This window comes from Ursus arctos, unplaced genomic scaffold (genome assembly GCF_023065955.2).
Source record: "Ursus arctos isolate Adak ecotype North America unplaced genomic scaffold, UrsArc2.0 scaffold_17, whole genome shotgun sequence".
In the NCBI taxonomy this organism is placed as follows: domain Eukaryota; kingdom Metazoa; phylum Chordata; class Mammalia; order Carnivora; family Ursidae; genus Ursus; species Ursus arctos.
The window spans coordinates 20,079,319-20,223,497 of NW_026622841.1; the positions used below are offsets into that span (position 1 = coordinate 20,079,319).

At 40.1% G+C, this 144,179-nt stretch overlaps 1 protein-coding gene across 1 annotated transcript; it reads left to right on the top strand.

The window, feature by feature from the left end:
* The first annotated feature begins 19,087 nt into the window (after positions 1-19,087).
* On the top strand, positions 19,088-86,039 carry MBD2 (methyl-CpG binding domain protein 2). The gene is made up of 7 exons (XM_026496337.4): positions 19,088-19,727; positions 35,101-35,260; positions 50,653-50,790; positions 72,462-72,552; positions 74,018-74,198; positions 78,691-78,829; positions 82,267-86,039. Exons 1-6 carry the CDS (start codon positions 19,189-19,191, stop codon positions 78,815-78,817), a joined length of 1,236 nt encoding a protein of 411 aa, XP_026352122.1. The 5' UTR covers positions 19,088-19,188; the 3' UTR covers positions 78,818-78,829; positions 82,267-86,039.
* The last annotated feature ends 58,140 nt before the right edge of the window (positions 86,040-144,179 follow it).

Consider the following 144,179-nt stretch of genomic DNA (forward strand, 5'->3'; position numbering starts at 1 on the left):
ACTTTATTATTCTTTTTTATTCTTTTTTATTTTAGATATAAGGAGCAACACTTACTGGTTTTATTTCTAACTTTTTTTCCTCGTTTCATCTTTGCTTCTTTTCTTGTTTATTTTTAAAATTTTTAAAAATTTAAACTCAATTAACATATAATGTATTATTAGTTTCAGAGGTAGAGTTCAATGATTCATCAGTCTTATATAATACCCAGTGTTCATTATATTACGTGCCCTCCTTAAAGTCCATCACCCAATTATCCCATCCCCCATCCTCCTTCCCTCCAGCAACCCTCAGGTTGTTTCCTATGATTGAGAGCCTCTTATGGGTTGTCTCCCTCTCTGATTTCATCTTGTTTTATTTTTCCCTCCCTTCCCTTACAATCCTCTGTTTTGTTTCTTAAATTCCACATATGAGTGAGATCATATGATAATTGCCTTTCTCTGATTGACTTACTTTGCTTAGCATAATATCCTCTAGTTCCATCCACATCGTTGCAAATGAATGCCAGAATATTTTAAAACTGTATTTGCTCACACCTTCAGAGTAAAGAGAGATCATGGAAATTATCCAATCCAACTGGGTCATTTTACAGAGGAGGAGAGTAAAAACCAGGAAGATTAAATAACTTGCTCGTGGTCATTGAGCCTTTTAGCAGAGCCAGGTTTCCTGGTTCCTAAACCAGTGCTTTTTTCATCTCAGCGAACTCTTCCTAGACAGAGTGTACCTCTCAGGTTGTATACTTTAATAGTGTGAAAAGCACAATCCCAAGAGCCAAATACTTTTTTTTTTTTAAGATTTTATTTATTTGTTTGACAGAGAGAGAAAGCACAAGCGGGGGAGCAGAACAGGGAGAAGCAGACTCCCCGCTGAGCAGGACCCTGGGATCGTGACCTGAGCAGAAGGCTGTCGCTTAACCAACTGAGCTACCCAGGCACCCCAGCCAAATACTTTTAAAACACCAATTCTGTAGAGTATAAGTAAATATACAAGTTTACAAAGAGCAAGACAATTTAAAGATAAATGCACAAGGATTATAGATGACTTAGAATTTTATTTCACATTATTTGAAATATCTGTCTGGAAATGATTCTTGCTCACTGAGGTGCAGGTTTTATAAAAGCATCAGTAACAAGGATTTATGTTAAGCTTAAACAGATTAGCCCTTACTTCAGGGTCAATAAAATGGACAACATAAGCTGTCAATAATCATCATTTTCAAATGATTTCATTACAAAGACACTAACAGGGAATAACAGGTTAATAGTGAAATGGTCTTGCCTAAAGTTAACTCAAATTGATGTAAAAATTTAGACTTGGAATTATTGAAGAGGATACTGACATAGGTTTTAGATGAAATAGGCAACAGATTAATCTGTTTACAGTGTTGAATTTTGGAAGAATACTTTCTTGGACATTGGGTGGAATCCACTCTTTGTCTCTTCGAACAGAATTTCACTCATAGAATTTAGGAAAGATACCGCTGGCAAGCCTCCCAGGTCATATATCTCTGATCTTTGAAATGTTCTGATCACAAAGGTCTTCTCTCTATACCCTATTGAATTCAAACTTTTTATTCAAGTGAATAAGGAGTATTACTAGGTGTCAAATTAGAGAAAAGACTGCAGTGGACAAAGTTCAGGACAATTGTCCTAGGGTATTAGAACTGAGAAGACCTCCCAAATTTTTGTCAGAGTTGGGCTTCTGTAATCTCATGCACCAGCATTATTCCACTGTCCTCAGTGAAGTCTTAATGGCCAGATCCAGGATTTTATACATATTTTTACAGATATTAAATTCATAATAAGAATGAAAATTATTGATTTCTCAGGTGGCCTCATTGGTGTCTGTGCCTCTAGCTGGCTCACTAGTCATGGAAGTTTAAACATGAGAAGGATAAAGTCAGTTTTAGGTTGCTATTGATCTGTTTTGCTATATCTGAGGCAAATTTCAAGACATAATAGAATTTGAAAGCCCATGATTTTTGACCAGGCTATTTAATAAAGTATTGCTACAATCCTGATACAAAACACACGCAGCGTGAGGAGAAAATGCACGCCATAAAAATATTCTGTATGTGTTTAACTCAATAAAGTAGAATGCATCTGCTTTAGCAACAAACCAGACTTGTTGGCATTAAATACCTTCGCCAGCAGGGTCACCCTTACCCTGCATCACCTTCATCCACTGGGAAAAATTGCTAGGGTAGATTCTCACATTAACATCACGTCATCAGACTGTAACTCTATTTAATGCTTTCGAATCAGCCCTTTCTGCCTTGAAAATTCTTTTACTTATGTTTCTTTTACTTATGCTTCCCTTCGGGTTTTTTGTTTTGTTTTGGTTTGGTTTTTTTGCAAGTCTCAGCAAATGCTTGTGTAACACACAGCTTTTTACAAAGTATCTCAATACTTCAGTATTAGAGGGAGAAGAGAGCCTAGTTTTGAAGGTACATACAGAGAGGGTGGGGCAAAAAACAGAGCTCACCATGAACCGCATCATGTATGTTTCCTTTGAACTGGGCAATGCTTCCATGATGGAACAGAATCGAGTCGCACATTTATAGAAGTCAATTCAAGCTTTTTTTTTCTTTCTTTTTTTTTTTTTTAATCTCACAGTCCATAGGTCAAATCCCCTCCAAATCTACTAACTCAGAAATAGACCCAAGGAGACAGAAGATGTTTTCATTCTCAACTTTACTAGTAGCAAACTAGGTTGTTGTTGTTGTTGTTTTTAAAGATTTTATTTATTTATTTGAGAGACAGCACCGCCAGGAGGAGAGGGAGAAGCAAGGTCCCCTGCTGAGCAGGGAGCCCAACATGGGGCTTGATCCCAGAACCCCAGAATCATGATCTGAGCCGAAGGCAGACGCTTAACTGACTGAGCCACCCAGGCGCTCCACAAAACTAGGTTTGAAGGACAAAGTTTTGTTTTTATTTCTCTCTACCTCCCGCATCGCCCTCCCCACCATGAATTGAAGATAAATAGGCCCATGTGAACAGCCAACCTGACTTTCCCACCCAGTAACAGAGTAAGAAGCCGGTTTTGAGACAGCAGAGGCCTGTCTGGGCACGCAGGAGGCCCAACTCACCTGCCAGTTGACTGATTAGAACCTGGAAGCACAGCAAGCCAGCAATGCCTCCAGGGAGGCGATCCAGGAGGGATTCTGAAGGCTGAGCCACAGCACGCTAACCCCACCTGGCCTTATGATTGTCAGGCCCTCCTCCTCACTAATTAAATAAATACCTGTTCTGGCCTGGGGGAAGAGCAAAGAGGATGAAGAAAGAGAAAGAGAGAGAGAAAGTAAATACATTGCCTCTGGGGGAGTAGAGCAGAGGTCCTTTTCATTACTAAAATATTAAGAGCAAATGTTTAACAACCCCCACCCCCCCTCAATCTATAATAGTTGGAAAAAGAGATAACCACGATTATTTTGGGTGTGACTCCATTCTTTTACTTGTATTTTGTTTTATCAGGCAATATTGATTTCAGAGTCCGGTTACACACACAACTTCACTTGGAGACAGCTATTCGAGATTTAGAGTAAAGTGGTATCAGTCACTGTCTATAGAGTCCAAAATATCTACCCTGAGGGTGGTAGTGAGCAAAGAGAGCTCAACTATTTCTTCAATCAACCTCTCCTGTTTTAAATAGGTCATGCTAAGTCTAAGGGTAAATGTAAGGCTTCCCTTTGATTTCTACTGGCAATATCTCATCTATTTATTGAGATAGCTAGAGAAAAGTTTTCCATTTAAGTTTGCATGCTCTCCCTGGAAGGATAATCATAAATCAAGACACAAAAACCCTTCTCCCATTCTACATTGATTGTAAGGAGATTGTCAATAGCTTCTGTACCAATTCTAGTGCTCATATCTCTAAAAATAATATCTGCCATAGGGTATGAAAGATATAAATATAGAGGTAGAGGACATCTAATATACTAGGTGTCAAGCAGCATAGACCAAATTCTTGCAGCACCAAACAGAACTTACTGTAAGAGAGAAAAGTAGCAGTTGCTTCGAAATCCGTGGAAATCAAAATGGTTGACTTATCGTTTCCAAAGCCAAAATGTTCATCATACGGAAATGGCTTATTTAAAACCCAAGTCGTTTCCAGAGATATGCATTAAAAATACATTGGACAACCTAGCAAGCACATGGGCATAAGATTTGAACACTTAACAGATACTTAACATCATTAATCATTGGAGAATAGGAACTTAAAACCACTGCAGACCCATTAGAAAAACTCAGGTGCTAAAAACTGACTATCCCAAGTGTAGATGAGGCTGTGGAGCGCCTGAAACTCTTCATACGTGGTTCATGGGAATGCAAAATGATGTGATGACTTTGGAAAGCAGTGCGGCAGTTTCTTAAAAACATAGCATTGCCACATGTCATTTAGGTCCTAGCTATTTGCCTTAGAGAAGTGAAAACGGATGCCCACACAAAGACTTGTACGTGGAAGTTCTTACCAGGGTCATTGAAATAGTAGAAACTGGAAAACCACCCAAATGTCCATCTGTAATGAATAGATAAACAAAACTGATACATCCATACAGTGGAACACCACTCAGCAGTAAAGAGGGATGGACAATTATGTTCATCATGACATGGATGAATCTTAAAATGAATAGCTAAGTGAAAGAAACCAGGCAAAAAAAGAGCGATTGGTTGATAACCTATGTATAAAATTCTGGAAAATGTTAATTAATTTATATTGACAGAAAGCAGATCAGTGCTTTCCTGTGGAAGGGAGAGACGGTAAGGAGGGATTACCAAGAGGCAAAGGAAGCCTTTAAGGCTGATGGAAATGTTCGGTTACCTCGGTTGTGGTATATGCGTATGTTAAGATGGATTGAATTGTACTCTCTAAATATGTGTAGTTTGATACACTTCAATAAGATTAGGGGGGAAAAACACCCTGAGAAACCTAACACTTTAGATTTAGGTCTTTCCTGGCCCCATTCCAGGAGAGAAAATCTTACTCACTTAGGAGGCATACACCAAGGACTCTACTGGGTCTGCAATATTGTGTCATAGACAGTATGCAGCCTACAGTTAAGTAAAATTATAAGTGACCATTAAAAGAACTGGCCTTGTCTGATAAAATGCATATAGTCAGATGTTGGTGGTAGGAGACTTATTTATTCATTTATAAAGCTTATCCAGGGACATAAGCCAGACAATTGTACATCTCTATAGGAGAGCATGAACGGGGTCTTGCTCGGATACAAAAGCCCTTCGCTGGAGGGTGTGACATCAGTAGTCCTCTTACACTGGGTGGATATAAAAATGGTCCAATTATATAGCAGCTCCATAAGTCCTATTAAAGAAATAATTGAATTAAATTATTACTTGATTAAGCTCTGAATTTCCTGGATTCATTCACTAGCTGCAGATCCAGCTTTCCCATTACTATTTTGTTCAAACTTCTTGTGACTTTCAAACTTTCTTTTAAAGCAATAGACTCTTTAATCAAGTAAAATGTCATCCAAAACACCCACCCCAATCATTGTCTCTGTTGTAAAGTAGAAACTTATGACTCTATGTTTTTTTAAATTCTTATCAATAAGAGCAATGTAACTAGAGAATAGTAACCATATTTGCCGTATAGGTTTGTGGGGGATTGTTGTTCGTATATCAACTTCAACATCTATTTCTTTATCTTGTTTGGATTACAGAGATTTCAGAAATTCCAGAATCATATAGATAAGCAATTTCAAATGGTATGTGTGTGTGTATATATATATATATGTATGTATGTATATATATATGATTTTTTTTTTAATCAGTGCCCATTGTAAACTGAGTATGCCCTCCAGTTGAACTGATCCAGAAACTGGAGAGAATGTTAATAAATGTTTGCCTCTAAGTGGAATCACCAATAATATCTAACAACCGATTCCATTCCTTACCAAAAACCACAGGCAAGAAGCACTAACAATTTACAGTAAGTGTTAAAATTATGTACTATGAAAGTATCACAACTCGGTGTGCTGCACATTTACTTACTATTGTACAACTTTTATTCTGTGGTGAGCACACACAGAGCAGACGCAGTCAAGCCTCGCCTGGCGTTTCACAATGGCAGACACATGTTGCAACAGTGTTTTTCCTTGTACAGTTTTATGTGTTCAGACATGTGAAACTCCGAATTAAAACGAAAAAAGAAAAAGCTGAGTCAGAACTGAGTAACAAAGTCAACAGCCAGTGAAGTAACACAAGAAGTTCAAGTGTCTAATCCAGATGGCAAAGGTGAAGGGGTTTTGCAGGTGTAATAAATGTCTCTGATTAGCTTATTTTGAGTTAATCAAAAGGGAGGTTATAATTGATAGGCCTGACTTAACCAAGTGAACCCTCTGAAAGAGGGTCTCGAGATCAGAAGCAGAAGTCAGAGACTCTTCTGTTGGTCTTGAAGAAATAGGCGCCCTGAGTTCTGTAGCTTCAAGGAATGACTGCCGCTGGCAATCAAGTGAGCTTGGAAAAGAACCTAAGTCTCACATTGAGACGCTGGCCCCAGTCAATGCCTTTAATACTCCCTGGAGCAGAGGTCCCGGCTCAGTTGTGCCCACGTTCCTGATCCATGGAAACCATGTGATAATAAATGTGTGCTGTTTTAAGATGCAAAACTTGTGGTAATTTGTTATCCCGCAATAGAAAACAAATGCAGATGCTTTATTCCCAGGCAAAGAAATACTATGAACGTTTCAGGGCTACCGTTCAGTGTTAAAAATTCTTTAAGCTCAGCGGTAGAGTTGAGAGTAATCTCACGTCAGATCAACTAAAGAAAAAAACAATATGGAGAGGCATTCAAAATTATTTGGTAGGAACCTGAGGGAGATAGTAAGCAACATCCTAAGCTCTATGCAAAAATGAGTTAAGTCACCAACTTGAAATGGCCTCCAATGAATTAACAGTTGATTTATAACATATTCAAGTGTGTTATCATTTAAACATTTTTAGTTTACGTACTTAAATATGTATAAATTACAAAGTTTAAAAAATGTAACTTTTTTTAAAGCTTTAAGGCTGAATTTTCTTTTTCTTTTCTTTTTTTTTTTTTTTAAGATTTTATTTATTTATTTGATAGAGAGACAGCCAGCGAGAGAGGGAACACAGTCTGGGGGAGTGGGAGAGGAAGAAGCAGGCTCCCAGCGGAGGAGCGTGATGTGGGGCTCGATCCCAGGACTCTGGGATCACACCCTGAGCCGAAGGCAGATGCTTAACGACTGAGCCACCCAGGCGCCCCTAAGAAATGTAACTTTACAGTGAAAGAGCTTTCCAGATGCCACCTTAGTCAAGTGATCAAAGTGAACATCACCGTAATGGGACAAAAAGAAATCCTGTGTCAGCTGAGAGGCTGTAAGGAGAAGAACACAGTGTCGCTTCTGTGGGGTTCCTACCAAAGATGCACATTACCTAAATGTAATCATGAAGAAACATCAGACGAACCCAAATTGAAGGATATTCTACAAAAGAACCAACCTGAAATCTTCAAAACCTTCAAGATCATGAAAGTTGACAGAAGAGTAGACAATTGTTACACAATCAAAGGAAACCAGAAAAGACATTACAACCAAATGTGCGGTATGATTCTGGACTACATCCTTCTGCCACAAAGGACATTGTTGGAACAACTGGTAGAAATTGAACGACATCTCAGGATCGTGGTTGTCTATCAATATTAATTTCTTGTGTTTGTTATAAAGGAGAATGTCCTTGTTTGTTAGAATTACACATTAAAGTATGTGGGGTTATAGAACATTATGTTAGCAATCTACTTCCAAATAGTGAGGAAACAAATATTCTTACAATTTTTCTGGAGGTTTGAGATTGTTCTAAAATAAAAGGTACACAGAAACTATATACTTCGACTTTTAAGAAAGTATGCATTTGGGGAATCCCCAAAGTGCTTCTCATGGAGTTCTGATTTTGAAAGTCTGTTTTGTTTTTTCTCCAAAATGAATGCAATATTAAATAAAACTATCACTAATCTATATGGCAACCATCAAATTTTTTTTCTATTTATTTTGAAAACCGTAAGATTTATCATTTTTCTGTTCTGCGGTTTTGCTAATTGCTTAATTTTTTCCCTTTTTAATAGATTATGATTTGCATAATCATGAGCTTTGAAAAATTTGCAGGAGTTATTTGCTAGAATGAAAACAAATTTCTGTTGGTGGCTCAGTCAGTTAAGTGCCTGACTCTTGATTTCGGTTCAGGTCATGATCTCAGCGTGGTGAGATTGAGCCCTGCGCTGGGCTCCATGCTTAGCATGTAGTCTGCCTAAGATTCTCTCTCTTCCTCTCCCTACACTCTCTCTCTCTAAAATCAATCAATCATTCAATCTTAAAAAAATTTCTCTTATCATATTTTCATGCATTAGTTCTCCACTTCTCTATAAAATGTAATGTAGCTTGGGATTTTTTCCCTTATGCATCCTCCAGTGCTACTTACTATTCAGGACCAGTTATTTATAGGATTCTGCAAGTTGTGGTGGCTAATAGCAAATCTATGGTAGATATTCAAATGTTATATTAGTGTAAACCACAAGAAATATACAGTTGGAAAACCATTTCTTTCTGACATAAGTTTAGATGCTAAAAAAATCAATACATTATTTTTATTCTTAACTAGATTCCAAGAAATACCTTCTTCATATATAATTACTAGAGACAAATCACATGTGTAGAAAAGTTTGTAAACATTTTTGTGTTTATACGTCTTTTAAAGAAAAATATTTCCCATTAATTTTTTAACATTTCTTTAATACTTTCATACATTTTTCCCATCATGATACCCCTATGTTGGAATAATTATTCCCTGATCAAGAGATAGAAATGAGTAAGGGAAAGAAATCAGATCAAGAGAGCAAGCTTTACTCTTTTTCCTGAGGCTGCCACTATAATATTTTATCCTTCAGACAGGCAGCCTACAGAAACTCTGATTTTCTAGACGCATGTCACCTTCAACTAATGCTGTTCTTCTCCCTACACCAAGCAGTCATACTTGCGAACCAACACTGAACAATTTAGGACTATCATTTCTGTGCTAAAAATGTCTTCAAGCTCAGAATTAGAGCTAAGAGTAATCTCTGAAACTCAGAACAGCTAACAAAGAAACAATATGAAGACTTATTCAAAATTATACACTAGGAACCTGAGGAAGGTATGTAAGCTACATACTGAACATGTCAACTTAAGGAGTGACAGCATAATGGACAACACTGACCCACACATACATAAAGCCTTCACCAGAAATCATTAATCACCACGTGCAAAACTTAAAATTATATGTTCACAGAGGTGAAGCTGTAGTTTACCACAATGTGTAACTGAAAGAGCCCAGGTTTTAAAGCTGCTTTATTATTTACCGGTTAGGTGAACTCTGATAGGTAATTTATCCTTTCAATGGCTTAGTTTCTTCATCTATAAATTGGAGGGGAAAATGGTAAATTATCCAGGAAAAAATGGTAATTATCCTTAATATCAATGAAGTTGTGAGTGAGGTAACAAAAAATAGCCACATTATAATTTTAAAAAATGGTTATATTCTTACCAAAATCATACAAGTACGTGGTTCAAAAAATTAATACTAAGAAGTATAAAAAGAAAATATGCAGTACTACTCTCATCTCTCTCTGTTCCTCAGTCCCACTGCTCAGAGGCAACAATCTTCTGTTTTATTATTAGCTGCTTCCTCTAACATAGGTTCACCTCCCCAATTGGTGGTTAAATCAACAAAAAAGTTACTACATGTTACATAGTATCACAATATTATGACCATGATTCTATTTCTTTCTTTTTTTTTTTTCTTAAGTTAATGACGATCTCTTTCAAAACTTATGTGTTCTGTGTAATTTGCACTGATTTTTCCCCCACAGTCTCCAAAGGGGTTTTTAATATAATTTTCTGCATAGGCATCAGCATAGATAATCAATCCTTTCTGTGCCTGCCCCAGAGATGTACCTCCTATAGCCTCTGCCCTCTCCCCCCAACCTGGAATATTGCTCTCTGGGCACTTGCATAGTTCTTAGGAGCTCCTTTCCCATCATCCTGGACATTCTTTGGCCTCTCTCCTGTATCATTGAAATCCTTCCCTGGATCATCTTTCTCAATCTTGTTTTTCTTTCTTGTTCTGGTAGAGCACATCCTTCAGTGGCTTCTTGGGAAAGACCCCTTAGGAAATTCATGTTTTGATACCTATCTTGCAGTTTTGAAAAATGCTTTTTGACTGGATGTAGAATTCTAGTTTGAAAATATTTTTTAATTTAAATTCAATTAGGCAACATATAGTACACCATTAGTTTCAGATGTAGAGTTCAGTAATTCATCAGTTGCATATAACACCGAGTGCTCATCACAGCACATGCCCTCCTTAATGCCCATCAGCCAATTACCCTATCCCCCCCCACCTCCCCTCCAGCAACCCTTAGTTTGTTTCCTATAGCTGAGTCTCTCATGGTTTGTCTCCCTCTCTGATTGCTTCACATTCATTCCCTCCCTTCCCCTATGATCCTCTGTGCTGTTTCTTATATTCTACATACAAATGAAACCATATAATTGTCTTTCTCTGATTGACTTATTTCATTAGGCATAATAACCTCCAGTTCTATCTACAACGATGTAAATGGTAAGTATCCATCCTTTCTGATGGCTGAGTAATATTCCATTGTGTATATATACCACATTATCCATTCATCTGTTGATGGACATCTCGGCTCTTTCCACAGTTTGAAAATAATTTAAAACAAATTTAAGGCATTTTTTTCCCCTTGTAGCTTTCAGTGTTGTTGAGAAGTTCAGTGGTATTCTTATTGTCAGTGCTTAGTATGTGGATTTTCTTCTCTCTGGGAGTTTTTAGGATCTCTCTTTTACCAGTGGTGTTCTGAAATCTCATGATGCTCTATCTAGAGGTGAGTTTGTGCTTTTCTTTATTGTACTGGGGCCTATCAGTCTGGAGACTCATGACCTAGGAAAGTTCTTAAGTGTATACACACACACACACACACACATATATACACACACACATATGTATATACACACACACACACATATATATATACATATATAAATAATTTACTTTTTCTATCTTTATTTCTGAAATTCTTATTGATCAGATGTTGGACCTCCTAGTTTGTTTTTTTTTCAATATTTTTCTGGAAGAGTTTCTTAACTTAATTTTTCAGTACTTCTATTGAGTTTTTAAAACATTCTGCAATCATAGTCACATTTCTAAGAGATCATTCTTATTCTCTGATTTTTTCTCTTTAATATCATCTTGTTTATCCTGAAACATCTGAGTATCTTAATCTCTGAGTATATTGATTAGATTTTTAAAAAGGTTTATTCAATTCATTTCATTGCTCTGTTTCTTCCAAAGTTACTTTTTTCCACTTTCTTTTTCTCTGTTTTTCTGTGTTAAGGGCTTTCTTCAAGTTTCTAGAGATTCTAGGCTGTCCGTATTAAAGAGTAAAACATGAAAAAGCTATTTGGAGGCTCTGTACTCACAGACAGGAAAGATTTTAAGACTGTCCTGATAGAATAAAGAAATAGTATAATACACAGAAAGCAGGGCATTTACATACCTTGAAGAAGAGTTGGGGATAAGTGCTGAAGAGGTAAATAATACTTTTTTTTTTTTAATAGATTTTATTTATTTATTTGACAGAGAGAGAGACAGCCAGCGATAGAGGGAACACAAGCAGGGGGAGAGGGAGAGGAAGAAGCAGGCTCCTAGCAGAAGAGCCTGATGTGGGGCTCGATCCCATAATGCCGGGATCACGCCCTGAACCGAAGGCAGAAGCTTAACCGCTGTGCCACCCAGGCGCCCCAGTAAATAATACCTTTTGAGAAGAAATAGGATGGGCAGAAAATAGGTTGAAATGTAATCCGTGGAAGGATCTACCTGATTAAGATGCAGTGAGAAAGAACCCTAAGAACCTAAGAATGGGGTGGTCTGGTCCAAATGATAGTGAGAGAAAACATTTGGAAGTGAGTTAAGGATAGGCTGTTACACTGAAGAATCCACTGATAATATAACCTTAGTGCAAGAAAGAGAAGTCAGTAGTCTGGGCATTGTACTGCCTCTATGGGGGTGACAATGACATATAGCATGGTCTGCCTCTGCTTAGGAAGACAAGACCAACACCAAAATATGAATAGAGTAAAAGGAATATTAATATCTGGTATTCTGATTATTTCTATATATTCTACAATCCAATTATCTCAGCAAGGGACATGCAAAAAGTTCTACCTGCAATGCCCCCCTATTCCCCACCCCCATTCATGTGTATCTTTGAATGATTAAATAGCATATACTCTAAAATGATATTTCTCTGGCAAAGAAAATTCACATCCTCATACTGGTCACAAGAGGCTTGCATTTCAAAGTATGTTCAGAGATTATTCCCTTATCTCATCTGTTCCATGATAAAGCAAGATCAGGCAAAAACTAGACCTGAATAAAATCACACTTCTCTCTTCGCATTCCCCTTAGCCCTGCAATACACACCCCAGGGAAATATCAAAACTTGCTCCCCTCTACAGAAATATTATGACAGTATCTTGTCCTTCTATGTTATTAGACCATTCAGATTTTGTAATCTAGTTATTATTCTAAGTTTAGGGTTAACTCATTTGAATATTTTCCAAACTTCTCAGAAAAAAAAAAACCATATAATTTTGAAACGTAACATTGAAAGGGACAATTTTCAGCACTTATAAATGATACCACTGTTAAAAGGAAATGCCTCTTTAGCTTTTAAACAGAGAGATGTTTTTGTTTTGTTTTGTTTTTCCTAAACACTCTGGTCTCTTGCTTCAATTCTCTGAAGAGATAGAATAAACAGAGAATTTAGGAAGGAATAGAATCTTTGCAGCTCAGCCCCTTCTTCTCTCTTCCTCTTTGGCATTTTGCTGCCTGCCCAGCCCATTTGTTCTTGATTATTCTTGGCCATGTTATAAAGATGAGCTGTAAAGACTGGATCCCTAGAGAGTGGATGGAGAGACTATATAGTCTGGTCCTAAGCTCACAGGTTAGTCGATTAGATTTTGGGTTTGGTAACAAGCCCATTCAGCTCTCACACTATGATGTGCCCTCTGACCTAGACTTTCTCAGTGAGAAAGGAGTTTTTTTGGACATCACCTTTCTTATTCCTTTTCTTATTTCTTTTTTTTTTAATGATTTTTTATTATATTATGTTAGTCACCATACAGTACATCCCCGGTTTCCGATGTAAGGCTCGATGATTCATTAGTTGTGTATAACACCCAGTGCACCATGCAATACGTGCCCTCCTTACTACCCATCACCGGTCTATCCCATTCCTGCACCCCCCTCCCCTCTGAGGCCCTCAGTTTGTTTCTCATAGTCCATAGTCTCTCATGTTTCATTCCCCCTTCTGATTACCCCCCCTTTCTTTATCCCTTTCTTCCCCTACCGATCTTCCTAGTTCTTATGTTCCATAGATGAGAGAAATCATATGATAGTTGTCTTTCTCTGCTTGACTTATTTCACTTAGCATTATCTCCTCCAGTGCCGTCCATGTTGTAGCAAATGTTGAGAACTCGTTCTTTCTGATAGCTGAGTAATATTCCATTGTATATATGGATCACCTGCTACCGCTAGGGGCACAGTTGACCAACTATTCTCCTTTGCTCTTTTGCTCTCTCCCCTTCTCTTTGACTCTCTCCTTCAGTATTTGCAATCTCTTACCCAGGGGTTTTAAGCTTGGGAGCTGCCTGATTTTCGGTAAGATATACACGACCTGTTGAGGGAAGGAATTGTATCTCAGTAAAGAATGCTTTCTGCTGCGGTTGTCTAAGAACCCAACAGGGGCTTAATCCAAAAATGGTCTTGTTTCTCCTATACTACAACGGCCTGGAGATAAATAATTGCAAGACTTGGTTCAGCTGCTTAGGAAGTTCATTCCAGTTCTCCATCCTCTGGCTCTCCTATTCCTATGGTGCTTGCCTCTTTTCTTTTTGTTCCTTGCTTCATAGATGTAGGATGGCTGTCACGGCTCAAGAAATCACATCCATATTTAAGGCAGGAACAAAGGGAAGAGGATAGGGTCAACCCTGTTTTTATTTTGTTTTGTTTTAATAGAGAAATAAAAACTTTTTTCAGAATCACTCCCAGTTCTCCCCTGTTCTCACCTCAACTAGCCTGGGAGGGTGAGGATTTAGATTTCCTAGTCTCTATAGTGAAGGTCGGCAAGGGAGAATCAGGTTGGTAATGGGTGTTGGATTAGATTAAGCAATGTGTCTCTCACAGATGGCGACAGAGAAAGTTGCCTGATCACTGCTCTTCCCACCTTCCACCTCAGCAGACAGACTTCCCAGCTATGCAGAAGAATATGTGACATGAATAATAGATGCCTAGAAATCAGCAATATGAGGACTATGAGATTAACTGTACAATTGTGATGAATTTGTTGGGAAGTCTTGAGGTAGATGAAGGGTTGGGATATAGTCTGAAAGTCGTTCAGAAAGGGATTGTTAAGCCAAATTATGGACTCTCTATTAAGTTTTTTTTTTTTTTAAGATTCATTTATTTATTTGATAGAGAGAGTGACTTGGGGGAGGGGCCGAGGGAGAGAATCTTCAAGCAGACTCCCTGTGAGTGCAGAGCCTAGTGCAGAGCTGGATCTCACAGCCATGAGATCATGACCTGAGCTGAAACCAAGACTTAGACGCTTGACTGACAGAGCCACTCAGGCGTCCCTCTCTATTAGTTTCTTTCTTTCTTTCTTTTTCTTTCTTTCTTTCTTTCTTTCTTTCTTTCTTTCTTTCTTTCTTTCTTTCTTTCGCTACACTAAAACCACAGACTAGGGGTAAATTGGAAATTAGCAAAGCCAGAAAGAAATACTCTGAGGAAAACTTTGTAAAAATTTCACAATAAACAAAAGACGTTGAAATATATGTGTGTGCACATTATTTTAGAGAATATTAGGCATCACCATATTTGTAGTCAAAGAGCAGAAACGTAAATGTAGATAAATGCACAAATTCAGAAATGGTTGTTTAGAAGCACAGTCAGTCTCATTTTGTGATTAAGTCTTTCACGGTGCACACTCCACAACCTTTTTGAGGAACTAATGAATAAAATTACTTTCAATTCGTGTAGAAGAGACTACTGTAAAGAAAATGTTCAAACTATCTTACAATCAAACATGTTTGTAAAGTGAATTTAAGCCTCACCTTTAATTAAGTCAAACTTATTGTTCAATGTCTCTTGGGACATGGAAACCTCATCACATTTTCCAACTAGACCAGTTGTTATGACTCTGCATGGGGATGCCATGATGAACCTGAAGAACAGCTTTCTGGGTTGGTAGGGGGAAAGACAATGAAACAACTAATTACAATAAATGGACGGGGGAAATACCTAATGGTAGCACACAGCCCAGGGGGTGCAGGAGTGGAGGTATTGGGGAGATCAAGAAAGGCTCTTTGGATGAAGTGATGTCTAAGGTGAGACCTCAGGGATAAGTAGGAGTCAGCAAAAGAAAGGCACTGAGGTGGGGGTGGAGGTGGAAACAAAGGAGCAAATTCCAGGGTGAAGAAGCCAGAGATAATATGGCAGTTTGAAAGCAGCTAAGCACACAAGACTCTGAACTTGGGGTCAGGAGACTTGGGTTCTAGTACTAGCTCTGCTACTTCCAGAGACACGTGAAAGCCACTTATAGCACGAGATCTCCTGGCAAGATCCACTTATCTATTTGCTTGGTTGCTACCCCTCCCCCTCTCGTGAACACCAGCCACATTCAGCCCTTATTTCTCATGGATCGTGTGTCCTAGCATTCTGGTGTTTTGCAGCCAGAATGAAGGTTAATAACCACTGTTTAGTGTGTTAAGTGGTACCATGGGGCTCTGAAACCTAAAGAGCATTTTCTTCTTACTGGTAGTACTGTGTTTTCTATTTTTAGGAATTTAAATCAAATAAGCATTTCTCCATCCCTTAATCCTCAACACTTAATACCAGCCACTTGCCTATAGCTAATGTAACAAGGAGCAGAACAATTTTAAAGTACCGGACGCTGTCTTCTGAAATAAATTTCCTTGGTTCAAAATTTACCTCTCCTTGTCTTCTCTTGCCTTTCAAGTAATTAACTCCTCTTTTTAGTTTGAACTCTGCAGTGCAAGATTCCTCTGTAGTCCTTCCAAGTGGAAAGCAATTAAAAAAATCTTTATTTATACTGCATGTACTTGAAAGTGTCAATCGGCTTCCTGACATGCCAGGCCGGCAGCATTTCATTTTGCTTGGGAATTAAGTGAACAGTAGTTGGGCCAACTCAGTGAATCATAAAACCTGCTAATTGAAGCTGGAAAATGTTTTTTTGGCTATACCCTCGCTCGTATTTAGTATCTTGATAAATTCTGACCATGCTTCTTGAACTCTGTAAAAGAGGAAAGTGATGCCCCTGTCGTCACTTGATCCAAATATGCTCATGGGAAAAAGTAAGGTTTTTTTGATGTTTAAATCCTTCTTTTATTGAGTATCTTATTACACTCATAAATTCAAACGTAGGTTATATATTTGTCAATAAATTACGCAGATCTCAAAACAGGCATTACCTCCCAACAGGTCTTTTTAGTTTCATTTGATGAATTTGTTCTATTTTTTCTTAATAAAAACAAAAACTAACATGTGCGGTGTTTTTTTGGAAACTGCTTTTTCTTTAGGGGTTTAACCTCAGTTTTCCCAGGTACACAATAAAGGAGAAAACACTTTAAAGAATGGATAGTTTTCCAGGGGTGACAGTTGGTGTTTCAGCACCTGCTTTTACACCTGGGAAGCAGAGATCAGAGGTGGTTAAATCTCTATTGTTTGTTTAATGGACCAGATTTCATACTTAATTCTCCCTCATTGTTGTTTTTCACTTTTGCCATAAAGTAAGGCTAGCAAGACCTTTTCCACTGTAAAAGAGATAAAACTGAAAAATTTGGTCACAACTCTACTGCTTGAGAAAAACAATGTTGCCGTTTGACAAGGAGTGATATAAAATGCATTTTCCTGTAATTATAAGTAGAATATTATTTGTCTAATATTTTAAGGGAAACAAAGTGATCTATCTTCTAAGTACTTAGCACCTTTTCTCAATACGTTTAGGGTCTCAATCCAGACCCTGTAAGAATTTAATGTTTCCTTAATTCAATTTCTTTCTTTTAGTGGGAGAATAAAAAAATAAAAGAATAAATTATACTTTATTTTATGGTATCACAGCAGAAAAATTCAATTGTGACCCAGAAAATCTTTTGAAATACCTACATGAGATTTTTCTTAATGGAGGGAACATTAAACTATGATTTGGTAAATGAAATCTGGTAGTAGAAGTCAAAGTAATTACCTTGAATTCGTAATAATTTATTCCTTTAAACATGCTTTTTATATCCATTACACCACTTGATCTATATAGCCTTTCTGTGACAAAGTGTGGAAAAATAAAAACTTCCAAAAGTATATCTTTTCCCATGTATTGTCTCAACTATCATTTTTACTGAGATTTTTGCTCTCGTTTATCCTTTAGGTTTAATTAGGTGTGAAAATCAAAACACTTTCTCTTACAGAGTGTTTGTCATCCAAACTTTGATCTCATTTTTCTCTGACTTTAACTCCTTCACCTGAGCCAAATTGTAGGTATTCCTTAAGATTTAATTCTTGGTCCACTTTTTTTGTTATTTTAAAATTACTATTAATAGTTTTTAACCATGTATGTTCTTCCTTGGAGATCTTATTTGCTTGCAGCGTTTCCTTAAATTACCACTTTCACAAGATGACTTCTAAAAACACAACTCCAGAACTGACCACTCTCCTGAGAACTTGACTTGAATTTCCAACTCTTTCCTGGACACATTTCTAGATTGTTTTATTGGAGGAAGCTATAACTTAGTGTATCTCAAATCAAAGACATCAAAAGAGATCTAAGGTTAAGCTCAGAGTCAAATGTGTGTGTATGAGCTAGTGTTTGCATATACTGCAAAGGCAAGTCAAATAAATTTTGATTTTCCATTAATCAGTTTTTTCTATACATTAAACTTGGTCCTCAACTTTTAAGTCCTATGTGTACAAAAACTGAAGTTTATCATCAATCTGATAAAAGGTGCATAACATTTCTCAGTCTTCCAAACAGTTCTTCACATATCATCTCAAATTTCCATAGTACATTTCTGTAGGTATTAAGCATCATATAGAAAATGCGCTTCTCTGGAATTTAAATCAGTTTTCTTAATCAATTTGGCGCTATTCTTTAAACTCAATCCTGAATGATGAGTTGGCAGATCCAAATGAATTCCACACAGATTCCTAAAAGGTTGTCAGAGTGGGTTAGGTTAGTCTTTCAACATAAGTGAGTATTTACCAAGACAAAGGCCACTGATAATTGTCAAAGGCCATTACACAGAAAGTCTAAATTAAGAAAAAAATCCTCAGAAATATGGTAAATTTTAGGTGGATTCAGGAGTTCTGGTCATTTTAAGGAGAATTTAGGGGTAAACCCCGTAGAAGTGGAGGGAATGTTCCAAGTTGCCATTTTTCTTCTTACAGCTTTACAAAGTTTCTGGAGGATAATCACTCCAGGGACCTAAACCCAGAAGCCATACTTTGGGGCATTCTGATATTCATCTAATGGGACACTTTGACTCACTTCTTCAATCTGAGCTTCCTGGCAAGTTTTGGTAGAGAGAGGCGGGAAAGTGGGTATTGGGTACCTATTACCTCCTTAAATGAATTGTCGAGTTAGTGAATATAAAATGAGATATTTTGTTATTCATTAATTGGGAAGCAAACGTAGGTAAAGTCATATAGAGAGGGAAGTTAACCCTACAGGAAAGAAGGTAACCGCAGTCCTTCTGACATTCCTCCACAAATGACTCCGGGCCCGACCCGCCTTCCGGGCTCTGAGCACGCCGTGGGGGTGGGGGCCGGAAGGGCGCGGCCGGGGCGGAGCGGGTGGGGCCGGGGGCGTGTCCTCGAAGAGGCGGAGACAATATGGCCGCCCAGAGCGCTTGGAGGACCTAAGAGGCGGTGGCCGGGGCCACGCCCCGAGCGGGAGGGCCGCTCTGTGCGCGTCCGCTCTATGATGCTTGCGCGCGTCCCCCGCGCGCCGCGCTGCGGGCGGGGCGGGTCTCCGGGATTCCAAGGGCTCGGTTACGGAAGAAGCGCAGCGCCGGCTGGGGAGGGGGCTGGATGCGCGCGCACCCGGGGGGAGGCCGCTGCTGCCCGGAGCAGGAGGAGGGGGAGAGCGCGGCGGGCGGCAGCGGCGCTGGCGGCGACTCCGCCATAGAGCAGGGGGGCCAGGGCAGCGCGCTCGCTCCGTCCCCGGTGAGCGGCGTGCGCAGGGAAGGCGCTCGGGGCGGCGGCCGTGGCCGGGGGCGGTGGAAGCAGGCGGGCCGGGGCGGCGGCGTCTGTGGCCGTGGCCGGGGCCGGGGCCGTGGCCGGGGACGGGGCCGGGGCCGGGGCCGGGGCCGCGGCCGTCCCCCGAGTGGCGGCAGCGGCCTTGGCGGCGACGGCGGCGGCTGCGGCGGCAGCAGCGGTGGCGGCGGCGCCCCCCGGCGGGAGCCGGTCCCTTTCCCGTCGGGGAGCGCGGGGCCGGGGCCCAGGGGACCCCGGGCCACGGAGAGCGGGAAGAGGATGGACTGCCCGGCCCTCCCCCCCGGATGGAAGAAGGAGGAAGTGATCCGAAAATCTGGGCTCAGTGCCGGCAAGAGCGATGTCTACTACTTCAGGTACCGCCCTGGGGGCGGGGAGGGGTCAGCGGGGTCAGGTCGGGGTCAAGGGTTAGCAGCTGACCTGGGCAGGGGATGTCATGATGAGAGCAGGGCCCGAGGGAAGTGGCAAAGACAGGCTGGCCTGGTAGTGGAAGGTCCCTGAGCCCTTGGGTGAGAGTTGACCCCAGTACAGTGACAGGGCAGGCACAGTGTCTGAATGGAGAACCGGAGGAGAGCGTCTTAATGTTGACCGTGCTAGGGAAAATGGTTTGTGGAAAAAAAGGGTACTGTGGCAAGGATGGTTAGTCCATAGAAGGGTTAAAAGAAGGTGTAATTCGTCGAAACTGTAAAACCCAGTCACTGTTGGCTCCTGTCCCAGCCTTTCCCAGATTCATCATCGCAGGAGTGTTTAATCATGCACATGTGGAAGAATTCGCTATCTGCAGTAATAAGGTTTGAGTTACTTTGTGAGATCCAGGAAAGTTTAGTATAAAGTAGCCACTTGGAATGCCTGAAGTTTCTTGGAACTCTCTTGGTGTTGCAGAACTTACTCGCTTTTGAAAACTGAAACACTGTAATATGTTGTTAGACTCCTAGACCAAAATTTGTCCCCCAGGGGATGTTTGGCAGTGTCTGGGGACTTTTTTGGTTCTCATACCTTGGGAGGGTGTGCTCCTGGTATCTAGTGGGTAGAGGCCAGGGATGCTGTGAGATATTCTACAATACACAGGATGGTCCCCACAACAAAGAATTATCTGGCGCAAACGTCACCAGTTTGAGAAATCTTGGTCTAAATGATTCAGGTTTTCACCCTGATGTGGTCTTGCAATCCTGTGGTCATGCTGTCCATGTCATTGGATAAACCAGTAAGCTCAGGAAAGTGCCTGTGGCTATTGATATCAGTGGAATTTTCTTATCAACAAATTTACTAACTTTTAAAAATAAACCATCCTGTTTATAGAAGAGAATATAAATATGTTATATTCAGTGGTGTGGAGGGCCATTTTTGTGGGCTGATTGAGTTCGTTTTTCAGGGAATACATTTGGGTGTTGGAGCCAGTTACTGCCAGCCATTTAGTCATTGGAATAATGTTAGGAAGGATTTACTTTCTTCATCAAGGAGGTTAATGCATTGCTTCTGAGGGGGTAGAGGAGAATACACACACATACACTCTACAATGTTTATGAATTGAGAGTACTTTTAAATAGACTTGAAAGGTTAAAAAAATATACAAACATTTGTGTGTATGTGTTTATACACACAGGAATGTGATCACCACTGGTATAATATGTAAATACGGACATATTCCTGATGGTTGCTCAGATATATGGAAGAATAGTTCCTGTAAATTTATTTCACCTCTTCAAGAAAAAAAAAATGAAAGTGGTGTTGCATTAGAACTTATTTTGTTGCTTGATCTGAGACCACTTGATTTGAAATCTTAAATGATGAAATGGCAGGCTTATTTTAAACATTCAAGGTGATAATCATATTTCCCCATTATTAAATATTAAATTTACTTCAGTAATACTAAAAAGGTTATTGTGGAACAAATTGTTACCTCTCTCAAGTTCACTTATTTCAGTTAGTGCTATTCACAATTGTACACTTTTGCACATTCTTTCATTAACAACTTATGTTTTCTTTCTAAGCAGGTAGCATGCTACCTTCTTTCTGTGAACTATGTATTGTCTTGTAGCCAATTATATTTTACAAGACTATTCTGTGTCTGGGATTGAACTCCTTGAGGAATAGGTGACTAGTCTATTCTCAGTAGAGCATCTTAGACTTTGAATTTCACTCTCTATGGCATTTCTCCTGGGATATAGTTTGTTTGGTTTTGGGATGACGTATTTGTTCAGACTAACTTTGGGTTATTGCAAAGTGTTTTTTGTTGTTTTCCTTGCAGTAGCTGGAAAAGTTATTTCAAAAGGCACCTTACTGTAGTGCTCATTTTGATTTGTGGTCACTTAATATTTTTTCAAAATGTGTTGTAAATTTTTCAATGTTAACTTTTTTAATACAAACTCAATAAATATTTTATGGTAGAAAAGCTGATAAAATCAACTTAAAATGAACTTTCCAAACAAATTCATCTTACAATAAATGAGAAACCAGTATAGTGATACTTTCCAGAATTAAAGTCTTTTTATTAGACAGTGCAGCATGATTTGCTTTTTACTTGTTTATACAAAATGAAAAGACATTTTGAACAGATTTGTGCCACATGTGTTTAGTTCAGGGTTGGAAGGAATGTTGTCTAATTGTTTATTGACTACCTACAAAATGTTACTTTCCAGTATTGTAACGCTCACTCTTGATTCCCTTCTGAGAGGTTACATTCAGAGGTAGTAGGACACAGGGTAGCCTGATGTGGTATTAATACAGCAGTTACTAAGACTTTGACTTCCGTTTGCAGCAATGAATGTTGGAGGGCATCTACTCATAGTGAAGGTGAACACATTCTTTTTCAACCAAACTGTCTCAGCTTTGCATATCAGCATCCCCATATATGCCTCACCCGTTAAAAAACCAGTAGCTCACAAACACCGGCCATCTCTGTTAATAGGTGGGTTGAGAGTTAACTCTCCCATTGGTAATGTGAACACCTGCACCCATTTGTTCACTCACGTTCTAATAATGCTAACTCCTGAATTAGCCTGCCCCTGGGGAGATTAATTTAAACAAATCTGTGCCTGTTAACGTACACTTATTAATTGGGCTGAAATTAAGCTCATCGGGAAGGCCTCAAATTTTGGTAAAATGGTGTTGGCCGTTTCCCGAGACTGCCAAGTTCAAATAGGAAGGCGTGCCTCGAGTTGCCAGTTAGGCAATATAATTATGCCTTCTGTCAGGATTACTGATAGTGTTGTGGCAGTTCATATATTATCATACAAAGTGTGTTTTTAAAAAAGGTGTGGTTAGATAAAGTGCTGGATCCATTGGTAATAATTTCTGAAAAGTTTGTTGCCATCATATGAACCCATTATGTGAACAGTAATTTTCTAACTGGTCTACTTGACTCCTGTGATTTCTAGTTTTCGGTTCCCTGGAATTGCTGACTGATATTTTTGAAATATTATTTTCCTCTGCATAGGACCCTATAGGAGCCAACTCATGCCATTTTTATCAAGTCTAAACTTGTTGGTTTCTAGACTTACAGGTATAATTAGGGTTAAAGATCTGGGAGTCATGGTAAACTTAAGCTGCTGCCATAAAATATGTGGTGGGATATTGGAAACGTAATAGTAAACATTTTTGTTTCTTGTATCAAAATTATGATGCGTTTGGACCTGATCACTTCCCTGAAAAAAAGATACAGGGGAACCAGAGAACAATTAAAATAATCATAGGGAGCAGGTGCATGAAGAGAGACTGAAGTTATTTCACTTTGACCTGGAAAGAAGAGGACTCAGAGGCAATGTAACTGAGGTCTGTAAAATCATGAGTGATATGATAAAAGTAGAAGTCTCTAGGGAAGGCAGCAGTGCACAGGGATGAAGAGGTTTGGATCTGGTCTTCTAACTCTGCACTTAACCATTTGGTGCAACTTTGAGCTTGTCACTTACACTTCCTGGTCCTGTGGTTTGTCGGTTTGTGAAGTGCATATGATTTTACCTGTACCTCATAGTGTTACAAGGATTCAATTTCAGATCACTGAAATAAATACATAGATCTCTTGAAACTTCAGATATGTTTAAGGACTAATTAAGGAAAACAATTCATTAACTTAAGTTGTATGGGCTGAACATATAAATAGGTTTTAAAAAAATGTATAGATACATCTGACTTGTTACCAAGGGCTGGTATGCTGCTTTGAAGGCGTGAATTCTGAATCATTGAGCATGTCAGAGTTCAAGCAGGCCTTTCCCTCTCTCTCTCTCTCTTTTTTTTGTCTTTTTTCTTAAAAAAAAAAAAAAAACAAAAAACCAAAAAATCCCTAAAACAACTCTGCCATGTAGTCTTTGTTGGAAAAAACAAGCTGAATGGACCAGGGGAGAGATTCATTGTCACAGTTCTTAAATACTGAAGTCTCTTTGGCTTTCAGTAAATTGTCTTTTCCCCTAATATCTGCTTTCTGACCATCCCTGTGTAGTTCAGCCTGGTGTCTTCTGTGTTACTCTCATGTTCATTTACAATAAAACCTGTGGCTCTTGCACATAGCTGTCGTCTTTCCCCCAGGGTCAATGCTGAACGCACAGATGCTAAATGAGTGTTTACCAATTGATGTGACTCTTAAAAATTTGTGAAACAAGTCTTTAAATGACCTCTTAGCCTTTGCTTTATATTATCTGGTGGTGTGCTGGGATGAAATTGGTTGAGATATTAAGTCCAAACATTTTCCAGTTCCTTATTTTCATCATTAATGTTGAGGATATTATAGAAGGCCAGAAAGCATTTTAGAGATATAGTGAAAATGGTAAGTAAAATGCTCATAGTGCAAAGATACAAGTGAGAACTCAGCATTTGAATTTCATTGAGTCTATAATACAGGGGTTTTTGTTTGTTTTTATGTAGGGTCTTATGTGTCTTTAATTCTGTGTGTGTTTTGTCTCACAGCTCTCATAGTTTTGGCAGCTATTAGTATTATTTTGCTAAATGCTTTCCATGTATTATCTTATTGGGCCCTTATAACCCTGTTAGCTATAGTTACAATTATCTCCATTTTACAGATGGGGACTTGGAACAGGGAAGTTAAGTAATATGCTTGAAGTTGTACTGTTCGTAAGGGCAGAGTCAGAATCCTGACGCAGGGGATTTAACCACAGAACTTTTAACCACCCTGCTCTGCTGCCTCCCATAGAGATCCCTACTTGTAATTCTCAAATATTGCAACATTTCGTGCCTAATCTACTTTATTGAGCTTGGCGGGCTACTAAAACCATGTAATTAGTTACTATTATATTTGCACCCTTAAGTTGACAAAGGGTAAATTTTAAATCCTCTTTGGTAGCGAAGCTGTTGTACCAGAAGATGATCTTCCAGCTCTGTGTAATATTGGGGAGAAAAAAAAAATGGAAATATTGTGGTAAATTAACATAATTAAAGCAGTTTTATTCTGGGTAATAGAAGTGATCATTTTGTTCAGAAATGTTTCCTGCCTTCTCTCTTACTTGCTCTCTCCATATATATGTAATTTAGGATTGACCCTATTATTTCTCAGATACTCATATAGGCAACATTTTCTCTAAGGAGCAAGCTATAGATCATCTTCACTTTAAAAGCTTTCACTTAAATTAGAGGAAATCAAATTGTAACTTGAGGGTTAAATGTAGCTTATGAGATAGTTTTATGTATTTCCTGCAAACAGTTCATGTGCTTCTTTCAGAGTTGAGGTGCAATTGAAATGTGCCTTACAGACCAATTAAAAAATCTCTTTAGTTGGAGGGAGGAACAAAATGTAATGTTTATTACTAAGTGCCTATTGCATAATTGCAAGTTTGACTTGCTTTTAGTTTTTTTTCTTTCTTTCTTTTTTTTTAAGATTTTATTTATTAGGGAGAGAGAAAGAGCAGGGGTAGGGGCAGAGGGAGAAGCAGACTCCCCGCTAAGCAGGAAGCAGGGAGGGGGGTGGGGGGGGCTCAATCCTAGGACCCTGGTATCACGACCTGAGCTGAAGGCCCGTACTTAACCAACTGAGCCACCCAGGCGCCCTTTTCGTCTTTTTTCTTGATACTGCTTTTCTTGATACTGCCTGATCGAAGCCTGGATCTGGAAGTAAAAGATACATAGGTATGGTGAAAATTGTGCTCTGGTAATTCTCTCAGAGCTGAACCATCACAGTTTTTTGTGTTGTGCTAGAGGAAATTTTGTTAGGGTGCAACATTGCCATCTGTCCGACATCTGATTTTTAAAATCTGACATGCAAAGTCTCACCTGCCAGAACCCCTACAATACCTGTAATAGAGGAAATACATAGCTCAGAAGGAACCGATACACATACATTCTAAAAATAATCTCTAGCAGAAATTGGTGATTTTTTTCAAATTGCTTTTAAAATTTCATTTGTGAGATATAAAGTCATAATTTAATTTTTCATTATTTTAATTAATGGAACAGAAGTTGGTGATTTGCAAAGGAGGTGATACTTTGGTGGAGGTTTTTTTTGTTTTCTTTTGGTCTTTTTTTAGATTTCATAGTGGTACTAATAGAAATTCATAACTTTGGGGCGCCTGGGTGGCACAGCGGTTAAGCGTCTGCCTTCGACTCAGGGCGTGATCCCAGCGTTATGGAATCGAGCCCTACATCAGGCTCTTCTGCTATGAGCCTGCTTCTTCCTCTCCCACTCCCCCTGCTTGTGTTCCCTCTCTCACTGGCTGTCTCTATCTCTGTCGAATAAATAAATAAAATCTTAAAAAAAAAAAAGAAATTCATAACTTTTTAGCCTGTGTTTGAGATCATTTTAGATGTGCATGGTGAGTTAGAAATAAATCACCAGGGGCGCCTGGGTGGCTCGGTCGTTAAACATCTGCCTTCGGCCTAGGGCGTGATCCCAGAGTCCTGGGATTGAGTCCCACATCAGGCTTCTCCACTGGGAGCCTGCTTCTTCCTCTCCCACTCCCCCTGCTTGTGTTCCCTCTCTCACTGGCTGCCTCTTTCTCTGTCAAATAAATAAATAAAATCTTAAAAAAAAAAAAAAAAGAAAGAAATCACCAGCTCTTATTTTATGGACTTACTGTTTGGCTTGGAATATTAATACCCTTTGCAGCCCTTTTTAGTGGTCTTTTACTACTGTTTGCCATTTCCACTAAGAAATGACCAGGCAAATTGTAAAATGAAGTTTTTCTTAACTTTATCAGAACTTTTTTTTTTAAGACTTTATTTGTCAGAGACAGAGAGAGCACTCGAGCACACAAGTAGGGGGAGCGGGAGCGACAGGCAAAGGGAGAAGGTGACTCCCTGCTGAGCAAGGAACCCAATGGGGGACTTGCTCTCAGGACCCTGGGACCATGACCTGAGCCGAAGGCAGATGCTTAACTGACTGAGCCACCCAGACATCCTTTTAGCAGAATTTCTAAAAACTAAAACTCCCAAAGAGGAATAAAAGTATGGAATAGAGTGAAATTTAAGTAATATCTGTGGATCTTATGATTTTGCTTTGTCTTATAATACAAATACAAATTCAGACTCATTTGTTTGGGAACTTGATTGCATAAGCTGTATGTGAATATAAATAATAGTAAATACACCTTAAAATTAGGTTTTAAAATTGAGCATTTCATGTTTGTCAGGAACAATTATGAGTTATTTACAAATGAGAGGAAGAGGAACATATCTTCTTTTATTAAAGATTTTTGAAATATATTTTGGTGTTAAACTGGAAGAATCCATGGGTTAAAGCAAGAATGAATGTCTTCAGTTATTTTTCACATGTATACAGTGATGTCTGCATCTCTTTAAAAGAATTTCCTGGAGGCCTCTAGCAGAAATGGGCAAGTGCTATGGCCTTTTGAGCATAATTCTGTTAACCTTTACCACATTTGCTGTAATAGTTGGCAGTCTTGTTGACCACCAGATTCTTAACCTCCTCAAGGTCAGTGGCTGAGTCTGATTCATTTTTAAATCTCTGGTATCCACCACAGTCCCTGCTATGTGGAAAGCTCTGAAGAATTGCCTGCTGAATGGAGCAAGTAGTTAATACAGTTTTCTATTGAATAATCCAAGAAACTTCTGGTTAGTGCTAGCTATAAGTGGGCCTGCACTGTAGAGGTCATCTTGTGTCTCCTGCTGTACCCAGCATCCTGTCTTGTACTATACTAGGTATGCAAATTTTAAGTAGCTGAAGTAAGTATTCAGATTTTTCTTTAGAATTGTGTTTAGTGTTTGTGTATATATTGTATATAGATTTTTAGACCTATAGGAGGGCTATAGTAGATCTGTAGTAGGGCTTTTGATTTCTCCTTTTTTTTTTTTTTTTAAAAGATTTTATTTATTTGACAGAGAGAGACAGCCAGTGAGAGAGGGAACACGAGCAGGGGGAGTGGGAGGGGAAGAAGCAGGCTTCCAGCGGAGGAGCCTGATGTGGGGCTCGATCCCACAACGCTGGGATCACGCCCTGAGCCGAAGGCAGATGCTTAACGACTGAGCCACCCAGGCGCCCCGATTTCCCTTTTCATATTAGAAAAATCCTTTTATCCTTTGCTTTAAACATCTACCATCAAAAGTTGCTTTTGTATCATCATGAGAGGATAATATATTTCTACCTACTTTTAACTTATTTTTTTATTTCTTTGTGCTATAACTGTGAAGTTGCTTTAGTATCTGGTAGGAAGTAGTTTATAATAATAAAAATAATGTAAAAGTGGACGTACAAAATACATGTTGCAACTTTTTACCATTAGATCCTACAGTTATAAACTCACTTATCAGATTGCCATGGCAGTTTCTAAATGCTTTCTCTCCACTCCTTTACTTAACTTTGTCGGTAGACCACACTTATGTTGCACTGGTTTAGAATAAGAATGGAGACTTTTGAGTCAGAAAATTGGATCTTGAGTCTTGAATCTTCCTTTACTGTTTTAACTTGGACAGTTTTTTTTTTTTTAAAGATTTTATTTATTTATTTGACAGAGAGAGACAGCCAGCGAGAGAGGGAACACAAGCAGGGGGGTGGGAGAGGAAGAAGCAGGCTCCTAGCGGAAAAGCCTGATGTGGGGCTCGATCCCAGAATGCTGGCATCACGCCCTAAGCCGAAGGCAGACGCGTAACGACTGCACCACCCAGGCGCCCCACGACTGCGCCACCCAGGTGCCCCATTAACTTGGACAGTTTTATAAGCTTCCATAACATAAGCTCGATTCCTCATACGTAAATCGAAGGTAAGAAGTCTAGCTCATGGAATTTTCTGAGATTAAATGAAAGTATGTGTAAGGCATTTGACATGTAGATGGTCAATAGATCAATACAATAGTAGTTTCTTTCCCTTAATTAACCAACCTAAGCAGAAGCATGTGCTTGTTGATTATGTGGAGATTCACAAATATTTTGTTTTATTTTGAAATGTGATTATGGCAGATCCTAGGTTGTTATATATGTTCATGAGAGTTATTAGAAATATTTTTTCCCCTGATTATAAAAGTAACCCATGCTCAGTTTTTTTTTTTCCCCCTAAGCTTTTATTTATTTGACAGAGAGAGAGCACAAGCAGGGGGAGCAGCAGACAGACGGAGAGGGAAAAGCAGTCTCCCCGCTGAGCAGGGAGCCCCATGTGGGGCTTGATCCCAGGACCCTGGGATCATGACCTGAGCTGAAGGCAGACATTTAACTGAGCCACCTAGGCGCCCCGCAACCCATGTTCAGTATGGAAAATTGGGAAATATGGAAGAGTGTAGAGAAGCAGTGACGATCAGCATCATAGTCCTAAAGAGAATCAGTGTTGAGATTTTGGTATATTGCCTTCAATTCTGTGTGTTTATGTGTTTATGTTCTTTTGCTGTTCTTTTTATACTGAAAGAATCCATAGATGAGATCAAAGATGAATATCCTCAAAATTATTTTTAACATGTATGCAGTGATATATGCATCTCTTTAAAAAGGTCTTTCCCAGAGGCCCCTCGCTTTTTTCAAAATATAGTCTGTTTTTTGGGTATACTTACCTGCACATTTTTTATTATGGAAAAATTCAAACACATACAAGAGGAAAAGTAGTTAGAAAAGTATGATGAATCTCCCATGTGCTCATTAATCAGTTTTAACGATTATCAACTCGTGGCCAAGCTTGTTTCATCAATATTCAGCCCCCTTACCCCATTATATTTTGAGATAATTCCCCGATGTAATTTCTGATACTTCCATAACAGTGTCCAGTCCCCAATTCAACCAAAATAACGAGTGTTTTTCCTTTTCCCTTTCTCAAAAAGCGAGTGCCTTAAGGCAGTGGGATGAGATTAAGTATAATTCTGCATTCATTCGTTTTTTATTTTTTAGTGGATCACCCTGGCTTTCATTTTTAATTAACTATAATGTAGCGATAAGAGAATTTGCTACCAGTAATATACTGTTTGCATGTTATTTTTGTTACAAAAATGCTAGTTATGTAATGAGATGATTGGTACAGAATTTGAGTTATATTTAAGGTCTTTTATACCGTTTAAAATTGTGTTGGTGATTCTGTAAATATATATGTCAAGGGAAGAGGTGGAATGCTGTCACATTTTACCAGCAGCCAAATTGTAAATAATTATTTTCCTTAATGATACTTTAAAAATAATTCTCTACTTCTCCCCCAACTGCTAAGGAAATTATTTAATGCTCAAATTTGCCCAAACTCCATATTTAAAAAAAAAACTACTTTCCAGTTTTCAGGGGATATATTCAGTTTGTATACTTTAATGTACTAAACATTTCAGTATAGAAATTTTCAGGGGCGCCTGGGTGGCACAGCGGTTAAGCGTCTGCCTTCGGCTCAGGGCATGATCCCGGCGTTATGGGATCGAGCCCCACATCAGGCTCCTCCACTATGAGCCTGCTTCTTCCTCTCCCACTCCCCCTGCTTGTGTTCCCTCTCTCGCTGGCTCTCTCTATCTCTGTCAAATAAAAAAATAAAATCTTTAAAAAAAAAAAAAAAAGAAATTTTCAAACAGATATATAAAAGTAGAGAAAATCATACAAGAAATTACCAAGTACTCAATAATTGTTAATCTTATTTCTTCGGTGCCCCAATCCACTATCCCTGACTCAACCTTCATTATTTTGAAGCAAATCTGACATTAGATAATAATTTCATTCATAAATAACTACTTTGGTATGCTGTTTGTGAGGATAGGACTTAAACTTGTAGAAGTTTTATAACCATGCAGAATTCAGTATTTCAAAAACCAGAATACAAGAGTTGCCAACAGGCAGTTCATGATTATTTACCTGATACCGGCAGCAATTGCTATATGGTTCAGAGAAAGAAAACATTCCACTGCTTCATTCTGGGAAGGCTTTATGGAAGAAGTATAATGTAAATTGGTATTTCTGGGCTCTTGGGGATCAGGGTGGGAGTCATGCATTATAGATCAGGTAAAAGATATGGTTTGCAGAGGGCTGAAGAGGGAAACCGTTCAGCCTGTTTAGAACAGAGGGAATAAACCAATATAGTTGGAGCAAAGGTCACTGGGTTAAGGGGAGTGGAAAAGTGGGGTTTAAAGGTTCCAAGGAGGCTAGATGAAAAAGGGTCTTAAATGCAGGGCTAAGATGTTTGGCCCCCATTTCCTAATGGGTTAAAGTCATTGAAGGCTTTTAAATTGGAACTATGGTCAGAGTGGTGTTTTAGGAAGAGTAATTTGGTTAGTTGAGAAGGCAGACGAGCAAATGGAGTCACTTAGCCTGTCCTGGTGATTTAGACCCCAGGTGACGAAGACTTGATTTAGGCAACAACAATGGAAAGGAAGTATGGATTCAAAGGTATGAAGGAACTGGATTTAGTAACTGACAGAAGATGGGAGAATATAAGTAAGACAAGAGATAAAATCTGCAGAGGAGGCCTGAGGATGGGTCACTTTAGGAAAGGCCTGCATGTAAGGAGTGGGAGGAAAGGACTTAGAGAAGGGGGATGACTTGTAGGTAGATTTCTCTGTGTGTATATGGCATTCAGCTTTGAAGCAATGGCGTATATTTGAATTAATTGATTTGACAGCTTTCCGATTGCATGTTTTTGTACTGAAGTACAAAAAGTTAATTTTAATTTCAGATCTTAGTCTCAGCCAAAACTTGACTTGTGGAGACAATTGGTATTGAAAGTTGGAGAAATCTTTTTCTTTTCAATATGTACTCTGTAACTAACAAGTAAGCTTTAACACTTAAAGGGGAGAAAACAATAGAAAGTTGATGTTTCTTTATTCTCAAAACTTTTCCAGTGCTGTAGGTTAGAGAATTTTTAGTGTGGAGGTTTTTATTATTCCTCACAAAGTGCTGTTGGCAAGTGATGCCCTTCTGAACATGGTCTTCAGCCGTATAGCTACCATCTGCTGTCCGCAGTGCATCTTGTCACTCATAGGCCAGTTTCACCTTATTGCAGTCTGATTATTGCCACCCCCACAGTTCATCCTGTTAGAAACTGGTTTGAAGATACACTTGTGTTTGCTCAGACTCTGGTCTCCTCATAATGTTTGACTAAACGTCACGATGATCCGTGTTACCCAAGTAACATGAAAAAAAGAGGTTCTGCTGTGTTAGAGGAGTGTTTTCAGAGTGCAGTTGCACAGGCAAGCGACAGGTTTTCAGAAGAATTAATTTTTATATGGAGACTAGCAGGGCATGTTACAGTTGTCTAGCTCAGGGAATGATGATTACAGGTGAGTTTATAGAGTGATAAAATGTGAATACCACTAAATAAAGATGACCACAATTTAAGTAGTTTCTGGTATCTCATCGAAGTTTTTTTAGAGTTGAAAGTCAGATGCCAAATAAAATTTCTTTCTTTTTGACAATCTATAGTTAGAAACCTCTAAGACAGAGTTTGGCTTAAGAAGTGCTTTAAACAGTTTAATCAAAATGAAAGCAAAGACACAGTTCAAATGATGAAATGTTTTTATATGAAAAAAATTTCATGTTTCTGATTTTCATTTAATCATTACTTTAGGGTATTTGGAGGGTAGGAGAAGTTAAAGGTGAAATCACAAGTTGGTTCAGGGCTGGCATATCTAGGAGGCAGTTGGTTGGGAATTTTTTTTTGTGGTTGAAAGTGAAATATTAGTATTTCATTACTGGGATTAGAAGTAATCACTTTGGTTAGAAACTGAAAATGACTAATATCCTTCACTAGTCTACTAGAATTTTTTTTAAGAAGTAATTTTCCTTAGTTATAGTTTGCTACTTTTAGAATAAAAGCTTAGTCACGTTAAGTTCTGGTGTGTGTAAGACTGCAACCTACCGCAGCCATCTTAGATGGCAGACTGATAGCTTAGTCTGAGTTAAGTCCAGAGCTTAATTGACATGAAGTCTTTTTGTTCATCTAGCATTATTTCGTCTGCCACTTCTAGGGTTGTTTTGGTGCTGTGCAAATATTTTATATCTGATGGGCAGAATTCTTATTTAATGATCGATTCCCTTGGGCCTTGCCTTTCTATGTGCTTGCCTTCATCCTGTGAGGAAGAAGGTCCCTTGTTTAAAATCTCCTGGGGCAGCCAGGTTGACTTTCCTTAAAGCACCAAGCGCAAGCTATAGCAGTTACAGAGAAGAAAATGGCTTGTACCACTGTTCTGAAGGCACAGTGTATATGAAGAGTACTTGTAGCTCTCCAATACAGATGCTTCATAGAATTCCATCTTACGACAGGCGACAGTGAATTTGGTATGAGTAACTGGTTACCAGTTGATATTCCATCTTTTTCGGGATATGTTAATAGCTAAAACTTGATTTCCACTTTCTTACTTCATTGCTAATTTAGTTTATCAGTAGGGTGTCTCAGGCTTTCAGTTTCCATTTGGTTTTTAAAATCAATAAACAGAGGAACAGTTTAAGCCATATTAATTGCTAATCTAGATCATAAACGAGGCAATCACATTTTATGAGTATGGCCTTTTAACGGAGTTCTTAAGTATTTAGATTTCCTTAATTTGGGGAGAAGTGTCTAAAACTGATAGCTAATGAGTTTTGTTCTATGGAGGAATGTTGTAGTGAGGCTCTAGTATGCTTTCAGCCGGAGTAGGTAACTGGCATGTCAACTGTTCCAGAAGGAATGACTTATTGCAGGGCTCATTTGAGAAAATTGTCAATTGATTTCTCAAAAAATGACTTTCTAGTTGTCTTTAAGCTATATCCTTAAAAATAAGAGTGCTTATCTTTTTGATAGAAGTTGCTACCTTAGTAATTTCATCTTCTGAAACACTAGTCTGTCGAAACTAAGTCCACTCTTAAGCTCGGCTTTTATTGCACTAATGAGATGTCTCATTAGAGTGATATCTGACTGAGAATGTCAGTTGTTATTACCTCTATCTGTAGGTTGAATTTTAGAACTTGAATTGTGTTTCTGGAATACTTAAATTATGTGATTGTGGGGAAAAAATGCTGATATGATCGATCATTTTTTGTCTCGAAACCAGTGGTGGCAGAATACCATAGAGTTTGCGACAGAGTGCAGTGTGTTGGTTTGGATTTGACCCAGAGGGAAGTTTTGCTCTTCCAGGGCAGTATTTTATTACTTGGTTTCCCAGCCAGAATTCTCTTTTGTCTTCCTCTTCAATTATTTTTCTTTTATTGTGGTCAGTTCATACAAGGTTAAGTTCTAAATAGGACGTGTTAGTTTTTTGGAGAAATATTTTAGAATTCTTACAGTTTTCTTCTAGTAGCATATCTATGTTGACTTTAACAGTTGATTTTAGTGTACTTGGCTCAGAAAATTTATTAGATAAGATGGGGGTATTCTTCCTGTAAAAATTTTCTTTCTTTTTTTTTTTTTTTCTTTTTTTAAAGATTTTATTTATTTATGTGACAGAGAGACAGCCAGCGAGAGAGAGGGAACACAGCAGGGGGAGTGGGAGAGGAAGAAGCAGGCTCACAGCCAAGGAGCCCGATGTGGGACTCGATCCCGGTACGCCGGGATCACGCCCTGAGCCGAAGGCAGACGCTTTAACGACTGCGCCACCCAGGCGCCCCATTGTAAAAATTTTCTTATAGATCAGTGCCATATAGCAAAAAAAAGTTTTGAGAAAAACTAGTTTAGCTTTCTGTGTAATTCTGACACTTTTATAATTTTCTAGCTTTGACAATATTTCTTATGAAAAGTAAGTTATTGATAAGCTTCTCCAGGGTAGGAGTTTGGCTAATAAAACTCATGTCAGCGTACAAACACATTTGCAAATGTTTGTCTTAGTTTCCTCCTTTGAGTAGTTACATTAGGGAGCATTTAAATATTGTTAGAATTCCGTATTTTTTTTTCTGTTGTATATGTCGTGAGTTCAGATTGGTAGCCCAAAGAATATATGGATTCCAGGTGTTTTTGTGTGTGTTTTTAATAAGGATTGTTGACTTCAGAAGGACTTTTTCTGAAGTTCTGATCACTGCTGACATTGTGTATATGTAATACTTACAAAAAATAAAAAGCACTTCAAAAGTCAGTTTGGAAATAAGTTTGTAATATTGAAGACAGTGGCAGTGTGCATGTTGTGCTGTGCATGCAGTTTGTACGGGGATGCTGAGTGCCAGGTGGGGTAATCTGCAGTAACATCTGTTGTGTACTCCAGTGGTGTACCTGGTGGAGTGTAATATTCAGCGATACATTATCTCTTCTTACAGGGAAGTTATGAAATTCCTTTAAACTTTACCATTTCTTTGAAAAAAAAAACATGTAAAATTGTGGTGTGGTAACAATTGGGATAGAAAGAAAGATGTGAAGAAAGGTTTATGTAGAGATCCAGGGGAAACACTGTTATCTTTTCTACAATGAATGCTTCTTTCTTCTAGTCCAAGTGGTAAGAAGTTCAGAAGCAAACCTCAGTTGGCAAGGTACCTGGGAAATACTGTTGACCTCAGCAGTTTTGACTTCAGAACTGGAAAGATGATGCCTAGTAAATTACAGAAGAACAAACAGAGACTGCGGAATGATCCTCTCAATCAAAATAAGGTTGGTGAATTTACTTAGAGCGTATGGATGCTATTTCAGAAGCTCTCCACAAAGTATCTTACATTGTAATTATGTCACTAGAATTTTGGCTGTCTGAATGTCCCAATCTCTCCCCCTCCCCCGCAAAACATTTGGACTTACAAATCTGATTAATTTTCTGGTAGTTGGCAGTACTTTGCATAAGTAAATTGTGCACAGTTGAAAATAGTATTCCAGTATCTGTCTAGGTCAACATCACATTTTTTGGCCCACTGGGACTGTTTACAAAAGATTTCTGTGTTGATGTTAATTGTCTCTTTTTTTTCTTAAAATAGTTCCTGTTGCCCAGAGAGACAAAATTTTAATGTGGCAAGTATCCTTACCACATAGTTTGTGCTTACCTATCAATTTTCAGAATTAAGATTTGAGAAAGGGCAGTTTTTATTTTGACTTTTGATGATGTTGAGGATAGTGACTTTTAGCAATAATATTCTCATTCTAATACTGTGATTGGGGATTTTTCCATTAGCTCTTACTTTTATTGAGCTGCTTAGGTCTTTTACTGCATGGGAATTTAAACAAGTAGCATTTGAATTATTACGCTAATTTAATTGTATCAGAACACCCAATATCTTTATCAAGAAATCCACCCCCCACCCCCACAAGGGCAACTAATCTTATATAACCATTTTGTCTGAATTTTCTTCCTCTAAATTTTAGAGATCTATGTGTATTGCCACCATGGTCATTTTACACTGACTGTGTGAAAATAGTGGAGGGAAAAGTAAGGGCTTTTCTTTCCAGGGTACATATAACCTTACTATAACCTCGCTTGCTGCTTGGGAGTACTGCATTCATTTTAGGAACCCTGAGGCAGTGTGTAGGATGGGATGGGCTTTGAAACCAGGCAGGCGTGGTTTGATGTACTGGCTCTGCCACCTATTAGCTCAGGCAGTCATGGGTAACTCTTTTTAACCTCTGATGGCCTCAGATCTCTCATTTGTAAAACTAAGGTAATGAACTCTTTCCTTTCGCATTATTGCGAGGAGTAAATAGGAATTTATATGAAAACATCTAATAAAGTATTTGACCCATGTGAGTTCCTTTCCTTTCTCCATTGCACCTTCCCAAGCACCAAGCTTCCTTGGTGAACAGTGTTGCTTGGTGGCCAGTGTACATGGAAATTTTTTGACCCAAGATCTCTTCCTCTGTATCTTTTTATTTTTCCTGAAGGATATGGGTCTCTTCTTCATATCTAAACTTTTTTCAGAATTCAGCTTAATAGTTTGTTAATAATAGTTTAATTTCCAGAAATTGGTATGAGGGTCAGAGTACATTGTTTCATCTGTTGCGTTGGTTACTGTGCATCAGTTTACCATAGGGGCATTGTCAAGTACCTTGTTTATAGGCGGAATGGAAAGGGACTGCTGAAATTGCTTTCTCTATTGCTTAACAATGGGATTACTTTGGGTTGATAGCTATGGAGGTGTTAAGTGTGAAGAAAGATGGTGGTAGAGGGAGCTCAAATTACTGAAAGTGAGGACCTTAGTGTGTATAGCTCTGCGATTCAGCTTAAGAAACCCCTTATTTTGGGTTCATTTTGCTTCTTAAATATACAGAGGAAAATTAAGATTTAGTTTTCTAAAACTGCCTTTAAAAAAACCTCTAACCACAATGCTGGGTACCTGTCAGAAGGGCTCAAATATTTATGAAATGAATGGAATGCTTTCAAGCTGCCTTATTGTTCTCAGAATCACAGTTAAACTACACTAAGTATAATATGAAGATATGTTCCTGATAGTTATGATTCACTAAAAACCAAAAACTAATTCGTCTCTTTAGTTTGTGTGCACCTTTATGCTCTAGCTGCGCTGGACCGCTCATCATCCTGCACCATGGCATGTGCTTTCAAGATTCTGCTTGCTCATGTGCTGTTTCCTCTGCTTGGAATGCGCTTCCCCCCTTCCCCTCCATCTGGTGAACTCCTACTCATCCAAGGCCCAGCTCCATTGTCTCCACCTCTGTGAAGCCTGCCCCTGCATTCTCCAGGCAGAACCAGTCCCTTCTTCCATAATGCCTCCCTGGTGCTTTGCCATTGTATTTGTGATTGTTTGTCTGCTTCAGCTAGACTGTGAGCTCCATGAGGGCGAGGACTATGTCTTTTTTTTTGTTTGTTTTTTGTTTTTTGTATAGGGAGTCCAAAGCCTAGCACACGGTAGGTACTTAGTAAATGTTTGCTTCATGTTTATTTGACTTAATATCCACCTCATTCCAGAAGTTTATAGTGGTCATAAATATTGAATAAATTAATATACCATACATTATTTTGAAAGTGCCTTTCATTGTCATTGTTTTCTGAAGTTTCTATCTGAATTTTGGGGGGGCATAGTCTTAGTTTTGCACCTGATATTATTTTAATTAAGCAGTCACAAAAATGGAGTTTTGCAGTTTTAAAAATAAGCTTTCTTTTGGAGTAATGCCAACATTGAATATCTCTATAAAAGCAGAAAGTGTATTCGTGGCTAGTTCTGTATTATATCTTTTTAAAAAATAATACAGTATGGAGAAGGCTGGGAGATACAAATTGATGAATAGGAATGTTACCTAGTTTTGCTATATAGTTACAAACTTGGCTGAAGTGCATTATTGTGTTGTTTTTGAGGTTTTTAAAAACCCTCGAAAGAATTTGAAATGTAATTAACAAAATAAACTTTGAAACAGGTTAAGTTGTAGTTTATAATGACTGATTATAAACTGAGATCGTAATATATGTTCCATTTCAAAAGTGAGTTTAGTGGGTGCATAATACTTCAGGTATGGTTGAGAAAATATCTTTTGAAGATCTTTGCAAAGTGGCAGTTATTTTAGGATGAGAGGCTACAGTGGAGCAGGCATTGTCTTTTGATTAATATTTGGTGTTTTTGCAGTACTATTCCTGCTTGCCTCAGTCTCAGTCTTCACCTTACTCTGAAAATCTGTTCCATTCTTGATCATATTGTGTCTTACTGATTTGCCACTACCATAAATATTTCCAGTTGCTACCTCCATCTTTCTAGCCGATAAGGTATGTGTCAAGTAGGTTGCTGAAGATATTCCATTCGGTTAATGGAAAAAGACTAGACAAAGATTTGGAAGTCATCAGTATAGAGTTTGAAGTGATGAGCAGCTTTCTCAAACTTCAGAGGGAGAAGTTATAGTTATGTGGTGATGGAAATGCTGTAGCCACCAGCCATGTGTGGCTGGCTAGTGAGTAGTTGGAATGTGGCTAGTGAGACTGAATAACTGATTTTTAGTTTTGTTTAATCACATTTAAATAGCCACATATTTCTAGTGGCTATTTATTGGACAGCATTGAGAGTTATGCCTCTCAATATGTAAATAAGACGCCAAAACCTTTGCTTGGAAAGCTAAATAATATAGGCATTCATCCAGGCTCTGATCTTTTAAAGAGGGGAGATGTTTTAAGGTTTCAGAGATACAACCTTCAACATTTTAAAAAGGAAGCTAATTTCTTAAAAAGGTAAGTTTCTTTAAAAATTCAATTGGGAAGACTAGGATTGGAAAAAAAGAGTACAGTGATTCTGGGTGCAAAATATGTTTTGGGAACTCCAGTAGTTTGGTTTTGTTATTAGCAATTCCTTTTGTTTCAGTGTTTCAGTTGTGTAAATATTAAATTGAATTTCTTATGTTTCTAGTTCTTAACCACACTGAAATGTGTATAAATTAAAGCTACAAAACTAATAATAACCAAGTTCCCTAACATTAATGTGACATATGTATTTTATAAAATGCTCACAATATGAATTGGTATGGAACAAGTTACTTTTTAGGTTGGCTTGTCCATGCTACTAATACCTTGGAAAGACTCAGTTCTTTCATCACATTTCTCTATTCACACAGATTTGATACATGTGGAAATAAAGAGCATCATATTGTCTTGAATGGAATCAGTTGTACAAGTCTGCCATTATTTATTTCTCATGAATTGCTTTGGTTTATGGTAGTATGAGATTGTGATTTTATAAACATAGCCTTGGATTCTATATGGCTGTGTCCTAGGTATGTAACGAAATGATGTAGAATGTGCTTGTTTTAATTATCCTCAACAAAATAATAAAATTCTTGTGGAGAGCTAATATATCTTGGGGGCAGTATCTGCAGTTTGAGAAAGTTAACAGATGGTGATAGTGGGAATCGGATTGAATATTGGATATAGAATGGGTGCAGTGTGGAGAATGGATTTGGGAAAAGGTGAAACTAGAAGTAGGGATAGTTGGTTGGGCTGTTGTAGTCTAGAAAAGCAATGATGGCAACTAACACTATAGCAGGAGGTATGGAAAGGTGTGAAATTCAATCAAGAGAAATTAGTAGGTATTAAGTACTGATGATCGTAGAGAGAACTATTAATGCCTGCTGCAGTTTTGGCCTGAGTCACTTGGGGTGAAGGTCGATAAAGAATAGGGGAGGAAGAGCAACTTTGGGGATGGGGTGAAGAAGACCGAATTAAAAGTTTTGTTTCTTGGGGTTCTGAAAGGATCTGGTGCGTGCCCAGGAACTCTGAGGTCACGTTTTGAGAACTCCTGTCCTTGTAGTTCCTCATAAGTTGTTAGGATCGCCTCACAAAGGGGCAAATAGGAGAAAAGTATCTTATCACACTGTTGATAGTGAATAAATGAATAAATTAGTCTTCTGGGGAGTTACAAGGAGCTTCCAGAAAGGTAGGAGGAGAATCAAGAAAATGTGGTGTTCTAAAAGCCTAGGAAAGAAATTTTTTTGTTAAATGACATGGCAAGATCAAGGAGGATAAAGACTTCATAGTATCCATTGGATTTTCAAATTAGAAGGCATCTGATGACCTTTTATAACCAATTTTGAGGGACCAGAAGTCTTTCTTAAAAAGCTAGAAAATTTCTGGGAAATGAGAAATTAGAAGTAAAATGTAGCCTGCTCATTTAAAAGTTTTAAAATTTTGATTTATTATTGATTGGGTAATCTGTACACAGGATGAAAGGATAGTCAATAAAAAAAATCTCCCTCCCTCTCCAGCCTTTCATGTGCGGTCTTCTTCCCAAGAGGAAACTATTCTTCTTCTTTTTTTTTTTTTTTTTGTATGTCCTTCCATAGCTTCTGTGCATTTACAAACATGCATATATGTGCATTTTTACCCCTCTCCCCATAAAAATGGTTTGACTACTCTTAAACAGAGCTTGAATGAGAGGTGGAGGAGAGAGGACAATATTTAGAAGAGAATGTATGACCAAGGAACATTTTCATTATTGTTATTTTTTCCTTTAGTGGATGAAAGAGGCCAGTAGAGAAGTCAGGCAGGTGTCCAACCTGAGAGTACATTCTTCAGGAGGCCCTCCAGGAACCTTTGAACTGAGTGAAGTATTTTCTGTTATGCATTTTTCTGAGGAGAGAGTCTGTTTTCTTTATCAAACTCTCAAAGGGAAATGTAACTAAGAAAGCTAATAACCATTGTTTTAAAAGAGGAGAGGAAGCTAGGCCTTGGCAAAAGATATGCAGGACCAAAAGATATGCGGGACCAACTCACTTGCTGTAGCTCAAATTAGGCCTTTGTTGAACAGATAAGGGATTTTTTCAGTTATTGAAGCAGTACCTTAGTGGGCTGACTTATTTCTGTCTTTGGGACCCCATGGTCAATTAACCAGTACTAACCAGCTCTGTGGTAGGATCAGTTCTGATTACAAGCTCCTGATAGAACACACTGTGTGGTAAGAACTGCCCCTTGGCTTCTTCCTAGAATCTTTCCATCCACACTGAAAACAGTGACCTCATTTCTTCTACCAACATTCCTGACCTATAGAGAAAGAAAGTAAAATATTTTCCAAAGTTGCTGGTGTTCTCTTCATCACTGTATTAAGTATTTCTTGAATGGAGTGTCTTCTGGTATCTCTCTAGTGGGTATAGTTGGGGGTGGAGAGGGGGAGTAAGCAGATCACAGGTGATAAATTAGCATTTCTAGGCCTTGAAGTCCTTATAAGGGTTTATTGGCATCTCCCTTAATGTGGGCCACTGTTCAGTTTCTGTTAATTTGAAATGAAATAGACAAAAGTGGAAGTGAGCAGCAGGTAGCTATTATAGTAGTCTGCTGATAAATGATGGCCTGGACAGGTGGTGGTGGAGAGAAGTGGGCAGTTTCTAGATCTGTTTTAAATGTAGAATTTACAGGATTCACTAATGATTGGGCGGGGAAGATGACAGAAGACTCAAGTGTGAGACCTTAGTTTTTAGATGAGTGGGTGGATTGGGTTACTATTCACTGAGGTCACCTTAGGAGAGTTTATATGGATGTATAAAATGAATTTTGAACATTCAGAGTTTGAGTTGTTTATTAAACATCCAAATGGAAATGTCATGTGTGCAGTGGGTATGCTAATTGAGAGGTCTCAGCTGGAAAGTCATCAGCACATAGGTAGTATTCTAAGTAATGGGACTAAAGGAGATTACCCAGACATAAGGATCCAGAACCAATCTCTGAGAAAATCTAGTAATTAGAACTTGGTTAGAGGAGAAGAATCAGCAAAGTGGGTTGAGAAAGACTGGCTAGTAAGATAGGAGAGACATGGGAGAGGAGAATGCTTCAAAAAGAAGAGTAGTCTTGATGCCATTGAAGGGTGGAATGGAGGAAGACTGAGAAACTTCCATTGAATTTGGCAACATGAAGCTAATTAATAATCTTGATTTTCAGTGGCAACAGAATCCAGATTGGACGGGGTTGAAAATGAGTGAGAGAAAAAATTAGCATGGACAAATCTTTCAGTAAATTTTGTTTGGATGGAGAAGAGAATCACTAGGTGTAGATAGATGAAAGAGATGGTCATTTGGTTAATCTCCCAACTTAAAAAACTTTGAAAAGTTTAAGAAGAATGGGGTCTGTAGCACAGGTGGAGAGACCACAGAGGTCAAGAAAGTTAAGCACATTTGCAGTGTAATGATGATGGACCATAGAACCTGTACTGGGTAGGGTGGAATGTGAAAGTGGTTAAGGCAGAGTGAGAAAAAAAGGACAGTCAATGGATAGGAGATATTGCGGGGGTGAAAGAAATGCAGAGGACTGTTCTGAGAAGTGAGCTGCCAGGATAGGAAGTAGGAATTGAAGAGCTGGATGCTTGATTCAGATACTGGAGATGGCGTAGTTACTAGTGTTGACAAACCTGTGGCTATAATGTTAGGTGAGTGAGGGTGGGCAAGGGAATGGGTCAAAGGACTCAGGATGTTGGGTGAGTTATCCACATGGATATTGAGGTCTCCCAGAATGAGGACAAGAGTTGGGATGGAGAGAAAGACTGAAATGGAAACTAAAGTCTAGCGAAGGAAGGAGAAAAGGAGGAGAGGAAGAGGTGGTATAGCCAGATACGAGCTTCAAAGAACTGGTGTTTTTAAAGGATCAAAAATGGAGAAATTATTTGAGAAAAATGGGGGAAAGGATAAAACCTATACCACCTCTTGGCTTTTGGATATGCAGTTGAGAATGAGAAGGTAAAGGGAGGAAGGAGTGGGCGGAGGAGGGAAAGAGGAAAGTTTCATTGGAGAGAACGCGAGGGGAGATAGTATCTTCAGGGGATGGCCAAGTCAGTAAGTGTAGGATCTGGAAAGAATGTTTAGAGAAAGTATTGAGAACATAGGAAAGCCTAGTCAGTCATTCAGGAATATATAGTATGAGGATTGGAGGTAGGATGGGTCAAAAAAGTTTGAAAGCCATTGAACAATGGGGTAGATGAGTGGATGTACAGAATATTATGAGGTTGAGTGATGGGTAATAATGTGTGATCAGAGGGACTTGACTATTTGGTTACTACTGAGAGATAGGAATGTGATGTGCAGTGGTATTAATTTTGATAAATGTTAGAGCAGAGTACGCAGTTGAAATATGGTCCTGACTGTGGGCTGTGTGTATGACTTAGAGGAAGACACTGGCCAGATACCTATAAGTATATGTTAAATAGTAATAGATGGAGTAAGTCTTGGGACTATTTCTCTTACATTGATAATCTCAAGGCAGATAATACAGATGACTCTGTTCTTTACATAATAAAATTGAGATGGCTATTATACACTGCATTGAACTATATTTTCTACCTATTTAGCATCTGTAAGTTTAAAGCAGAAAATGAAACTGTCGAAGGGTAAGGTCTGCAGAAGATTTTACATATAATGGACATTTTATGCATCCATTTATCCCACAGAAATTTTTTAGCACATTCTATACTTAGGCATTATTGCAGACTCTCAGAATATAGCAAAGGAAGTTCCCTGACACTGTAGACTGTAGGTCAGAAAGAGAATTAAGCCCTACAGACAATAATTTGTGTGACTATTTCCACAATTCTCCCAAGGATGTGTACACAGCTAGTGCCAGCCCAGATGCAAAGGAGACAATTTCACACAGTAGCTGCCTTAGTTTGAGTAGAGCTGCTTGCTAAGTATTGGGTTGAAACTCATTCCCATCTTTTGCGGTAAGTCCTTTAATGACCTCCTACTCACTAAAGCTGCAAGAAGTTATTTTTCAAGTAGAACTCTTCAAAACTTGTTTTCAGTGATGAATTTCAATACTCCACCTCTTCAGTTAATTAGAAGTCTTTTTTAATGAGCTCAAAGTTTGGTCCACCTATTTTGTTTTTAATATGATCTCATTGATCTCCTTAAAAAAAAATCTTGTTCCTCACTTGGGATTTTACACTAAGTGGATTTTCAGTACAAAATCATAGATCCCAGATATTCTTTACTTTTTGCAAAGGTTATGGAGTTTCCACAACTTTGAATATGCTAAAAAAACACTAAATTGTACGCTTAGAAATGGTGAATTTTATAGCATGTGAATTATATCTCAATTTTTAAAAAATCAGAAAGACTGTGAAGTGCTTTGCATTGTTGGTTTTTGATTTTGTGTAAAGGCATTTACTATAGGCTACTGTACATATTCCGGAACAAATCTGAAATTATTTTTTTGGCAATAATACTGGTTTGGTCTAAAGATACCACTCAGGCTCCCCTCTTTGTGAACCAGGGGATGGCTTTCCTCCTGGAAAAGCTTAATAGGTTTAAGTTCCTAAATTTCAGTTGCATAGTCAAAACCATGTTAATGCTGCTAATGGAAATAGCAGCTATTTATTCAGAATTTACATGCCAACATGACTATAAAAGACATGCTTATTTTGTTAATTGTTGTCTTCCGCCTACCCCCAGAATGTAAGGTGTGAGGCAGGGACTTCTGTGTTTTGATGACAACTTTTTAGCCACCAGTCTGTGCCTGGCACATAGTAGGCAGACTTGTTTGGGATTTGTCCAGTGACTGAATGAAGGCTGCACTATTATCTTGTTTGCTCTTTGTAAGAACCTTATGAGTGGTTATTGTTATTCTCATTTACAGACGAGAAAGTGACCTTAGAAAAATAAAGTCTTTGCTTTTCAGATTGGGCCATGAATATCTCTTGGGGGGTATGTACTATATGGAAAGCCATAGTATTAAAATGATACTTGAATGATACTTGGAAGTATCAGCTTTATTTGAGCATTTTGGGTCGACAGAGCAGCATTTTTACATTAAAACAAACATGGCTGGGGTGCCTGGGTGGCTCAGTTGGTTAAGCGTCTGCCTACAGCTCAGGTCATGATTCCAGGGTCCTGGGATCGAGCCCGGGTCTTGCTCCCTGATAAGTGGGGCATCTGCTTCTCTGCCCCCCCCCCCCCGCTCCCTGCTCATCATGCTCTCTCAAATAAATAAAATCTTAAAAAAAATGAAAACAAACATGGCTAATTTTAAACATAAGGTGCAAAATTTGCAGGATTAAAGATAAAAATGAGTCCTTTGGCTCTTGTCATAGAATATGTACAATTCCCAACTGTCGTTCAGCTTTAATTCAAAGCCAGGCTGGGAAAAGTGGTATTTAGAATAAAAAATTAAATTCCTGCTGTTCAAACTATGCTATGTGCAGGCTTACATGGTATACACAGCAGGGATGATGTTGAGAGTGTTTCTGTATCCTTAACTTCTGGGTATACTCTTTCCTGCTGTTGATCTGAGCACACACCTGAGCTGGAGACAGGGGCTCTTTTTTCCCCTGTGCCTTTCGCATAGTCCACCTTCTCTCATTTTACAGAAGAGCACACTTTTTTACTTGTCTGCTGTATTACCATGGTGCACAATGTTTGATCTCTAGTAAAGGAATCATTTGAAATACTGGTGTTGATGCCAAGACAATGAATTACTTGGTAACGGTCAAGTCTTTCTGCCAGTATAATTCTTTGTCTGAAATTTACAGAGAACTGAATGTAGACGTTGATTATTAAAAAATTTTTTGATGGTTCACTATGCAATATTTTGACATATAACTCAAAAGAAGTTCAAAGATTGATAATAAAACTCACTGTATTTACTCATTTATGCGAACAAGGTTTCTTGGTGTTCCATCTTTAAAAAATGAAGACTTGGAACAAAATTGGTACCAAATCTTGGCACAATCTAGCAGCTAGCAATACTCATCGAAGCCCATGAAGTTAATTTTAAATAAAAAAATCTCTTCTTTAATACATCTAATTTTTATTTCATCTATTAACATGTGATTTACTGTTTTGGGGCAGTTATATGCTACTGATGTAGTAAACCAGAAATTTATTAATTTTTTTTTAATCACTAAGTACTTTAGGATAACAAAAAGCTTAGAAAAGTAATCTCATGATGTATAAATGATCAGTGAAAAGTTTTCAGGTTTAAAATAAGAAATAACTTTGGGAATGGAATTACTCAAAGAGAAAAAAGAGTGAAATAAAATGTAACTATTGAAGAGTTTGTTCATGTGTAAGTGGTTGGTGGGTATATTTAGATTGTGTTAGATACATCTTAAAGTGATATATTTATTATCAAAGTGTCAATATTTAAAATACTGTAGTAAGTGCATTCTTTGTACTTACATTAAGGTTTGAAATAGTCTTGATGTCAGCTTTGAAACGTAGGTAAGTTATTTTCAAAAATTTTTTAGCGCGTAAGAATGTGAAAATGTTTGAAAATCACTGGTGTATGACACATGCTCTTCATCCACCTCTTTAATTATCCCCTTTTCTAGCCTTAGTCAGGTTAGGTCAGCTGAAAGTCTACATGATAATTAGACCACACTGGTGTTTAGTCCCTTTTAGAATCACCTTCTCCTAGTTTCCTTTAAATTTTATGCTCATAGCTTTTAAGAAAAGTCACTGAAAAAGAAAAAGCATTTGAGATTTGCTTAATATTTGTTGTGATGTTAGTCCCTTTAATTTTTTTCTAGATTTAATACCAGGACAGCTCTGTTTTCCTTATTAATTGGTATGCTTCCTTCTCTCTGACCTGATATCTATATGATTTAATGTTTCTCTTTTCACCCAGACTCCTAATAATTTCAGATCCACCTTTGATGCTCAGTGCTAGTATTGATCACTATTAATCTTTTCAAAAGGAAATTTGTTTTCCCTGTCACTGATTCTGTTTTTTAAAATTAATTTTTATTGCATATTCTTCCTGAGTGTACAAAGACCCATCTCAGATATTTATCGGAACAAAATGAAGTAAACTTTTTAAAAAAATTTAAAGATTTATTTTTGTATTCCTCCCAGCACGTAAGGGGATAGAATAGAGTCTCAAAAATTATTTGAGTTGAGTACTTCCAGCGAATATACACATTATTATAAAATACATTAAATTTTGATTTGAGGGCTGGTGTATATACTGAGATTTATCAAAGCTGGATACTTTTCTTTCTAATATTAGAATGTGTGTGTTTGCTATTTTAATTTTCTGATGTAAGAAACTTCTGCTTTACTTTTTCTTATATTGCAACTGTAAGAGTAGCTTTAATCTTGTCCCATTAAAAAAGTGTTTGCTTTATAGCTCCTAAGTTTATGGTGGATTGGTAGTTATTTTGAAGGATTCAGACACACAACTGACATGAACTGTTTGACACTCCTCAGGTGAGAGTGGTAATAAAATTTAGTGTTTTTGTGACAGTTTCTGGGAAAACCAGTTAGTCCAGTTTTTCAGATTACAAGCCACTGTTTTGGAATACAAAATTAATTAGTAAAAAATTCTGTCTTCAGAGTTTTCAAGCCAGTTAAAAGGAGAAAATGTAATAAAAATCAAAATAAGATCAAGAGAAAAGTAACACAGCACGCTCTTGAATAATCTCTTACTTCATTCCACTGAGGAATGCACTCTTTATCAGACAGTGGAATTGTGTTTTTTGAACACACAATTTGAGAGGATGGTGATGGAGACATATTTAGTAGTGGGTCCAAGTAATACCACAATTGTGCTAATTGTCAGTTTAATTTATTCTGATGCTTACCTTTCAGCCAGCTTTTTCTTCTAATTTTTACTTACTGCACCAAAAACATAGTTAATGAAAAAAAAAACCAATCTTTTATCATTAGAGCACCAATAATTTTATATGTTTCGTGCTTCCTTCCAGTCTTTGTGGGTTCAGGATTCATTTAGAATAATCCCTGCCGTCTCTAGTCATCCTTTGTAACAATGAGAATCTTGGAGGCTCCACTGTTTGCTCATACAAACAGTTGCAATGTAATTGTGTCCACTGATAGTGTCTTGTTCTAATACCAGCAGAATATATTGTTTAATAAGGAATGAAAACATTGAAAACCAAACAAGGTATTATTTAGTGATATATACTAAGTATAACTAGTGACAGGAAAAGTTCTCCGTAAGTTTTAGGGTTGAATATTAACTATTTTATAGTTTGGGTAGCCTCACTTAGGGCCTCAGAATGCTCTAGATGTCATAAATCAGAGATATCCAAACCTTTTGTGCATCACAGAATTCCCAGGAGAGCTTTTTTTTTTTTTTTTTAAATATTCATTTGTTCCTTTGAGAGAGTGCCTGTGTGTGCGCATTTGAGTGGGGAGAGGGGCAAAGGGAGAGAGAAGCAAAGAAGGAGACTCCCTGCTGAGCACAGAGTCCCATGTGGGGCTCAGTCTCAGGATGTTGAGATCATGACCTGAGCTGAAATCAAGGGTGAGCCAACCAGGGGCCCCATCCAGGAGAGCTTTTAAAAATACACATTCCTGGGCTTCACACTTTTAAAGATGGCATTCTAAGTGGTCATTTGCAGCCTGTCAGTCAAATTTGCTCACTTCTAACTAATTTTTTGAAAATCTATAAAGATAAGGAAGCTAAATACCTAAGAGATATTGTTAGTCTTATTTAAGATGACCCTATTTCGGGGCGCCTGGCTGACTCAGTCGGAAGAGCAGGCAATTCTTTATCTTGGGGTTGTGGGTTTGAGCCCCAAGTTGGGTGTAGAGATTACTAAAAAAAATAAATAAACTTAAAAAACAATGAATATATCTCCTAAAGGTAAGCACATACATTGGAAGAAAATCGAGTGAGATAGAGGAACGACAAGCATGCCCAGTACATGTAGAGAAGAAGGGATGGGAGAAGACGGGGTGTGGAGAGGATGGTGATGGAGACATATTTAGTATTGGGTCCAAGTAATACCACAATTGTGCTAATTGTCAGTTTAGTTTATTTTGATGCTTACCTTTCTAGACATTGGTAACATTCTTTAAGCAGAGGTCACAAACTCAACACGTAGGGCCCACACAGGTAATGCAAACATGAGTTGTTGAGGAATTTTGCTAGAAGAGGACCCTTGACACCTCTTGTGAGCAGCCATTATCAGTTAATTTTATGGCCTGTTGTCGCCAAATCAAGTCCAGTATTTCTAGATCTTTGAGTTTTATTTAAGAGAAGCTAGGGTCTGGATTTTATGTGAAATCTCCAGATTTGTAGATACTCGTTCATTTTATTAGACACTAAAAAGTGAACAAAATACATCTATGGGTTAAATTTGGCTCTCCTGCCACCAATTTACAACCTTTGTTTTAGAGCAGTGGTTCTGCAAGTGGTCCTTGGATCAGCAGCATCAGCATCACCTGAGACCTTAATAGAAATGCAAGTTCCCAGGCCCCACCTCAGCTCTCTACTGAATTAGAATCTCTAGGAGTGAGGCCCAAGAATCTGTTTTAATAAACTCTCTGGGTGGTTCCGATGTGTGAAGTTTGAGAACCATTGTTTTGGAGTCTGGAAGTTGATAGCACAATTTTTGTCTGGGGATAGATGCAAAGACAAGTTCATTGAATATCCTGTAGATTTATCAAGTATATTTCTATATCAAAAATATCAGAGGTATATTGTTTTCAGATATAGATGAGCTTTTATATTTTTTTTGCCAGCAACAGAATATACAATTATTAAATCACATTTTATTCTTTTTTTTTTCTCCCGCCTTCCTCCCCTGCAGGTCCACCGCCCCCCCAATGGTTGTTAGAGCATTGCAAATGAACTTAATAGCAACCCTGCCACATTTTGACTTCACTAGAACACATTGTAGATTTTTATTTATTGGTTGATTAAAATTAGATAAGTTTGTTGCTAATTTGAGTTCTGTTTGCTAGAATTATAACTTCCATTTCTAATTATCTTTTTATATGGGAGTGAAATTTAACTTACATGGTTTTATGTAAGCCTGGCCTCCTAATCGCTGACCACTTCATTCACATTTTAATGGCCAAGTATGCCATTATTTCCTCCATTCTTTAATGTCTAGACCATTGCTATCCTGATTGTTGTTCTGAAAACATTCCTTTTTGTGTTACCCATAAATACATTTGTTCATTTAAAAGTCCCAAGTACCTTGTTAATCAAATTAATTATGAATTTCATATAGATAATTTTACATTTTAAAGTACACAGAAAGCTTTTAAATGAGAAAACTTCATGTATGTCTTGCATAATGAAGTGCTAAAAATGTGCTTTAGAGTACTTAAAGTGCTGAGATTGAGAAGTTTGGAATAATCTGATTTAAAGTAATGGATAATGGTATTTGTCTTTCTCTGACTGACTTATTTTGCTTAGCATAATAATCTCTAGCTCCATGCATATGATTTCATTCATGTGGAATTTAAGAAACAAAACAGGAGCGCCTGGCCGGCTCAGTTAGAGGAGCACGTGACTCTTGATCTCAGAGTTGTGAGTTTGAGCCCCACAGTGGGTGTAGAGATTACTTAAATAAGTAAATAAACTTAAAAAAAAAACCACAAAGGGGTAAAAAAAGAGAGCCAAGCCAAGAAACAGACTCTTAATTATAGAGAACTGATGGTTACCAGAGGGGAAGTGGGTGGAGAGATGAGGGAAATAGGTTATGGGGATCAAGGAGGGCACTTGTGATGAGCGCTGGGTATGGAAGTGTTGAATCACTATATTGTACACCCGAAACTAATATTACACTGTATGTTAACTAACTGGAATTTAAATTAAAAAAGTAATGGATAATGAATTAAAAAATTCATCAAATTATATTTCTATGTAATATTTACTAATGAAAACATGCTTATATCCACAGGGTAAACCAGACTTGAATACAACATTGCCAATTAGACAAACCGCATCAATTTTCAAACAACCAGTAACCAAAGTCACAAATCATCCTAGTAATAAAGTGAAATCAGACCCACAACGAATGAATGAGCAGCCACGTCAGGTAAGGATCTAATTTTTTCTCCAATCTTATTTGTCAAAAAATTCTGGTATTTTTACCAGACATAGTTCAAGTAAACTGGTTAAAATGGAAAATATTTGGAAAGAAAACTGTTTTATGTGCTAGGCTATTGCATGAATGCTAGAGAATAATAATATAATATTTAGGTAAAATGTTTTAGGAAAAAAATTAATTAAAAATGAATCTAAATTAATATGGACTACATTTTTATGGTTTTGTGTGGTAATGTACATGAGATTTGCTTCTGCTAATCTTAGTTTTTTTTAAAGATTATCTTTCCAGGGAGTAATATTTCCCAAGGGGACGAAGCATGCAGTTTGTGTTGCTTAGTTTAAAAATACTTTCTATTATATAGAAACTACTTTTTGTTCTGATTTCGTATTATATGAAAGCTGTCCCTCCCCTTTTGAAAAACAGAATTAAATAAACTTTGTTAATATGGTATATTGTCCTGTGACTTCCATTTTTGCAGAAATTGAGTTTATATTTCTCTTTCTTTATTGCTTCGAGCTGTATTGCACCAGAATCTGTTCTTAGAAAAAAGTATTGCCTGAGAGGCCTCCCTGCTGCTTAATAATGTCACATAGCCAGGGGAGGGAGACTTGACAAAATGCTTACCTTTCCAAATAACCTTGCTCATTCACTCCCTAATTGTGGTCAAAAAGTTTAGGTACTTCTGGAATTTTTAGTAGCAATTGGGGTGAGGGAGTGGAGGGAGAAACATCTGTGCATATTTTTTCTCTCCTTTCTCTGCCTCCTCCCACTTACAGATTAGAAATGCTGATTTATCTACGACGGTTATCTTTTGCTCTCATATTCCCCGTTTAGATGCCTCACTCCACCTTTTCATTTGAATTTTGGTTTTCGCTAGTCCCTCAAGTGTCTCATCTCCAGACTTCATAAAGGATTGGGCCAAAACTTTCAGGCAGTTGCTCTAGAAGAAACTACATAAAGAAATTCAGTTCCCACATCCTCTGTAGTGTTTTTTCCTCTTCAGGTGAGCCAGGAAAACAGAAGATATTTGGAGCCACATTGGATCAGCATCTTGCTATAGATGTCTCAAGATTTGAAGTTCTAAACTTGCTTTACTGTTGGTCCCCAAGAGATTCAACAGGGGCCATGTAAGTGTATCACATCCAATGTAAAAGATGCGTACCTGCATGTGCCTTTAGGCTCTTGTCAGCACTTAGGTTTCCCTTGGGCCATTCAGCGTTCTGTACCAGGCTTTTCCCTTCCGTTTCACTACTGCACCCAGTGATAGTCACCAGACCTCCCGTAGTTTTAGTATAGTCATGACAACAGGGAAGGAGTTCTGCCATTCTGAACTTTGCCCACCTTGAAAAAGCCATTCCCTGATTGTATTCTTTCTTAGATACTGTCTAAAGTCTTGAACATCTTGTCCTTTGGCTTTTTGGTGATTTTTAAATCGTTTCCTTGTAAAGATTTTTATCGATTGAAATTTCCAAAGTCTGTAATTGGATAAGACCGTTTGCTTCAAAAAGCCCAAAAGATAAAGAAAGTGGAATAACTAATAATAATAGTTCCATATTGGAAATTTGAGTTGTCTTATTGAGACTAGGTAGTAGATGGATTTTATCCTCATCTTTTCTTTGTCAAATCATTCTCAAAATAGTCTATAAACCCTAATATTTTCAGGCCAATTGAGTAGCAAATTATGGTGCTTTAAACAGTAATTTAATCGTTTTCTATACCTAGTTCAGTCGCAGATTTGAACAACTGTAGTAATTGTATTTATTGGGTGTTTCCCTGGCTGTAGAGACACTGGTAATGAAGATTTTTAAAGCTGAAGTAGTCAGATCAGTTGCTCCTTATTCACTGATACATTGGGTAGTTTTACATTTTCCTTCTTTTACTAAAGTTTATGACATTGTTTTCAAATGAGAAGTATATGTCAAAAAAGTTAAATCCCATCTCCCCCCCGCCCCGCCATCTTATGTCATTTTAACCCAGCTCTTTTGAGGGTTTTATCTTCCTTTTAGCTTGCACAGACAGGAAGTGTTAAAATTATTTAGGAGGTTACTTCTCTGAAAGTTTGAACTGTTTTTCCCTTTATCCTCGTGTCACCTGACAGTTTTTGCTGTTTTTGATTATACGAAGACATTAGTTGTCTTTCCCCTGTCTTTATCTTCAACATAAGAATTGAGGTAATATTTGACTACTGTCTCGCTAATAGGATTTCAGAATAAAGGACTGGGCATTGAGCAACTCTAGGAAAATAGCAGAGACAACTTTAAATTAATGTTTTGCAAATCATAATGTCATTCTGACAATTCCAGTATAAATCCAGGTTTTTAAGTAAAGGAAAGATGTTGATTTAAATTATATTTTGACATACATATGTCAGATATGTGTTAATCAACTCTTATTGTTGAGGAGATAGTTGAAAAAAAATTGGCAAAAGTAATTCTTCCAACTGTGCTTTTCCACAGCCTTGCTGAACCAGATTGGCAGTATAAATTGCCAGATAGTCCATTTGGAGAAGTTATTTTGATCATCCAGTAAAAAAACTAGACAAAGAGGTTTCTATTTTTGAGGTTCCTGTGGATATAAATGTTTTTATTCCTTAACTGTGTCACAGTCTTTTAATAAGGTATTCAAGCTACTGGTATTGCCATTCTTTTTAGAGGGTTGAATTTTGAGACCTAGAACTAGGATTAGATTTTTGGATCTTAACTAGGTTCCACCTTGAATAGGTTGAAGTGATTAATTTAGATGTGAAGCAATCATAGAAATTAATAATTCTTTTTTTTTTTTTTTTTTAAGATTTTGTTTATTTATTTGACAGAGACAGCTAGCGAGAGACGGAACACAAGCAGGGGGAGTGGGAGAGGAAGAAGCAGGCTTCCCAGTGGAGCAGGGAGCCCGATGCGGGGCTCGATCCCAGGATCCTGGGATCATGCCCTGGGCCAAAGGCAGACGCTTAACGACTGAGCCACCCAGGCGCCCAAATAATTCTGTCTTATATAACAAACATCCTATGCCTGCGTCATTATATGGCAGTCTGATTTGAATTCTGTAAAATATATGAATTATAAATTTCTAATGTATTGATTCCTTGAAACTGCCTTAGCTTTAAAATGGCAAATTAGGGCATGGAAACAAAAATGCATTAAACAGAATTCAGCAGTGATTTCTGCCTACAATTAAAACTATATGGTAGAGATGGAATTTGTGAAACCTGGTTATGATGGGTGAATAGTGAGATATTTATAGGTATATTATCAGCATATTTGATAAGTGCTTGTCTTTTCATTAGATTAAAAAAGAATCTGGAGTGAGGTGAAGGGTACTCTACCAACTATAAGACTATTATCCCAAACAGTAAGATCATTGAAATGTCCTTTTTGGGTCAGATATGTAAAACATATCCAGAATTTTTAACCTAATTGAATTATGATTTTGCTGTTAAGGATGTCTTTCCCGGCTTTCTTCCTTCAATATATGAAGAACTCATGTTTCTGTTTCTGCTGTCATCTTTGACACTTTCTGGTCTCTTGCTTTTTCTTTTATCCTCAACTCAAACTTCATCGTTGAGCCATTACTTCTTTTAATTAGTATATTATAGGATGCTCATAGGCTATGGGTGTTTTTGATAGTCTTTGAATATCAATTACATATCTTACAGAATATTCACTTTTTTTACCAAAAAATAAATATTTAAAAATCAGCGAAGAAGTGGACTTAAATGTTCTATTTGATCCTGGATTTTTTCCTTGTATTTGCTAATTCTTCTCTCAAAAGATAAGAAACTTTACTTTCTTCTAGAAGTCAGCCTTTTTTTTTGGAATGATTTTTTCCCAGCTTTATTGAGATATAATTGACATATAACATTCTGTACGTTGGAGGTCTATGATGTGATGATGATTTTATACACATAAACATTGCAAAATGATAATCACAATAAGGTTCAGTAACACGACCATCACTTCATACAATTGCCATTTTGTTGTTGCGGTGGTGGTGGTGGTGGTGAGAATAGTTAAGATCTCTCTCAGCAGCTTTCAAGTATACAGTACGGTATTGTTATCTACATTTGCCATGCTGTACATAGGTACCCAGAACTTATTCATCTTATAACTAGAAGTTTATACCCTTTGACTGTCACCTGTCCAACCACCCCCACTCCTGGTCACCACGAGTCTTCTCTTTGTTTCTATGAGTTCAGCTGTTTTAGATTCCATGTGTAAGAAAGATCATATAGTATTTGTCTTTCTCTCTCTGACTTATTTCACTTAACATAATGCCCTCAAGGTTCATCCATGTCGTTATAAATGGCAGGATTTCCTTCCTTTTTATGGCTGATAATATTTCTTTAACCATTCACCTGTTGATGGACAATAGCCAAGTTTTCCAAGAATATTGGAATTAATATTGGGAATTCCAATATTAGGAATAATATTGGGAATATTGGGTATTGGGAATAATATTGCAATGACATGGGGCTGTAGATACCTCTTCAAGACAGTAATTTCATTTCCTTTGGATGTGTACTCAGAAGTGGGATTGCTGGATCAAATGGGAGTTCTATTTTTAATTTCTTGAAAACCCCCACACTGTTTTCCATAGCAGCTGTACCAATTTACATTCCTACCAACCGTGCACAAGGGTTCCCTTTTCTCCACATCCTTGCTTACACTTACTGTCTCTTGTCTTTTTGATAGTAACCAAGAGGGAATATTTTTAAATATGTTAGAAGAAACTTTTAAGACGAAGTTAAATTTTAAAAATGTGTGCACTCTAAAGACATTGTGTATGAAAAGTTTGCAAAATATTTCAGTATTTAGTTATTATAACCCATAAAATTACTCTTCGCTCTAGACATTCTAACAACATTTACTTCTTCCTAACTTCAGAGGGTTATTTCTAGTATAGCTGCATATTAATGTTTTTATGATTGAGAAATAGACAAGCTAAAGCACAGAGTTCCATGGAGGATATTATATTCCTCTTCTCTAGATAGAACAATTGGCTGCCTGTGCAGAGGAAATAGATGGCATGTTGTCCTGTACTACTTAAAAGCATTATTCTGGGTGACGTAGGAAAGATGCTGTGTACAAAGGTTAAATAACTGGTACAGACACGTGCTGTAGGTGTTCCAGAAGGGTGATTTTTCTGTAGCTAGGAGGGTTGGGGAAATATTTAGAAAAGATATGGGACATATGCTGGACTTTGCAGATTGAGTGGAATTTAGAAAAGCAGATGGGAGGATGAGGACGTTCCAATTAGGGAGAATAGTGTTAGCAAAGCTCTTATAATGGCAATGGGCAAGGAATGAGAAGATAAGTTGTTTGAATATCAGGGTTTTCATGGGAAGTAGTGGGAATTGAGAATATTGTAACGGGTTTCCTTAAATGTCAGTCTTTACAATTTTAACCATCATTTGGTATGTTTATAAGAGAGAAATTTGGGATAAACAAAAGAAAAAATTTCTCATCATTTTTTAAATGCAATTAGAATAGTATTTTAGCACTTTTTATATTCTTTCAATTTATTTTTTAAAGATTTTATTTATTTATTAGAGAGAGTGAGCGAGGACGAGTAGGGGGAGGGAGAGGGAGAAGCAGATTCCCCGCTGAGCAGGGAGCCCCATGCAGGGCTCGATCCTAGGACCCTGGGATCATGACTCGAGCCAAAGGCAGATATCCAACCAACCGAGTCACCCAGGCACCCCTATTCTTTCAGTATTTTAATGCATCTTTTGATAGTGTCTTTGATCATCTTTTGATGATCATAGTATGTATACATATATATACATATATATACATACTTTAATATGTATACATACCATTATATTATACACGTTATCCATGTCTTATATAATTTATGTGCTGTGATTTTATAATTAATTTATATTGCTCCAACAGCTGTGTATTATACTAGCGTATGATTTACTTGACCATTTCCATAGTGTTATTTCCAGTTTATCACTATTATAGGTAGTGCTCCAATGACTATCTTTATATATATAAGTTGCTTTCTATATTTTACATTGTTTCATCAGACTAGATTCCAGAAATACAATTAGTGTGAATATTTGTGATTTTTGATACATAGTGGGACACTGATTGCCAAAGGGTTGCATCAATTTAAAAGTCTGTGGATAAGTTATGTGCATTCCAGTTTTAGCTTACCTGCATTGCCATTGAGTATTATTAGTACTTTTTCTTGTTGGTAACTCAATATGTAAAAATGGTATTTCATTGTATATTTGCATTTATTTGAATACTCATGTATTTGAACAAACTAAAGCATTTGTGTTTAACTTTGCAAATGAGAAATGTTTAAAGAATTTTGAATAAGGAGGTAGCTTTTTTATTACCCCTCTGAACTGAATGTAAATGTATCTCCTTGTGGCCTAAAGCTAATTCCAACATCTGTGCTCCCCAAATGCATTCCCTCCTACCTTCTCAGAGATCTCGCTCAATGGATTATGTCAACTACATTTCACCATCGACTTCTCTAACTGGCTTCTTCTTCAAAGCTTTTAAATATACACAAATCTTCCCTCTCTTAAAAAAATATTCATTTTACTCTTTGTCCCTTTTAAGATTTGTTTTCTTTCTTTTCCTTTTACAGTCAAACTTCTTGGAATTGTGTGTATTTAATATCTCCCTTATCTCTTAGTTTTTATATCTCTGAAATACCACTTTTGTTCCCACTCTGCCATTTGAATGGCTCTCATCAAGGTTGCTGATGATGGACAAATTTCAGTCCTTAAGTTGCACGACTTAGGTACTGTGACTACCCCTGGCTTCTTAAATACTCTTTTATTCTGTGACACTGTACTCTTGGTTTTCCTCCTTCCTTCTTTTTTCTCATTCCCCTTCTTAGGTTCCTTTTTCTGTATCCATCGTTTAAAATCATGGGGTTTCCCAGGGAATACTGTGCATTCTCTGTATGTAAAGCCTGCGTGGATGATTTCATTCATTCTCATGGCTTCAGTTATCATCTATATGTTAATGATTTCCAAGTTTACGTCTTTCTCCTGAGCTTCAGTTGTTTGTATCAATCCACCTACTAACATTGTTTGCTTGGAAGTCTTACCAGCACTTCTAATTCATTTTATAATCTCCATCATCCTGTCAAACCGGCCCTTTTTTCTATGTGCTTTATCTCAGTGAAAGTACCACTGTCTACCTGGCTGCCTAAGCCAGAACCCTGAGCATCATCCTAGACTCTTGCCATTGTTTACCTCAAACATCTAATTAGCCAACTAGTCCTATTGACTTTGTCTCCATAAATACTCACTTGCTCCATCGCTGTACCAGGTAGATGTCATTTCATCTCATCTCTCTGCTTATTCTCTTCAATTCATTCTTCATATTGCATTCAGAAGCTCCATCTGACATGAAGATCTGATAATGCTGTTCTTCTGGAAAGCTTTTAATGATTCCTGTTAAATTTTTAGGGGAAAAAAACCTGCTAAATATAATGTACAAAGTCAGAACACCTGACATGACTTACAGAGTACTTCATAATTTGGCTTTTGCTTATCTCCTTGGCCTCACTTTCTTTTCTTGTTCTACACTCGAATCACATGAAACTTTTTGCAGAGTTTTGAATGTGCTATTCATTCCCCACCCCCCTCCATGCCCACATCACGCCCTTGCATTCTCTGGTCATATTTCATGCTGTTTTCTTTTCTACATTTAATTACCTATTTTCTACTCCTCCCTCAAGTCTGAACTTAGATATCACTTTACCTGTTCAGAAAACCACTGATTTATCAAGTCTGGCTTTAGAGATCCTCCTTAGCATCTCTCCCTTCTCCTTTTCTGCTCTAACTGTATTAGTCATTCATTGCTTTATCCACAGTATCTCCACTATGTTAGTGCTTGATATGCGTTTGTTGAATTATGAATTAATGAACTTTTTAAATTAAAAAGTCTTTAACTGAGCCTTCAACCTGTGCCAAGCACTTACCTAAGTAGTAGGGTTACTGCAGTGAACAAAACAACAGCTCCTGATCTCAGTGGATCTTATCTCCTACTGTAATAGGGAGAGAGACAAATACATATGTAATTATCATGGTATGAAAAGTGCAATGAAAAAAAAAGCAAAGGAGAAAATATATGGTCTTCAACAGCAGAGAAGTATGCGGAGAACATCTTAGAGGTCTTAATCTGGGTATTGTATGTAATATGAGGGATGACTTAAGGCCAGGAGAACACTGAAGAAGCTGTAGGAAATTAGGGCATAGATGATAAGATCTGTTTCCTGCTGGTCATAAAGTCATTGACAAAATTTGTTGACTTACCAGCCATGCCTGCGAGAAGGAGTCTCAGAATTTAGGTAACTGGGAGAATGATGCCATTGACAGGAATATGGAAATATTGAGGGGTAGATCAGTTTTTTTAAATAATAAAATATGAATATGAATATTAGAAAATTTGTACCCTTAAAGCAATCATGGGCTCTCCAGGTAGTAAAAGATGATGGTTTAGAGCCCAGGAGAGAAAACTGGTTTGAAGACTTGTCAGTCTTTATGGAGGTAAGAGTTGTAGCCGAGAGTTTAGATGTAAATATTTTTTTAAATTAATGAATTCATGGGTTATTCATTCATAGTAACCTCTAATCATCTTGTATTTTTGTAGTCCATCTAAAAATATTTTAGCTATCATGTGGGGAGACCCATGACATTTTTCAAAATTTTAGTATTTATCTAGGTAACATAGGAATATAGATGAAAAAAAATACTAAAAATTTTGTTTCAAAAGAGTAGTTTCCTATCTTTTATGTCTTCTAGTCTCATTTCCAGAGGCTTTATTCTTAATTCTGGCTGTTTTCCTTTATAATTACCTCTCTGTTTCTGAATAATATACTTATTCTGCTATTTTTTTATTTGTTAATTTTCAACATTATTTCTTGACTTCTCACAATGGTAGATGAGTACATAGTTCTCTGTCTGCTCTCATGTTCCCAACATAGTTGTATCATGTTTTTGGTTAAATAGTCAGGGTTTACATTATTATGACTGAAACTATTCATGCACAGGGCAAATAATGCCCTATCATCATCATCAGAATGGGTTTCATAATTTGTTGTTGTTGTTAATCTTAAGAATTGTATGCTAGGTTTCTTTATGATTATAGTTAATCTTTCGTAATGCTTTGCTATTTCTGCCACAGGCCTATCAATAATATTTTTCTTATGCTGAAATCCATGGGATTCTGTCTTGTGTTTTTCCTGGAGTCACCTCGACTCCCCTTAGGCTGGATTTGTTCTCTAGTCCTGCTGGGTAGCTGTGGCTCTAGGGATTTCCTGTGCTGTACTTCTGCACTGGACTTTTCTGGATTTCTGTCTTCTTCTCTCTCAGTATATACCCTTAATTGTAGCTAATCCTCCAGTACCTTTCTCATAAAATATAGTGGGAAGTAAAGTTTTTGAGAACCTGTACATTAGAAATAACTTTATTCCTCCTGCACACAATCAGGTTTGGCCCAGCATCATTTACCAAAAAGAGCATTCTTTTTCATTGCTCTGCATGGTCACGAATGTCATAAATGAAATGCGAAAGGGTGGAAGTCTTATGAAAGTCAGTTTTTGGGCTCCCAGTTCTATTTTTGGTCTATTTGTACATGTGAATCAGTTTCTACACTCAGGTCTATTTCATTGGTCTGTTTGTCTTTTCTTTCCCAATACCTCACTGTCTTCAATACTATAGTTTTATAAAAAGTCTTGATATCTGGTAGTATACATTTCCAGCTTTGTTATTCTTGGTTCAAGATTATCTTGGTTAGTTTTGGCTCTTTGCAGTTCCACATAAATTTTAGATTGACTGTGTCCACTATTCTCCAAACCCTGCTAGGATTGTAATCTATAGGACAATATGGGGGAGAATTATCATTTTTACAATGTTAAGTCTTAAAATTCACAAATCTTATATATCCCTCCATTAAAACATAAAATTATATTAAAATTATAGTTTCAGTCTAATGATCTTATATATCTTTGATTTCTAGATATTTGATGTATTTTGATGCTACTGTAAGTAATTACATTTTTTTTTGTTTTCTAGTTGTTGCTAATATGTAGAAATAAATTGATTTTGTAGATTGTACTCATTTATCTTTCTAAATTCACTTATTAAACGTAGTCAGTGAGCCTCTTCAACTTTATACATGAACAAACAAACCTGTCACCTGCAAATGAGAGTTTTATTTCTTCCCTGCTGACGCTTAAACCTTTTTTTTCTTGTCTTATTTCGCTAGCTAGGACTTCAATACAGTCTCGAATAGGAGTGGTAACAGATATCCCTCTCTCATTCATGTTACTAGGGAATGATTTTAATGTTTCTCCATTAAATATGATACTTGCTGTAGTTTTTTTTGGTAAATACCTTTTTTAGATTAAGGAAATGAAATTCACTGCTGTTCCTTGTTTACGAAGAATATTTTTCATGAGTGGGTATTGAATTTTATCAAAATCTTTTTCTCTACCTAGCTAAATGCTGAAATGTTTTTTATTCTTTATTCTGTTAATATAGTGAATTTACAGTGATTAGTCTATGTGGTGGATTGTGCTCCTTGGTTCTTTTGAATATTACACAAGCCTTGAATTCCTGGATTAAGCCCAGTGTGGTTATGATGTATTATCATTGTTATTGCTGTTTAGATTTGCTCTTATGTGGTTTAGGATTTTTTTGCATTTATATTCCCTAAAAGATTGACTTGCATTTTTCTTTTCTTGTAATTTTCTTCTCAATCTTTAGTATGGAGGTTTTGCTGGCTTTGTACAGTAAGCTGGGAGGTTATCCTTCTTTTATGTTCCCTAGAAGAGTTTGTGTAAAATTGGTACTTATCTCTATGTGTTTGGAAGTTAATTGTGAGGCATCTCCTCCCCCCTTTTTTAAATGGCAAAGCTTGAAATTAGGTTCAATTTATTTGATAGGTATGTGCATGAATATTCATATTTTCTATTTCTTCTTACGTCAAATTTGAGAATATGTTTTTCTAGGAATTTGTAGATTTCATAATTTTCAAATTTAGTAGTTTCAGACTGTTGCTAACATTTTGACAAGTATTGCATGCCCACTCGGTGTAGGTTAGATGTGCTCCTGACAAACTCGACAAGCAGCTGCAGCAGATGGTCCTGCACTTCCATCCCCCTCAACCCTGAGTTTTGCTGTTTGCGTCATTCTTCCAGCCTCTGTAGCCCAAATTGTTATCTTTTGCCTTAACAAGAGATCTCACTATAGTTTGCACAGCCACATGAGTCAAGCTTTTCCTTGATTTACATAGTAATTTTCTTGTCATGATCTTGCCGTTTCTTCCTGGGCCCCTCTCACAAAATAAGGAGGTGGCTAGGGTTTGACTTTGATGTTTGCAGGCCATGGTATTTAAGTTAAGTTGTTTTTGCTGACCAGAACTAGACAACTCAGATACCATAAGGGGTTGATTTGAAATAGTTTCTAAACTGGACGGTGAATTCCTTCTGGTCAGGAAGCATCATTCTTCTGTATAGCCCTAACCCAGTGTCTTGCATATTTAGCTTTTCATGAGTCAGTGAATATAAAGTGCACATTTTCTGGGTTTTGCTTTCGTCTACAAATACATGACAAGGCCCTTTGTTCTTTGATTGGATTTAGCAAAAGCCTTAGAAAAGTGAATAAAATATTCATTGAATTTATGAAATTCTAACATTAGAAAATGAGAAATTCAATAAAAATTGCATATTTCCAAAGAATTTTCTCATTTTTTAATCGGTGTTTTGATGACCTTTTCTGAGATGGATGAGACAGTGATTGGTATTTCTATTTAATAGTGAAAACACATCCAAAGAGATGAAATGACTTGCGTAAATAAGGCAGCACATCTCTTTAATAGTTGAGTCAGGATGAAAACATTCAGCTCCCAAACCAGTGTCTTTCCGTCACCCTGTACTCCTGCTTAGCCACAAAGTCATCTCTAAACATTTGAGTGCCTGCACTGTGTCTAACATCATGCTCTTTTTTTTTTTTTTTTTTAACATCATGCTCTTGACAGAGATTAAGACTGTGCAGATTAAAACTCTTAAAATGGCGAGATTTTAAAGGTGACTTTTGGTTCTTCTATTTTACAAATTATTAACAGACACTTTAAAAGCTACATCACATTTATGCATTTTAAATATTTGTTTTTGTTAGAAAAAAATGCTCATAGTCTTATTTCTTTGACTCTTACCATTAGTTTTAATTTGTTGCTTAACAGTAATAGAAAATACAGAAACATACAGAGAACCATTATAAAAGGCAGTCTTTCATAAGTCTTCTGATAGCAGGGGATTTCAACAGTGAGGGCTTGAATCAGGAACTGGATTTGGTAATTACAAGGTTACTGTGACCTTCGGCAGGTCAGTGTTAACATAATAATAGGAGTAGAGTAGAGTTTAGAAGAAGAGAATGCATGGAAGGAGAGGAAATAAGAGGGAAAGTTTCTCTTCTAGTAGAAAGAAGATAGAGCTGGTTTGAGGGAGAAGTAGTGTGCATAGGGACATTTTTTAGGTTATCAGTGTTGGAGTGTATCAGTCCCTTCAGGGGAAGAAGCCCAAGGAGAGGAAGAGGGAAAATGGAAAATGTAGGAGGAGAAGTTGGGCAAATTGTTAGGGCAAGATCAGGAGGAGGCAGAAGATACCACCAAGAGCCAAGTGTAGAGATAATCTTAGAAATGCAGCAGGATACTTACTCCTCAGACACAAGAGATAAGAAAAGAAAGAGTAAAGAGTAAATGGCCGGGAGGGGGTCTATTGTGGAAGGGATATTCGAGGAGGCTCAAGGCCCTTAGGCTTGAACTCTTGGCTTTCTGGTCAACAATGTCTGTTATTAACAGCTACTTAGCATAGGAGCTGACGTTCAGCTTGTGGTACATATTTAAAATAAACAATGAGAAATAGTTCAGATATATGGGAGTTTTAGATGAACTTTAACTTAGTTTCATTATTGAATTTTCAGTGTGTTTCTGTATAATCAGTTCATTTTTTTTAGTGGAGATTATAATTTCAAAAGGTAAGGGAGGATGTATTTTCAAACAATATATGAGGGCTAAAATCGGTTTTAAGTTTTTGTGTGGCTCAGTTTGGGGCTTTTAGTTTCGAATTGCCCAGGCCCTACCTGTAGCTACACATTAAGATCTTACGGAAATTAACATGTTCAAGATCCACCTTTTGTTCTGTTTTGTTGCTCTGCCTGTACTTGAATACCTAAAATCGTTCTGAACAGAGGTGTGCATTTCTCAGTAGTCAGTGGCAGATTTGCACATGGGTGTGGTCTCCGATCCTTTGGGAGTGACAGAGCTCCTTCTGAAATCTGTACATACCGATGCTTTTCTAACACGGGTTGGAATATCAAAGGTCGTGTTTTAGGTGTTTGGAACTCTACGGCTTCCGGTGGAAATGATATTATAAATGGTTCTAGCATCCCAGACCAGCCTATAAAAGACCATTTAATCTTAGGTGTGTCTGAATTATTAAAAATAATTACTGTTTATAACCATGTTTCTATCTGGAGGTGCCTTAAATTTCAACTCTGAAGGTCAGAAATACTTCTCCCACTTCTGCTTTGTCTTTCACCCTTGCCTGGCAGTGACAGAAGACACGCCCAGCTCCAAGCTACTTGGGGCCCAGGAGTGAGGAGCTAGGATAGAGACTCTTGGAGCTGGCTACAGTCATGACATCTACCAATGGAGGGCTCTTCTTTCTGTTTCAGCAATGAGATTTGGGCCTCTAGCGTTGTAAACCTCCTACCTGTCCTCTTTGTCTTTCTCTGAACCAGCGGTTTTTAACAGACCTGATTTTGTCCGTCTTCCCCCATGTACCCAGGGAAATTTAGCAATGTCTAGAGCCATTTTTGGTTGTCACAACTGGGGTAGTGCTAATGATATATAGTGGGCATAGGCCAGGGCTGCTCCTAAACCTCCAAAACGAAGAATTATCCAACCCAAAATGTTAATGATGCCAAGATTGGGAAACTTCTTGAAGCCATCTTTCCTGGTTCGAGTTTGGTTTTTTTGTTTTTCTTTCTCTTCTTGCTTCACTGCAGACCAGAAATGTAGTTCGTGTTCCCTGATTCTCTCCTACCTTCTGTTCTTGAAATAAGCTCGGAGCCCTTTTGAGGTTTTTCTAAGGGCTTTACTATCATCACAACATGGAAATAGATGGAGTAAAAATAACAAGAAAATTACAGTTTCAGGAAATCTTAATTAAAAGCTACCCATGTTATCCGCTGGACTTTAAATAGAACAAAATTCTGGTCCTTCTCTGGGCTTCCCACCGTTCTTCCCCATTGTGGTTTCCTCATTCCCTGGGTTCCCTCCTTCCTCACTCATTCTACTCAACTGTGGAGAGCCTCGGCAGTGATCCTTTCACAGTCCTCCAAATGAGCAGTGGCAGGAGGGATGAAAAATTCTTGCATCGTTTTAACAGGGAGTTAGGGGAAGATTTCTTTGATAGGTCCAGCCAGAACTATTTTCTGTCGTCCTCCTCCTTTTATGAAATTCACAGAATGAGATTATATTACAGCATTTTCCTAAGTCCTGCTGCGTGGCACAGGGATCTCCTTTCCCTACCGGTTTCTCCTTTCCTCTTGCAGTGTGTTTCCTGCCTCCACGGATGTCATGGGGGTGCATGTGCCCGTGCTTAGAATGTCCCATGCCTGGTTGAATGCTCACTGTTACTATCGTGAAATTCTTAATACTTTTTGAACAACGGACCTCGCATTTTCTTTTTCATTTCACTGAGTCCTGCAAATTATGTGGTCGGTCCTGCTCACCAGAGTTCTCCCAACCAACTTTGGTTTAGGTGAGAGGCAGTCTGGCTTGGATGAGAAGAGGAAAAGGAGGAGTTTTAAGATATTTGTAGAAAGAAAACCCCAGCTGAAAATCTGGGAGGGAAGGGCAGATTCAAATGCATGTGCTCAGTCTTCATGTATGAATACTCACCTTTCAGAGTTGATTATTTTTTAATTTGTTCATATTTATTAATTTTAGTAAGATGACCAGTTACTTATTGAATGCTATTGTATGGTCAGTGTGCTGAAAAATTTAGTAAAAATGATATTTGCTCTGTATTGGGCGTGTTCAAATGTTTGTAAAACCTCCTCATTTAGTTGCTATAACTCTTTGAGGTTGTTTTTATTGTCCCTTTCCATAGAGTTGGAAACTGACATTGAGACAGGTTAAGTTGTTTAACTTTATAAAACTGGTAAGTGACAAAGCAAGAATTTGAACTCAAGCCCGCTGCCAGTCACTCTGCTACTCAGACGTTAAATCTTCCTACCCTTCCTACCCTTGACAGTTGACTGTCAAGTTGATGTTATGAGTATAAACAGAAGGTCAAGTTCTTTTCATCAGTGAGGTTTTTTTTTGGACACTACACGAACGTATCAGTGCTTTTCAAATTACATCTAATGGTGGATGGAAATAATGCTGGTATATCTGAGCTACATACTTTTCAATGTTTCATGAGAAATAGATATGAATATAATTAACCTAAAACAGTGTTCTTACAGAAAGAATTCAAAAGTCTTCCGTTTTTATGCTCGGGAAACCACTCCCCCTCTCCTGTTTCATGACATACCTGCTACCACTCTGTTGTTAGTGGGACTCATCTGAAAGCATTTTCTTGGATTAGGGGAGTCTCAGACTTTAATTTCCATCCACCAAATAAAAATGTGATGTTCAATGGGGTCGATACTTGCAATTAATTCTAAGAAAGCTAATTTGCAGAGAATATATATTACATCAATTCTTTGGTTTTTATCATGTAAGCTACCCCCAGATTATGGTTTGCTACCGTAAAACTCCATGCCAGCTGTAGTCTAAACATTACAAGCCTGGGCTTCTTAATGCTGCCTGACGAGGAGGTGGGCATCAGCACAAATTGCCTGCAATTAACGACTTACACAGTATTAGGCAAATTAAGAGTAACTTGACAGTGTTGTTGGCATTTATTGAACTTTCATCAGCCTTTGATTTCGTGAGTGAAAGGGTCTGAGGCCTGTTACCTTCTGATCTAACATAGAGCCAAATATGTAAATGCTCTTGCAGGGCTGTTATTGGTAAGATCAGGACCGTTTAATCACACTGACCTGAGTTTTAATTCCAGCTGCACCACTGACTAGTTACGCAACCTTTGGTAAGTGACTGTACATGGGACTAATAGTGCCTTCTTCAAAATGCTGTCGGAAAGATTAACTGGATTTCTGTACATAAAGCACTGAGCACAGTGCCAGGCCTCTGGAAAGGGCTTGGTGGGTAAGTGGTAGGTTGTCCTCTTCCTCCTCCTCTTTTCTGCCAAGAGAATGTGACTGGGCATCAGCAGAACTTTGGGTCAGCCCTTTCTCTATTCACGCCTGAACAATTTAGTATGCTCTTAAATATACCTTGACACATGTCTTCCTGCAGTGAAAAAGAGAAAGGCAAGTATCTTCTTCCAGTCCTCTGCAAGGGACAGAATAGAATAATATATTTTTTACTTTTCTGGTGTAATGAGGAATAAAGCTCAGAGATGTTGGTGATCAGTGTACACCAGCCTTATGTGTGCACTACCATTCTTTCAATACAAACCAAACCAGTCTTTCTCGAACTGAGATCCCTGGCCCTGCATCAGAATCACCTAAGACACGTACAAAATAAATAAATAAATCTAGCCCCATACCCCAGACCTACTGAACAGAATCCCTAGGGCTGAGACTTTGGGATATACATTTAAAATAAGCCACTGTGGTTATTCCTCTGCATGAGAACACTTAGAAATACTGAGCAGTACTCTCTGTCTCCCCTCCTTGCCTCTTTAAGATAGTCCCTTGGCTTGCAGTAGTCTTTGCTGCTTCCTAGAATTCTTACACTTCTTTTTCAAGAGCTGCCTCTTCCTGAAAGCCTTCCCAGATTCTCCCAAATTGAAGTTAATTTTGTATCTTCACTGTTGCGGCTCTCATAGTCTGCCTTGTAGCGTTTTGCTAGTTTCCCACCAAATGGTAAGCTCTGAGAGGGCAGCGATTGCCAGTTATCCTCGTAACTATCCCCAGTGCCTAACAAAATACTTCACATATAATGGGCACTAAAAGAGTATTTGTTGAATTTGGATTGATCCTCTAATTACGTTTTTCCAGTAAACCGTCTTGTCCTGACTTCCGCAGCGGAGCGCACATTCCTTCATTGTACATATGATCAAGCTCAGGGTGTTGGAGGACGCTGCTAGCAGACATAACTAGCCCGAGTTCCCAGTGCATCCAAATAGCGATGTGTGTTTGTGTGTGGTTGTGAGCAGTTGCTTTGCAGTCCCTGCTTCTTCCTCATCCTCTTCTTCGGATACCCTCTGGAAGACAAGTTGAACAAATCGCCCAAAGTCCCAGTTAAATCCACACCAACTAAGAAAAGAAAATGCTACTACAATTGTATCTGGGTTGGTTTTATTTTCAGAAGACAGATTGATTATCCCGCTAAAGAAGCAGCTTTCATAACACACTGTCCTGTGTGTCCCCTGGGACTCTGAGATAAGTACATGCGTCTGTACTTCCACTGATGTCGTAGACATGCCTCCTACATCCATGTGAGGAGCAAAGGTGTGGCGATGAACTCAGGTGTCCAGGAAGATGGTTCCTCCAAAGCTCTGCTGCCCCTGTCCCTGATATTTTTTTTTTTAAAGATTTTATTTATTTATTTGACAGAGATAGAGACAGCCAGTGAGAGAGGGAACACAAGCAGGGGGAGTGGGAGAGGAAGAAGCAGGCTCATAGCGGAGGAGCCTGTTGTGGGGCTCGATCCCATAACGCCGGGATCACGCCCTGAGCCGAAGGCAGACGCTTAACCGCTGTGCCACCCAGGCGCCCCCCTGTCCCTGATATTTTAGACACTGCTGTGGTTCGGAATGACTTTAATCCCAGCTTCTGCTTCTCCATCAGCTAGTCAACTGGATAGGGCATTGCCCAGATTTTTGGCAATGGAATGTGATGCTCCAAAATTGGAGCTATCCAATTTTCTTATGTACTGGAGGGTGACAAAAAAAACCAAGGTATTAGAGGCACCTGGAGGGTCTTATTATTGGGGATTAGAAAGGGATAGAATAACTGAGGGTGAGAGCACGTTTTGGGATTTTCTCCAAATATTCAATCACTGCTTCTTAAAAGTGTTACCTTGATTATTTGGCCTTGCACCAGCAGCAGGGTTATGCTGCGATTATCATTGGATTTGGCAGGTGAAATCAGATATTCAGTGGGTAGGTTAGGATTTATGAAAGCCATAGTGCTTATGAAGGTGTGATGGAAGAGATTGGATAGCTTTGGTAAGAGGGAGACTCCTTACAAATTTAGGGAGACTCTTCTTTTCTTTCTTTCTTTTTTTTTGTCTTTAGACTTTTTTTTTTTTTAAAGATTTTATTCATTTATTTGACAGAGACACAGTGAGAGAGGGAACACAAGCAGGGGGAGTGGGAGAGGGAGAAGCAGGCTTCCCGCCTGAGCAGGGAGCTGGATGCGGGGCTTGATCCCAGGACGCTGGGATCACGACCCGAGCCAAAGGCAGACACTCAACCACTGAGCCACCCAGGCGCCCTGTGTCTTTAGACTTTTAATGGCTGGAGAAGTAATGTAATAAGAACTCCAGATGGCCACAATTTGTCACCTAGTAAAAACATGGAATTCATAAATGAGCAGCTCAGGAAATTTTAAATTTAGGCAGAGGAAGACTTCTCCCCTCCCTGTACCTCTCCACAGCATGCAGGGTTATAAAATGATCAGAGATAAAGAGGAAAGGTCATTGAATTTGGTGGGAGGAGCTAACTGCCTCCTAGAGTAAATTTGGTGAAAATTTATGAGGAAAGGGACTGGGTAATCAAGTTGAAATGGGCCTGGGGGATGGAGTCAGTGCATATTGTCCATTCCTTGAGGAACTGGCTTGGAAAATAAAGAAAATGGTAATTCTACCATGGCTAAAGTTTGTCTTTATTAAAAAGCAGAGAACAATTGTAGTACCCCAAAAGAATTCCCTTGTTCTGACCCTTTGTAGTCAGACCCTCCCTCCACCCCTAATCCCTGGCAACTATCCCTATAGTTTTTTCTTCCTCAGAATATCGTATAAATGGAATCATATAGTATGTAAAAGACTAGCTTCTTTCACTTGGCATAATGCCTATGTCAATTTAAAAAATATTTTAAAATGCAAAGAAGCCCCCAGCCCCAAAACAAACAAACAAAACTGGTGGGGGCCTGAGAAGATGAATGTAGGAAAGGTGAGTTAGGAACATACGGATTTGTAAACAGACATTTATCTCACGAAGACTGTTTCAGTTCTCACGAAAATTAGGTAAGCTGATCAGTGTTGAATGAGTGGTGGAAAGGATGGAGAACAGGGCACTGGTGACCTGTGCCCACCATGCATCATCTTTGATCAAACTAGCCTCTTTCATTCCTTCTCTGACCTTTCCCACATCCCCCATCTCCGCTGGGGAGCGTGAGTAGGGGTAGAAATACACACTCAACATACATACACATACGTAAATCCATGTATCTCCATTTTCATGGCATAAGCATTTCATCTATAGAGAGGTCATCGGTGCATATCTGATCCAACTTCAGACTCAGTTGAGGGCTGTCAGATGGTGTGTGATGATACCAGGACTTGTAATCTAGACCCGTACACTCGTTTCTCAGTCCAGGGTTTATTTTACAAAATTTTTCTTTCTGAATTTTGTATCATTTTCATTTGAATTAATAGGAATTAAAAAATTGAGAATGAAAAATTACAGAATGTAAAAAATTGAACTTTGATATCTAGAATTGGATTTTTATGTAAAATAGTGGTATTAAAATATTAGTAATCATACCTGTATATAACTTCTATACTTTGTCTTTTGGTAGTGTTGATTTATTTTGTAAGTTAAGTTATAATTTTATTATAAAAGCACTTTCTAATCCCATACTCACTGATTCTTCCGGATACTTTTTCCTATTTTTAGGCATTAACTGGCATTTGTTTTCCTTGTTTTTTTCCATAGTCGTGATAATCAATGCATAGATGATATTATTTCCTACAGAAAGGAAATAGCAGGTGGGGTTTCTTGGGACATTTATCACATTTATCAACTATTATCTTCACCTATTTTTCACCCATGATGATTAATGTGTTCATGTCCTCATATGTGTTGAGCACATGTTCTGCTGATGACATAATTTATAGGGAGATATAAGGAGTTGTTACCATGTACCAAAGGTCTTCAGAAGAGACTGAATCATTCTATTGCAGGTTACTCTTGGTGCTAGCATGGGGGTTATTAGAGATCCAGCATATTACTCTTCTGCCAAAAAGAGATTTTGTTGTATCTTGCATTTGTCTGGAGGCAATTACCTGATATGTTTTATGTATCTAGAAGTCAGAATATAAGTCCTCAGAGTGGTCAAAATTTGCTAAAAGTAAATATGATAAACCTTTACTCCATGACAGGCGCTTTGTATATATCGCCTTATTAGACTCCACATTAATCTTACGTAGTCCTCACTGCTGTCACATTTTACAGAAGAGGCAGTGGAAGGTTTAGACATCTAGAGCCGAAGTTTCAGCTTGGGTTTGTGAGTCCCTCAAGATCCTCATTCTGAGTCCTGTTCCTCCCATATTCAGGCAGTCAATATTTTTTTCAGTACCAATATTTTTTCAGTACCTACTTGTGACAGGCCCCAGGTATCCGGGATTACGAACAGTTATACAGAGTCCTAAGGAATTCCTGTATTTGTTTTGGGGCTGCAGTAAATAAGAGAGAGCCTAGAAACGAGATAAGGTTTGAGGACAAAGACACAGTGTGTCTCCTCCAGGGCTGCGTCCACAGGGCAGCTCCTGGTGGGAGCTCAGTGAATAAATGTGGAACGGATGAATGACGTGATTGAGAAGTAATAGCTAACTCGGAGAGAAAATGAAGTATAGACAGGATATAAAAGTCAAACAGCAGAACTGTCTTGGACCCTTCAGTGTTTGACTAAGCAATAGCATTCCTCAGTGGCCCCATGGAGTATGAGGAGCCTTCAGTGTGCTGACTCATGCCCAGAATGAGGATGCAGGGCTGCCGAGTGACTAAGGTGACCTGGGCTCTGCACAACAGGGGGAAAGTTGCCCATGAACGGGACACCCTTTTTAAAGAGCAAGGAAGTATGCAAAACGTTTTAGAAACGTTTCCATTAAAACTGGCTCTTTACCCCTTAAAAGTATGCCAAAGGGCTATCCTTCAGTATTGTGGAAAAATCACACAGGTGGAGGAGCTCTTTCCCTAATGGTATAAAGGGGTATTGCGTAATATAATTTGTTTTCTTTTCCCTGATAAATTATAACATTAAATTTTCATACCAAATGAATCTTTAAGCATTCAAGTTACATTCTTTGGAAGATACCTTAGGAAGTACTATATGTAGTAGTATATAGCATGTAAAAATCTGACCTGCTGTAACAACTGAGTAGATTGCATAAAATAAGAAAACATTTTTTGATTAATATCATTTGAAGGAATTACGATGTGCTGAAATAATTCATATTTGGAGTGTCATTTAGTATCTGTAAGGAAAAAAATGGGGAAATTAGGAAACTTTCAAAATGATTTCAATTTCATCATTCAGCAGCATTGATGCGCTACTTTCTTGTTCCAAGAATGTATATTAACAGTGATGTTTTGCCTTACAGCTTTTCTGGGAGAAGAGGCTACAAGGACTTAGTGCATCAGATGTAACAGAACAAATTATAAAAACCATGGAACTACCTAAAGGTCTTCAAGGTATTATCAAAATCCAGTTGAGCAGTACCCGCTGTATGCCAGGCTATGTTAGACGCTGCGGAGTCAGAAATGAAGAAGACAGTGTCTTTACATTGGGGGATTGTATGCCTGGCTGGATGACCTCCCTTTTGTGTTTTATTAAACCGAGGGAAAATGTATCTGAAAAGCTTGTGTGTTGCAGGGATGTTTCGGATTTTTTTCTGTTTAAAAATTTTGGCTTTAGGTTAGGTTCATCATAATAATCAACCCATGTGCTGCCTTTAGAACCAAATGCAGCTGAGTGGTGGCATTTCTCGAGCTTCCTGCTCAAAGCGGCATCTGGCTCCAGCACTTGCTCTTCCACTCTTCCTCTTACCAAAAGAACAGCTAACAACTCTTCTGCCTGTCCCTGCACAGACTGCTGCTGCCTGTAGCCGTGGGAACAGGCGCACCTTGGTCCAGTAACAGCAGCAAGTGGGGTGTGGGGTGTAGAACTCAGTTACCTAGTGTGCCTGTCATAGCACATGTTAATTCCAATTCTAGAGAAGCATTATTTTTCAAGCATTAGTACTTCGGCTTCTAAATGTTGATAGTGTGGATTGCTCAAAAATTCTCCTCACTGACGGTTAGAACATTGTGTCATCCCCCTGTGTTCTTGAAAATTATTGCTTTAACTGGTTTAATAAGTTTAGGACTTTAAGCAGTGCGTTTAAATGTGGTCATGTTGCCAGTCTCCTGTAAGTAATCAAGGTGTGCAATTATTAATTCTATTAACTTGGATATTTTGTTTGGTGTTTGAAAAAGATGTGAAAGCTGCAGGTAGAGCATGCTTGCATTGGCTTTTCCTTTGAAGTCCCAAAACAAAAGTGTTGAGATATTGCTAGAAATTAATGTTAAAACCTACAAAAGAAACTATTCTAGGACTCCAGGGATACATTAATAGGGAAACTTGGGTATAAGGCGACTTTAGAACGCATTTAGATCATTAAAATAAGTGACCTTGCTTGAGGAAATGTAGCCAACTTTAAAAAGCTTCGTACCTTGGAGAATGTTGAAGTTGTGTTAAAGTTTTATTAAAGTGCTCGGCCATTTTGTTGCAATTTTTTTCCTTAAGATTTATTTATTTATTTTGGCGGGGAGGGGCAGAGGGAGAGAGAGTGAAGCATACTCTGCGCTGGGCTCGGAGCCCACATGGGGCTCCATCCCACGACACTGAGATCGTCACCTGAGCTGAAACCAAGAGTCAGATGCTTAACTGACTGCGCCACCCAGGCGCGCCTTGTTACTATTTCTTTTAATATTAATTCTTTGGTATACAGTAACTATGAAGTGGATACGATATTATCTTTTACTTCTTTGGCTTGTGTCAATTTTAAATATATGATCCCAAACGAACATAAATATCAGTTGTTTTAGGTTACGTAAGATTTGTTTAGCACATCTAGAAATTTCCTAAAATTTAGCTGGTATATATTTCTAATTGCAGGAGTTGGTCCAGGTAGTAATGATGAGACCCTCTTATCTGCTGTTGCCAGTGCTCTGCACACCAGCTCTGCACCAATCACAGGGCAGGTCTCCTCCGCTGCTGTGGAAAAGAACCCCGCTGTTTGGCTGAACACATCTCAACCCCTCTGCAAGGCTTTCATTGTCACAGATGAAGACATTAGGTAAGGCAATTTAACATAACTTCAAAAACTTGTCCTTTACATTGGATACATTTTATACTGCCTCGTCCTTTCTGTGGCACATCTAGTAAGTGAGGCATCAGTCAGAAAGTTACATTTTTTTTTAACTAGATCTTTTGTGAAATTAACAGAAGGTGATATAGAACGCTTAAAACAAATACGTGCTTGGAAAAAGGTGGAAGCATCATGGTTGTATCCGAAGGACCCATCAGTTGTACTCTCTCCACATTGTTATTGAGTGTCTTTTGCACTTTGGAGTTCTGCCTTTCTGCTCTAAAGAATCCCTCTCATTCAGTGATGCCTTTTGTGATTGCTTCCTGCATTGGTTTGTCTGCAAACCAATCTCTCTTTAAAGCAGATCACAGCCATGCTGCTTTAAGCTGAGTTGTGTTTTTAGAGTTCAGTATGCTTATCTTGATTATGTTTACTCTCCTAAACTCAGTTTAGAGATTTGTTTAGCTCTGCTTCATCTTGTTTCAAGTAAAAATTTAAGGTGGCTACACACACACACACACACACACACACACACACACACACACACACGGTAAAGCCAGATGAGAAGCAAATGGCAAAGATCAAGCAAAGGGAAAAGCATAAAGCAATAAAACAGAGTCAGGAGTAAGGAGAGGGCATAAGCTGCATCTCTTAACATCTTCTGCTTTCTAAGACTGGGCTACAAATTAGGTTTTTAGCTCCAAATAGTGAAAAGAAAACGTACAACTCAGATTGATAATGCCTAGAAAAATATAAGCAAACCATTGCTCAGAAGAAGCAAACTATTTTGGATATTAAGACCAGAAAGAAATTCTTATATGGGATTTATGAACTTGAGTATCATTACCTTATAACGAGACTGTAGTGTATTGTATTTTCTTTAAAAATAGGACAGTGTGTATACTTCACTATTTCTACCCTCTGAATGTTAAATCAGGTTTTTGTGGAGTATTATTCCTAGACAAAACCAGCAGGTGGCACTTTTGAATCATATAATTTAAAAATATGTTTTATGTTTATGCTTTTTTTCTAAATCCATAAAAGTTGGCATGAAAATGTTTTTAAATGAATGAGTCTAGCTAGGTTTGTAATTGGAAGGCCCTTCCTGGGTTTTAAAGTAGTTCCTTTTGCAAAGATGTAACATGGCTCAAAGTTCCATTCATGTGTATTGATTGTAGGAATTCATGATCAGCTTTATTTTTAAAGAAAAACAAAATGTAAAATCAAGGGAGGAATCAGCTTGCTCTTTGGATTATTTTTACCCTCGAGGAAGGAAATTCCTCTGGAGACAAGTTCTTACCTGTCTTGGAATGAATACCCAGTTAATCAGCAGGCGTTCTGCCAGGGCATCATGGTGTTGACTGAGGGCCTCTGAGTGATGTCATGGGAATGCTGATGGCTTCAATAGCAGATCTTTTGATAGTACAGGAAACTATCTCAAAGCCAGATCTGCATGATTTCCTTTTAAGGTAAACTTGTTTAACAAATTGTCCATTTGATTTCATTGTCATAACAGAAATTATTAAGCAAACATTTCTTGTTGAATTAGTGCAGGTTCAAAATAAATCGCTGCAAATGGAATTGTTACCCTTTCTGTAATTGTGCAGCCAGTATTATCTTTATATTAAACCTTTAACTAAAGATCTCAATATTAAGTACATATTTTTTTCATCATATTTGATAATATTTTCACCCGTGGATGTATTTGGGGTTTTTTTTGTTTTGTTTTTTTTAATAGTCTCCATGCCCAGTATGGAGCCCAAGGTGGGGCTTGGACTCATGACCCTGAGATCAAGATCTGAGCTGAGATTGAGTCACACTCTTAACCGACTGAGCCACATAGGCACCCCCTGTATTTGTTTTCTTTTTTCTTTCTTTCTTTCTTTTTTTTTTTTAGAAATTTTTTATTTTAGAGAGAGAGAGAGCACACACTCAAGAGAACAGGGGAGAGGTAGAGGGAGGGAATCCCAAGCAGACTCCCTGCTGAGCTCAGAGCCGGAGGTGGGGCTTGATCTCACAGCCTAAGATCAAGACCTGAGCTCAAATCAAGAGTTCGTCACTTAAGTGACTGAGCCATCCAGGTGCCCCTGTATTTGTTTTTTAATACAAGTAACAAGTTCTCACAAACTTAACAGCCTAAAGCAACACCCAACCACTCACAGTTCCATAGGCCAGAAGCCTGGGCCAGATGTGACTGGATTCTTTGCCCAGGGTCTTACGAGGCTGAAACCAAAGTGTCGATTGGACTGCATTCCCTTCTGGAGCACAGGGTCCTCTTTCAAGCTCCTATGACTGTTGCAGAATTTGTTTCCTTTTAGTTGTAGGACTGGGGCCTCTGGGTATCTTGCTGGATGTGGGATAGGGCTGTTCCCAGCCTTTAGAGGTGGATAGCAGTTCCTTGCCCTGAGGTCCCCTCCACATTCCCTCTCCAACTTCTTTTAGGAAGGGCATATCTAAACCCTTTTAAGAGTTTTTCTTATTAGGTCAGGCCCTGTGGGATAATCTCTTTTGATTAACTCAAGGTCCATTGATTAGTAACCTAGTCATGGAGGGATATCCCAGCCCATTCACAAGTTCTGCCTGCCCTTAAGGAGAGGGGGGGCGGTGTGTGGAATTATACAAGGAGTCTATCCAGGGCCAGGGACTATATTAGAATTCTGCCTGCCACAAAGGGCAAATGCTTTAATTTCAGCTTACATAAATATGGGAAGTAATGCTCAAGACAAAAGAGAATCAAGGCAAACATTAGAGTTTAAGATATACCTCTCCAGCCAGAAGCACCATTTGCTCTATTTTCTTCCTAACGGCATTACTCTAGGGCACTTGTGCAGATTCTCATACTCTCTTACTAGGAGTGAGAGATTGCTAATGAGACTGATATGGCATTTGTCATAAACCTTGAGTCACGAGGCCAGAGGCAAGACTGACTAACTATGTAAGAAATAAACACTGTGTTCTTCTTGACCCTGCTCCAACTACATGAAAATCTGTTCAACTCCAGTTTCTTGTAATATGACAGAGAGCTCAGGCTATCTCAGTGACAGCCTCCGTCTTTGTGAAAATTCAATTAAAAAGTGGAAGCCTGTACCTTTTAACTCCTTGTGTTGTTTTAGACTTTGGTAAAGAGGACATCTAAAGCGTTTGCAGCTGGACAGTTTATGTTAGCTTCTCACTTTGAATATAGTCTCATGAGATAGACGTATCAGCTGGAATCTAGTAAATGTAACTTTACAAGTGGTTGAGGACACAAGAAGTACAGACTCAGTGGATCTTAGCATCAACTTCCAGAACATTGCCCTTCTACCCTTCCGTGTTCCCAGGTTCGAGGCAGTGCTGCACTTTGTTTTCCTCAATATTGAGAGAGAAAATCACTTTTGTTTCCCCCACTGTGGAGCCCTCAGTAGTCCTTGTTGTGTCTCTTACTTGTTACTGGGCTGTTCCATTTCCCACTCTGCATCCATCCTAACCTCTGGTCTCAGGGGATGATTTGTCCCGCTTTCTAGTCAGGGCCAACCCTTCCACCTGTACCTTTGCTTCTTTCCCTTTCTTGTTTTTTCCTAAGATTCTTACTTTCCAGTGTTCTCCTGTCTCTTCTGTTTCTTGGCCTTCCCCCTTGGCTCTGGATATGAATTGCTATTTACCATCTTGTCTCATTAGAACTATTTTAGGAATCCCTCTCTTGTACTGTCAGGGAGTGACTCTGAATTTTTTTCTGATTTTTAAACAAAGTTTACCAATAGGCTTTCTTCCTGTGCTTTGTTTCCCATCAAATGGTTCAGAACCTCTTTTTTTTTTTTTTTTTTTAATGACTTGGCATTATTAACTTTCACTTTTGAGCTTCCACTGCAATCCCCAAGACACAGAGAAACTTGTGGCATGTTCTTAACTACTCAGCTCATCTCAAAGAGATGCTGTTCAGTTTCTCTCCTTGGTACATAGGATCATGTGCTCTTGGCTTCTTCATGGTGGCCTGCTGCCAGTAGGACTGGGAACCCGGGAGAGAGCTCCGTCTGTCTTTCCCCTAACATAGCCATAGAATGCCAAACTCAGTCATGCTCCCCACTTCCTCCACTCTCTGCTTTGTTGAAAAAAATCTCTTCTTAATTTTCCATATAATTTCTTTCTTTTGTCCCTGCTTTCAAGTTATTTCTAATATCCATTATAGCAATAACCCCAAATCTTCACATACTTGAAATTTTTGCAGTTGAACAAAAAGTCACTGAAATAAATCTACTCCTACCAGAATTATCTGTGAAGTGTGGGATACCTGCCTGTCTGAATATTCCTCTTTTTGGCAAGGCTCGCCTCCTGTGCAGTTTGGTTTTGTGGGCGTAGAAGAAAGTCTTGCAAAGTCTAAGGAGAAGGAAATGTGTTCTTCTCAGGAGTTTTCATGATTTTGAACTAAAGATAAACTGTAGTACCAGCTGCATGTTTCCATTACTTGCCAGATTATCAGTGCATTTACTCTGTTTTATAAAAGGAAACAGGAAGAGCGAGTACAGCAAGTACGCAAAAAATTGGAAGAAGCCCTGATGGCAGACATCTTGTCTCGAGCTGCTGATACAGAAGAGATGGATATTGAAGTGGACAGTGGAGATGAAGCCTAAGAATATGATCAGGTAAACTGAGAGCAGAGAGAGAGACTTGCAGCGGAAGGTGTTTTATTTTCTTGCGTTTGCCCTTTGTAGCCTGACTCAGCAGAACATAAAAGAGCCTCTCCTCTGTGGAGGGGGCACGGACTGCTGTGTGACCTCCTCTCTATTTGAGAATCCGATCCTTTTGTCCTCTTGATGTGAAGACGTCCACACCCTGCAGCCACTTGCAAGGGATCTAACCTCCTTCTTTAATGCCTGGTGGAAAACCTGCAAGGTGGCGTTAGAAACAATCAGGGGAAGAGATAAAGGCTCTGCCAGGTAGGGCAGTGGCTGCAGGAGAGGAAGGTGGCTGTCGTCCCCACCACGCGATCTTTCTGGGGTCTGGTGTCCCCCCTTTAAAATTACGGCTGTAAAGTAGGCAAAGTTCCCCTCTTTTTCTAGGTTCTCTCTAGCACAGGCTTAATGCAGAAAGAATGGCAAGGGCATTTTCAAAGACATTAAATAACTTACCTTATAACATACAAACGTGGACTCTATTGTGAGCTCACGTGAGTGCCATAGGCTCTGTCCTGATGGCTGTATTCTGTCTTCAGGTGGTTGAGGTCAAGTCCCCAAGGGCTCGTGGGGCACCTTGCTTTCCAGCTGCCATCCTGCTTTGTTTTGGCAGGTCTGTCTTACTTTGTGCCCCCCATATGCCGATTCTTTATTTGTGCCCTTTGAAGCCAAAACGGAGGGGTGTCAGGGAGAGAAAGAGAGACAGAGGGAGAATGAACAGAGTGAATTAGAGTCCTAACTCCTAGTGTTTTGGAACCTGGCCTCCCTGTCCCTTTCAGTCTGGGGACCTGCCCACTAGTCGTTCTTGCATTCGGTGCTAGTCCTGGGGACACAGTGGTGGCCACAATCACACAGTCCCTATGCTCGTAGAACTTGCCCTATAGTTGTATTAACCAGATGCTCACATAACTCCATAATTACCAACTGGGATAAGTGCTACAAAGGAAAAGAAAAAGTGCCCGCCGATGGCAGGGGAGCCGATATGATGTGAAGGGTCACCAAAGCCTCTCTGAGGAGGTTACGTTTACGTTGAGCCTCAAGGGCAAGCCGCAGTAGGCCAAAGTTTGGGTAAAAAGTGTTCCCATCAAAAGAAACACCAAGGAGAAGTTGATGCCTTTAGGGAACAAAGAAGAGATCTTCCCAGTTGGAATGTAACCTGGGGAGGGTTGAAGAATGTGAAGAGTCAGTCTCATCATGCCTCGCCTCCTGGCTTGCTGGCTAATATCAAAGCCGTGGGAATCCACCGCTGGCTGAGGAAGGTGATCAGATGTGCTTATGCATATGAGATCCTTGCGGCTGCCCGCCCCCCCGCCACAGAGGATGGGAGCAGGGAGAGCCTGGAAGCGGGGTGACCAGTGAGGAGACTGCTGTAGGCTGGCAGCGAGAGGCAGTGGCTTCACGAGGGTGTTGTCAGTGGGTACAGAGAAAAAGAGGTAAAGCAAAGGTCCATTTGAAATGTGCTGGAGAAAGAATGAAATCGATCAGGTGAGTGATTGGAAGTGACGGGGAGAGAGTGGCGGGGTGACTCCAGGTTTTTCACTGGAGCCCCGGGGGATGGCCGGGGGCCTGTTTGGTACGGGCACAGACAGGGTGCTGTGTGCGGAGAGGCCGCGTCCACACAACGCTCCCTTCCCGTCAGCGCCTCTGTGCGAATTCGGGGAGCAGCTCGTGCCGCAGGGACAAGAAATCAGGTAGTAATTTTAATGCCTTGCGTTGCCCATTCAGTGAAGCGTCACCATCTTGTGACCGTTTCCTGAACACACGGGACTGTTGGGATCTAGTTCAGGCGATTTTAAGGTTTTTTTTCCCCCTTACTGAGCACAGGAAGAGGCCGTGTTGATCTTGAATCTTGTTTTCTGCTCTGGCAAGGATGCGTTTTATGGGCTCTGACTAGTGTGCTTGGTATGTGTCAAGTCGGAGGGAAGCCTGAAGTGTGTTTCTTTTGTCTGAGGCCTTCAGCCACGCTGTCTCTGGAGCGCGGGGTGGCCCTTGGGATGGCTGTGTGTGTGCTGCCCCGGAACCCACGCTGGGAAAGCCCTCCTCTTCTTCAGAGCTGTTTAGCTTTTTGTTGTTTCTCAGGCTTTTCTCCTGAAGACAGTTTAAGATAATCAGGGGTCATCTAACCGAGGCTTTACCAGACCCTTGCTTACTCCGCAGATGGCTTTGCGGGGGGATGTCAAGGCAGCACCCTGACTGATGTGAGCAAGCGTGGGTGTTAGGGACTAGGCACTTCGCTCCCGTAGAAGCCGGCTTCGCTCACTGCCTGGCACGGAGGTGGCTAATGGTGGGAACAAAATAATGAATGTTGAGTGATTGGAGTTTTAATATATACTTTAAAGAGCCATTATTTTGCTGTGTTGGGTAGAGAGAGATTCATAGTATGTGTATCACATTCTAAACTGGAGAATGGTTTTATTAGACCAGGCTAGTAGGCTTGAAGGTTGTGGAAGAATCAGAAGCACTTCTTCGTTATCAAAATTAAATTCGCCTGCTTGACTCTTTTAGCCCCGTCTACACCTAAAGTCTTTTATAAGCCAGAGCACTGCCGCTTGACTTAATTAGGTGTTCATAATAACCTGTAGGACGGATAGGACGTGGCTCCACCGAAGGGTGTAGGTCATGGCCAGCTTCCCATGGCTGGTAGGAGATGGAGCCAGTACCGCGTAGTTCCGTTTGGGTCTGCCAGCCTCTTCATGCCACGGCTTTCTCTCACGTTCCTTATTAGCAACGTGGGCCTTTATTGATTTGTTTTACGTAGGTCCTCAATAACAGGTTGAGATTTACTGTGTTAGTTAAAATTTTACAATCATAGAGGGGTACCCGGGTTATCAGAATTTTAGGAGTGCTTGCAAGAAAATGGAAACTGTAAAAACAAAGGTGTCAAAATATTTAGCTACAAATGAGATACGGGATCAGATATATAAATGGTTGTGTCTGTGGTCGCACCGTACCACGTCAGCCGGGCTAAATAATGATAAAGCCTCAGTGCGTATCTGTCCCCCATAAATGCTCCGAAGGAAAATACATCGTGGTTAGTAGATGTTTTCCTAAATTTTCTCAAAAATGTTTGGATTTGGCTATTACAGTTTTCTTTTTTTATTTGTATGCCCTATGATTTCTCTTTTTGTACAGGTTTAATTAATTATAGGTAGAAAATATTTGTGTTAGCATACAAAGTTGTGCATATGATTTCTCTGAAAATGAAATGAATATAAATTTATTATTAAAGCACTTGAAATAATGAGGGGATATATTGAATATTTTTTTTATGTACAAAGTGCTGTAACTGTTAAGGCTTTAAAAATATGGTTCTAAGTGAAATTAAGCTTCTAACTACTTATTAAGCTTCTGCTGACCTCACCTGAGAAATCATTGCAGTACTTAAGTTTGTTTGTTTTTCCTTACAGGTAACTTTCGACCAACTTTCCCCAAGAGCAAATTTCTAGAATTGAACAAAAGCGTTTCCACTGGGTTTTGCCTGTAAGAAAAAACGTACCCGAGCACATAGAGCTTTTTAATAGCGCTAACCAATGCCTTTTTAGATGTATTTTTGATGTATATATCTATTATTCAAAAAATGATGTTTATTTTGAGTCCTAGGACTTAAAATTAGACTTTTGTAATATCAAGCAGGACCCTTAAGATGAAGCTGAGCTTTTGATGCCAGGTGCAATCTACTGGAAATGTAGCACTTAACGTGAAATATTTGTTTTCCCCCCTGTTTTAATATGAACCGATCAGGAGTACCGAATAAATCTCCCAATTAAAGATTATTGTGACTTCACTGTATATAAACAGATTTTTATACTTTATTGAAAGAGGACACCTGTACATTCTTCCATCATCACTGTAAAGACAAATAAATGATTATATTCACAGACTGATTGGAATTCTTTCTGTTAAAGAGCACACATAATAAATAGTAATAAATAGCCTCCCCTCCCCGCCCCCCTTAGGATTCCTGATTTACAGTCAGCTGTCCTCCCTGGGCCTTAGGTTTCAAATGGAGGTGGTGGAGAATAGCTCATCCATTTGCAATTTGCCTCCGGAAAGTGTGGAAACACGCCCGCTTTCCCCTGAATTCTTAAGTTGCCATCTAGCATGTGTGATGTTTTTTCTTCCTTGCCCATGATGAGTACTTTTGTTAGTTCTATAAAAATAAAGCATTTTCTTCCCTTGGGCATGAGTGAGGTACACAAGTGCCCTTCAGATGGTACTGGAAGGTCCATGTCTGTCGTTTTTTTCCAGGACACTTTGCATTTTCTAATGTCCACTGGCCCTACAAGTTAACAGGTGCGGGTTAGACCCTTTGCCACAGAGAGAGGCAGCTTTCCAGACAGAGTTGCTTCATGAACCAGACTGTAATACTTTACTAATCAGTACCCGGCCTCCACAGTATTAACGTTTTGTTGTTATTGAAACTCTTAAGTGTAACTTCATTCCCACTCAAATTCCTTGATACCTAATTACTAAAACTGGCACCACATTATTAAATGAGTTTTAAAATCAAAACATACTTAAGTTAATCTGAGGAAAGGAGGGAGTGTTCATAAACAAATTTAAATACATTTTGAGAAATAATATCATTCTATGGGAAGGGTTTATGTACTTCTTCACTCTGAGTTGTTCTAAAATTAGACCCAGAAATTGACGTGGTCACCAGTGTGACCAATTCCATGTAAATGTCACCTGTACATTTTATTACGGCTACCTCCAGCACCCTTGCTGTTCCTGAGGAAGGGAAAGAAAATAGAGCAATACAACTGGCTAGGTTGGGGCTGTTGTCTCTCTGGACCTTATGCCAAACTACATAAATAACACCTTTTTGGAATTCCTGATCTATATTCAACTTGGATCTCTGGGCCTTAGGCCACTAGTATCCTCAGAGTGGTCTCGCTGGCAAGTGAGCAGGGATGCTTGCAGACTCTGGGCAGACCATTGGCCAAGGAGGCCTGCTCTGGACCCATCAAACTGCCCCAGCGGGGCTGGCAGTGGGAAGTTAATACTGATTTCTTTTTAAGTAGTGTGACTGTAAGTAGTGTGACTACTTAGAATGGATGTCCAAAGGCTTTTCTTAGACTTCCCCCAAGTCCATGAGTTCTCTTTTGTAATCAAGCTTGGGGTAACTTCACCTTGGTGATCATATGTTCTTTTTACAAAGCTATCCAACCAAGATTTACATGCTTTTATAAACAGCTTTTGTAAAAGCAAAAACACAATGTACACACATATACAACTTTGATTTTTGTTCTTATATACTTTGCTCAGGTAGAGAACAAGGTATGAAAGCCATTACATGGTGTCCAACTGGGACCATCCCATAAATCCAGGTGTTCCCAAGATACCCACAGGACGACGCGTCCAGAATTAAATTCATTATCTTATCTCCCAAATCTACCACCATCTTGTATCCCCTAACTAGGGTAAAAGCAAATAATCTGATCAAATTGCTCATGGCAGACGCCCATGAGTGATTCCAGATGCTACTCTCCCTTGCCTCCACTGTCCCATCAGTCCTGTTAGAACTACTAAATGCACTTCTCACACCCATACCTCTTCTCCATTCCTGCAACCACTGCCTTCCTACAACCTCCTTTCCTCTCCTCTGGACTTTCAGGGCCTCCCTCCCTCCCTCCCTCCCTCCCTCCCTCCCTCCCTCCCTCCCTCCCTCCCTTCCTTCCTTCCTTCCTTCCTTCCTTCCTTCCTTCCTTCCTTCCCTCTTTCCCTTTGCCTTCTCTCTCTCTCCCTTTTCTCTTCCATATAGTCATCAGAATGGTCCTCAAAGCAAATGTGACCATGTCATTTCCATACTCAAAATTTCTCACTTTTCTGTGTAATCTTTAAGAATTGTTTCAAGAGTAATTTTTTAAGAGCGAGCACTTTGCAATGAAGAGAACCTGTGTTTGAACCTTGATTTTGCCATTTGTGTGACTTGTCAGGTTACTTAATCTCTTTGAGCCTGTTCCTCCTCAGTGAAATAGGAATAATAATACCTACCTCATAGAGTTGTCGTGAGGACTAAGTGAGATACTGTTTATAAAGTGTTTAGCCCAGTGCCTGGTGCACTGTGAGTGCTCCCGTTGGGACTTGCTATTGTTATGACCCCTGCAGGTGTCTGTTTTGTCACTTCCAAGAGGCATTTTTCTAATAACTGTAACTACTCTCCACCCCCCATAATACTCATTTTCTGCCTCAGCACTCTGTTTATTTCCTTTGTAGAAGTCTTCTAAATCTGTATTTATTTGTTAACTTTTTGTCTATCTCTCTACTAGAATGTAAGCTCCACGAGAGCGAGGATATGTCTGTCTTGTTCCCTGTTACAACCCCAGCACTTAGCCTAGTGCCTGGCACGTAGTGAGCACTTAATAAATGTTTGTTGAATAAACGGATGAATGATGCAAAGGCTCTTCGTGATCTGATACCCGCCTGTTTGTCTGGCTCATCCTGCCACTGTCCCCATTGCACCTACAGCTCAAGAAAAACCGCATCACTCGGTCCTTCGAAGTGCCCCTTGGGCCTCTGTGTCTTTGCACCTGTCATTCCCTTTGCCCGCCTGTCTACACAGCAAATTCCCGGTTACTGGTCAAGTCTCAGCTCAGTGACTACCTCCTCTGTGAAGCTGTCCCTGATTTCTCCAGGCAGATGTTCTTCCCTCTTCCAAGTCCCCGCTGCACTTTGTAAATACCTCCATGGAAGCACTTTACTGTATTGTATTGTAAATTTGTTTGCATGTCTGTTTCTACTTTTAGACTGTAAGCACCGTGAAAGCAGAAATTGCATCTTTTCATCTTAATGTCCCCAGAGCCTAGCACAGTGCCCAGCACATAAACAGTTTTGTCAATAAATATTTGTTGAATGAATTTGTAAATGAACAGAGTCTTGCAGTTGGACAGGTGTTGCGAGACGTATGTATTATCAAGGAGTGGAGTGCCACTGGTGGCTTTGTTCTAGAAAAGAGATCTAGAAAGCATTATGTAATCTCTCTGAGTATAAGATGACTTGTTTGAATTTTAAAGATAAGTTGAATAATATAGATCTTCGTAAATGATTGCAAAAGATATCAAAAAGCTTTGTGATCTCTCAAATGCTACGAAGTCCAAAATAAATATTTGCACTATTAGTATTTCCATAGTAAATGCTATGCGAAAATGTACAGCAATAAATTTTGAAGCTTTAAAAATGTTTGTGTAAGTCATTTTCAATGACTTAATCCACGAAGGACTATGGCCCATGCTTCCTGGACACAAGGGGCTTTCGATGGGGGTTTAGGTTCCCAAAGCGTTTGGAGCTTATTCAGTGACATTACTTTCATTTGCCGAGACAGTTGCTTCATCATAGGTGGGTCTGTCTACTGAGCAGAAAGGACTGAAAGCTTCTCCACAGAAGCAGAGGGAGGCCACACTAGACCTTGTGAGGCCGTAGCCTCGAAGCCCCCACCAGAGCTGTCACAGCTCCCCCATCCTGCCTGCCTTCACCCTGGGATGCAGATGTGACCTCTGCACAAAATACACTCCAGTGGCCTCTACTGAAGTTCCAGCTGCATGATGGCGGTCCCATCAGTCACTTCCAACAGGATTCGCTGGGAATAGCTGTGGGATTGGGAACGGGAACAGTGAGCTATAAATCTGCATGTCTCAAAGGGTCTGGGGTGGACTTCAAAAGTCTAACTTACACACTGAGTTCTCTACAAGAGCATATATTTGGAAGTTATTTTGTCAATTACTCAGCTTTTGTTTTTATAGCAGGAAGACAAGTTTTTATTTCATTTATATAGCATCTCATAATTTATAGAACACTTTCACCCCATTAATGTCATGTTTGAATTTTAGCTTACATTTAAACTATGTTATATGCGCATGTTATCCCCCTTTAAGAGTTGAGTCTAAGAAGCAGATAAGTTAAATGACTTACTCAGACCAGAAAGGTGTGGAGAAGGGAGCTCATACGCAGAGGTCTTCTGTTTCTAGAATGCCCTGCAACCTTCCAATGCTCTTCCTCACGGGTTTCAAGCTGCATTTCTTTCTGTGACGGAGAACAACACAGTTTGGTTTATTAAGTACAGTGTGACTGTGGCCTGAAAGCTTATATAGGGCAGAGGGCTTTTTTATAGGACACCTGCTTCTTTTATGTGGGAATAGTCCAAGCTTTCCCATTGATCTCTTCTGCTGAGCAATCTTTACTAGGATTGCTTCTCTTTTATAAGAGCTGGAACAGGTGCAGTTTCTTACTTTGTCACAGAATGTTGGGAGTTATTTTTCTCCGGGGGGTTAGCATTTTCTTTCTGCTGTAGTACATTCAACTTTTTGCATCATAAGCTCAGTGCTGTGCCAAGTCCAGCAGTAAGATGAGACCGGACCGTAGACCCTGGGGCAAGGGGTTTGAAGTGGGATGTGTCTACACATGCCTCTAGGGCATGAATGAAAGCGTTCAGCAGGGGTGGGAAAAATATCTGACTTTTGATACTTGTTTGCATTTCATCCTTTTGATGTCTAAGTTTTTGCGTGTTTTATTATACGCATATTCTATTAGAGTAGTACACGTATGAAATTTATAAGTAAATATCTGGTAATAATTGGGATATGTGCTTTTGTTTTTGAAAGGGATTATTATTTTTTTAAAGGTTTATTTATTTTGGAGAGAGAGTGTGTGCAGGGGGGGAGGGACAGAGGGAGAGAATCTCAAGCAGACTCCCCACAGCGTGGGGGCGGGGCACGGGGCCCTATGCGGGGCTCGATTCCATAACCCATGAGATCATGACCCATGAGATTATGATCTGAGCTGAAACCAACAGTCAGATGCTTAATGGACTGAGCCACGCAGGTGCCCCAGAAAGGGTTTAGTATTTAAATTTTTAAGAAATATTTATTTGTCAGAGAGAGAGCACAAGTGGAGGGGGGGCAGAGGGAGAGGGAGAAGTAGGCTCCCTGCTGAGCAAGGAACCCGATGCTCGGCTCGATCCCAGGACCCTGAGATCATGACCAGCGTCGAAGGCAGACGCTTATCCCAGTGGGACACCTAGGCACCCCAGAGAGGGTTTATTATTAAAGGAATTTTGAGACCACTACTTCAGTGCAGGACTCCTCATCTGGGGTTCATGTTTCCTGGAGTCGAAGAACCTCTTCTTGCCATTGGATGGCAAGGTTTGCAATAACATGCCCATAGCTTCCATAAAATTCTCCATAGAGAATATATATCATAGTGCCTGGTACATGGTACACATTTCACAAATGGTAGCAGCCCTCTCCCTCAAAACAAGCCCAGTGACTCTGGGGGATTAGAATCTGCTTTTTGAGGAGCTTCCCTGAATTTTGGTGACTGGGCAAATACTCCTTGGACCAAGAGAGAACCAAAGCAGGGAGTTTTGTGTGTCGGGGGCAGGGGGGGGGAAGGTGGATGGTGAGCTGTCCGAGTGCCTTGTTGATCGCAGCGTGATTGATCCTGGAAGTCCTGGGACCCAACAATAGCTAGTTGTGTGTAAATGGAAACATTTGGAAATTGAGGAAGATACAAATGGCAACATGGTAGAAAATGCTGTTTATGGTCAGCATGAATGCCTTCTTTGAAAATCTTTCTCTTTCCCTCCCCTGCGTCTCCCAAAACAGAGTCACTCAGTATAATGTTATAAATGAGAAAAACCACACTGTATAGCTAGAACAGTTATTTTTTAAAAACTGTGGTGCTGCCTTGAAGCAAACCAGATTTGAGTTTTCCCGAAGCTGCTGTGAGAAGGGACGGATTAGTCACCTAACACGCGGCACTGGGGAAACACAGTGACTCAGTGAGCAAAACACGTTCCGCTTTCCCGGAACTTTAAATTCGTTCAGGGAATAGTCACAATCTTTGTTCGTCTATTTTTTTTTTTTTTTAATGAAATCCTATAGGCCCCACTGCCATATCCTTAAAGACCAGTAGAGAGGCAAGAGGAAATAATGGGGGATCCCTACCTGATAGGGAGGAATTTGGGGAAGAGGGAAATGTGACAAGGAAGAAATATATAATTTCACAAACATGTCCACTTAGTGCGCTCTCTTGTTAATTCCGATGTCTACACCTAAACTTAGATCATATCCTCAAATAGAAAAGGAAACCTCTTATCTTTTCCATTTCCTTATTGAACCATCGGCGGCGGACACAGAGGTTGGTTAAGCCGCCAGCCATTCACAGATGTGCTGTGCCTCCCTTACGCTCCTAATTAAATCTGATGCTTAGATCAGCAGCAGCTATCATGTGACCTTGAAGAGACAAATCTGAAGATGAAAAACCAACACTGCAAGGAAGGTGGACCGGAAAAACCAGCAAGAGCCCAGATTCGCCATGATAATGTTAAATTCTTAGACCAGTTCTGATAATCCCTCCCCTGGGCTTTTTGTTAAATCAATAATGCCAACATGCAATGAATGAATGTCTCTCTCTCTTTAAGCTATTGCTAACTGGTACATGCCCAAATTTAGACTTTGCTTTGCGCACTAATGTTCAATTAGTCACCGGGAGTTCTGTCAAGTTTTCTTTCTCATTATTGTTTTTCTTAAGTTATTCATGCCAGACTTTTGTTAACCCTGTCTGGGTTACTAAAGTGACTTCCCGGGGGCGCCTGGGTGGCACAGCGGTTAAGCGTCTGCTCAGGGCGTGATTCTGGCGTTATGGGATCGAGCCCCACATCAGGCTCCTCCGCTATGAGCCTGCTTCTTCCTCTCCCACTCCCCCTGCTTGTGTTCCCTCTCTCGCTGGCTATCTATCTCTCTGTCAAATAAATAAATAAAATCTTTAAAAAAAAAATAAAGTGACTTCTCTCTGCTCTCCCGGCCTCTAACTTTTCCAGCCCCATGCCGTTTTAAATATTGCTGCCAGGTCTTTCTCAAATGCCTTTAGATTATTTGATGTTCTGAGTCACATTTATAGTGGGTATCTATCCTTTTGGACCAGGTCTGAATTCCTCAGATGACACTCTTGTCCTTGGTCTACACAGCTTACCTGTGGACACCCCCAGCTAAAACCCTTACTTAAGACAGAGACACCCTTATGAAGTATGGATAAGTTACTTCCCACAAGCTGAAGTCCACGGTTAGTCCTTTTTTTTTTTTAATAGGAACTCTTTTAAAGATTTTTAAAATTTATTTACTTGAGAGATAAAGAGAGAGAGAAAGAGAGAGAGAGAGTGGGGTGAGGGGCAGAGGGGAGCAGAGAGAGAGAGAATTCCAAGCAGATTCTGCATTGAGCACAGAGCCTGACAGAGGTGGGGTGGTGGGGGAGGGGTGGGAGCTTGATCTCACAACGCTGAGAGCATGACCTGAGCCAAAACCAAGAGTCAGACACTTAATTAACTGAGCCACCTCGGTGCCCCTAGTCCTTTTTAATCAAGGCCAAATTCTTTACCATATGCTTTGTGTTAAGTATTTTGGTAGCAGATACTAACTTGGTTATTACCAGGATCTTGAGCAAAGTTCTGTTGATAATCAAATCAATATTTAGGTATTCTAGAATGATCATACTTAGAGAGCAATTAGCGTTTAGTGCCATTCCGCTAAAACCTTATTTTTCAACTTTTATTACTACACAGGACTACTTCCTTGCACTCATCACATAAAATAAGCAAGAGAATCTCTCTGCTGCTCTTTCTTCACAAATTATATAAGATAGTTAAGACATAATTGCTTTCTTTTTTCTCAATCTGGAGCAAATAAATGGTGGAAGAATAAATAACAAGGCCACAGACCGAGTAATCTTGCAAACACTTTGCCTCCTGCAAAGAAAAAGCAATAATCTCCATTAAACTTCAGCAATAATAATTATTGCAGCAATTGCAAAGTCATAGGTCTTCCCTACCTTTAATTTAATACTTTTTAGACCTTTTAAAAAACCCATCCTTTTATCTCTATCATATTAGAGTTTTTTGGTTCTAAACTTATGACTCTAGTAAAAGTGGTAAACCAACTCAGAATGGAGTCATATCTGGGGGTCCTGAGGTTACAAAGTCATCAAAAAAAGTGAAAACATATATAGTCGAAATTACCCTCAAAAGCTCTAAATCTCCTATACAGTGTGCTATACATGGTTTGACATACACAACTCTATAAGGTGATTCTAAACATTAGTCTAAAGCAGTGATTCTCAGTCTGGAGTAACGTTGCCCACCTCCCCCGCTCCCTCCACCAGGACACGTGGCAATGTTGAAACATCTGTGATTCCCACAAAGAAGGGAGAGGTGCAGAGACTACTGACATCAAATGAGCGAGCACAGGGATGCTGCTAAAAATCCTGTAAGACACAGAACAGCGCCCACAACTGTCCATGGTGCCGAAACCTTGGTGTGAAGAAAGAGACTTAAAAAAAGAAGGCTTTATGGGGATATCTGAGCATTTTATTTTGCCTCTCAGGTAAATGTTACTCAACAGAAGTGAATGGGGGTGGGTGGGTAGAGAATTCTAAAGTGCTCCCGCATGCCCGAAGGATTACATATCACTCTGGGTTTTTTTTTTTTAATATTTATTTTTAAATCATATGGACTAAAATTCAGCCTTTTTGATGTACAGGCCTATGAGTGTTGTCTGATGAATAGTTCTATGTCCGCCTCCATAATTGATAGGGGAAAGTTCTATCACCACCATCCTCCCACATTCCCTTGTGCTACCCCTTAGCTGTCAACCCCTTCGCTACCATAAACCCTTGTGGGCCACTGATCTGTTCTCCATTCCCCAGAGTCTTTGTCTTTTCTAGAATGTCATATGAATGGAATCACACAGTGTGTACTTTATGGGACTAGCTTCCTTCACTTAACATAACGCATTTGAGAATAAGTCATGGTTCATTCTTTTATTGCTATGAATGCTTGTTTTATCCATTGTTATCCATTCATCGGTTGAAGGGCATTACTCCACTGTTTCAATAACAAAACTTGATGATCTTAGCGTATCTTTTGTTTTTCAGATTTTATTTCCTTATTTGACAGAGAGAGAGAGTGTGCACGAGGGAGCACAAGCAGGGGGAGCACAGAGGGAGAGGGAGAAGCAGACTCCCCACTAAGCAGGGAGCCCTGCGCAAGGCTCCATCCCAGGATCCCGGGATCATGATCTGAGCCAAAGGCAGACGCTTAACCGACTAAACCACACAGGCAACACAACATAGCTTTTTAAAAAATCTTAACACATCTTAAAGGATTTTTTTTATTATTGAGAGGCTCAAACAAAAGAGTAGCCTTGTATTCTGTACATGGGCAAGTTCTAAATTCAATGTAAGTCAGGTACACATATGAATCAATTGCTCCGTTTTTAATCATTCTGTATTTTGCTTTAGCGAGTTGCATCCGGTCACTTTAATATATATGCTCAGGATTGTGCTGGATACAATAATGAAAATACAGACTACTCTCCAAACACTACAGGTGAGTTAGACATCATCTTTGTCCTCTGGGCTAATCCACTCTAATGTGGAAATGCTGTTTGCGTGGTCATCACAATCTTTGTGGAAGAGGAAGACGTTATCTTAGAATCTTAATGATATTCTTATGGATTCATAACTTAACCCCGATATTCATTTTAACATCTCTTTATTAAGTATTTTGAATGATCTCTTTCTTGTCTTTTGAGAAAGACACTAAGCTATTTCACCCTTAGTGATGAGAATTTCTTTGGCTATCTTTGCATTAAACAAATATGGAGAGGAGGGCTTTCTGGTTGCAACATCTACCATATGGCTGACGCACAGAATAGATCCAGCTGATGTGTCTGGAAAAGGGCAATGTTGCCTTTCTCATTTATCAGCGAAGAGGCAGACTTTCTGGGTCGACCTTGGTCGGTGTTGGTCAAATGAGGAACTTCTGTTACTGTAGCATCTTCCTTATTGTAAATTTCACTTTTCAGTTTCTTTCCTTCCTTGGTGGCTGACTCATTTCTTTGTTTTCTTGGATGGTGTTGGTGACAGATTTTGGTTAATTCCTGAAGGAAACAGTGCTGACATCTGACTTGGTCTTCTCTGGTGATGTTAAAGAATAGAAAATTGGCTGTCTGGATTAGTGAACTTAGTAAATAGTTAACAGTTTGACCCAGTGATGTGCTTTCAAACAATCCAACTACTTTAGAACTATGTGTAAAGATACAAATGACAAGGGGAAACATGGGGCATAAGCCCAGGGTCACTCTTGCAGTCACATTAATTAAGGTGCCGCACAAGAAAAAGGTTTGATCTCTGCAATGATGACCTCCCTGCCTTAAACTTTCTATTAGTGCAGAGAGAAGTGACATGGATCAAACACTTCCAGCATAGGGCCTTTGCTTCCTGTTACAGTCTGTTTTTATTTCCACGAAAAAAGCACAGCAGTTCTTACTGCTATATTCATAGCAGAACTTCCAGAGGATAGCTTATGGTATAATAAACGACAATGCGAGACACATAGCTAGCTCATCACATTCCAGACCCACCGTACCCCCTCAAGAGAAGTGTTACTATCCCCACTTTGCAGATGAGAAAACAGAGTCCTAGAGGACCTTCAGCGAGACTTCTCAGCTGGTGGACACCAGATCCAGGGCAGAACCCAGGTGCCAGAGGGTGCATGCAGGACAACGTCCGCACCTGTCCATTCTGGCTGTGGGGACAAAAAGAACATTCACAGAAAGAACAGCATGAGGGACCACCACGATTCTAGAAAGGAATGGATTGTGTGAAAATGAGAGAACAACCTTTCTGGCACCATTCTTGTGAAAACCCCAGAACTGAGAGAAGTAACATGACTTTTAGTAAGTGGAGAGTGGGGAATCTGAGGGGAGCAGAGGATCTGGGAATGAGAGCAGAAGGAGAAAGTGAGAAAATATGTCTTGTAATAGAAATATATATCTTTTAAAACAGGGAATGATAAAAATGTGAAGAAAGGGCGTGTGTCAAAGTCCAAAGGGAAATAGGTGCACTCGTCCCGTGTTGAAAGAAGCCACACTGAGATATTTTAGAAAATATTGCTGCTTCAGCATTTCGCATCTTCACTGAAATGGCATGCTTTATTTCTTTAATGCTTCACTTTCCCTAGCCTTTGGTGGGACAGGCAGCCTCATTACCTTCATATTTTACTGGCTGTCAGGATAGCTCAGGTTCAGATGGGCCACGCTGAGGTAATGACCCAGGCAGGGTAAATGGGAAACTTTCTGTACTCTTGGGAGCCAGTCATCAATTTCACATATTTCCTGAATGCTACATTCTTTCTAAAAATAGCCTACAAAATGTATGCAAGCTAGTTTCTGAATTGTTTTTATTCAAGAAAATTTAAAACGAGCATTGCCAGCTCATTCATCAATGTCCATGAAATACTTAAAATGAAGCCGGTGCCGAAAGTCAGGGCTGAGTTTCTAAAATAGCGCTCCGGAGGTTCTCTTCACCACGCGTTCTCAGAATCTTGTCCTGAGTCTTTCCCAGAGCTGGTATGTAATCCTAGCCGGGACCAGATCAAAGGGACCTGTTTGCATCATGAGGCTGCTCTTCCTTCGCCCTGCCTCTTCCTTCTCATCAGTCATTACCACAGCCCGCAGAGCGGCCCTTCAGGACCTGCTCTAAGAGAGGGAAAAACAGGCAGGGCTGCCTCACAGAATGGGGCTCTTATTTTCCTAGAACCGGCATTTGGTGTTAACATTCATGTCCTATCCGCCTGCAGACACAGCCCTGCCATTACCCTCAATTATGAATGGCGACAGCGTAAGTATTGTACAGGGAGATACAATCTCTGCTCCCTGGCCAAAGCTGACTAGTGTGCTTGACACGGGACAGCCACAGTCCCCCGCCCCCCCAGCCCCACCCCACCCCAACACCGACATCCACATCATCCGTGCTTGTAGGCACTTGCCTCTCAAGTCTTTCTCTCTCACCACATAATTAAATCCATCTGGATCTGAAAGCTTTGCGTGTCTTGCTGGCTCGTTTGGACACTCTCCTACGGTCTCACATTGTGACAGTTGAAGAATTTCAAAAGAGGCAGGATTTTGAAACGAGGTCTCTGTAGAATTCATAATAGCAACTGTTTTTCTTCACTTCTTTTCAACAGCCCCACATCAAAGCATCAAGAAATAAGTGTCCTTCCTCTTTTTTTGCAACCCTTTCAGCTCTTCGGTGTGGCCGGGGCCATTGTTCTCACTGCTTCTATGACCCTGTGTATTGGTTTGCCAGGGCTGCTGAAAGAAAGTGCCCCAGACCCCGGGGGGCTTACGCAACAGTTTATTTTCCCATAGTTCTGGAGGCTAGAAGTCCAAGATCAGAGGTTGGCAGGTTTGATTTCTCCTGAGGCCTCTCTCTCCTTGACCTGTGCATGGTCACCTTCCTCTCTACATGTCTGAGTCCAAATTTCTTCTTACAAGGACACCAGTCAGATTGGAGTAGGGCCTACCCTGATGACCTCATTTTAACTCAATTACCTCTTTAAAGACCCACTCTTTAAGTCACATTCTGAGGTTCTGGGGTTTAGAACTCAATGTAGGGATTACGGGGCAGGGGTGTGTTAATTTGGTTCTTTACACCCTAAATACCGGATACCACATCTTACATGTTGACATTTGTTGGAATTTATATTAATGTTCGTTGTGCCACTACTCTCACTGTAAACCTGATTTTGGTTTAATGCAAGTCTCTTGATCTAGAGCCCACGGACTACTTTGGGTCCAGAAATGTGCTGAAATTATATGCCAAAGCTTACTGTCATGCATTATGAGTATGCTTCTATCAGACTCTTAAAGGGTTCGTAGTGCAAAAAAAACATTAGGATCTAATGGTTGATGGAAAAGGCATTGTTGTTCATCTCAGAATATTTTTCCAATAAATAACAAGCACACTTCACCATTGTGTTTATAGTCCACACACACACACAGAGCACTGTACAGCCCTTACAACCTCCCAGACACTGTCGTAAGTGCTCCACAAATATGAACTCAGTTATATATGAACTCTGAGACAGAGACGCTACGAGGAAGGCAGTATTTATAGATGTATTATATAGTATTATAGATGAGGAAACGGACGCACCCAAAGATTGAGTAGCTTAGATCATAAAGGTAGCTACTGGCAGAGCCAGGATTCAAACCCAAGTAGCCTGCTTTAAGAGTGCTAACTACCACTTCCCACTAACTCTCTTTTCCCATCCTGCGATGCGTCAGGACGCCAAGCCATGGTATTTGCATCTAGAGGATCAATTATCTTCACAACCCTTGACAGAACTTCCCTTTTTACCCCAAATCTATATTGGAAGGGTTTCAAAGTGATCAACAGCCTTTGCAGGACTTGCCTGTCGCTTTTGGCAACTTTCAGTTTTAACACCCTTTGCCTCCATTTAGCCGATAGTCAATGTGTTTCTACAACACGCATGGACGCAACTACCATACCTCATTTAAGTGAAACTGTTCGACTCAGATGTATGGGCAGTGGGAATTGCTCCTAAATTGAATAACAATCAGCACTTTCATAATACAAGTAATAATCTTTAAAACTCTAGCAGGCTCTTTACCGTATCGCAATCATTCCATATGGACCCGACATTTGGAGGGAAAAGGAAGGCACTCTCCATAGAAGTTTTCGTTTTCTGTAGACTTCGGAAGAACAATAGTGTTGTCATTGAGCTTCTTTAAATGAAACTGTTGGAGAAGGTCATTGAGAGGACGTAACCCCCGGTTGACCCTCCAGCTGCCCCCGGGGCCATGGGAGGCGCCCCGCCCTCTCCCCGGGCCTTGGGACGTGCGTTCGAGAGCAGTCATTTCCTGGATGCAGCCTCGAGAGAGTGAGGTGTGGCTGAGACCGTCTGAACCCTGTACGTGGAGACAGAACGCAGGTGAGGCCTCTGTGCCAAGTTCGAAGATTCTGAGGGGCGGTGCAGAGATCTGCTGGTGTTGGGGAGCCCAAGACGCACCTCCTATAGTTAAGTTCCCTTGTTTGTCAAAACTGCCGCCTCCCGATGTCAGGTGACTTGCCTGTGGTCTCCCCTCGCCCTCTGCAAAGGGGGCCGATTTTGAATTTCACCCGGGAAACTCCTGAGGTCGAGAACCAACAACATTCTATCATTTCCAGGCCCAAAGATTCAATGGAAGGAGCGGAGCAGTCGCCATTTTGGGCTGAGCTGGGAGCAGGAGTTAGCCAGCGGCCTTTGCTCCCACGCCCGTACTTGGCTGCCTCATTTCCGCAGCCTTCTACCTGCCAACCCCACGGGACAAGAAGAACCGCCTCCTTCCCTCGGGTGAAAGGTGCTTCAAGGAAAGTAAGTACAAATGGCCTCTTTTTGTCATCTGGAAAGGTTTGTGTTCTCCCGTTTCTCAGAGATTGTAGATGTCACCATGAAGCCTTACGACTTGGTAGCAGTGTTTGCTACGATAGTTCTTTGAAACTCAGATGTGTGTGGGGAAAAAAGATATATTTGAAAGGTACGAGTGGGCCTCTGCGTGTTAGTGTCAGGATTCCCTGGGAAGGAAAGTGGGAGCCTCGGACGAATGGTTACCAACGGTAAGGTGGACACATGTGGTCAATAGTTGCAAATTTATGTATTTCTTTTGCTTAGCTTCTTGGCATACTTTCCGAGTGACAACTACAGTGGGGAGTTGGAAAATTTTGTGAGTAATTAGGATGCCCTTGAATCTATTGAAAGAAATGCATGAGATTCTAATGGGTGAAAGATGGTGTGTAACCTCCTCATCTGTGGAAATTGTCAATCCAATTATTTCAGCCAAGTCACCCGTCAAATCAGATCACTGCCCAATCAATTACTGAGTTATCAGTAGTAAAGGCAGCCTGAAATGCCGATGTATAGCGTCTGGGACAGGGTCGAAGGCACAACTGTAATTTTCATGAGACTGGCAACTGGTTTAGCCACTGGGTATGGGTTGTTTCATGACATTCCACATTTTTATTTTTGGTATCAAATCAGGTGTTTAGAAATCATGCCTCCCCCACTTCATTCCCCTAAGCCCCGTAGGTATTCATTTTTAAAAAGAAAAAAATTCACCCATGTATATACAGGCTTAAAATCCTTCTTCCAGAGTTCATGGGGATAAAGAGATTTATCTGAGATTATATTTCTCAGGCTCACCACCTTTCAATAAATTCAGCCTCTTCCAGGTGCGTGCTCCGGAGAGGCTGGTTTTGTTTGAGGTGTTAATGATTATCTCTGCTGAGGAAAGGAGCTTTGGGTAGCGTCTTGTAGGTGAGACCGTTACTGCCCAGAGGAATATTGATTGGGAGCCTCATCTGAACCCTTGCCTGCTCAGACCAGGACAATCAGGGAACGAGGAGCCCGACACAGTGCTGCTTCTCCCGTTACCCCCAGTGAGCTCTCTAGGGCAGCCGGCATTCCCTCTCAGGTGCACGGGTCATCAGGGAGCCCCGAGTCCAGATGTATGGCCAGGTGCAAGCAAAGCCACTTTCAAACCAGAGATGTTCTGGAAGGACAGGACCCCTTAGGTAGGTCTGAGCTGCCTCAAGGATAAAAAGGTCCTACATGGTGTTTTATTTTATTTATTTTATTTTTTAAAGAGTTTCTTTCTTTCTTTCTTTCTTTCTTTCTTTCTTTCTTTTTTTTTTTTAAAGATTTTATTTATTTATGTGACAGAGAGACACCAGCGAGAGAGGGAACACAACAGGGGGACTGGGAGAGGAAGAAGCAGGCTCATAGCGGAGGAGCCTGACGTGGGACTCGATCCCAGTACGCCGGGATCACGCCCTGAGCCGAAGGCAGACGCTTAACGACTGAGCTACCCAGGCGCCCCTCTTTCTTTCTTTCTTTTCTTTTTTTTTAACTTCCAGTATTCTCAACTCAGAATAACTTACACTTCTGTGGTTAGCACGTGTAGGGGAGTCAAATCTTTTAGTTTCTTTTTTTTTATTTTAATGTTTTTTTATTATATTATGTTAGTCACCATACAGTACATCCTGGTTTCTGATGCAAAGCTCGATGATTCATTAGTTGCATATAACACCCAGTGCACCATGCAATACGTGCCCTCCTCACTACCCACCACCAGTCTATCCCATTCCCCCACTCACTCCCCCTCTGAAGCCCTCAGTTTGTTTCTCAGAGTCCATAGTCTCTCATGCTTCATTCCCCCTTCTGATTACCCCCCCTTTCTTTATCCCTTTCTTCATCTATGGAACATAAGAACTAGGCAGATTGGTAGGGGAAGAAAGGGATAAGATTTTATTTATTTATGTGACAGAGAGACACCAGCGAGAGAGGGAACACAACAGGGGGACTGGGAGAGGAAGAAGCAGGCTCATAGCGGAGGAGCCTGACGTGGGACTCGATCCCAGTACGCCGGGATCACACCCTGAGCCGAAGGCAGACGCTTAAGGAGGGAGGCACCCAGGCGCCCCCTACATGGTGTTTTAGAGAGGGATTGAGCCATGGTTTTAGAACTATTGTTTACAAAGACCCTTACATTCCTCCTTCGTCCCAATTTGTGACACTTTGTAGATTTCCTGATGGAAACTGTGGACCGTTTGAATTTTAGAGCACATATCCCAGCCCCTTGTGGATCAATCAGCTTGGACAGTCTGCCCTTGGTGGGGCTGACCCCTTACTGCAACCCTGGCGTGCACCCTCAGAATCAACCGTCCCCCAAAGTCAGACTTGCAGACTTGGAATCTCAGCTCCCCCGTTGTTCCATTGCTTGATTTCCTTTTTTCTTCCTCCGTTTGGGGGCCTGCGTGTTACAAGTCAAAATTTCAGGTGCCGGAAGTATGCCGTTAAGATTCTTGGGAGAGCTTGACACGCCATAGTTTCCCCCCACCCTGGGGCGTTGAGGCAGCAGGCATGCCCATGACAGCTCTGGTTACTTAGCGGGACTCTACCTCGTCTTTCAGAGGGAAAGGAGGCAAAGTGAGAAGCAAGATCCGGGCGCCTGGTCCTCAGAGCAGAACACAACTTCCCACCGCCCCCCTGTGTTGGGAGGGGACCGGAGTGGCTGGCAGCTGGCCTAGGGTCTCAGCTGCCACATGGGGCAGGAAATCAAAGATGCACGTTTAAAATGCAAGCGCTTGTTTCCAATCTGTCTGACTAATATTGTAGCAAGCTTAACTGCCGGCGCTTGGGGCATGAGAAATGCACTGACAAAGCGTGCTTCTATTAAGGCGGTTTTAATTGATGGCGCTTGGCAGTGAGATCCCGTTTTCCTCTTTCCCCCTGCTCTCCATACCCCTTTTGATTTTAAGAAAGCAGAGCTGCATTTCCCTTACTTACTTATTTATTTTCCCCTGGGCCAAATGCCTAGCACATTCTGAATGAAAGGGAGAACCTCTAGGGGTCAGTGCAGCGTAAAAAATGGCCGAAGCTCGGGCCGGGGCGCTGAATCCGTGAGGTTTTAATCACAGCTCTGTCCCTTTTTCATTCTAATGAGGGAACAGTCCCATTACTTCACGCTGCGCCTGGCTCCAGAAGCAATCCCCTTGATGGCCGTTTTCCTTTAATGTAAGTTTAAACATTTGCAATCAAAAGCAGCTCTAATTTGAAATTTAGGGCTGTCTTAAATATTTGTTGCATTTCACCTGTTTTGCTGGAACCCAGAAGGCTGCCCCCTCCCACTGTCCTTTCGAAGCTCCATCCCAGGGTGGGCAGAGGCCTGCTGCTTTTTCACCTTATGTTCCTTCCCTTCTATTTATTTATTTTCTTAGTGAAAGAGCCCGCGTGCTCGCATGCCTGTGTCCTTTTGTATACGGATGTCCTTTTGGCCTTCGTCTTTCAAATTTGAAAAGTCCTAATTTATTTCATAATGTTATCAAAGGATAGGTAAGCTTTCGGGCACGGTGTGGGGGTGTGTGTGGGAGAGAGCGGGAAAAGGCCGCACCATTAAAACGGTGGGTGGGGATGGAGCTTGGCTGTTGGTGATCCCTGGACAGACATTGCAGGAGTGGGAAGAAAGACTCTGGGGATTTCTTGAGGTACAGTTTCCTCTCGTTGAGGTAATTTCAGATCCTCCCGTTTACTCCTCAACCCACTCCATCACTGAGAGAGTCCAGCTTCCACCTCCCTCCTCCAGCCCTTGATTCTGCGTGTTCTCCTGAGGCACTTGGCCCTGTTGAACATTTCTTTCTGATGTGTTTTTGCCTTTGTTTGCACTGTTGTGTTTCACAGACTCCTAAATCTGGGATGGTATTGGCGCCACTATGTCTAGATCTCTTTCTCTACTAAAACCTTGTGAGTCCATCCTGCCCCCCCCCCCCCCGAATGTGGCCCTAGAATCTTTCTTGGTGGCTCCAAGGAGACTCTGCCAACAGATCAAAGTTGACACGATGGCTGTCTTGCCGTCCAGCTTGCCTTAATTATATCTCTCCTACAATGAAAAGAATTTCATTTTGATATCCATCCTTTCCCTGGATGACATCCTCCTCCCACAGTTTCGATGGGTTCCATATGCTAAAAACACCCCAGGCCCTAGCTCCAAAACAAGTCTTTCCCTGATTTCTAACACTGATCCTTCTATAACCTATTAGATTCTTTCATCTGGAACTCCTACCAGCACTTCTAATGTCACATGTCTAAAACCAAGCTCATCATTATACTGCCCTAAAATCTGGGTCTCCTGTATTCTCCACCTTTGTTAGTGGCATCACTATCCATCCAGTAGCTCAAGCTAGAAGCTTCTCTTCCTTTCTTGCAATCTCCTCCTACCCCTACCTCCTACATCACCAGCTTGCCCCTCAGACTTCAGCCAGTAACAGAGGGTGGATATGAGGAGCACCAAATGAGTGGAATGAGTTCTTATTTGGTGGAGAAGACTTTAGCACCTTCATAGTCTCCACTGAACTACCGCTCATACCCAGCCATCCCATGTAAACATAACACTAAGTATAAATGGCATATTTACTCTGCAAACACAGCTTTCCCATCCAACCTCTCCTTATAGGAAAGCAGCCTGTAACCTCCTGCATGTGGATTTTGGTGCTCTTTGCAAAAGCAAGCTTTCTAAAGCATAAATCTAGTCACAGTATTCTCTAACAAACCTTTGCCAGTTTTTCTTTGCCTGTGAGATAAAGCCCCAAACTCCAAGCATGTTACCTGATGCTCTGTCTGGCTCCAGTCTATGTTTCCAGCCATATTTACCATCCTTTCCCTCCACTTCCAGCTCCCTTGCCCAGCATGTTTTTTGCACCCTTAATTTAGATCCTGTTTCCAGGGCATGTTTCTTGCAATTATCTTCCAGGTGTACCTTTTTTTCCTAATTCTTTATTTGGTCACTCAGCTCAAATGTCACTACTGTGAAACCTTCCCCAACTCATGCAAGTAGACCAATTAGAATTAGATACTCTCTGCTGTGTGCTCCCCTAGCACATGATGCATTTAATAGTGTGTGTTATGCAGTGTCCTCATTGAGTGCCTTCCTTTGCCACCAAATTCTAAGTTCTTACCGGGAAGGACGGTCTGCTTGGTTTTTGTGTCCCTAGTGCCTTTCATGGTAGCTAGAACATAGCAAGTGCTCATGAATTGTTTTGTGAATAAAGGAGGTTGTGAATGTGCCAGAAGAAGACGTGAGCATCATTGATGACAAGCTGTTTGTTACAATTTTGCTGCAGAACAGTCCTTAGTAAGAGCATTTAAAATTCAGAAGTGCGGTTCTGGGCTCTAGAAGGCACAAGGGAGCCCTGCTCCTGGCCCCACCCACCTGGAATGAGGAGCACAATAAAAATGGGGCTTGTGGAAGAGTTTGCATGAGTACTCTGGCCAGTCTGTGTGTGTGTGTGTGTGTGTGTGTGTGTGTGTGTGTGTGTGTGTAGGGGAGGGTGGTGGGGAGTAGGATAGGTAATTGCCCATAGAATTATCTGTTGGGTAGACTGTTTATAAGCAAGATAAGCATATCCCAAGCTTGCCCATTGTCAAAGATAATAAGACCAGTTGATTTTCAAATGCTGTTTGAACTGCTACTGTGGGCAAATGTGCAGCAGGTGCAGATGGGGACAGAGGAGTGTGATAAAGTTCCCATCACTAAGTCATTTACTGTCAGGTAAGGAGGTGAGATTTTTGCAAAGGTGGATTTAATAAGTAGAGTGATCTCAATTTATCATCCAGACTGGGGTGTTTTTGAGTGGGAAAGGGGGTGCTATGAAGTATTTCACCAGGAATATAGGTACAAACCAGGACGGTGACACACAAACCCAGACAGATAGTCACACTAATGGAGACTGTCAGGTATGTCCTGTGGACTACAGGTGTCCTAGTTTCAGGGGAGAAAGTCATCACTATGAAATTGGGAGTTCACAGAAAGAGTCCCTGAAGAGGGGCGCCTTGACGTAGGCCTCAAAGGAAGAGGAGGATTTGGTGTGGTGACAGGAGGTGGGAGAAAGTGTTCAGTGAGGGAAAGGGAGTGAGCATGACTATGACATGGCACATCCAACAGTTGGGTAGAGGACTGGGAACAGACCCATTTGTTTGGTGATGGGTTATAACCCAGATGACATCTGGAGATGGTTTGCATTTGAGAGGGAAGAAACGGGGACAGGGAGAATCCAGGAAAATTTGAGGCTTTGACACTGGGTGGCTGGGAGGGTGGTGGCCCTAAAAGAGTAGATGGCAATGGCTTGGGGAAGGATAATTAAGTGGGGAAAATTTGAAACATTTTTGCCCTTTGATTTTGATGTCAAAAGTGGCACATGCTTATTTTAGAAAACTTGGATAATGCAGGAATTACGGGTGAGAATTTAGGCATCTTGTGTTTTTGATATCCCATTCCTAGAATATTCCCAATGTCATATTCATTCTGAAGGAAGACATGGAAGCAGCAGGAGGAGTGAAGTTGAAGTCTGGTTTCTGTGTGAGTTTTTCAAATGGTTTACGTTCTGTGCTTTAGACAATATGTCACTCATAAAAATATGTTTAAGACTTATTGGCCCCTTAGTACCAGGCACTGTGGAGGAAATGGCATTTTGTTTTGTTTTGTTTTTGAGAGAGAGATTGTGCACGTGCATGGGGGGGGGGGGCTGGCCAAGGGGGAGGGAGGGAGAGAGAGAGAGAGAGAGAGAGAGAACCTCAAGCAGATTCCTCACTGAGTGTGGAGACTGATGTGGGGCTCCATCTCGTGACCCTGAGATCATGACCTGAGCTGAAATCAAAAGTCCAATGCTTAACCGACTGAGCCTCCCAGGCACCCCAGAAATGGCATTTAAAAGCAACATGGAAAGATTTGCAGGTGAAAACTTCCGAACAAGTGTCCCATGAATGGTGATGAAGAGTTTGGAAAAGGGAGCGATCAGACGCCTGAAAGAAAAGCCCTACTGAAATATCCTCCCCAAACATGAATTCCGGTGGTGGGAGTAATCAAGTACAAGAGATGCCCACAGGCTCCTTGTGTGTGTGAGGTTTCGACAATTGAAGATCCTCTAGGGTTTCATCTCTGTGGAGTCTGGTGGTTCCACTGTTAACCAAACTAGTTTCCTCAGCGCTCTTCTGTTTCCTTAGTTCTTCACCTCTCGTCATTCATCAGAGCGGTTGCTGTTTTAGCAGCAACAATATTTACGTGGCATATTGCTGAGTTGTGACAAGACTTAATTCCATGACATCATCTAAAGGTTCCCGACTGTGCGCAGGACTGATGTCACTTTCCTAATGGGGTCACATCAGCTTGATCTGAAAAAGATGCTTATAATAACAAATACTCTTTCCTCTGGCTCCTTCCTGTCCTCCGGTTTCAGGATCTCCAACAGCCAGTTATTTCTAGGGTCTTCCGAGAATATCTCAGGTTGCTCATGAAAATAACCCTGTCAGCCCCTGCCAGGAAGGCATTCTCCTATCCCTTTCCTCTGACAGCAGCTCCTGACATTTCCCGCCAAGGCTGTCGGTGATGCTGTGGGTTCGGGTGTGGCTGCCGGCGGAGCTGCTCTGTACAGCAACGTCGGCCCATGCTGGAAGCTGTGCTGTGCCCACCCCGCACGGCCCTGTGGCCTTGTGTGAATGCGCGGATGCTGCCGGAGCCATTTGAGGGCCGGCTCCCTTCCTGTGACAGTGCTACCTCTGTTGACATGGAAAGTGAGGTGACATCTTTTGCCCAGCTTTGTGTCACACCCTCTTGGTTCCAAGGCACTGCTACCTTCTGCCTCTAAAATAACAATGAAGATAGATGTTTCAGTTTTCATAAGTGGCCCTCGGCTTCCTAAAACCCTAACATGAGACCGGAGCTCCTTGGGCCAGAGGACGTTCTGAGGGAAGGATCCCTGCAGTGCTGGAAATGCTTCCTCCCCTCGGATTCCGGGACATTGTTGTGGGACCAGGAGCAGGAGCCTGTCAGCTTCCTGCCAGATGACCTCTCATGCAGGGCTTCCCCATGTCTCATGTAACTATGTCTGCGCGGAAGTGACTCAACTACTCTGAAGACGTCCCCGGATGTCTCTTTTGAACACCATCAGGATGAAATCATACTCTTCTGCCCCTCAGGTAAAGATACTGCTCTAGTTGCGGGCCAATTTCTGTTGCGGGAAGCGGAACAGTAAGGCCTGAAATGCTCCCATCTTTCCACCAGAGGGCAGATCTGTCCTATGTCTTGAAACACGCTCAGGTTATGCTTTACAATAAAGACCGTATTAATAAAAAAGGTGACATAAAAATTATGTTCCTGTGTCCTTCTCTGTATATCTTTAATATTTACAAGGATCTACAGGGTGTATTAGTATATGGAATATTAATATCTATCCTACGTGAGTATGGGTATTGTTAGAATGGTTTAACTTATACTTTCACTGATAGTGGTTTTATGGACATGGAAAGAGTAGTTAGCTATAGAAATTGTTTCCTGTTATGCCAGACTTCCTTTGAAGCAGAAGACATACATCACAAAGGAGATTTTAAGAAGAAATGAATGTAGAATTAATTGGCATGGCATGCCATTTTGCAAGAATCTTTGCTGTTATATCCTACTTTTGTCTTATGTGTTTTTGAAACAACAGTTCTGATATACTGATTTATTTCTATGTCAAGATTTTTGTCCCCCCAGCGTGGAGAAGAGCTGTCTGCAATTTCTAGGTGGGACTATTTTGATTTTGAGTATCCTTTTTGCTAATTTACTCCAACTGAATGGGAAGTTAAGTCCTGGTGAATGTTACAGCTGATTTGTGGTTTTAGGGAGTTCTCTAAACCACATAGAAATGGAGCATTATAATGGCAATGGGAGATACATACTACTATGGATTTCTCTGTCTGTTGAGAAAACCAATGAGTAGACATTATCCCTAGGCCCTGATAAAGAGAAGTTCTTTATATACCTTTATTTGGGCCATGGCTTTTAAAAAATCGGTGCAATGGCATATCTATTATTTTTTAGTAAATATGTGTTTCTAAAAATATCAAACTATTGTCTCACAGTTAGTTTCAAAGTTGATACAGCACTCAGAGCCCAAAGGTGTTCTGGGGCTTACATACTCTCTTTGCCTGCGTAGTTCAAAGGAAAAACTTTACATATCCAGCACGGTTCCAGGGACATCTCAAGAGCGGAAGAGAGCCAGAGTAAAGGCATTGCATTAATTTTGTTGAAAGAGTGAGCATAGGGTGGCTCAGTGGAATGATAGTGCCTGAGATCAAAGCTAAAACCTTTGACCATCTCCAGTATGTCCTGCCTTTTCATTGCTGTTAGGAAATACAAAGACTGCTGAAAATGTTATGGTAGCTGACTCCCTATGCCAGACAGCACCCTCATTCCCCCACCTCCAACCCCACGCAAAAGTGGGGTTGGATGGGACTGTTGCAGTGGAAGGAAACATGAGGAACAGAAAATACGGTCTCAGGGAGTTTCCTTTTTCTCTGTCTTTTCCCCTCACTGATATTGTTTGGGGACCTCAAAGATGTTATGCCTGGACATTCAAGTTGTTGACAAACCGCATAGTACAAGACATGCATCTAAGCATCTATTTCAGGATCTTAGCTTAGATTCTTGCCACGTAAATATGATCCATGGACCAGCAGCATTGGTATCACCCAGCAACTTGTTAGAAATGCAGAACTTCTGTGCCTCACCCCACACCTCCTGGGTCAGAATCTGCATTTTAAAAAATCCACTTGACTCATGTGTGCATTAAACTTTGAGAAGTGTTGGCTTAGAGCTCTTTCTCTCTCTCTTTCTAAACCAGGGCGTTCTAGAGTAGAGTTTCCCCCTTCTTACTCTGCGTATTTGCTGGGATACTGGTCTACCCAGTGCAAGTTATCCAAAAGTAGAACACCAGATGTCATGAACCTAATGACTAGAACGCATATGGACATAAAGTTTGCCAGTCTACAGGCATTTCCTTTATACTTCTTTTTTTCTTTGAGCATCAAGTATAAGGTGCAGTTTGCCTTGCATTAAGCGAACTTTGATGAAACTCCAACTTATAAGACATAAAAAAAGGGAGTGATTATTCACATTGTAAAATAGTCTCTGCTTTACAAGGAAATTTACTAAATTATTTCTTTAAATTGCCCCGGGATACATTTGAAATAGAATTTGACTCAAATGTTGATTCACAGTCCCATTTTTGGGATGGCGTATAATACATAAATGGAGACATGATTGCACAGATAGCGGTTTGGGGCATATTATTAATAAATTTCTGAAAGAGCTCTTGACCACCCTCCTCATTTCTTTTTCCCATTTCATTCTAATTTCTCTAAGTCTACAACGTGGAATTACTTCTTTTTATTCATCTACCAACTCATATATAACTCAATTGCTTCACATCCCTATGAAGCCAAAGAATCCACTGAGCTTGAATTAGCAGAGAAGACACCTAGAGATGAATCCAAGAAAAATGACCCATTAGCCTGATGAATAGTAATAGTGGTATTATGCTTGATCTGAGCCTGTAAAATCCTCTCTGGAGGATTTGTCAGGATTCCCTGACAAGGGAAAGTGGATCCATTCCTGCAGAACACTGAGCAACAACACAGGAATATTCTTCAGGTCCCAAAGTACTACCGACAACTGGTATACCACATTGGAAAAAACAACCCAAATCACCAAGTCCTTCGTGTTCTCGTGGCCTTTGTTCATATCTCTACAATGGTACCTAGGTTTCTATAGTGCGATCTGTTTTTGATTTTTCCTCTAGGAGTTTTTGGGGGTCAGGAGCTTTGCTTTTTTCATCTTTAGTCATCCAGTGCCTAGCATATAATACTATTTCATGAAAGCGTGTTGGGTGAAAGATTTAGTAATCTACTGCATAATTACTGATACCTTCAGAAAGAGCAAGAGTTTGACATCTGAACAAAGCATCTACAAAAAGCGGGGGAAGCACTTATGTATTGTGGTTCATCTGAAATAGTGGATAATAAACACTAGTGTTTGGCTTAGAAATTGTGGCTATATTTGAATCATAATAACTATGAAGCATTGGAAACACTAAAAGACAACAAGAAGCAGAAGCAACAGGAGGAGGAGGAAGAAGAGGAGAAGGAGAAGTAAAGGGAGAAGGGGGAGAGGGGGAAAATGATGCCTATTTCATTGAAAAGTTTTGACTATCCTGTTACACCTCAGGCTAATCGGGCTTGTGAACTGAGGCATTTCTTAGGTCAATACAAAGAAATCAACTCTGCTGGAAACCTTGCTTGTTAATATAAGCAGATAAAGTTTTAAAAAATAGGGCTCCTTTTTTCTTAGAAGAATCAGAATCACATCTTTGTCATCTAAGTACCAAAGTAAATGCAAAGAGTACTCCCAGACACATTAGAAATCTGATAAGGTAACGTATTAGATGGTAGGTGACATTCCAGGGTACCATTCTTTACGTAGTCAGTACCTTCCTAGCCAGGTGCTTGAATCCTGCCTGCTGTGGTCATTTGGGTCCACCATATTCAGATATCTCCTTCCCATGCTATCTGGAGGTGGTCCTCAAATCAGAAATTTGTGAAGATATATTAGTTTAAAATGATGGAACTCATGCTTTGGGATGGAAGTTACACGAGTTTCTGTACATTTAAAAATAACTATATACAACAAATTAAAAGTGACATAATTGGGTTCTGGGATAATTCTTCCTCTTAAGGAAATGATGAGTGAATGTAAACAGAAGGAGCCCTGTTCCTGCCCAGTTGGACATCTCTTCTTCTATTACGTAAATTGTGACTACCCTCTGAAGTATATTTCACAGTGCTAGTTTTCCATATTGGTGTATTCAGAGATTTCACTTGGCTTCTGTCATGGCCTCAGTTGGCTGAAAATACTGTTTTTGTTTTTAAGAAGAGGCAAAAAATTATTTTACTTATAGTATTTTCTACTGTATTCATCATGAAGCCTCTTACCTCCAGCAAAACTGTCATTTTATTATTGTTCTTATTATCCCAAGAATGGGATAAGAGTTGTTTGTTCCCACAGTTTTCTCATCCTCTACTCCAATTGTTCTCAAGCCTTTTGCCATCAACCCTTGTGTTTGCTGTGATCTACCCTTTAGTGCTTGGAGGAAGATGATTTCCCATTGTTGACAGGAAAAATAACTCTCTGATCAGAGTGAGAGCTGAAAATGGATCCTCTGTTGGACAGAAATGTAGGACAGGTGCTTCCCATGTGACATTAAATACATCCCTCTCCTAATTTCAACAGCTAAGTAGTGATTCTCTTTATAAATGCCATACCCAATATCCCACAGAGTTTCAAAAATGGAGTTGGTGGCAAGAATGTGGAAGAACAGAATACAGAAAAAGATAAAATATAATGGGGGTAAATCATTGAAGATGATTGAGCTGCCATTAGCATTAGTCTAGAAGCACCAGTTTTCTCTTGAATGGGACAGAGTGGAAAGTTAAGGTTTCTTCTTGAGTGATTCTTGAAATTAATGACAAGTAGCCCCTCTTCCTCCTCCTTGGGGAATACTAACACTTGGAGATGTGACACTTGCTGGAATCATTCACTTTACTCAAGCCTACTTTGTTGTTGTTGTTTCTAATTTTAAGGACTTACAGCCACATTTAATTGAGCATTTCAGAAGTGAAGCTGAATATACACTTGATTGATTTCCTGGAATGTCAATCTCCTGTTGGTGTGGGTGATGCATGGATAGTTTGTGAGAGTGTGTGCTGTCGCCTGAGACCTGGGAGGGAAGGGGAGTTTTTGAGGCATGACCGGGTCCTCAGCATTTTCTCACTCTGGGGCTTTACAGGCTCCTTGATCCCATGGACTTATGCATAATATAATGTGTCTAGGGAAATTTTTTTTTTTGTGGCTATCAGAGGTGTGACTGCAATTGTTATGAAATGTGGCTCAAACAGTTGACAAGTGATAAAACAGTTGATCTCTCATCTTTCATGGACTGTTTTAATACTGTAAACACTCTCTTGAAGGAGATGGGAAGCAAAGCTACTGACTTTTGCTCCATTTTGGGTGGGTTAGGTTTAAGTTGTGTTGACAGATGCTTGTCCCCAGAGAATTTGTTGGGAGGAATAAATACATCTGTGGGTCAGATAGGTCCTTTTCCCAGAGTTTCCTAACTAAGTGTGAATATAGAAGGATTCCTTAGACTCATGTTTTATACTACAAAGGATTACCACTAATTAGTTGGGAATGTCGGCTGTTATTGTTTCTTTTGCATAAGAGGATTTAGAATTTTTGGGATTATCCAGGAACTCAGGGTTATCAATCCCAATTATCCAAAGATCAGAACCTCTTGCCATTGGCTAGTGTAATTGGAAGAAGCTGTATAATGATGCTTCCAGCCTTCTCAACATCTGTCAGCCCATTTAGAATTGTTACATTAGCTATAATTGTCATTTCCAACGTCCAAATTGTTTCTGGACAGGAAGCTGTTTGGAGTGCATGATGTACTTCTTGGAAATATTTATAAGAGAAAAAAATCAAACGTTAGCATAGGGGAAAGAAGTATACAGCCGGATCTGACCTACGAAAAAACAGAGAGGAACACAAAATTTAACTTTAGCACTTCGGGTATTCCCTTTGAGTGTTGATTTCTCTTTTCTGTATTCCCCATCTGGCCTAGGGATTCCTGCTTCTTTTTTGCCTTAATAATAAATATCCCTGTCTTTCCTTGTCATTAAAATATATGTATCCATCAACAATTTTAATGGTGCTTATTTTTTCATTGTGTATGTTTTTACCAAACCCTAACTGATGGACATTTATACATTTATATAAATTTATGTATTTATTTATACTTCCAATTTTCTGCTCTTCTCTGCAATACTTTCTAAGCATTTCCACACATACAACTGTGTATCCTTATCAGATTTCTTAAAAGGATAATTTCCTTTGAGTGGAATTACTGAGACAAACTGTATGTACATTCTAACATTGATTCATGTTACCAAACTGCTTTCCAGAAGGTGCCAATATACATAATCATCAGAATACATCCGGGTACATTTTCCTCCCAACCTAGCCTGTACTGGTCTTCAGAATATCTTTCATCAATTAGGGAGATGAAAAATAGTTTCTAATTATTTTGATTTTAATTTTTTGATTATTAGTGATTTAAGTATCTTTCCATGATTTCTAAGAGTTCTGAAGTTTTAGTTCTTACATTTAAGACCAATCTAATTTGAGTAAATTCTAATATGTGGTATGAGGGAGGGGTATGACTTCATTCTTTGGGGTGTGAATATCCAGTTGTCCCAGCAGCATTTGTTGGGAGGACTATTCTTTTCTCACTGAGTTTTCTTAGCACCCTCATTGAAAGTCAGTTGACTGGAAGTGTATGGGCTTATTTCAGGACACTCAATCCCATTCCATTTTATGCCAGTACCATACTGTCTTTTTTTTTTTTTTTTAAAGTAATCTCTGTACCCAAAGTGGGGCTTGAACTCCTGACCCTGAGATCAAGAGTCATGTGTTCTACCAGCTGAGCCTTCCAGGTGCCCCTACTGTGTTTTGAAGACTGTAGTCAGTTTTGAATTTGGAAAATACGAGTGCTTCAATTTTGTTCTTTTTCAAGATTGTTTTAGCTATTCTTTCCATGATTTTATGGACTATTTCTATTTCTTTTTTGAATTGCCTATTAATATCTGCTGCTAATTACTTATTTGATATGTGAAAGGAGAAGTTTCTTTATCTCTTCTGGCTTTGGGGAGTGGCATGAAATGAGATTGTGATGTGAGACCCAGCGTAGCATTTTGGGTATTATCTGTCTTTTATTGACTACCATGTGAAAAAAATCTAGATCAAGTAAAATTGTGAACAGGAAAAAAAATTAAACTTCAGTTGCTATCATGAGCAAGGCTCCCTTAAGACAAAGATGACTTGAATCAAACAGAAGAAGACACATTGGGAGGCCTGGGTGGCTCAGTGGGTTAAGTGTCCGACTCTTGATTTCGCTCGGGTCATGATCTCACCGTGCTGGAATTGAGCCCTGTGTCAGGCTCCACACTCACCGGAGAATCTGCTTGAGGATTCTCTCTCTTCCTCTCCCTCTGCCTCTCCTCCTGCTCATGCGCCCTCTCTCTCTCTCAAATAAATAAATCAATCTAAAAAAAAGGACGATGACGCAATAACCAGAAACACAGGCTGCCTTAGTCAGCTTACCAAACAGGAGTGGGAATGTAGTCCAGGATGTAAGATGACCCACTGGTGGGTGGAACAGGAATATTAACATTTATTTTAAAATTAATTTTATTTCATTAAAAATATCTGTTTTTGGCATATGGTTTTTGATATATGAATGCCGTGATACCTGCGCATATGCTGTAGGAAAAGTACCTCTATTAGAAGTAGATGTTTAGGGGCGCCTGGGTGGCGCAGTCGTTAAGTGTCTGCCTTCGGCTCAGGGCGTGATCCCGGCGTTATGAGATCGAGCCCCACATCAGGCTCCTCTGCTAGGAGCCTGCTTCTTCCTCTCCCACTCCCCCTGCTTGTGTTCCCTCTCTCGTTGGCTGTCTCTATCTCTGTCAAATAAATAAATAAAATCTTAAAAAAAAAAAAAAGAAGTGGATGTTTAGATTGCTTTCCTGGTAATGGTGAAAAATAAAGAAAAATAGAGGCCACTGGTCTAATTCTGTTGCAGTCCCTCTGGTGTTTAGCATTCTCATGCATTTCCTTTACTTCAGTGCATATTTCTGTACTGATTTAACTTCCCTGTAACTTGAACCCAGTTACTTGGCCATCCAATTTTAGTTCCTCTTGGTTAGGCGGGTCATGGACGGTTGAACATTTTGGGTGGGTGCTAATCTTCTGCCTTTGAAAGTGGCCCTTAGCTTCTTACTCATTGGCTGTGTACACTCAGGACTCTGGTTAGGGCGGTCAGCACTTAGAAGCAGAGCAACATGCTTCTCCCACTCCTTCCTGCTCTCCTCATCACTCTAGCCTTTCCCAGGTCTTTGTCGTGTTTTGGGTCACTCTGTAATCTCAAAGCACTGGACCTTATTTTTGACTTCAGTGCCCATGAGAGTGCCCTCATTCTCAAGATCCCTGACCTGTTTACTAGTGAATCCTATACTAAAATAAAGCAACATGGTGGGAAGAATATTAGGTCTGGAGTCAGAAGGATGTACTCTAGTGTGAGCTGATAATATCTGATCTTCCCAGTCCTTTTAGGCAAGAGACTGGAAAAGCATTTTCACATTATTTAAATTTGTTAATAAAGTACTCCCATTAAAAATAATCTTAAAAAATGGCTTCTACACATGAATGGTTGTTGGGAGAGTGAGTTTTGACTACAGGGAAGGATACTTTTACTTGTATAAGACAGAACACATTATAACATTGTAACATTATGTTGTTATATAGCTATAATATCTTGTTATAATATTGTATCTAATATGCATTTAGCAAATTATTGGCAACTACACACCTTCTCTATCATCACTGGGCAGGGCTATTCCTGCCTTTTTTATGTGGGTAGAATGCTCTGTTATATCAGTTCCAAGCTCAGACTGCATATTTTTGAGATCATATCCCTTAATCTAGTAATTACATTCAGAGAAATTTATCACAGATTTAAAAACACTCCAAAATGTTAACAGTGATTATCTGTCAATTAGTGGGATGCAATTTTTTATTTTCCGTTTTATCTTCAGAACTTAAAAAATTTTCTGTGAGAAGAACTTTCAAATTAGAAAAACCCAAATATTATTAAAAATGATGTTCTGAAAAAACACAGCGTGTAGAAGTAACTGACAGCAAGTCACCACGAAATAACACTATGAGCCATTACGTCTGTATCGTAGACTCATTTGACAACATCCAGGCTTTGCCACCTCCTCCCTGTTTGACCTTGGATAAGAAACCTTCCTATGTCTCGTTTTTCTCAACTGTATAATGGAGATTTCCAACCACAATAACTGAGCATCTACTATATGCCAGAACTATTTAGAATGATAGAGATAAAGCAGTGAACCCCAAATCGACAAAAATCTTTGCCTTCTTAGAACTTAACATGCATCTACTTTATCAGTTAGAACAATGACTGACACAAAGAAAATAGTAAATATTAATTATAAATACAATGATTATTATGAGCATTGTACTGCTTTTTTTTTTTTTTTAATGTGAGAATGAGATCCTAGTAGCAAGGAACTGTGTTAAAAAGCAAATATATGAAAGATGAATGTAGGTAAGTCAGGACCTGCCTTTCATGGAGCTGTGTCAGGGCCTAATGAATGCTTTATATAAAATCATTCTGTCATATTAAGTGCCCCAATTGCTCAGTGGGCCCACACACCGGTACAGGATAGACACTTAGGTGGACAGTTCTGTTTCCTCTGGACAGAACATGAACTCAGGGGACTAGGGCATTTCAGTGGAAAGTCTCCCATCACTCAAGCCAGCGCCATGGGATTCTATAAAATCTATTCTGCCCACATTCTCTCTTACATACATTTTGAATTGCATCTGTTTCATTTTATTATTATAGTATATATGTGGAACACCTTGGGGAGAGAAGCCTTTCAAGAGAAATAATGGCTCACAAAGTCGCCCTGCGGGAAAAAACAAAACAAAAATAAAAGTTGTCTTTGAAACACCTGTCAGCATGTATTTTCCTATGTGCCAGTTAGTGTTTTAGAGAATTCTCTTCAGAAACATGAGCATAAATATTTTTTTTTGCAGGCTCAGAGTTCAATTTAAGTAGTTTGAAGCTCCTTGCATAAATATTTGTAAAGATTAAAAGAAGAAGATAGAAAAACAATGAAAACTCATGTCCATTTTCTTCCTCTTTACCAACTTTTCCAGTATGTAGCTTAATTGAAAATGCTATGTTTTCAGGTTTTTTTTTTCCCTGACCCAAATCCCTTGAGAGTATGCTGTGCAATTTAAAGGCTATTATAAACCTCGAGGATCACATTGTTATTATTTATAACAAGCTCTCATTGGTTGGGGGGTAAGGTCACTACTGCAGCTGAAGTTATCTTTTTCTTCTTCAGGAAAAGAATGCCTAAGCTCTGCTGACAAGAAAATTAGATCATAAAGGAGAAAATGGGACAGTGTGGTTTATTTTGTAAGCCGTACCCACTTAAGAGATACATTGCTTAATAGGAATTTTACAGTGTTTCTGGCTGTATTCCCTTCTGTCATATTTAGTGAGGAAGTTTACAAGGTAAAAAATTAAACACCTTCAGGTTTTGCCTCAGGCTCCATTTCTGTCTGGCATAGATCTCAGCAAAGGGCAACATTACTATTTTGTTGAGAGTTTTGTTTAAGACAATAAACAGAGAGTTATTGAAAATCCATCTTTGAACAAGTCTTGTCATCGGGAATGTGCATTTCAAAAGGTGGAAATGAGATGTAATTTTGTTTGTGGACAAAATTAGTTGGCTTAGTGCCAAGAGCAGTGATCAGGGATTCAGAGTTGCTGGAGTCTGAGTGTAGCTTTGGCACTCACTAGCTGTGTGTCTTTGGGCAAGTTGGCTTACTTCTCTGGGCTTCAATATACTCATACATACATTGGAGGCACGAGGCTGCCTCACTAGCTTTCAAATATGTCCAGTTACATTTAACATTATTATTCCGTGTACATATATACATATATCTATTCATATATACATACATATAAACATACAAATATAGTGAAAGAATAATTCTTGCTCTATAGCTGATGCCCTGGTATTTTCTAATCTATTCCATTCCAATCTCTTTCATTTAGAGAAAAATGTTGGTTGAAACTTACTGAATTGATTTCACTCATAGGTGGTTGCAATCAAAGTTCCATAAACACGGGGCTAGGTAGCGTTTCAGGTCTTTGTCAGGTAGAAGGACTCTTAAGTAGAATAATGAGGGATTATGGAATTGCTTTTAAGTAAGAAAATACCTCTTCCCAGTGAATGAATAGCTCTTTCATTTTATGGGACTCATCAGCATATTTGAATAATCAACTAGATTTTTTTCCAGATGAGAAGGTTATGTTCCACATCTTAGGTATGGTGGGGTGTTTGTTAGCTTCAGGAATCCTGTGTATTAGTGGCTGCCTCCCTGGCCACCAGGCCAGGTTCAGGGGAAGTCATGAAGTAGGGGACATTTGTTTGCAGACTCGCGCTCCTCCTTGGCAAGCCTCCTCCAGATTCCTGCTTCACTCTAGGTCCAAGAGACAGACATGGTCACTCTGATGCAGGTGAGCTTGGGTCAAGCACATCCTTGAGGAGCCAGCTAACCAAGCTTGTTGGTATTGGAGTATTTAGCAAACCAGAGACCAAACCTCATCTCTCTCTCTCTCTCTCTCTCTCTCTCACTTTTTAAAAATATTTTATTTATTTATTTGAGAGATAGAGTGAGAGAGAGAGAGGGAAAGAGAGAGAAAGAGAGAGGGAGAGAGATCATGAACAGGGGGAGAGGCAGAAGCAGGCTCCCCGTTGAGCTGGAAGCTAGATGCGGGGCTCGATCCCAGGACCCTGGGATCATGATCTGAGCCAAAGGCAGACACTTAACTGACTGAGCCACCTAGGTACATCCTTCCCCCTCTCTCTTTTTTTTAAGTAGGCTCCCTGCCCAGTGTGGAGCCCAATGTGGGGCTTGAACTCACAACCCTGAGATCATGACCTGAGCTGAGATCAAGAGTCAGATGCTTAACTGGCTGAGCCACCCAGGTGCCCCCCAAATTCATCTTTAATGCTTGAGGGCAAACTAGTCTGAAAATAAGAACCAACTTCTCCAGGCAAGTTTCATTTCCTCTAAGCCTTTCTAACTGTTCTGTCTTTACTGTTCTCTCATTTTCCTGAGTTCTTGTCGCTATTTTAACCTGTATCACTATTTCTCAGGGTTCTAGAAGAATTAATGGGTTTGTCATGATAAAAGTACCCAGTGAGATTGAGACATGGTGATAAAAGAGAGTGAATGGGTTTATTTATTCCTGTTGAACATTGTGAAGCTCTGATGAGGGCATGTAGTATGCAGTTTACTCTTCTTACCCGACCGTGAACCCTTCACAGTCTCCTGTAGACGGGACGCCTGGTGAGTGTAGGGAGCTTACTGGTTTTCTTCAACTGTGCCCTCAGCAACTAACACATATTCGTAAGCATTTGTGGGATGAGTGTTGCTGAATATAAACTATTTGACTATATTAGCATATCATTAAAAAGCATGAATCTGAAGGCAGTTGTCTGTGAAAATACAAGAAAAGTCGAGTCTGACCAGCCTACCGGTAGTGTCCAGCTGACGGACTTTCAGCCCTTTGAGCATTTCTAGTCCCAACGGTAAGGCTACCTTCCTATTGGTGTTTAAAGCAGGGGAGTCTGGATTTTGAGTATTGATGCTTGCCCTGTGTGAGATGGACGTGTTAAGCCAGCCTGGTGTGTTAAATACTGAATTCATCTAATGCCTTTTCCACCCCTCCCACCCCCACGCCCCTGACTTGGTATTTAGCCTCACTTGATTCTGGTGTATCTACATAAAGCACGGAGTTGGATAATCATACAGTACAAGTGTTGCTGTCCATGTGATGGTAATTTCTTCTTGCAGTCGAATTCTTTGCCATTTTAGTGTCCACCTCAGGCCTCTGTCTGTTTTTAGCTATCTTGAGTCTTTCTCCCAAGGCCTGGGGAATGCCGTAGGGCACTGATGGAAACTATTTACTGTTTTCCAAGATGGAGGCTCAGAATCTAGTCATGTCTCCAAGACTCATCCCCACCACACAAATTCAAGTCTTCCAGCATCATTCATGCCAGACACATTTATATACCTTTAAAGGTCCCAGTGTTTCACAAAGTGCTGGCCCCACACTGACGGCTCTGGCCTCACCTGGGACCTTCTTGGAGGCACCTTGGAAGAGAACTGACTTATGTTACATTAAATATGTGATTTTTTTAATGATGGGAAATAATAGCCTAGGAGTTCACAGGGTTCTCCATCAGGACTGGATATGAGTCCCTGCGGACTGGTGAGCTAATGAAAAGGACACGGTATTTGTCCCTACACATCCAGTATACAGTGGTGGAGCGTCTGATCTTCTAGAGACAGAAAACTGCCTTTCCAGCTTCCCTTCACCCAACATCCTGCCTCCCTGGTAAGTGGCTGGAAAAATTAGTAATTTAAGAGAAGGCATTAATAGCTGCGTATAGTCTACTGGATTCTCTATTCCAAATAACTACATTATGAACAGTATTCTCTATTGTCAACTAAAGGCATAGCTTACATTTGAATGTTAGTTCAGGGCTTGAGGAAAAGGTCTGAATGGGTCCTATGCAAGAGGATGCTAACTCATCCAGGAAGAAGGCTGGCCCTGCCTGGGAATTTGATGGACAATGGGATTTCAGGACTTACAGACAATAGCAAAATTGTGGCATCTAGTTTAACACTCTTACTATTAAGTGGATGACCCAAATGGGAATGTTCGTGTCTTCTGCGCATTTCTTGGCTGGATTATTTGTTTTTGGGTATTGAGTTTGGTAAGTTCTTCATAGATCTTGGATAATAGCCCTTTATCTGATTAGTCATTTGCAAATATCTTCTTCCATTCCGTAGGTTGCCTTTTAGTTTTGTTGACTGTTTCCTTTGCTGTGCAGAAGCTTTTTATCTTGATGAAGTTAATGAAATAGTTCATTTTTGCTTTTGTTTCCCTTGCCTTTAGAGATGTGTCTTGCAAGAAGTGGCTGTAGCTAAGGTCAAAGAGGTTACTGCTTGTGTTCTCCTCTGTGGATTTTGATGGATTCCTGTCTCACATTTAGGTCTTTCATCCATTTTGAGTATTTTTGTGTAAGGTGTAAGAGAATGGTCCATTTTCATTCTTCTGCATGTGGGTGTCCCATTTTCCCAGCAGCATTTATTAAAGAGACTGTCTTTTTTCCATTGGATAATCTTTCCTGCTTTGTCGAAGATTAGTTGACCATAGAGTTGAGGGTCCACATCTAGGCTCTCTATTCTGTTCCATTGATCTATGTGTCTGTTTTTGTGCCAGTACCATACTGTTTTGATGATCACAGCTTTGTAATATATCTTGAAGTCAGGCATTGTGATGCCCCCAGCTTTGGTTTTCTTTTTCAACATTCCCTTGGCTATTCAGGGTCTTTCTGGTTCCATACAAATTTAGGATTGTTTGTTCTGTGAAGAATGGCAATGGTATTTTGATAGGGATTGGATTGAATGTGGAGATTGCTCTGGGCAGCATAGACATTTTAACAATGTTTATTCTTCCAATTCATGAGCATGGGATGTTTTCCCGTCTCTTTGTGTCTTCCTCAATTTCTTTCGTAAGTGTTCTATGGTTTCTAGAGTACGGATTCTTTACCGCTTTGGTTAGGTTTATTCCTAGGTATCTTATGGTTTTGGGTGCAATTATAAATGGAATCGATTCCTTAATTTCAGTTTCTTTTTTTTTTTTAAAGATTTTATTTATTTATTTGACAGAGATAGAGACAGCCAGCGAGAGAGGGAACACAAGCAGGGGGAGTGGGAGAGGAAGAAGCAGGCTCATAGCGGAGGAGCCTGATGTGGGGCTCGATCCCACAACGCCGGGACCACGCCCTGAGCCGAAGGCAGACGCTTAACCGCTGTGCCACCCAGGCGCCCCCCTTAATTTCAGTTTCTTAGTCAAGTTGTTACTGTATAGAAATGCAACTGATTTCTGTGCTTTGATTTTGTATCCTGCCATATTGCTGAATCGCTGTATGAGTTCTAGCAATTTTGGGGTGGAGTCTTGGATTTTTCACATAAAGTATCATGTCATCTGTGAACACTGAGTGTTTGACTTCTTTGCCAATTTGAATGCCTTTTTATTTCTTTTTGTTGTTTGTTTGCTGAGGCTAGGACTTCTAGTACTATGTTGAACAATAATGGTGAGAGTGGGCATTCCTGTCATGTTCCTGACCTTAAGGGGAAAGCTCTCAGTTTTTCCCCATTGAGAATGATATTTGCTGTGGGCTTTTTGTAGATGGCTTTTATGATATTGGGATATGTTCCCTCTATCCCTACACTGTGAAGAGTTTTAATCAAGAAAGGATGCTGTATTTGTCAAATGCTTTTTCTTTTCTTTTTTTTTTTTTTAAGATTTTATTTATTTATTTGCAGAGATAGAGACAGCCAGCGAGAGAGGGAACACAAGCAGGGGGAGTGGGAGAAGAAGAAGCAGGCTCATAGAGGAGGAGCCTGATGTGGGGCTCGATCCCATAACGCCAGGATCACGCCCTGAGCCGAAGGCAGATGCTTAACCGCTGTGCCACCCAGGCGCCCTGTCAAATGCTTTTTCTGCATCAATAGAGAGGATAATATGGTTCTTGTCTTTTCTTTTATTAATATGATCTATCACTTTGATTGATTTGTGAATATTGAACCACCCTTGCATCCCAGGAATAAATCCAAATAGGAATTAAAAATGAAATCAGCATGTTGACTTCTCTGCTTAGGCTTTGTCAGGAGGAGTGACGTGCATCATTGTTGGAAGTGAGGATTGTGTAATAATAATAATAATAATAATAGTAACAATGCTTAAATTGCATAGTAAGTTACAAACTGACAGATTGTGTATATAGACATTATTTATATATGTAAATATATATGCATATATATTTTTATATATGTAGTAATTATTTAACCCATCTATGAAATAGGTATTATTCTTACTTTAGTAGTGAGCAAATCAAGACTCATTTAATGTGACTTGCCCATCAAATGGATCTAGGAGGTGGAAGAGTTGGGTGGTTAGCATCAGTTTTAGTTAAATCTTTGGCTGATGTTGCTGCCCAAGTATGAATTACTCCTTTATTTTCCTTAGTTTTTGGCAAAGCTTTTAGAGAACTATAACATGTAGAAATGAAGTACTCATATGATGGGTTCTCACCAAGTGACCACAGACATGAAAGCAGCACCCAGAACATGTCCAGTTCCTCAGAGGTCCCTCTCATGCTCCGTCCCAGGTATTGGGTCTTCCCACCCTGGCCACTAAAGAAAACCATTGTCCTGTCTTTTGATACCAAATATTACCTTCTTGTCTTTTCAAACATAATGTAATTGAAATCGTAAACTATGTATTTCCTTGTATGTATTTTTTAAGATTTATTTATTTATTTGGGGGGGGTTGCAGAGGGAAAGGAAGCGAGAGCATCCTCAGGCAGACTCCCCACTGAGCATAGAGCCCGGTGCAGGGCTCCATCCCAGGACCCTGAGATCATAACCTGAACCGAAATCAAGAGTCAGCCGCTTAACTGACTGAGCCGCCCTTGTGCCCCCACCTTGTATGTATTTTTTTAAAAAAGAAAATATTAGGAACTTATAAATATTTCTTTAGTGGAATGTACGTATTATTTCAGATGATTTTAATTGATGCCCTTTGATGAGCTGTTTTGTTCTCCCCTGATGAGTCGAGAAGGCTGGCTTTGAGATGAAGATAAATAGACTTCTGTCAAAGGGAAGTTATGCTTGATTTGGAGCTCCGTTTGAACAGGTCAATTAATCAGATCGTAGTGTTAAAATATTGCCACTTTCAGGAATCATTGCAGGTGGTATTAAATTATAGAGTCTAGTCTTGATGTTTATGAATAACTCATAATAAATAAATAGACTTAGCATTTTTACAGGCTGACTAATAGAGTTTGACTTATTTCTGTGGGCTGATTTAATGTGTTCAATCAACTGCCAGAAATGAGTGCCAGGGAGGCATTGCCAGCGAACAAAGTCAAGGGGAGACATTTCTGTTGAGGGAGGGTAGGGCCTTGCTCATGAGCTGTAGACCTTTTACATAAACCACGTGGGTCTTACCAACTTGGAGAATTTCTTCATCTGCTGGTCAGTTGGCTCTAGCAACTAGACAGTTTGGTTTTGTAATGTACCTAGAGGGCTACCATTAATGGTTAAGAGGAAGCTACAATAGACTGGCTCTCTGTGCCTTGGTTTTTACATCTGTGAAATGGGGATGATGATGAGGCCTGCTTCACAGTATTGTTGCGAGGATTAAATGAGATAATACAAGTAAAGCATTCGGCATGATATCTGGTGAATGGTAAGTGTTCAGGCAGTGTTAGCCAGCAGAGATACGCTAAGGTCTAAGTGGGGTATATGGCAACCCACGTGGTGTTTTTTGAGGGGCTCTAAGAGATTTCCATCTACAAAGGGAGTTTGTGGTTTTGTGAAATGTCAGGGCAACACGTCAGAGGGCAACAATGTCAGAGCAACCCACTGCCACTCACTCAGTCTCTTCCATTATGTCTACTGCTTCCTCCTAGGCCCCTCATTACCCTGTTCCTTATAGAGGCTGCTAGTGCAGACCGTCTATTTGCAGTCTAGATACACGACATCGAGCTCCGCAACCCACGTCCAATTGCCAATGAGGTAATTTCCACTGAATATCCTACAGGCACCCGAATCTGGACATGTTCAGATGTGACTTCACCATCTTCTCCCCTTCATCGGGATTAATTAATTGACTAAATGACTCACTCATACACTCATTGTGATTATACGAAACGCTGGTACTATGCCAGCACCAGGAATACCGTGGCAGACACCATGGAGTTGGTCCCTGTCCTTATGGAGCGTTCAGACAGGGAAAGGGCCACTATGGTGCCACATGCCCAGCGCTTGACGGGCAGTGCCTGTGCTGTGGGAGTACACAGAGGGGGATTAATTAACCCAGACCTGAGTAGTCAGGAGGACTTCTGAGAGGAAGTCACATTTAAGGAAAGACCTGAATGAAGTGAGCTTCAAAGTGAAGTAGGGCAGGTAAGCACCAGTCTCTGGGCTGGAACTTAGAACTGTGTTCGTGTTATTGCTTCGCCCTCATTTTCCACGCATATCACAAAAGCCTGTTGACTTGTATACATATGGGTGTGTGTGTGTGTGTGTGTGAGCATAAGAACAGTAACATTTATAGACAGATGTGTAATACATGCCGCACAATTTCTTAGCTTTTTTTTTTTTTTGGATTTTGTCTATTTATTTGAGAGAGAGAGTGAGCAGGGGCAGGAGCAGAGGGAGAGGGACAAGCAGACTCCCTGCTGGCACAGAGCCTGACATGGGACTCGATCCCACGACCCCAAGATCATGACCTGAGCAGAAATCAAGAGCCTGATGCTCAACCAACTGAGCCCCCCGGGGGCCCCAAGTTTCTTAGCATCTGACGTATTTAGAATCCATCACAACCCAAGGAGGTAAATCTTACATTGTTCTTCTTTTATAGGTTTAAAAACCGAGGCACAGAGATGTTGAATAACTGCTCCATGGAGCACTGCAAGTAAATGGCAGGACTAGGATTCATTCCTGGGATGTGCTCTAATACTCAGCCTCCCACACCACTCGTAGGGTCATCTTTCTAAACGAGGACTCTGATGCTATACCCCTTCCCTGCTAACCCTCTGTACTCTTCCCTCCTAGCGTGCAGAGTTGATTTCGAAGCTCTTATCTTGCCATGTCTGACCCTCTGGGGGCCACGGGCCCCCGGCTCCCACTCCTGCAGCATGGTTCACCAATGCCCAGTTGAACCCCAGGGTTACTCCAAGGTGACTGAGGGTTTCTCATGCTTCTGAGTCAGCACAGCGTTGCTTCTTCCTTTGTTGGCCAAGTCTCTCTCCTCTTTTTCTTGGACTGGTTCTTCCATGAGCTTCCAAATGAGGCTCCTTCCCTCGTCCCCACCCCCTAATTCCAAGTCCGGGTGAGGGGGCTGTACTCTGTGTTCTCACACCACACATCTCCCGTCACCCCTGCAAGCCTCTCCGCATTGTGGCACCACCTCCACTCCAACGAACTTTCCATTTCCTGTCTTTTTGCTCTAGACTCTGAACTGTGTGGGCAAGGGCTGTTCTTATTTATTTTTGCACCTCCTGTCCTTTGCCGGGCCCAGTGTAATGTTCAATAAATGATTGATGAATGAATAAGTAAAAGGATGCCATACACAGAGGAGGGCCCTGGGGCGAGGGATCTGAGAATGGATAGGGCTTACTTGATGGAGGAACAGGGCATGGAAATAGCAAATCAGGGGGCACTTTGCGAGCAGTTGGAGGAATTAAGTAGAGGCTAAGACACAATTATGTACCAGGGGAGGGAGTGACCGAGGGACCCAAAGAGAGGGACTGTGTTGCTGACACCTCAGTGTTCCTGTGGACAGTCATCACTTTCTTATTCTTGTATCCAATATGCCCCCGGCATCATCCAAGGCAGTTAACAATTAAAGAAATCAGTCCCACCATTGTCTTCTTTCTTTCTTTCTTTCTTTCTTTCCTTTTCCTTCCTTCCTTCCTTCCTTCCTTCCTTCCTTCCTTCCTTCCTTCCTTCCTTTCTCCCTTCTTTCCTTTTCATTCCTTCCTTCTTTCTTTTATTAAAATGGCCTTTTCAAATTACAAAATTAATATATACGCTTTGTTGAAAATAAAAACTTAAAGTTCAGCAAAAGTTTGACCAGTGTTGTTATATTTGTTTCCTAGGGCGGCCGGAGCAAAGGACCACACCCCGGGTGGCTTAAAGCACTAGAAATTTATTTTCTTATATTTCTGGAGGCTACAGGTCCAAAATCCAGGTGGGGACAAGATGTTCCTCTGAAACCAGTAAGGGAGAATCTTTCCTTGCTTCTTCTGGTTTCTGGTGGCTGTTGCTGCTCCGTGGCGTTCGTGGGCCTGCAGTTACCCCCTCTGATCTCTGCTGCCACCCTTGTATGACACTTTTCCTGTGTGTGTGTGTGTCTTCACGTGGCCACCTCTCCTCTGTGCTCCTCTCTTCTTATAAAGACAGCAGCATACTGGATTAAGGACCCACCTGCTCCAGTATGACTTCTTAACTAATTACATCCTCGCCGCCCCTATTTCCAAACATGATCACGTTCTGAAGTACTGGGGGGTTAGGACTTGAACATATCTTTCTGGGGGAAAACTATGATTCAGCTTCTAACAACTATATCCCTACAGCTCAGAGGTAACCACCGATAACACTTGATATTTTCTGCATCTTTAAAAAAATGCATCTGTATATATAGGCAGTTTTTAACCACAATGAGATGATACTATATATATGCTGTTTTGTACCTGCTTTTTTTTTTTTTAAGTTCATGCACTAAAGTGATGAACTGATCAACTTTCATTATCTGATTTCTTTTGTTTCACTTTGCATCTCTTTTTTTCGGGCTTATTTACTGTGATTTTTAGCCATTATCTCTGAAATGTGATCCTATAATGCTTTTTCGAATTCTCAGCATATTTTCTGATTATTAGGGAAACTTGCTGTGTTCCCTGTGGGGATAAAAAAGAAAAAAGAAACAGATTTAAAGGCCCCATTTCATTATGCATAATCCAGGTAAGCATGTCTTCTGGATGTTTCTGCTCTAATTGACATTCAGAAATTGAAGGCCAAATTGAGCCCCCTCCCTTCACCCCAGTGGAGGAGGGCTGAGGTCAAGTGTGACCTCGTTTGAATCTCTCCGATTAGATTCAATGAGCTGTGAGCCTAATGAAAAGTTTCATCTAAAGGCTCATTTGTTCAGAGGAACTTTTTCTTAACCTTTCTTTCCTCTACGTAATGCAAAAGTCTGCAAGGAAAATGCAGAAGAAAGCTTTTGCTGTTTAAGCATAATCTAGATAATCGTGCCAGTGGACTAAAATACAATGAGACACATTAGGGAAGAGGTTATTATCTAATCTTTATTTTCCATCTCTCTCTCTCTTCCCTTTTCCCTTTTGCAGCTGACCCTGGTACTTTCCAGAAATCAGAACTTGTTTTCTGCCTAAATAAAAAGTAAGAACACATAAAGTTTGTCGTCACAAACTTTTGTCGTCACTAATGACCAAAAGGGAGCTGTCCAGCAGGGCTCATAGAAGATTGGTCCTCCAGTGATCAGGTGTGGAATCCCTCTGAGACAAGTTCAGCTCTGAATATTTTACAGAGAAAGGGTGGCCATCACTAATGTGGGAGTTTTTATGGGATATTAGGAATACACTTCCTGCCCACAAATATTTTTTCCTACTGATCCACCAAGATGCCTGACATTATGACATTATGCACTTCTTGTGACAATGTCATCGAAGGACAAGCTTAAAGCACCAAGGTTACCTGAGTTTGGTGTATACATAAAGCCATTGTCTTCAGTCATATACAGCTGCGAATCTGGGACCGTCAGAGACAGCTGCAGAACAGAATGCAAGAGTGGTGAGCTTTGTTGGAGGATGCAAACCAAGAGCATGTGGGTGCTTGCACCTGCCAGTGGTACAGATGTGGGGGTGTCATAAGGGAGGCAGGAGTAGAGGGGCTTAGGATGGAAGTAAGAGGGAGGATGTGGCTACCAGAAGTATAGCTCCTGATGACAAAGGGCAGCCCACCTTTTGGAGTCAGACTACTTGGGTTCAAATCCGAGTTCTGCCACTTATAAAATGGAGATTTGGGTCAATTTATGGTCTCAGTTTCTTTATCTGTAAAATGGGGCTAAGGGCAGAATTATCTGAGAGGGTTGATGTGAGGATTAAATAAAAGAATGAATGTAATGTGCTAAACACGGAGCTTGGGACATAGTAAATGTCCAATAAATATTAGCTTCTGTTATTAGTTATGTTAACATATTAGAAGAAATATGTTCAAAACTAGCCAAGGGACTTTTGAAGGGGTGACTTCAGCAACACTATAACTTTTCATTCTCACAACAATTCTATGCTAGTACACCCTTCTAGAGATGAAGAAATTGAAGCTTACAAAGATTGCATAATTTGTCCAGTTTTAGGTAGCTAGGAAATCCCAGAATGGATTTAAATCTAAAACCTCCCAGGCTCACTCCATGAGGTGTGGACCCTGTAGGCCACTATCTTGCAAGGCCAGGAATCTTCAGTGGAGATCCATAGATGCAGGGTCCAAGATGGGATTTGGATACAAGTGATTGAATGAGGGAGAATCCTTCAGGAAAGAACCTGTGGGGGAGGGAGGAGAGCAGGATAGGAAGGAGAAGGGCCCCCAGTGAAGATACGGTCTAAGGCAAAGTCTCGGCTTGGCATGGTCATGGCAGGGGAGAGGGCCCAGAAAATAAATCAAGTCACACACCACAACAGTTCCTTCTTGAGGTCCATAGGTTGGCCTTATTCATTCACTGAATCAGTAGTCACTGGCTTTGGACTGCCTCCATCTTCTTTCCCTTTCACCTCTTAGGTGAATGGGGCTCTTACTCCTGGGTAGTTATCCAGAGGAAGGAACAGCTGGGAGCTGTTAGTTTCTAATACTGTCAGCAGCTAGGATGGGTCTTTCAGCCCAGCACAGGTATATCACGTGATATCAAGTATACCTGGGTATCCTGGGTTTACCCAGGAGACCTGGGTGGGGTACCAACAAAAAATACACCAGGAAAATCAAGTAGATAAGCCCAGAACAGGGTTAGTCTGGGAGAAGTATTGACTTGAGATGACTTGGAGAGATCTACTGTCCTGTGGAATGACAGCCTAATCAGGAAAAATATTCATATTCATGGAACCCAAGAGTCAAGATGAAGTATAATGAAAGAAAAATTTGGGAAGGTGTTGCTAAATCATAAAGTTGTGAAAAATCTGGTGAGGCCAGGCCAGGAATGAGGGCTGAAATCAAATACACTCCTTCATCTCTCAGCATATAGACACTGATCTCCTGTCTTAAGGAAATGTGACTATGGGCATGGAAGGAGGGGGTGACCCTATAATGTAACTTTCAGGATATGATGCAGGGCAGGGGGGCATTGCTGAAAAGACAGACATCTCAACCAACCAGTGGTTGATCTAACCTGAGAACAGGTGGAGCCAGCCTGAAATGGTGGGATTTAGGGGTAAGTGGTACATGAACCTGATTTCCAGTTCTACTTGGGCAGCTGCTCCTCTTTACCCCGGTGGAAATGGGCTTCTCACCCATAAAAATGAGGACGTCCTCTCCAGCTCTAAAACCTGATTCCATTTTGTTGGGACTCAAGCCAGATCCCACTGAAGTGTGGCTTTCACCCAAATTAGATGTGACACTCTCGATATGTATCACCAATGTGGAATGATGGGTTTAATGCTTATTTTTTTGTGTTTCACTTTGAAAAATCAATGAAAAGCTTTGGAGAATTGGTTTTAGTATTATTTTTTTAAGTTAGCTTTTTTATTTTATTTTATTTTATTTTATTTTATTTTATTTTATTTTATTTTAAGCAGGCTTCATGACCAGCATGGAACCCAGTGCAGGGCTTGAACTCACAAGCCTGAGATCGAGATCCGGACATTCAACCAGTGGAGCCACACAGGCACCCTTGAGTTATTTTACATTTTTTTAAAAAAGAAAACTCTATACCCAATGTGGGGCTCAAACTTATCACCCGAGATAAGAGTTGCATGTTCTACCAACTGAGCCAGTCAGGCGCCCCTGCAAGATTGGTTTTAAATCACACTTAGAAAGCACATGTTTTGGTAGAGATGGATGGTTATGGCATGGAAGCATTCTAAGTCAGGAAGTGAGAAGCCTATGAGGCCGACTTGTCGATTGTATTTGGGGGCAGGCCGGGTTATCTATCACCACTCCAGACTAGCAAGAACCACATCCCCCGAAAGTGTAGGTAGAGAGGGCCACTTGATGGTGTTCTTGCAGATTTGGAGCAAAAGGGTGACCCCAAGTGGTGACTTTTGGTCTAGCAACACAGTTCTGGAAGCCGTAGTCTGGTACCTTAGTGGATATCCAGTAGCTGTGCTGATGTGTAGGGTCGCTAGTGTTGCGTCGCTCATTTAAAATTTTACTTTTCTCTTTAAAGATTTTATTTTTTAATTTTATTTTTTTGAAAAAGAGAGAGAGAAAGAGCACAAGCAGTGGGAACTGCAGGCAGAGGGAGAGGGAGAAACAGGCTCCCTGCTGGAGCAAGGAGCCCGATGCGGGGCTTGATCCCAGGACCCTAGGATCATGACCTGAGCTGAAGGCAGATGCTTAACTGACTGAGCCACCCAGGCGCCCCTAAAATTTTACTTTTAAGAGGATGATGTCTCCTTTGTTTTCTTTGTGTTCATAGTATCCTTCCACCCCCCCCCCCCCCGCCCCCTGCTTTTCTATCCACCTGACTCCAATTGGCTTAGCGTCACCTATGGTAATTGAAAAGTAGCACCTGGATATCATGGTCTAAATGATGTGCTAATACTTTCTGAGTAGCTATTCAGAGTGATCCAGGGAGGCTCAGAAAGAGACATTCAGAGGACAGCCTTGAGCTGACGCCCTCTGGTATTCCTGGATGAAAATGTTTTCATTGAGCTTATAGCAGTAAAGGGTAAGTCGCATATAGGTTAGAGTATTTTCTTAATCCCCTACTGTACCTGAACTCTTCTTCAGTCATAGGCTTAGTACCATGCATATGTCATTTTAAAAAAAATTTATCTATCATAGCTCTACATTTGGAAAATGTTTGCAACTCACTGAGCCATATGGAGTTCTTGATTGAGTTGAACTTTGAGGGTTAAAAGAATTCTTCCCTGAGAGTGCTGGGGGTAAACATACGTGAGTCCGGCTTTCACTCACTCCAGTAGGTGAGAAACAGAGCTTTTCTTTTCCAGTTCCTACTGCAAAAGTTTCTGGGCCTGGGTCCTAGGGCTGGGTGAGCTGTTCATTCCATAAAAATGTACTGAGAGTCTATTATCACTTGCTTAAATGGGAGGAAGTCAGTCAAGGTCTGCTTATATTACAAGTATGAGTTAGATTAGAATTTTAAGGAAGAAAAACTTAGATCAGGAGCGCCTGGGTGGTGCAGTTGTTAAGCGTCTGCCTTCAGTTCAGGGTGTGATCCCGGTGTTATGGGATCGAGCCCCACATTAGGCTCCTCCACCATGAGCCTGCTTCTTCTTCTCCCACTCCCCCTGCTTGTGTTCCCTCTCTTGCTGGCTGTCTCTATCTTTGTCAAATAAATAAATAAATAAATAGAAAAACTTAGATCACTGTACAAATTGGGTGTTTTACACTGCACAGTATATAGCCTGCTTATATCTAAGTGAAAATGATGGCCTGTTTATCCCCATGCTCTATGAGTTCTTCCACGCTCTGACACTTAACTCTAATGAGAGGCTAATCTATTCAGTCACTTTCTCTATCTCATTAAGGCCACGGCTTTCAGTTTTTTTTTTGCTCCAAGACTGACCTTCTATAAAAGACCTCTGTCTTCCAAACTACCATGACTTTCTCCTCAGCTCTTAGGCTTTAGGTTTGGGAGAGCAAACACGATTCCTGCTTGGCCTTCCAGTGTGCTTTGTGTCATACACCCCAGAGCCTGGGGGGGGGCACCCCCGCTTTCAGAACAACTTCCTCCACAGTGAAGGTACTGGTCCTTCTTAGCTCAATCAATCACCTGAGCTTAATTTTTTTTTTTGTCATCCTAATGAATGGGACATAGAATTTATAGAAAAGAAGATAAACTAGGGATGGTTTTCTTTATAAAATAATTTAATATGGGATTCCTTTTAATCACAACCATGAATGTTTGTGCTTGATTGCTACGTTAGCTAGACTTTAAAAAAAAAAAAGTTGTACACGCCCACCAGTAAAAGGATCCCATTAGGACTCAGAACAGAATTTCTGTTGTCACTGTTTAATAAAGGCAGAAACAGTCACAAATGAAATCATCAAGTGATTTGTTAATTACTAGTGGGAGACCAATGGCTTATTATTGCCTCCCATGGAAAGCTAAGAACACCCCCAGAAGACAAAACACAGGAAGTATTTTTAGCTATTTAAACAGACTACTGTAAAATGTCAGTGTACCTGTTAAGTAACTGTCAGAAGCCTGACTACATTTATCGACTTGAATTGAGAGAAAAAGAAACGAAGAAACTTAATTTTATTCTAAGGCAGGACCAAAGTTAATCATGTTTTGACACCTGGATCAGTGCCTCATACTCCAAAAGGGTATGGTCTGTGATGGTGATGTGAGCATTGCTGACTGTTCATTACTCATTTCTGATGGTTTTGAACATGAATTCTGGTGGTTTTGTGGACTGTAGCAGAACCTGAATTGGAAGATGGGACGGGCTGTTTTATCCATGGCTTAGAGCATTAGAATTTCCCGTTTCACATGAAAACGCGCTCTTGGAATATATTAGAACTGGAAATTTTCCAGTACTCAGGAGAAAATGGAGACCCAGAGAGTAACCGGTTTATTGAAAAGTCTGTTCTATTTTTCTCTAGTTATTGCTTTTAGCCCTACTCAGCGCAATCTCCTTTTCCCATCCCTCTGTGATGGTTCCGACTTATTCCATGGCTTTCCAGCCACTTTCAGTTATTAGCAGCTTTAGTCCAGTCTAGGTCAATTTAAAATGACCTTAACACAGTTTAACTGCTGGTCTTGTCCCCTCCGGGCATGGGCCAGGCTCGGTTCTGAAGGACTTGAGAAGGAGAGAGAGAGCGCACGGTCAGCCGTTGCACGCTTTCTCCCTGCGCCCTCTGCTGTGGGTCTAGCTCCTGTGGGGTTAGAAATGGCAGGACGGAATAGGAAACAAATTGTTTTGCTTACTTAACCAGTTCGGGGAGTGCAGTCTTGTGTTGGGGGTTGGCTCAATTCGATCCGTGTCGCCAGTGTCCAAATGCTGGCTCCCTCCGGGCAAATGTGTGAGTTCTTTGGAGGATTTAGTGAGATGTTGTGAATTTGGCTGGGGATTGCCCAGCACCCAAGGCAGGTAGTCTACTCTATACGTGTTTTTGTGGAGTTCTGCCTGATGCCCAGCCCTCTTGGGTGGAACACTGAAAGATTGCTTAAGCTGACGCCCCTGAGGCACCCCTTTGCCCACAGTACCCAAGGACGCTCATCATCCTTGTCCTTCTAGACCTCAGGAGTATGAGTTGCTCTGTAGCAAATTTGTCCCTGTTCTGCTATCGAAAATGCTGGGCTTATCAAGCAGTCTGTTGCCTAAGCAGATGTCCAAGCAGGGGACCCGTGCCAGAACCCCTTTCTGGGAAGTCCTGCCTGCCCTCCCGGCCCGCTCTAGCACTCCTTACAAGGCCAGTAATGCATGACTCTTTGGATTTTCGTCTTCCTACCTCCCACTGTGTTGGTAGGTAGACTGGAGGTAGAGGACTAACACAAACCCCCAGGAGACAGTCACAGTTAGGAGCTGTAGGGAACGAAGGGGTGGAAGGGGAATCAATGTGTACTGTTGCCAAAGTGAGTTACAGTTTCTTACCTGTGGAGATGGTCTTGATCGAAGCTTGTGCTGGATCTTTCTGCTGCATCTGTTTCAGAGGCCAGATTTTCCCGTTCTTCTCAGTGATTTATTACTCTTGGTAATGAATGCACTGCAGTAATGAACAAAATGTAATGAACTGTGTTGGCAAATGGCATGGCTTGTGACTGTCCCACTTACAGTTCTCTCCATTCAGTACGATGCTCTTCTAATCACTTGTGAAGCTTGGCTCTTGCTTAGAAGGAAAAATTGTAATATCTCATTGAATTCGTACATGTAAAACCACACCAGTTAGCACATTTTCTCAAGCACTTTTTATTCATTTGCCAAGAACATAAAATTTAAAGTCTTGAGCTTCCAGGCCAAAAAAAAGAGGTGATATATGGGTTAGATTTACCATTGTTTTCATGAATCTTCAGTAAGAGTTTTGCAAGGCAGATGATGTATTTATAGCCAACAGAAATGTTCAATGGCTTGATCTATTGATCAAATATTGTTAAAGAATAGCTTGAAACATCTTCTTGAAATGTAGAGCTTCTGATTGGAATTTATACAAAATTTCATGGTCTTTCAAACTCATTTTTAATTTTAAAGCAGCCTTTTCTTTTTCTTTTAAATAGTTTTCACTAAAGCCCAAACTGGGGGGAAAAAGTATTGGTGTCAGATGTGTCATTGTTAAAATTAGGCTCTGCCATTTACTGCTCCATCATCAACCTGGCTGCATAACTTAACCTCTCCAGGCCTGTTTCCTCATCTGTAAAATGGGGTAGTAATCACTAACTCATAGAATGGCCTTGACTATTATTTGAGAATATGTGACATGCTTAGACTAGAGCCCTGCACACTGCAAATGTTCAGACATTCCATTGTCGTCATCATTGACTCTTGTGGTGGATCGATCCCACCGAGCCTCAGTTCCTCCCCTCCTTGTATCTTTGCCCTTTGCTACATGACTTTGCAGACCCTTCAGCATGGGGGTGGAGTTCATTTCCCCACCTTCCATCTGAGCTCAGTTGTGTGACTGGCTTTGGTAAAGGGAATGCTCAGAAAAGCTCCCAAAAGCACATACTGTGTTTTTGTGGTCTCTCTTGATTCTCTGTCCCCCAGTCCCTGCACCGTCCATGATAATTGCCGGAGGACAGTACATGAAGGGAGTTCACGTGGCTCCAGTCATCCCAGAGGAGCCATCCTGGAATAGCTCAGTGCAGCTGGCGATCAGACATAGGAGTTAGTCCAGCTGGGACCAGGAGACATCACTGACCAGCACACTTGTCAGCTGTACAAATGCTGAGGGTTTCAAGTCACTGTGTTTGGGGTGGTTCGTGTAGCATCGTTCTTGTGGCAACAGGTGATGGATACAGTCGTTAGTAATTATTGGTTTGAATTTGTGGAGCAGTCTCCTTATGGGTGTCTGGCTTATTTCCCCAACTAGATTTATACTTCTCTGTTTTCTCCACAAGGTGAAGCTGCTTCATGCAACACTTTGTGATAGTAAGTACTCAGCCTGTTCCCCAGCATGGTATAATCCCAGGCAAAATTACAGAGACCATGTGCTTGTCCATTAGTGGAATGAATGATGGATTTATCATACACATTTGGGTTTAATTCTCAGCTCTATTATTTTCTCACTGGTAATATTAGACTTACCTAACCTGCCTGATCTTGTTTCCTCACCTAAAAGTGGAAATAATAATATTTCTTCTTTTATTAAGTGAAGTAAGTTACACAAAGCACAGATTAGGCATTCATGAAAGCAAACTGTTAATGGCTTCTATAGAGTTCCATAGATGGGCTCAAAGTCTTATTTGAAAGTCTTAGCAATGGATTACCCTTCTCATACCTTTGGTCAAAGAATGATATTCCTATGTTGTAAAATTAGTTTATACAGCCTTGATAAGGACATGCATGAAGGTGAGTGAAGAAAGGACTTTAGGCAGGTCAACTGAATCAACCTTGGGAGTCAGTAGAGTGATTGATAGAGAGCTCAGCCCATTCACCCCTTGTCTTCTAGCCACTTTCCCTCATCCTCCCTTTCATTCTTTCCCCTTTCTCATGCCCAGCACACCCAGTGCCCTCCTGTGACATGCTGGCTGCCCAGAACCCTACGTGGAGCTTTCCCTCTGAGTAGAAAGTGGCCCATGCTTCCACTCCTCTGCCTCTTTCTCCTACTTCATCCCTTTCATTTCAAATGCAGGCTTCCTACTCTGCTTTCTCTGGAACATGCCAAAGGATGCTGTGCATTTACCTTGAAGAAATGCTTCTAACGATGAGCAGGAATTAATTCATAATGACAGGATCCTGGGCTTGTCTGGTTGGTTGAGAGGGCCTTGCCTCACCTCCTTGCAGCTTTACTTTACAGATGGCTACTGATTCAGACTTTATAGTCATTAGGCTCTGTTTAGAAAAGTTGGAAAATTCGTAAATTATACTTTCCTCTACCACCTGAAGAATAACCCATGCCTTTGACTTTGCTTTGGATGAGAAGTTTCTGAGGCTGAAGTTGCTCATATTGAAGCCTTTCCCTTTCTATTCTTCTCATATGTTGTCCTCCATGTTTTTTCTCTCTTGCAGATGTGGGTATTTTCTTTTCACCTTTGTAGTTGCTCAAACATTACTTTCTCACCCAGACTCTAAGTGCCAGTTCTCTGCTCTCCTTGGCATCAGTAAAAATAAGAATAGCTAACATTTATCAAGTATTTATGTATGCCAAGTACTGTGCTGGGCATGCATTTAGTGCACGTAATTATCAATAGGTCAACAAAGCTGGTATAACTATTATTCTATTTTTTAAGATAAGGAAATGAAGCACAGAGAAATGCATTATATAATTTTTGTAAAGTTTGCTTCCAAATTTTTTTTTTTTTAAAGATTTTTTATTTATTTATTCGACAGAGATAGAGACAGCCAGCGAGAGAGGGAACACAAGCAGGGGGAGTGGGAGAGGAAGAAGCAGGGTCATAGCGGAGGAGCCTGATGTGGGGCTCGATCCCATAATGCCGGGATCACGCCCTGAGCCGAAGGCAGACGCTTAACCGCTGTGCCACCCAGGCGCCCCTGCTTCCAAATTTTGATTCAATACTTTGGGAAATGATTTATCTAAAACTTAGAAAGTGATCGCTGTCCACAGACGCTCTTCACCAAAGACCGGAGGAACCCCAGTCCTGTGAGATGCTTGGTGAAGGGTCAGATCATCAACAGAGTGTGCTAAGCATATAGGAAGTATGCACAAATGTGCATATAAAAGACCAGGAAATTAACTCCAGGAAGAAGACTTTCTTTAACTCGTTATTTCCTAAACTAATAAGCCACAGCAACGCTTTGCCCAACATCAGTGGACCTTATTATGTTCTCAGTATACATGCTGGAGAGAGGTACTAACGCATGGTAGTGTGATTTTTAAGCAAACACAATGAAATGTGAATCCAAATATATTCTTTCCCATTTGGAAGAAGTCACCTTGGGAGACTGTTCATTTATTCCTGTGATGTTGTTCTAAATCTTAAAATGCTTCAATGATTTTTGGAAACTTTTCTTTCGGTATTCCCTTTAGAGCCAAAGCCACAGAGGAAAATCAATCTCATTACTTTGTAATCACACCTTGTTTCTCACCCAAAAGAGTGTCTGTGAACTTGGTCACCCAGCTCATTCACTGGACTTGGTACTGGAGAAAATTGTTCTAAAAAGTAATAAATAAAACTTCAGAGGATGAAGAGTTTCCAAGGGTGAAGATGCTTATATTGAAGGTAACCTAGCCTCCCGCCTGCTCAGGTGAAGGGTTTGTGAGCTAAGATGTTGGGTGGGCTGGACTGATCTGAGGCACCACCTTAAAAGAAGTCTGTCCTTAGGTTCTCTGTCCCCCCCGTCAGCTTCTCTGGACAACTCCTTCCATCACTTCCTGGTTCTTGGCCTAAACAGTTCATAGCTTGTCCCGTGCTTGCTGTTGGTCTAGGCTACCCTTCCAGGTTGGTGCAATCACTTAGCTTCTGTCCTCTGCGTGCATCTTACTTGCTTTCTTGTTTGGTCTTCTGCCTGGTAGAGTCCTTGACTATGATTTCTGCATTTCTGTTCTGAGTTGAAACTTCTCAGTGGTTGTCCCTGGGTGTCCTGGCTCCATTGATTTCTATGATGTTGTTCTAAGTCTTAATCCTGTTGTTAGCATGGTCAAACATCTCTAGTGCCTCCAACACGGCCACTCGCTATGTTCCCGACTGGCGCTAGGGTCAGACTTACAGAAAGGATGCCCCTCACTAAGATTCTCCAGTGTTGCCATTTTTGCCACTTTGCTTTATCGTTCTTGCTGACACCAGTGTGGAGGGTGGGCAGACAGCTGTTCGGGAGATGAGACATGTGGCTATTGCAGAGCTGAGATGATGAGTGTCTGGACCAAATCAGGGCAATGGGGAATAAGGAGGAGGGTCTAGACGAGAAAGCTGTTCTGAAAACAGATCAACAGGAATTATCCTTTCATGGCCATAGGCAAGGAGGAAGAAAATGTATGACTTCCAAGTTTCTTTATGGACAACTGGTTAAAAAATTTTGCTGAGACTGGGGACACTGGAGAGAAGAATGTGTGAAGGACAGAGAGGCTTCAGTGTGTGTGTGTGTGTGTGTGTGTGTGTGTGTGTGTAATTTTTAAAAAAGATTTGATTTATTTACTTGAGAGAGAACACTTGAGTAGTGGGGAGGGTCATAGGAAGAGGGATAAGCAGACTCCCTGCTGAGCAGGGGGCTCCATCCCAGGACCCCAGGATCATGACCTGAGCCGAAGGCAGACACTTAGCTCCCTGAGCCACCGAGGCACTCCAAGCTTCAGTGTATATTAATTGTTACCAGCTTAAGAATAATAATAAAAACAATACCAATGACAAAAAGAAATACTCCCTGCTGAGATGCTGTTCCAGTGAATGACAATTATACACATGCATATTTTATTCCTTAGTATATGCTAGGATTTGAAATTTATAGAAATGTGATCTACAGATATAAGAACATAAGAAAGAGGGCAGGATCTACAAGGCAGATAAAAAAAAAAAAAAGTCAGTTGCATCTGTGGCCCAGTGTGCTAACATCTTTATGTAGTGACTCCCAAGACAGTGATTTGTGTTTTGCTTGGTACATAAAGATGTATAGTTGGGCAAGGCTGTAAAAATTTTTTTGAGGGAAGTTACTACATTACAAGTCATAATAAACCTTTATTTTGGCAAGCAGAATGAACAAATTTGTCTACATGATTAGGAGAAAACTCTAGCAAATCATCAAGATATACAGGAGTTGGCAGCATGTGTATTTTTTGGGTTGTTTTTCAGAAACATATTTATTTCCCCTCAAAGGGGAAGAAAAACCTTAATGATAACATTGTTAAAAATGAGAGGAGTTTAGGTGCTTTCTCTGCCCACAGTGAAAATGACTTTTCCGTCCGTATGTAGCATGTTTCATATTCTGCTACAGAATTAAAGTGTTAATAAGTGGAAAATGTGTGAAAGAAATTTTTTTTTCAAATTATGATTCACAGTCAGAAAGGATAAGCTTTTAAATGTTAATGACAATAATACCATTACTGCTCTGCCTGAAAATAAATCTAGGTAGGAAGAGATCCATCCATGATTAAAAAGAAATCAAGTTTATGTAACATTGTGTGTCAACTATACTCAAATAAAAAAATTTAAATAAGGAAAAAAGTTAAAAGAAAAATGCATAAAACAATAGCAACAAAAAGAAATTAGGTTTGCATTAGGATCCTGCGTAAAAGTCACACTTCTATGAAATGTCAAGGTCACACACCAACTCTCTCCTGTCATTTAAAGTGGCTTTCAGCACAGTCCGGTCAAGAATAGGACCATCTAACTTGGAGTGAACTGGAGGTTGACATTTTGAGTTATATCAATTTTATGGGCTGTTTTAATTTTTTAAAAAATAGTTCAAACTTACAGAAAGGACACCCCTCCCTAAGATTCTCCACTGCTGCCATTTTTGCCACTTTCCCGTTCTTGCTCTCTCTCTGTAAGTACGTGTACATATCATTACTATCCTTTTCCTTGAACCACGTGAGAGTATGCTTCCTGTCATTTCTAAGTACTTTAGGGTATATTTCCTACAAAGACTGTCCGCAGCACAGACATCAAGATTACAAGTTGCACTGATATGTTGCTGTTATCTTATTCACTAAACCCATTCAAATTTTTCCACTTGTCTTAATGATGTCCGGGATCCAACCTCGGGTTACACGTTCCATGTAGCTATAGAGCCTCTTTACTCTTCAGTTTGGAGCAGCAACTCAGTCTTTTCTTAGCTATCATGGTTCTGACTTTTTTGAAGAGCATTGGTCAATGACATCATAGAATGTTCCTCATTTGCATTTATCTGATATTTGCTCATGAGTGAGATGACGCATTTTTGTCAGGAACACTGTAGATAGGATGTTGTATTCTGTGCCATTTCAGGAGATGGTGTCTTTCAGGTTTCTCCACTGCAGACTTCATTCATATGTTGTACTTGTTAATTAATAAGTATTATTAGTTTGGATTCTACCGTGAGGAAGAACTATATCAGTATATATTCATGGATTCCTGTTTTATTCAATGAATTATAATCAGTCACTCTCATTATTTATTTTGATGATCAAATGATCTCAGATCCTGCTGGTGGTAGCTCCTTCCAGCTGGGTATCTATCCTTCTGAAAGGCCCCTGACGTTGTTAGAGCCCTTCCTTACTTTCTTCTACAAAAAGATGTTCCAGGAGTACCTTGTACCTCCCCTGCCTCAGTGCCAGAACCAGCTCTTTCTTCAAGGAGTCCTGGTTCATTGGTGGAGAAGGGTCTTTAAAACCAGGCAAGACTTGGGTGTCACTCCTTGTTGCCCTCTTAGTGGATAAAGCTTGGAAATATATGTATGGATATGCATACACATACGTGTGTGTGTGTATGCGCGTGTGTGTGTGTGTGTGTATGTGTGTATTCACTTGGTGGTTTTCAAACTGTAGTTCCCAGACCAGCAGCAGCATCACTGAGGAACTTGTTAAAAGTGCAAATTACCAGGCTCCACCCCAGATCTACTGAATCAAAAACTCTGATGGCAGGGCCCAGAAATGTGTGTTTTAGCAGGCCTCCTAGGTGATTCTGATGATGTTTCTGTTGATGAAGTTTAAAATTGCAGATCCGCTGATAAATTATGTGTCAGTGTGTGTGTGTATCGTGTGGATCAGGGGGTCAGTAGTTTTTAACAGGAATGCATGAGATATGTGTATATATTTGCATCTATATTATTTTTTTTATCTGTGTGTATATATATATGTATATATCTTGAAAACCATGAGTTTGCTTTGATACTTCCAATTCCGATCCAACAATGGAAGGTATATTCTAGACTATTCTTTTCTATATCTATAGCTCCCCTCTTTGACAGGGAGAAACTTTACCCCCAATCTTCTCAATATAGTCACTGTTTGAGTCCATTCCTCTGCATGGAAACAAACTCTGGACCCTGGCAGGGATATCACCTTCCTTCCCTGGCTGCCTTCTTCCTTTGGCCCCAAACCCTGATGGCCACCTCCAAAAATATTAGAGAAAGGAAAGGAGGAAGCTGTATTGATTTTTCAAGGATGAAACACTATGAAAAGAATTTTAAATTAATGAATGAGATGCCAGTATCAGCCGATTAATATTAATTGGAAGTTTACTCTTGATTATCAGCTGATAAATATCAAAGTTTTTCCATCTTTAGCTGGACACTGTTGTTTTCTCTACATCCAGTCTCTTTTTCGGTCCTTCATTTCCCCTTTCCCTCACCTCCATCATTTGTATTGTCAGTTTATTGTTCTCATTAAATTGAGATGTGTATACATCACTCGATTTAGTCTACAACCTCTCTCTGTACACAGAGATCTACTGCTTTAACAGTTGATTCTTGAAACTTGCTGTTTATCTTCTTTTTTTGTAATTTTAATTTTTTATTATTTTTTATTTTTTGAGAGAGAGAGAGAGAGCCTGAGAGTGGGTGGGAAGGGCAAAGGGAGAGGGAGAGAGAGAATCCTAAGTAGGCTCCACGCCCAGCTCGATCTTACGACCCTGAAATCATGACCCGATTTGAAATCAAGAGTCAGTCCCTTAACCAACCCAGCCACCCAGGCACCCCTTGCTCTTTCTCTTCCAGGTTCAGTTCTACATGGATAGAATTTTGCGCCGGTATTGCCATTTTTTGAGCATTCATTCAACAAACATTATTAAGAATGTACCATGGCCTTCATTTTGAAAAAGTTCAGTCTGAGGTGTTTTTGAGACACTCAAGTGTAGGTGTCTGGTTAGCAACTGGACATACGGGATGGGATTCAGAGTAGAGTTTTTGGAGGTGGAAAGAAATAAAATCGTGACTCATCTGCATGCATACAGTGGTACTTTAGGCCATGCACACAAATGAGATCACCTAGAAAGAAAAAAGGTAGAGTGAGAGGGGAGGGCCTGAGACCTATTCCTCAGGAACTCTGATAGGTTTTTTTTGGTCAGGGAGAGGAGTGTGCATTGAAAAAGAAGATGGAAAAGGCTGGTGAGAGAGTTAGGAGGAAAGCTACGAAAGACTGTGGTATATTGGTCAAAGGAGAAGTGTTTCAGTAAAGAGGAAGTTCAATAACGCTTGGAAGCCTGGGAAATAAGAACATGTGTTTATATGGCCTTTGTGTGGTCTTATTAAAGGACCAAGTGAAAAGTCACGCAGAGCTGTTTCTGTGGCGTAATGGGGACTAGAAGCCGGATGGGGTAGGTGGAGGAGTGGGTGGGAGATGACAAAAGAGAGACTGTGAATACTTAACAATTATTTTGAGAGTTTGGCTTTGAAGAGGAATATAAAGATAAAAGCTGGGGTTGGGGAGGAAGAGTAATAGGCCAAGTGAGTTTTCTTTAATGGGAGAGAACAGACAGTATGGAGTAGGTCACTGGGGAGCAAGAGGGTGAATAACAATGAAGTCATGGGGCCTTGCATATGGACAATGAAATCACTCGGAATGATGGCTGGGCATGAGTTAAATACTTTAGCAAGGGATGGAAGTCTTTAATAAATGAGGAAGAATGGCCATAGTTCCCCATTTTAGGATGAACACACTTTAGCTCACATTTTAATGTTTGTAGGTATAAATGCTGCTTTTAGTTGTTGATGAGTTTATTTATTGTGGTCATTTTGTTGCCCTTCCCCTCTTCCATTCAAGCTTTACTTAAAGGAGTTGTGAAACTTACAACTATTTTCTTCCCTAAATTGAGAAAGCATGATTTTATCTCTCTCTCTCTCTCTCCTATTTCTTTATCTCTATCTATCTATCATCTATCTATCTATCTATCTATCTATCTATCTATCTATCTATCTATCTATCTATCTATTTGTGTGCCTGACCAGATTTACTTAAATTTTCAGAGGCTCAGTATCCTTCGATGGAAAAAGAAGATAATGGTACTTTCTTTCTTCTAGGGATATTGCAAAGATTAAGTTAGTTAGATCCTATCAAGCTCTTAGCACTTACTTGGCAAATAGTAAGTGCTTAATAACTAGTAGCTATTTTAATTCTTGCATTAGAAACTTCAATGCTGCCCATAACAAATGACATGCTAATTGATAACGTTGCTGTGGTTTGATAACTAATGGAGCAGACCCTTTGTGTGTTTAGTTTCTGGACGCACCTGTTTCAGGACACATTCATCTCTGATAGAAGAAAATCATACAGGAATTCCTGAATTGGCTCTTTGAGATTCTTCTTGTCCTTTGATTTTGTATTTTTGGTTAAGTAAGTTGCTAGACTACAGAGTTACTGTGTTATTGTAATACTTTAAAGTATTTAATTAATAAAGAAACTTTAAAAATAACCCCCTTCCTTTATAAAATTATCTATGAAATACAATGGCTGAGAATTCAACCTTCGTTGTCAGGAAGTTCGGATTTACAGTCCTTGCTTTCTACCGGCCTAGGCTTCGCCTGAATTTATGCTTTACTTTGGCAATCATTCACAATTACCTGCAGAAGATATACGGTATCTCTCTGTGTACAAAGCACAGACATTTCTAAAACCACCCAGAGAAGGGACGAAATATTTGAATTCCAGGTGTTGTTGAGGCTCTTGTCTAATCCTGAATTTCTTAACTCATTTACTCTTTGCTCTTCACCGATAACTTTACATTAATATAGGGTTTTGTGCCGGATGCTTTTTTGGTCATTTTTATTAGTTGCAAAACGTAAGTAGTGCTATAAATATTGTCGCATTTGGAGGACAGTAGCTTAGGCGGATTTGGCCTCTTCCATAAACAAATCGTACTTGCAAACTGTCTTGGCCACCAACTTTGGTCCGTATGTTTATCTATATTTTTCTCCATAAGTAAGAAGGCTTCTTAGGATTCTAGAATGTATTTAGTGCTAAACTCTAATTTAAGGAGCCAAACTATTATAAATTTTGGAGTTTTATTTGCAGAGCTTTATATTTGGGTGCCAGATTGTTTGACATTTAAGGTGTCCTGGTTTTTAAATTTGGCATGAAGGGTGTGGCGGGAGAGAACAGTATCGGAGACTTAAGGGTCAGCCTCTTGGAATTTTGACTTGGTCTGTGTGGGTGTAGTCAGCACTAGGCAAGCTTATGAAGCCGGTGAAATTTGTCTTATTTATTCTTCCAGACTCTGAATTCTGAATTGTTTTCCAGTCTTAATGACTCCATTCTTCCCTCTCTGTAGGAACGCAGAGGCTCTGTACTCAATCTGCTTTTTCCCCCCATCAAAACTATCAAAAATGGATCCATATCTCAATTACACTGACTTGTTTCTCAAAATGCAGTCCATAGCAATCTACATTAGAGTGATCTGAGAGGCTTGTTGAGAACATAGATTTTTTATCCTTACTCCATCAGGATATCTTAGAAATCTGCAGGTTATCAAATTTCCAGGTATATATAAGGCATGATAAATTTTGAAAGCACTAATTCAAAAAATTGTCTCTCCAAAGACATTTGCCTTTTAGAAATTTCTTAAGGTGAAGAATACAACTGGAGTCATGCAGTTGTAGATATTTTTGTATCACTTTTTTTTTTCTTAGTACCCTAGAGATCAGACCATGGTACATTGTATGGACATTTCTGCATAAAGAATTCTGGGAAAAAAATTTGATATTTTTAGGATCTGATGACGTCAGCCTAAATTGAATATTTTACCTGTTATAAGTGATAGGAAAATGAATCAATTGGCTACTTCCTTAGAAATCTGATAGTGTGTAAAAAGTGATCCTTCCAGTAAAAGATGTTGGAAATAACATTTACTTATTTTCCTACAGAGAGGATAAAACAGACAGATCACAACAGGATGAATTCAAACTAGATGTTAGGATACACTTCTATATTTTTTTGAAAACCAAAATGCATTTTTGAAGTAATTATCAGAATAATCTAAGCTTAAAAATCATTTGCTTGAAATATCCAGAGAGTCATGTCAATAATTTCTAGGAAACTCACCTTATTTTGACAAACCACTTTGTGACTTTATGGGGATTGAGGTACACTTAGTGACACAAGGACCTGGAATATAATTTTTTAAGGAATTTATAGGATTTCTCTTTCCTTCCTTGAAGTTCCCAGGTAAGTTTACCAAGAGTGCTTCTTCATACAAAATTGGCGTGTCCAATTCATTAGTTAGAAGGGAGTTGAATTCGGTTGAGGGACTGTTTATTTTGGGTGGCAGGTGTGTCCTTTAGTATGCCAAAAAAATCAGTTTGATTAATTTTGTTTCTTAGTTTTTAGTGAGTTATTTTGGCATCATGGTGTGCAGTCTAGGCTTACGCTTTCATTTGAGAAGAATAATTTTTCTGGACATCACTCAGAATACTTCTTCCTAATGCTAAATGGCTAAACGTGCTGATGCATCTGCTTCCTGATGAAACTTGGACTTTGCCAAGGTGAGAAATGTCACCTTGGGTCAGCCCCAAGTTCTGTCTAACTCAGATTCTGCC

What these genes read in the sequence shown, in the direction of transcription:
- MBD2 (XM_026496337.4), top strand. Translation starts at nt 19,189, where the DNA reads ATGCGCGCGCACCCGGGGGGAGGCCGCTGCTGCCCGGAGCAGGAGGAG. An exon ending in ATCCTCTCAATCAAAATAAG is followed by an intron (nt 35,261 to 50,652) that starts GTTGGTGAATTT and finishes TTATATCCACAG; the next exon opens with GGTAAACCAGACTTGAATAC. An exon ending in GTCACAGATGAAGACATTAG is followed by an intron (nt 74,199 to 78,690) that starts GTAAGGCAATTT and finishes GTTTTATAAAAG; the next exon opens with GAAACAGGAAGAGCGAGTAC.